The sequence below is a fragment of the Papilio machaon genome, chromosome W (assembly GCF_912999745.1).
Source record: "Papilio machaon chromosome W, ilPapMach1.1, whole genome shotgun sequence".
NCBI lineage: Eukaryota > Metazoa > Arthropoda > Insecta > Lepidoptera > Papilionidae > Papilio > Papilio machaon.
This window is the reverse complement of record NC_060015.1, coordinates 3,353,753-3,488,720: the sequence shown is the minus strand read 5'-3', so window position 1 is coordinate 3,488,720 and position 134,968 is coordinate 3,353,753. Positions and strand designations below refer to the sequence as shown.

The window sequence follows — 134,968 nt, the reverse complement described above, 5'->3', positions numbered from 1 at the left end:
ATAATGGTTCATACTTGGATTAATTAAATATATTATATTAAAAAATATTCGACTTTTTGTTCCTCCCATACAAAACGCCAATTTCATATGTAAGGACCTAATATATCAATCAAAACTTTACTATGCAAAGTTTGCCTGCAAATATATCTAATGAAAATTAACCGAATCGTTTCCAGTGAATTCATATGTTACATTTTAATAATGATAATTAATAACTTATGAATATTGATGCATGATTTAATTAAATTACCCGTAATTTAATAAGTATTTAAATGTTATTTGGTTAAATTTTGCAACGGAAAAATTGCTATTATTAATATTTTACTTCACAAATATAATTTTGTGAACAAAAAACGGAATCGAAAACTATGCTTACGTGAAATCTTTTATCGTTAGAATCAATCTTCGTCACAGACAATAGATGTCTCACAGCTTCTGATTTTCTTGATTACTTCTGTTATCTCCGTCGGAGCCTTCTAAATCTAAGAAAGTTTTATTGGGTCCCGGCCCGGCCTTTATTACTATAGTTCTCTTTTTTTATTTCGTCGCAACGAAACGATTCCGAATCTATTTACTCATCTGAGGCATTCGAATCGAAATGACCTATTCTTTTTTTTATTTCATGGTCTAAGTTATAAAAGGTGAACGAATCATTTCAAAATTATAACACAATTGACGTTGACAGAAACATAAATAGTTTAGTCGCTTTTAATATAAATTATTTGTTGAACCCAGAATTATAAAATAATAAATAAACTCTGTTAAAGTATATTGCAAAAACTTTCATGAAAAAGAAAACCTTTTTTACATTTCTTACTTTATAATACAATATGATAAAATGTTTAGGATCGAGGCGAATCGAGGACAAAAAAATTTAAACTATAGGGGAAAAAACAATGATCTCTTATGACTTGTACCACGCACACGTGTAAACCGGTCGAGGGTGCGGGGGCGGTTGACTATCCTGGGAGCCCGGTGCGCCTTAAAGATGTACGCCCGATGACTAAGCCGACCGCGGACACTCGTTTCCTGATTTAAACTTCCCGAGAATTTAATCAACGTACCGCAAAAGGCACCTACAAGCTTTCGCAAAAAAAAAAACTTGGGGTAAAATGTCTAAAGCAGCAGCTTTAATCAAAATATGAAGTTAAAGTTTTAAAATCTGTCTCAAGCTTTTATATATTCAAAGATAAGTATATTTTATAATTACTTTATCGTTTACACTTACTTTTTTATAATTTAATGTTAATTTCAAAGTACGGTTATTACTTGGAACATCAGTTTTATAAGTGACTAGCTGTCGCCCGCTTCGTTCGCGCGGAATTTAAAAAAAGTAACCTATGTGTTCTTCCAGACTATGATCTATGTCTGTACCAAATTTAATCCAGATCATTTAAATCATTCAGGAGACACCTTCAAACAAACATCCATCCATCCATACAAACATTCGTCATCATATATGTCGAAGATGAGACAGGACAGTTATTTTTTAAAAAGCGCAGAACCGCTGACCTTATCTGGTCATCGGCTCTGCTATAGCTATAAAGGGCTGTATTTTAAACTAAAGGCAAACTTAAGGAATTTCATCAAAATGAAAACAAGTAAAACAATTAAAAATAATAATTTTTTAATCAAACAAACATAGAATCTACTTACAATGTTGTTTCTCCAAAAATCGGCAGAAAAGTGAGCTCACTTTCTGTTACGCTCACGCTCAAGTTACGCCTTTTATAAACTTGTTCTGTTCACTCGCGGCAAACGTCACTTCACAAAACGAAACGTTTAAAAACTAGCTTTTAACTATTTACAAAACAATATTCCAAAATTCAATTTATTTAAAAATAATCATAATTTAATTTAGAAACAATATTCCAAAATTCAATTTATTTAAAAATAATCATAATTTAATTTAGAATCAAGTAATTATCAGATGTTTATTAAGAAATTGAAGACAATTAATTATTAGTCATGTCAACATTGAATAATGTCAAGACTATTTACCAAGAACATCAACTTTAGATTATTTACTCACAAACATAAAACTGTTCTACATATTGGTATTGATTAAACATTTCTAATTTGTAATTAGGTAACTATTCTAAGGCAAATCAAATTAATAATCAGCAAAATAATCTTCGCGGCGACACGGCCATTCTGATGCGCGATGCGTGCTCTGCGTCGCTCCACATCTTCTGTAATAGAAATTTAAACTGTGAGGCCTGGCACTTCCACAGTACACTCAAGCCTATATGTAAAGGCTATAGCAGAAATTATAATATTTACTGTTCACACCGTGTGACTACAGATCAATGAAAACATTTATTTTTATAATGATAACACAAATAGGACTTACTACTCATCTCACATGCAAACAGTAAGCTTAGCTCTGTATTAACTGTAGGTTCACTTACAATTTTGGTCAATGTTTCTGCTCATTCCACATGACAACAGTAACAATTTCATAGATTTGTAAAGGGAAAGGATAGGTGTATGAAAGGTCGATGCTGTTTAGAACAGAGGTCCTAAGGATAATAATGGGACAGGTTGATGCTGTGCTCTGGGCGGTCTCGTACGCCGTGGTACACAGGGGACATTTTATTCTTTTAGGATAGGATTCATAAATGGCTTATTGGACGGCTCCACACGCCAATAGCATCTTTTTAGCATTTTTAATAGCATTTTTTTTTTTTTTTTGTTATTATTGTTTTTTTTTTTTTTTTGTTTTTTTGGTTTTTTTGACGGCTCCACACGTCAATAGCATCTTTTTTTTTTTATTTTTATTTATTGGACAACCACGCGCCAATAGCATCTTATGATAGAATAAATTAGTTGGCTTATTGGATGACTCATCATGCCAGAAGCATCTTTGTGATAAATACTGACTACAATCAAGACGGTAATTACTTGGAAGGTTCTCACCGTTATTATTATTCATTGTTGTCATCTGCGGGCGTCAATGCAGCTGACGTGGTTTGTAGTTGTAGGGCTGCCCCGGCGCTGGAAGGCCCGGCTTGCTGATCATCTGGGGGCGACACGGCTATCTGGGTAGTTCCTCCCGGTTGTGGTGCACGCCGTAGTTGGTCATGTGCGACCTTGCGAGGCCGTCCATGGTGTCCCACTACCTTCTTCACGAGATAGCGGTCGTTTTCAAGAACCCTGTGAACTTCGTAAGGAGCGCTAAACTTTAGGTCAAGGGAAGTCTGGTTTCTGGGGTTGTTTTTGATCAAAACAAAATCGCCTCTTTGAAATCGGTGAATTCGAGCTCGGCCTTTATCGAACCTTTCTTTATCTTTGCTAGCCGTCTGCGTCATTTTTTGCTGCACATGACGTTCGAGAGCTTCAAAGTTAATTATTTCTTTGTCCAAGTCAACTAAACTTAGTAACTCTGGTGGAACACAGTTTTGACGTCGAGTCAGTAGTGCAAGTGGAGCCACGCCTGTTGTTCTGTGGACAGTGCAGTTGAGAGCAAGCTGAAGGCTTTCCAGTGCTGTGTGCCAGTCTGGAGTCTCATAGTTTTTGATCATTACGAGACCATTTTTCAATGTTGCCATCACTCGCTCCACTTGTCCGTTTGCCCTGCTAACACCTGGTGCTATGGAGTGTATTTCTATATTAAACGTGTCGCAGTAATTTTTGTACTCTCCTAAAAACTCGCGACCGCCGTCAACGATTATTTGCCTCGGAGCTCCAAAAAGGTGGATAACTTGCTTTAGAGCCGCCAGAGTGCTGTGTTGACTCTTGTCATTAGTGTAACGTAGTAGCACAAACTTAGTGAAGGCGTCCACCGTCACCACAACGTACTCTTGTTCATTAAGAGTTCCCAATTTACCCGTGATGTCCATGTGTATGACTTCAAATGGAACCACTGGCTTGGCAATGGGATGTAATTGTACCCGAGTAGCTCCCGATGTTTGCTTTGAAGTTCTGCATACAATACAGTTGTCGACGAAGTCACGGATAGTGGTGCTCATTTTATCAAAATAATAGGTTTCCCTTATTTTATGAAGGGTCTTCTCCCAGCCTGGGTGTTTGAGCGCACAATGGAAGGTATTTATCAAACTCCACTGAAAGGACTTTGGCACGACAATAAGTTTTTGTAAACCTGTGATAGCATCTAACCTCTCAAATTTAAGAACATTGCCTTCGAGGAGGTATCCGGGGACATTTTCACCATTATGCAGAGCATCTATGATGGATCGCAAGTGGGTATCACGTCTTTGTTCAATATTTACCCAATCCAGATTATTGGTCAACACGTTGACAGTCAAAGGATCTGGATTTCTACTTAGGTAATCTGCATGTTGCATCCGCTCGCCCTTCCTGTATTCTATTTCGAATTCGAAATTTTGGAGGTAGGCCCACCATCTATGAATGCGGGGTAGCAAATCCTTTTTGTGTTTTGACGCTTTGAGCGCGTTACAATCGGTGATCACCTTGAACTGACGTCCATACAGGAAGTGCCGGAAATGCTTGATTGCTCGTACTACGGCTAGTGTCTCAAGCTCGTATGAGTGGTACCTACTTTCAATATCGGTCGTACGCATACTGAAGTACGCTACCACGTGTTGCCGCCCGTTAATAATTTGAACGAGTATCGCTCCGAAGCCTAGACTACTAGCGTCGGTAAATAGTTCAATGGGTTCTCCCTCTTGGAATATGGTTAGGACCGGTGTAGAAGTTAAATGACGAATTATATTTTGACGTGCCTCTTCATGAACATGAGTCCATTGCCACCTAGCGCCTTGTTTAGTCAATTCGTAAAGGGGAGCCATAGTTCGAGCAAAATCGGGTATGAAGCGGCGGAAATATCCTGCGAGCCCGTTAAATTGACGAACCTGTTTAACGTTAGTAGGTACTGGGGCCTTCAGTAAGGCTTCGACCTTTTTAGGACTGGGACGAACTTGGCCATTTTCTATTACGTTACCAAGATATTCGATAGACCGTTTAAAGAATAAACATTTGTCAATATTGATCGAAAATCCTGCGTCACGTAATGCTATGAAAACTCTTTCCAAGTATTCCAGGCCAGATGAGAAATCACGATATTTACTAATAACATCATCGATGTATACCTGAGCTACGCTATCATTATGGGCCTTGTTTGCACTACCTGGGCTCAGAAGCGGACCTAAGGCACGATTAATGCATCTCTGGTACACTGAAGGAGCGTTGCATAAACCGAATGGCATGGTTTTATATTCAAACAGACCATCTGGAGTGACAAAAGCTGTTTTCTCTATAGAGTCAGCGGCAACAGGAATTTGATGGAATCCAGATGCCATATCTAGGGTTGTATAATACTGGCCACCAGCCAACTGATCAATCTGGTCTGCGATTAAGGGGAGGGGGTAATGATCGCGAACAGTGTTTGAATTTAGCTCACGATAGTCTACGCACATGCGGTCGTCACCGTTTTTCTTTTTTACCAAGATAATCGGACTCGAATATGGAGATTTACTTTCTTGAACAATGTCATTGTCTAACAACTCTTTAACAATTTCTTTGACTTTCTCGCGCTCAACCGGGCTTAACCTGTAAGGTCTTCGTTCCACAAACTTATCTGGATTTTTCAAACGAATCTCCAATTGACCGGTATTTACACGAGTTTTTGAGTAACCGCGCGTAAAAGTCGTAGAATATTTATTGAGAAGAGTCATTAGTTGATCGATCTCTGACGTATTGCTCAAGTCGTGATTTATATCATCAAACAAACCGGCCGTCGGTCGCATGTGCATGACGCGAGGTTGAGAGCATAAAGTCGCGCTATTCTGAGTAACGATCACCGTTAATCCCGTTTTGTTCAAAATATTTGCACCTATCAAAACATCTGACGTCATATCGTAATCGGACAAAATATGAAATTCGATTTCTACGTTAATGTTATCAATAACACATACTGTTGTTAATATACTTGTGGAAACTACAGGAAAAGGACCTATTCCTCGCAAATAATTGACTACTTGTTGTCGCTTCCCAGGCAACTTATTCGCAATAGATTCGCGCATCACAGAACATTCCGCGCCACTATCAAACACCGAATCAATAATTATGTCACCTACTCGCATACGCATAGTATTTAAGATCTGTTTATTCTTTATAAATGAATTCACATTGGAGGTTATCTGTTTTTCACGACGGTAACAAGTGTCAAACGTATGACCGGGTTTTGAACAAAACGAGCAAAACCTACTTTCATTCTGTTTAGGTGCCGAAGTTGTCAAGGCATTAGGATTCTTCTCGGTTGTATGTTTTTCTGCTACTACCGACGTATTTTTATAACGACAATCACTAGAAGCATGCCCAGGCTTCTTACAAAAGTTACAATAAGGGACGTTTCGATTATCAATAGCGTATTTTAAACGTTTGGATGGTGGTTGATTGGGATTTTGATGATTAGAATTGGGACGCTTAGCACGAATAGACGAGGCAACGGAAATTAGTTCTGGCACTGAGGTAGCTCTGGCATTCATGAGTTCAATCCGAAGGCGTTCGTCACTAATTGTTCCTATCACCGCTTCTACCGCGTCACTATCATCAAGTTTATCTTTTGTAACCCGTCTCCACAAAATCCATGATCGCGATAGAAACTCGGCGATATCTTTGGTTGGATCGTAATTGTGTTCCTTAAACCTTAGCACATCCTTTGAATAACGGTTTTCGGGTTCAAAGGTAGTAATAATATTTTGACGCAGCTCATCCCACGTGGACGTTGTGACAAGCCAGTTATCAGCCCACATTTTTGCACGACCTTTTAGTAAACTAGTTACTTTCATACGAAGATCGTAGTCACTGAGCTCATAATTGGTCTTAGCTAAGGAAATATGATTACACCACTCGCGGACTCCAACGTTACCGTCCGGGTCATATGAAGGCAAAAATACATCAGTAATTTTAACTTTATCGCGCTGCTTCGACAACTTTTCACTCATATTCTGCATCATAGTTATCATATGTAAGTAAAATTCAGGAGGTACGTTACTGCCCTGTGGTTGTAGCGGCGCCACGTTGGCAGATGTATTTGGTCCACCATCGCCGTCGTCTGGTCTGGACACGGTACACGTAGGTACGCTCGGCACCGTTGATCCATTCTGGTCTGCTCCTTCCATCGTTTCACGCAGGATAAATTTTTTTTTTCAATGCAGGTAGTCTGAAAAATAAAACAAATCAGACAGAAAGAGCGGATAAGTATCCCACTTCTGATGTCGAAGATGAGACAGGACAGTTATTTTTTAAAAAGCGCAGAACCGCTGACCTTATCTGGTCATCGGCTCTGCTATAGCTATAAAGGGCTGTATTTTAAACTAAAGGCAAACTTAAGGAATTTCATCAAAATGAAAACAAGTAAAACAATTAAAAATAATAATTTTTTAATCAAACAAACATAGAATCTACTTACAATGTTGTTTCTCCAAAAATCGGCAGAAAAGTGAGCTCCACGCTCAAGTTACGCCTTTTATAAACTTGTTCTGTTCACTCGCGGCAAACGTCACTTCACAAAACGAAACGTTTAAAAACTAGCTTTTAACTATTTACAAAACAATATTCCAAAATTCAATTTATTTAAAAATAATCATAATTTAATTTAGAAACAATATTCCAAAATTCAATTTATTTAAAAATAATCATAATTTAATTTAGAATCAAGTAATTATCAGATGTTTATTAAGAAATTGAAGACAATTAATTATTAGTCATGTCAACATTGAATAATGTCAAGACTATTTACCAAGAACATCAACTTTAGATTATTTACTCACAAACATAAAACTGTTCTACATATTGGTATTGATTAAACATTTCTAATTTGTAATTAGGTAACTATTCTAAGGCAAATCAAATTAATAATCAGCAAAATAATCTTCGCGGCGACATATATATTAGTAAAAAGTGAATAAAGCTTAGCTATTCTACAAGAGAAAAATAAGTAGAGCAAAATTGTTAAACCATAAATCCCTATTTATAATTTGTTACATTATCATTTAATATCCCAGTGGTAAATACTAATATAAAATAATATCTTTGAAACTATGACCACTTTACACAATGGTGGACCCATACTGTTTCCATTTTAAATCCTTTTACAATATAATTTATGCTTAGTTCGAGTAATTCTCGAAATTTGTGAGCAGGGATTATAAACTACAATGTTGCCCGCTTTATAAGTAAGTTAAAATAAATACAAATATAATTTTCATACTCTAATTTATCGGACAGTTATTTATCATAAAAATCTTTCTTTTTTAAATAGTAGATATATAGATTTATATATCTATTACTATGTATGTACCTTTTTATATGCAGGTTAGTAAAACGAAATTTATAAAAGATACGATTTAAAACTTTTTGCTGCAAAACACTGGCAGGCTTTTGTCTTTTAAAAAAAAAGAATCTATACCGTTTCATTAAACTCCTTCCCAAGGTCATCGGCTCTCACGGTCCATCGCATCGTTGATCAGTGACTAATCAGGTACGGTAAGCAATTATTCCAGTTATACCCGATACTTATGTCCACAGCACAACCAGGCCTTCTACTATAAGCTCGCGTATAAATAGGGATAATATACGACGTCTGCGTCTACACTCATACAAGCCAATATTTAAATACTTCGATCCTGAGGACGCATTTATCTAAACCTATATTTGAGCAACTTTTCTAATAATGGGTAATCTAAGAACGTGCTTTAAATACAGCATGTTAAGTTCAATTTCCAATCATTATTGGTCGTTTTTAGAGATAGTAAATGGTTGCCTGCGAATAGACTATCCTCTCTATTACATCCACAATTAAATAATCACTTCCGTGAAATACAGTACCCTTCCGCCAAGCAGACAAAAAAAACATGTTAAAAAAAGAATATCATCATTATTTTGTTTAAAGTTCAGAGGGCAAAGTTATAACCTAGTAATATTATCTAGTGTAAATTTGATTACTTTCAACTCCAGATGACGTAAAAGTGTTCCGATAATAAAAATATGGGCAAATTGAAATAAAGCCTTTCAATGTTTCATTTTCAAGCATTTTCCTTTCGTACTTTGAACAATACTAACACGTTCAGTGCAGGTATAAATAAACTAATCAAAGTCGGCTTCAGTATCAAGGAGCGTTACATGATCGCTAATCGATATATATTAATAGCAGTTGCGGATCTAGTATTATATATAACCTACGTCACTAAGCTTCTTGTAGCTTCTAAAAAGTAAGATAATTTTTCAAATCGGTTTAGTAGTTTAGTAGTATGCAATGCAAACTAACGAACAAACAAATTCCTCTTTATATGTAAAAACTAGATATTACATAGTATTTAAAAAAAATTAACATAACATGTGTTACTTATAATAATTTTTTGGTGAAATAATGTCCAGTAATTATCAAGCTTATTTGATCCATACATATAAATATATAAATATTTTATGCAACGTTTACTCAGTTTTTTTCTTCGTTGCAAACGACAAAAATTTCAATAGACAATTTTAATGCTTGATTCAGTCTTATTGAATACGCAAGTATAGAATGCACATACTTAGAGTATTCAATACAGTTCTATTAGATACTAGCTTTTACCCGCGACTCCGTCTACAGATAATTATGTTGAAATTGGATGATAAAATAGATCTTTGATTTGTCACGTTGGGTTAAAGTTTAGTAATAAAACAAAATCGATTAACAAAATACTTAATTGATATATCCGGATTTCAAGCTAAAAACCTATAGGATAAACATAAATATTTCTTAGGGGTATATTTAAGTGTTCATCTCCGGCGTTCGCTACGTACATTTTTTCTGTTTAAGCGAACAGTTACGGCATTACGATGCCTGCGTAAATTAAATTATCTTTGTTTGTGGTGCGTTGTAAGTGTTACGGTTTTATTTGTTTGAAAAATGCCGAAAATAGTAAATATTCCTAAGGTAAGGTAGATTTTGATCGTGAACTTTTTTGTACTAGTTGATAGTTGCAGAATTATCTATGCTCTTTTTGAATTTGTTAGGATTTTATTCCACTAGCGTTTAAATGAGTAAGACATTATTAAGAACCGAACTTTTACACCATGTTATATTAGTCAATGGAGATAAAACGTGATTTAAATTGATCAACGTTTTATAAACCGGGCAGTTATCGCTGGCAAGTTAGGGGTTTACATTTAAATTACAAATCTAAGTATCAAAATAAATGATCGTAAATAAATTTATGTAAAAGCAGATCGTTTTTGAAAAATAAAATTTACGACTCTCTTTATCTTGACGTAGTCACTTATTATGCATCAGCTTTCAGGATTTTTATCTCAACTTAATTGCAAAGTTTGAGAGCAGGACGTAGCTAACGATTTACACCGACATTCACAAATGTTAAATATACTTAGGTTCAAATAAAAATTCGGAAAAATCAAATAAAATCATACGTTTAAGGTTGTCTCTTTTCTGGCAGTCGCTCAGCATTCTTCAATTAGTTACAAAAAAGTACTTTTGAATAAAAAGGCTATTTAAATTGCTATGAATTCTTAACTAAATAAAACCTGAACCATAGTTTAGAGTATAAACGAAATCTCCTTAGAAAGGTCTTTTTAAAAGCATCAAAGTTTCTATCAAACCATATTCAATATTAATGAAATTCTGCAAGTAAGATTTATTCAGAGAGAATTTTAGAAGGCACTAAAATATAAAAGTCAATTTAAAATGTTTGGTTAAGGTCAATTATTTAAAGCACCGTTAGCATTTCAACAAGTTTAGATAAAATTAGCATGTCAGGGTCTCTGTCTGCACTTAACAGATAAACGAGCACAGCTTAGATCAATCCTAGAAATAGCTCGTCTGATATAGTAGCTGAAATGTTTTGAATAAGGTCATGGTCTCGTGAATGGTCATTTTAAATGTTTTCTATTTCCATTATATGGCCATCAAAGTTAATAAAAATGCATATCGTATACGGTAGTCCAAGCTTCAGTCCTAAACATATAAAGTTATATAGCAATGAACACACTTATTATTTTGTTGATATGACCAACGTAGGTTTAACTCATAGTCAAAGAGATTGGTATTTGCATGTTCGCGATCGAAAATGAATCTAGAAGATGCGAGAGAAGTCCACGGACTACGCCAAATAGAAATCTGTAGTCTCTATCTATACCTCTGGGTTGTGGGCTTGAGTTATGTTGTTGTTATGAAAGAATATCATATTCTGGTGGTGAAATTTCCTTAATTTAAGACTGGCAGTCTACAATCAAATTGTTGAATTTTTTTTTCACAATATTGTCGCAGTGGTAGACAACTTGGAAAAGATTATATAAATAACTCAGTCTTTCCTAACAACAAGGCATTAAGTTTATTATTAATTTTCTTGTCATCACTCAAGTAAATGATTAGATAAGTTTTTACCAACTTATATTAAGGTACATCGAGGTAACTGTATTCGCATTTCTACTGGAGATAATGTACATTACTTAAGCATTAATATATCATTAGAGATAACTATTAAATTCCTTTGAGAATTACGACTGATTAGAAAATTCGATACTCAAATTGTATAGTTTTCAATTTCGAATAACTGGTATTTACGCGAAATTCTTTTTCTGTAAGTTATTTCTTAATATATTAAAAATATCGATCTATCTAATTCATAAATGGAACGAATGGAAGGCAATTTAATCCAGTAAAGTTATAAGTGCCTTGATTTAAAAAAAAATATATATATATATATATATACATTTAAAGTGCAGATTATTATCTTTATTTTAATTTACTACATTGAAAAGACTTTTCATTAAACTTTGAATTAAAAAAAATATATTTAAATTAATTAGAAATATAAAATATTCAAAAATTACATCGGAGTTTTTACATTCAAATTATTATATCCTCTTTATTAAAAATAATTATTGCATTTAAGTTACGATTGTTCTAATACTAAAGATTTCAACGACGCAGTTACTATGTGTTTAGATTTTTAAACGTGATTTCATGTTAAATTTAATTAATTCATATTTGAACATGTTCTCGTTCTCCTTCTTCCCTATCTGAATAAAAATCTGATATCCCAACATGTTTTATGGAAATGTTTTGTTAGTGTAAACTTAAAAAACCAAGTTCTTTGTTAGCTTTAGTGAATAATGTGTTTGTATCGATTAATTGCACTAAAATATTTTTTATAACTTTGATATAAGAGTAATTTACTCATAGATTTATATTTCTTTCTTAAGCAAGAATCGGGTTGTCGAAAGAGGTGACGTCATGTTGGTAAAAAATATTAAACGGAGTCCTAGACACGACTACTCTTTTTTGGTGATCACCATAATGCATTTTTAATGTCCATATTTCTGATTGCCATTTAAAAATTTACAGATAAATTTCTTATGGATTGTTTAAATGGTTAAAAGTTTTATAATATATGGTAGTTTATTAATATTTTCCATTATGAAATATTAAGTGAAGAAGTAATATTCAATATTTTTATAAAATAAAAGGCAATCGTTAGTTGAGAGGTCCAATAACGGAATTCCTGACGTAATGATCCTTGCTCAAGGATAAAGTCTTTCGTAACTTGTATTACTAATACACGCTGATTCATTTGAAATAATACAGTCGAGCTTTGTGAGCGACTTACATCGTAGGAATAATTTTGTAGACTTCTTAAGTTGGAGATTTATATTTTATTGTGAAGTATTAAATATTAATATTTTACTGTAGTGAGAATATTAAAGATATTAATTGAATAATTAAATTTTAAAATCACCGATGAAATGTATTAAAAATTTAATCAAGTTCATTGAATAACCTATCTATAAATAGTACGCAAACAGGTTTCCTATAAAAAATTGTAAACTGTGGAGTTTACACTTTTTAATATCTCAAAATATAAATTGATTATGTGCTTTGGAAATCCAACATTCTTCCAGTTTTTCTTTTGTTTTTTTATCTGCTGCTACCGTGATTGAATAAGAATACACCCTTTTGAAAAAACTTTATTTGGAGTTTTTATTTTCTTCAACAGAATCTGGACTTCAAATAATGAAGATTGTCCTGTAAAGTGACTTACTAATTACCTGACTAATACCGATATATTATCTTTATCGTTTTATTCCATTAAAATAGTTATTAAAATCAGTTACAAAGATAACCGAAGTTGTCTTGCCTTTTTATGAAACAGAAAAAACTTAATTTAATCTTATAAATATTTCTATATCTTAAGAAGTATTATTTATGTGTCAGTGTCAGTGTTTCGTTACAAAACAATGACAGTATAGTGTCAGTAATTGTATGTATTCGGTTTCAAAGAAATACTTTGATACTTGACGCTATCTTAGTGCTACAAGACAATAAACGTGCGCGTATTATGAAAAGAACAGAGTACAATGGTAACCTTTACAAATAATCATTGATAGATCTTACAAAGGTAAATTGTTAAACTTGACCCTTAATTAGTAGTCAATTAAATTATCCGACGTTCTCATTGTATCCGAAACAAAAAAACACGCGTTAACGTTAACATTTAAATATTATTTTCAAGTAATGTCCGTTCAACTTACCGGTTTATTGAGATCTTCACTCAACCATAACTTGTAGCTTATGCACGCACACAAAAGTTCGTAAACTTTGTAAAGTTTTTCAAACTTTATCACGGCGTCTAAATTATTTATCAATAAAATAATAATAAAATAAATTAATAAATCAGATGACGTTTTAATTGATTTAATTTATATGTAAAATTAATAATGTATGATTTGTTCGTTTAAAAGTTTTCTCTATGGACTAGGTTTTGTCGCCGACGAGATCTCACGGCGAGGTTTTAGCTCGGACTGATGGATCCCGCTCCGCTCCCGCTGCGGGCGGTAGGTGTCGCTGCGCACCGCTACCCCGCTACCTATCGCACGACCTGCCTTTAATGCACCTTTAATTCAAAGAAGCGTTTATGCATACAAAGACAATATATGCACATAATCTAACTTTAGCATGTCGATTGATAACTTAAGACAGTACTTAAAGTAATTTAAGTTATCTATATTTTGTGTATAAGACTCGATATCTAGAGTTTTAGTTTGAATCATCGTTCCTTGTGCGTACTGCTAAGGATTGGAATAAGTTGCCGGCGTCAGGTTTTCCGTCCAAGTACGATGTGGGGGCCTTCAAGAGTAGAGTGAATAGGCATCTACAAAGCTAGCGCGTACCATCTTTAGACCACATCTTCACCTCATCGGGTGAGATCGTAGTCAAGCGCTAACTTTTTCAATGTAAAAAAAAAAAGTTTTATAAGTTTTTTTTACATATGCGAACAGCGGGAACTCCGAGGTGATCATGGACATCAATGGATATCCACACCACCAGAGTATTTGCGATACCTTTCTCTTCCACATACGAATAAAGGTCAAGTCAGTCTACAATGTACAAATACATGCAACTTTAATGTTGCATTATACCTACTTATTGTACAATGTTATAATATTCTGTCATCATCAGCCTTTCCCTAGGGAAGATCGGCACAGTATGTACTCATACATACATCTTTATCAGCCGTCATATATCTGAATATACTCCCTTCTTACACATATCTTCTGTCACACAATCCGTCCACATTCATCTTCGTCTTCCTTGTTGGGTATATCCCGTTGGGCCGATCGAACTAGAGAGAAATCGGCAAATAAGAAAAAATTCAATGGATGATTGAATGATAGGCTGATCGTCCCAACGGGAAACATCCACTTTGTTGTAATATACCGTCTTTATGTTGAAATTCTCTTGCGATGCAACAAATGTTGAACAATATCTTTGTTACCACTGTCTACACATCCTAGTGAAAAATTATTATTGTCATCTCTCTCAATCACTTTGTTTTTGTACATGTGTTTCAAAATTGGAAAACTCATAAAATAATCAATGTTAACTTTGAAACATCTTCTATCTTCTATATATATAAAAGAAAGTCGTGTTAGTTACACTATTTATAAATCAAGAACGGCTGAATCGATTTGACTGAAAATTGGTGGGCAGGTAGCTTAGAACCAGGAAACGGACATCGGATAATTTTTACCCCGTTTTCTATTTTTTATTCCGCGCGGACGGAGTCGCGGGTAAAAGCTAGTATTGAATAAACTAAAAGCTACAACTAAAAATAAATGTATTATTGGCCTCTAACAAGCGAAATCAATACGTACATATTCTCGAACCGTTTTAGCTTATTCCTGGTACTCGTATTTTTAATTAAAATTTTAATCGATTTCGTTTAAATTTTACGGTTCTATAAATAGCAGTGGTAATTCAACCGTACAATCGAGATCTAATATTTCGAACGCGTGTACTCTGTTTCATACAAAATCCTTAAAATAATTTTCGGGTCTCGGCCATAAAAGGTTACTTTATGTTTAAATGCAATAGCTGAGCTGTGGTAAAACGTTGTATCCGATAGTTTGATATTGTCTAACCACTTCATTAGCGTTGAACGAGCACAAAAGCTTTTCTAAACGACTGACGATTAGGAAGTCATTTAGTACAAAGTTTGCAAAGCATCGTTCACGAGATAAAACTAGTGGACGGAGCTTTAGCTATGCGTTTCTTTTCTATGTTAGGTCAATGTTATATACATAGAGCTTTTAAACTTATTCTAAATGTTTTTTTAATATAATAAATTATGATACTTCCACTGTTAGATAGATTACCACGATAATATTTCCCATAATACATTCTTAAGGATATGGAAAAAATACTTAAATTCTTTTGCGAAAAAGTACCCGTAAGTTTTTTGTACCGGTGAATTTCTACTGTAGAAAAACTAATGTTAAATAATATATTTTGGCAGTAGAATTTCACGTTAAAAATATTCTTAAGGTAAAACTTGAAGCACTCGCTAGGGAAATGTTTACTCCTAAAGCTAGCTAAGATAACTTTAATACCGTAGAGAGAAATTCGATAAACTGTATCATTCTAAATAACCGTAGACTTTCACTGCCGAAACTAATGTACAAAAACTTATTCTCGTCCCTTTCATGTTGTTTGAATAAAATGGGATCACAATATGTTTTTGGAGATGTTTTCAAACAGTCGAAATCGACAATAACGTCTTTTCGTTGGCTATTTTTAGAAGAGTGATCATTGCTAAAGAATAGTTATCTTTGTTTCTTTTTTTATTGCCTTAACAATTTACATAAATCTAAATAATATTATAAATGCGAATGTTTAGATGGATGGATGGATGTTTGTTTTTTTAATTCCTAATAATAAGCTATACACAAGTTGCGCCTTTCTTCGCAATAAGTAAAAAATCTAGCGTTTCGCGACTATCGCACTTTTCTGATAGTTTCGTTCCAATAAACATTCTCTTATCGTAATTTTTTCAACATTTCATCTAATACCTGTCTGCAATAGACAAAATTTATCTATTTCGTATACTCAAGACGTTAAAAGCGCTCATGTTAATTAGAATTTTTATTATACAAACAGCAAAGCATAATCCAACAAAATTTATTTTCTTAAACTAATGTCATTTAAAACAAATCCGTAACTTAGCCATCACTTTAACTGCCCATTTATATTTTAGTGCTTTTATTGTTACGTTTACTAACTTAACCTACTTTCAAAGCTAACTTTATAAAACATGAACGAAATATAATTAACAGGTTACATTGTATAAACAAAGTGTTTCTATGTTGGTTGAATGTAATTTTAACTTTAAATTTTTCTGTTTCATTGTAGAAAAAGGTGGAAAATATGTAATTCTTTTCTAAAAGTAAGTTTACTGGTGGCAATCTAAACTTTTTCCCACGTTCTCTCCAGTAAATGAAAATAAAACAAAAAACTTGCATACAATTGACAAACACAATGTTGTGCGAATGTTGCACGCTCGTAAAATATTTTCATTTAACATAAGAACAGTATTTTGACTTCGTTTATAGTATTCAAGTGGTTTTAGACCATAAAAGAGGGAGAAACGTCGGTGGTTTAGGGGTTAACTACATGTCTTGTAATCCTGTAGTACTCAATTCGATCCTGGCTTATATATACTGATGTGTATTTCGATTTACGAATTTCATATCTATGTACATGTATCCGACGTTCTGACGATGAAGGAACACATCAATTTCAATATCTCATCCAACTCAATATCATCCCCCAACATAGGATAGGTACAAACCCCACGGTTGGTGAGTACGAGTTAGTCCAGTATATCAACCTTGTTAAAATCAAGTATTTTCTTACCAGGTTTAATTCAATCGATAGCACAAATATCAACTGTGACTTCCAAGTGAATCAAAAAATAAATAAAAAGAAATTATCAAAGTCATAACGCCCTGCGAGGAACAGGTTTTAATTTTTCACGTCAACCTAATACAGGTGGCCAATCCAATAAAGTAAAACTTTACGAGTCAAAGCTTTGCAATTGTTGAAAACTTCCGAGAGATGGCACTGCAGTTAATTGTTTTCAATAACATTAGCATAATTAATAGCAGACATTTTTGTTATTAATGTTATAAACGCCAATGTTTGGATGGATGGATGTTTGTTTCAATGTATCAAGCACGACTCCATGGATCGGGACGAAATTTGCTAGAGTTGGGACTATTCCGCAAATATGTACGGTTCCTGTGGGATTTTTTTGTTACGTATTTACTCGAAAACTCTGCAACGGTTCAACATAACTTAAAATAAATCACATACTGATTTTTTTCTCTTATCATAACTAGGACTATAGGAAAAATAAAAAATCTAAATTTATTTTACTTAGTATTTTATTCAAAATTTCATTTAATAATATATTTCAATATATTGTTAATTATGATATATACTGAGCTCGATACAAATATATAGCATTGTATAAACAACTATAACATATTTAGATGTTATTTTATCTAACTACAATCTTATAATTGTTACATAAAAATGGAAACAATTAAAAAAAAAACAAGTTGTTTATAACTTTTTATCTTAAAACAAATTTAGTAATCAGAAAATAGGAAATATGGTTCTTATGTATAAGGGACAAAGTTACAAATCGATGATTTTTTAATGTAAAAAGCTACATATTAGTTTAGTTAACAACATGCATTAAACAATATACACATTTAAAGGTGTAAATGTTATTGGAACGAAGTTCCTTATCGCGCGTTGTGAAAGGGGGCTAGACGGAAAAAATTCTTACGAAAAGTTGTCACGACACTTTTTGCTATAGTAAGTATGTTAACGACGAATGAGCGCTACTTCACCATGGCAACGACGTGACAATATATAACGAAAATTCATACAAATAAAATGTACTTCTTGTGAAGACTTAAGTTTTTTATTCATAGAATAAACATTGGTTCCTTCACTAATTAATAGAAAGGAACTTCGTTCCATCCGAGTGTCCTTTGACACCTCTCAAGTTTTTTTTTTGTTGAAGTAAAATGGCCTATGTGGCCTATTTTCCCATATGATTGAAACCTTGAGAACATCCTGTAAAGTTGTCAATTTGCACATTGACCCTTATTCGTAGGAACTATCGTGATAATTAAGTTTTAACAATATACAATTTCTAAGACCATATAACACTGCTATAACACAATAAGTACTTGGAAGCCCAAAATATGTTGACCTATTACTTAACCATCGGTTTCCACTGTCGGAATAATACTACAAAAACATACTTTTGTCTATTTTTTTTTTAAATGAGATAGTGACGTTATATGTTTTTGTATAGATAATCCGTCAGTACAAATGTATGGTTAACAAACAACTCACAGCAACTGCAATCACTTCACTCGGTTTGCTTTCGTTTAGTTTAGAGTTTTTCATACTAATGTTTTTTTTTATTATTTATTGTATAAGTATAATGCCTTTAAAATACGAAAAGATTTTATAATTTACTATTAATCGTGTATTGGTCGATATTCGATCACCATTTTTTGATCAAATATTTTTTTTACACAATTTTAACTGTGACAAATTTCGTGTTATATTCTCTCACATAAAGGTGATTATACACTAGACTATTTTCTAAATAATTTCTATATAATATAAAGTTATTAAGAATGATATAATACAGGTCTGATATGCTAGAACTAGAAAATATCATAGAATGGCTAGTTGTTCTGTTACAAGTAAATGCTCTAGTCCAGGGATCCCAAAACTATTTTGTACAAGTGACCCCCTTTTCCAAAGTGAACCGTTACCTCAGACCCCCATGGCCAAATTACCTACTTTTAAGATCAATTATTATTATTATTTATTCTGACTTAGGTCAATAGAAGACAGAGTAAGAATTAGCAATGCTTTAAGTGTAATATCGACCCCAGGGGGTCGGTATCAACCTCTTTGGGGATCCCTGCTCTAGTCTATACTCACCTTTATATATTAGGAATATAATTATTTATATCTTTAATACTCAATATGATATTAGTTTAAGTTTCTCAAGGTACTTAATAGGAATAACGTATTTATATAATTTATCATATACTTAGTGATTATTGTCAATTTTAATCTAAATTTGATATAAATATACATATATATAAATATGATGAGTATATTAAATGTTATAATACTTGAATATTAAAAATTAAATGCAAATTTTAATCATTAAATATAAATGTAAAAGATTTTATATGAGAATTATAGAAAATTAGATCAAAGAATACATTTTTATACAACTAGCTTTCACATTGTAGTTTAAAAACGTTCGTTTTTTTCCCATAATAATAATAAAATAAACAAAAAACTTCCATGTTAATTGAAATATGATAACTATCATTTAACTATATCAATGGGTCCTATGTACAAGGGCCAAAGTAACAAATTGATGATTTTTACTTTTTTTTATATTAAAAGCAACATATTTATTTAGTTAACATGCACTAAACACAAATACACATTTACATATGTAAAGGTATTTTTTTGCTAATGTAAAAGAGATAATGACGCTTATATGGTTGAAACTTTGAGAACCTCTCCTATAAATTTGTTAATTTGCACATTGTCCATTATTCATAGGAACCATCGATATTTGAATTTAAATCCTTAAATATTTGATACTGTTTAAATAATTGATAACAATCCCTGTCTACACCGGTGATAAAAAAATATATAATACATAAGAAAATAAATGCACTTACATAAATGCAATGAGTACAATTTACTTGGAATCAGTTTGTTACAATGTTAATATTTATTTTTTAACGAAATAAAAAAAAACTATAAATAAATGGTATAAAGTAAAAGTGGCTTTGAAAATTAAATTGAAAATAATTAAAATTTGTGTTGCATTCTTTTACACATTTACTTCTAAGTATTAAGAAAAAAGGTTACATACATTAATTTATTTTAATATAGCGAAAAAAAAGGTAAAAAAACATTTCTTTTCCTTGATATGATAGTTTTGCTATATCAAAAATATTTATCCTACGATATACAAAACTTTTAACAATAATTTTTAATAACATCTTCATTTTTAAAGAAATACCAACCTTTTTTTTACCAACCAGAAAAACATTTTTTTTTTTGTAATGTTTGAATTTTAAATACAGTTGAAGGTTTCAAAAAGGGATTATTATATACGTATAGAAATTTACACAATTTTGTTACTATTGGATTTTATGTAAGGTAACAAATTGTTTGAAATTCGACCGTAATTCAAAATTTTTATAAAACTCTACGCACTTTTCAAAACAACTATAACTATGTCAAATTTCACGTTAATCAATTCGCGCAATTTCATTAAAAAAAAATTCGCTTCATGTTAAATAAATTAATGTAAAAGGTAGAATAGATTTAAGATGTTAAATGTTTGGAATTTTTTTTTTCTTTAAATCAATATTTTTTTTAAATAGAAAAGAATATATAAAATAAAATCTTCAACAATATTGACTACGGTTACGCATTTTGATAAATCTAAAGCTATTTAACTATTTTGTGATGATAGTTAAGGTGTTAACTAAAAAAACACCATGAGCTTTCTACTACGAACAAGCACGAATTTTTACTAAACTGAAAAAAACCACTATTAATATTTAATTTAAAATATCAAAAATGGAATAAACAGGTTTAAACCAGTAATTGACAAATAATTTGACAGAAAACAGACTGCAAGACGCCAAATAGTACCTGATTGACTTGGCACATCGGGACTAAGAATTCATTTATAGGCCATGTGCCAACTCAAATCAAATACTATGCAGAATTGAAAATTAACATTAGATCATAGTTCATCTTTCGTTTTAGCATGTGACATACAGAAACGTTCAAAATCTTCTGCAGATCTATCTCCATCATAATCAGCTAATAAATTACCATTTGAGTATATTTTGAATGTAGGCAAAGTTTCGATCTTGGCGTAGTCTGCGACTTTTGGATTATCGGAGGCTTCCACCGCTGCGACTAGGACAGGTCCACCGATTGACTTCATTTTAGTCGCAAGTCTACTGTATACCGGCTTCACTGTCGAACAATGACCGCACCCTGGAAACATTTAATAGATCATTTAAAAAAAAAAACATAAAACCGAAAAAAATAGACAAAATATTGAACTCTCACTCTTCAGAATCAATCAAGTTAAGATATACATGGCCATTAAAAATAACTCTGTCGGTCGGTAATAATATAGAAATTATAAATTGAACAAAAAAACTATAAATTTTAAATTAGACTGAAGCAATAAATCAAAAATTCTGCAAAAAAAAAACATTTTTCCAAAAAAAAAAACTTACATGTAGCATAAAACATGATAAATGTGGGTGTTTTTGAGGCTATAACTGAATGGAAATCGTCATCATTAATCATCTGAACATTAATACCAAAGCCCGCCTCCTGACTTGTCTTCTTCTTCTGCGAAGTCTCATGTTTACCCCGCTGACTGTTAATGAATGTTATGAAATCTTCTTTCTGAAATAAATAAGAAAAAATTGATTAAGATGTCACATCAACCTGTCCTTATACCTATGGAGGGTCGGCACAGTATGTACTACTCCTCCATACATCTCTATCAGCCGTCATATCTGAATTAACCCCCTTCTTACGTATATCCTCTTTCACAGAATCCATCCATACTTTCTTTGATCTTCCTCTACCTTTATAGCCATCTACATTTAATAATTATAGACTATCAATGTCATTATAGACTAAGAAAGCTATAAAGCATGGTAAACTGTCAAATTTTTTGTAACATTTTACATGATTACCAAATGAATACGAGGCTATGTTCAAAGGTTTTGTCCATGTGTATTTGAAGAATGTTGATCAAACAGATTTGACAAAAGATTGTTTATTGAGCACTAACTAATATTATAAATTCGATAGTTTGGACCAGTGATTGTCAAACTTATTTCTTTCACCGCCCCCTTTGAAAATCAATTATATTTCAGAGCACCCTTAATTTTTATTCAGCCCTAAAACTTAGAAACTACAATTTCATTACTTTAATTAATTTCAATGCCCCCCATTTTTTGGGCCTCTTATCGCCCCCTCCTAGGTATCAAACGCCTCCAAGGGGGCGTTATCGCCCACTTTGGGAAACACTGGTTTAGACAGATGGATGTATGTTTGTTAGAAGGTATCTCCAGAACGGCTCAATAATCTTCATGAAATTTAGCATTAATGTAGAACATAGTCGGGAAGAACACACAGTCTACTTATTAAGTTTTTTTTTTTATAATTCTGCGTGTAGCGGATGACAGCTAGTAACTATATACAAAAATTACCTTCCGTCCTCCGGTGTAATCTTCGACTAGTTTATTGAAGTAACTGAAGTATTTAATTGTAGGATATCCTCGCACTTTGTAATCAGAACATAGTTGTTGTTCAGTTGTACAGTCAACTGCACCAAACACAACTGACAATTCATCGGAAAATGTTTCCGCTGCTTCAGAGAATTCAGGTTTCGTACTCTTGCAGTGTCCACACCCTGGTAACAAATGTGTCCCAAACTTTATAGGTTATATCTATACATATAATAAAATTATACATATCTATATATATAAAAGAAAGTCGTGTTAGTTACACTATTTATAACTCAAGAACGGCTGAATCGATTTGACTGAAAATTGGTGGGCAGGTAGCTTAGAACCAGGAAACGGACATAGGATAATTTTTACCCCGTTTTCTATTTTTTTTAATTCCGCGCGGACGGAGTCGCGGGTAAAAGCTAGTATATAAAAAATACACATGATGTTTTAACGACGCTAATAATGAAATATCAATTCATTTAAAATTTCTGTCTGTATTATGTATAATATGTCTGTCCGCGAGGCCGCGTTTGTTACGTAATATTCAGAACAGCTGGACCGATTTTGATAGGTATTTAATGAGAAGTTAGTTAATGAATCGGACATTACATAATAGATTACTGCAAACAATATAATCTAGTTCAAATTTATATCTAAATTATAGAAACAAATATTGATGAATGTCATTTCATTCATTCTTTGCCGGAGAGTCTTTCACGCACTTGTTTAAAACTTATTTAATCAGTGCCTTTGTATTTTCCTTTTATATATAAACACTCTTCTATATTTGCAATTTTTTTTATTTATTACCTATGTTTAAAAAGAAACTTACATGGTGCATAGAACATTATTATTGCATGTTTGATCTTCCGGAGGGTATTTTTGAATGTAGATTCACTGAGATGTCTAACTTGTCCTTCCTCTTCAGACCAGGGCTTTTCTGGTGGAGGCGGAGGCGGCGGCTCTTGAGGATTCTACATAAGTAAACAACTCACTTTACTAAATCTCATAATTTTAACAAAATAACTAATAAAGTTAAATATAGTATTGGCATATATATGCTTCAATTTAATTAATTTCAACTGTTATACATTGATATGATAATAATCATTCAAATGCTTTCAAAATAATTTCAAATGCTACCTTTTTTCATATTTATTAGTAGAAAGAGGTTATTTTACCTTGATAAAGTCCACAATTTGTTCCTCTTGTCTGGCATGTCCGGCATCGTACTTGTATTGACCTTTGTTGAAGTACTTTAGTGTTGGGTAGCCTTTAACACCGAAACGCATAGCCAAGGCTGATTCTACAGTCGCATCTACAGCGGCTAAAACGCCTGGGATCTAAAGCAAATTATTTTATAAATAAACCACTGGTCTATTCTTTCGTTCAGACATTGTTAAAACACTTTAATAGTAAAAGTTTTTTGGAAATTACTCAACTACTTTTGAGTTACGTCGTTACCAAGATGGAATAATTTCCATTTATGATGTTATTGTACATATAAAAGAGCAATATCAGTTATGTATAGCCTGATCAGAAATATATGAAACTAATTTCTTTATGCACATTAGAAAGTGATGTAATAAAGAAACCAAATATAACACCCAAGGGCAAGGATTTTTAAATTTGTGGTTAGTCTATAAAATTTTAAAAATATACTTTGTAAGAAATAATGATGTTATTCAAAATTCATATACATCAAAATTACCATAGTTATAGAGCATAACAAATTTAGTTATTCATGGTACAAATTAAATTTTCTATGCGATTCGAATCTCTAATAGATTAATTATAATCCAATAATCAAATGTATTTATATAAAAAGTTTGAATACAATACATTTTCGTTATTTATCCTTGCCGCTGCTTTTTCAAACTCCGGTTTGATTCTTTTACAATGTCCACACCAGGGTGCGTAGAAGACCACTAAAGCATGTTCAACATTCGCCAACACACTGTCGAAAGTGTCAGCTAGAAAATAAATCCATTGTTAGACATACTATTAATCATCATCTCCTTAACCTTGTCCCACCTATGGTCAGTGTACCAGGTTTCCGTCCTCTAAATCAATCTCTCTGCCGTCATCTCCATTGTCACCCCCTTCTTGATCTTGTCACCTTTCACGCAACCCTTTCATCTCTTCCTAGGCCTACCTCTACTGGTGTACCTCCACACTCATACTTAACGTTGTCTTTGCCACATGCGATTCTTCCGTCCTCATAACATGCCCATACCACGCTAACCTTTTACTTCCCAATTTTTCTACTACCTGTGCTACTTTCAGACTTCCTCTAATGTACTAATTTCGTATCCTCTCTCTATACTCTTGTTACTCCACACATCCATCTTAACATTCGCATTTCCGCCACATGTACTCTCTTCATCTGTCCCTTTAACAGCCAAACATTTGGATCCATACATCATGACAGGTCTTACAATGGTTTTGTAAATTTTCCCCTTTATTTTGAGGATTAATATACATACTATTAATATTATAGGCCAAATTTAATTATTAACAATGTTAAGTCGGCCGTGAAATTCCACTGCTGACACATTTGTAAATAAACATACATTCATACCTCTTATTCTCTTAAAACAAAAAGAGATAACATACATGTCTTTATACAGGTGTTACAATGTTGGAAACTCACAGTATATCACATACAAAATACATAGTATATAAAAGAAAGTCGTGTTAGTTACACTATTTATAACTCAAGAACGGCTGAATTGATTTGACTGAAAATTGGTGGGCAGGTAGCTTAGAACCAGGAAACGGACATAGGATAATTTTTACCCCGTTTCCTATTTTTTTTCCGCGCGGAAGGAGTCGCGGGTAAAAGCTAGTTATTTATATATAAGAATAACTTACGATACTGAGATGTATGGAAAACAAAATTTGATATGTTATGTTTAAAACAATATATTACATTTCGATTCCTAAGTATTTTACAAAAATGCATTGTAATATCTAATTAAGGGATTTTGATTATCAAGTGACAAAAAGAAGGTGTCATTAATGACATTTCAGAACAAAGAGTTATTAATGTGATGCAAGAGAAAAATAAACCAAGTTCTGAGTTTGTTTCTGCCAGAAAATATACTTTCGTAAAGAAAATTATACAAGATTTTAACTTTGAGGTCAGTTAAATTAGAAAGCACTATATTCAGAAATAGCTTAATTTAAATCATTAAACAAACTAATTTACCTGTTAAATGCACAACATCTGAATCCTGCGACCAACTTTCATCATCTACTTCCCTTTTCTTTTGATGTACTTGTGAGTTTGGATCTCTCATGAAATCAACTATTGCTTGATGTTTGTTGTCTCCATTATACGGGAAACGAAACTGACCCTTCCTGTAAAATAAAATGTTATAGTAGTATATATCTAGCTAATCTTACTAATATTATAAATACAAATGTTTACATGAATGGATGGATGGATTGATGGATGGGTAGATAGATGTATGGATGGATGTTTGTTTCAAGGTATCTCCAGAACAGCTAAATCCGATCCGATATAACTGAAATTTGATTTGATGTAGAACATAGTCTGAAAAAACACACAGGCTACTAATTAAGTTTTTTTTTAATTCGGTGCGGACGGCGCCGCGGGCGCCAGCTAGTCTAAAATATGATGAAGTGTTAATAATATTAAAAATAATATACTTGCTCATAGTATAGAAGGGTGGGGAATCCAGTGATATTGTATTGTTGTCTTATTCTTGAATTTCCTGGCTTAGCAACATCAATAGCTGCAAGTAATGCTTCACCCTAGAACAAATGTATAACTCAGTTTTATACAAAAAAATATATCATTTGTTACAGTGTCAGTATCCTTGTTCCCGACATTACCACAAAGAAAAAAAAAGTATGTAATAATAATAATGTAAAGCGTAGTGTGTAATGTGTATTCTGTGTATATTTACCTTTAAATCAGCAGCCGCAGCGACATACTCAGGTTTCATGGTCTTGCAGTATCCACACCAAGGAGCATAGAACATAATCAAAGACCTCTTATATGATGCCATACTCTTCTTCAAGAATTTTGTCAATGCCTGTAAAGTTTAATCTTTTACAGTTTGCAGTTAATATTGATTTCAATATAAAGATTAATTATTACTATAACATTTTTGATTGATGTGATTTTTCAAAAATGGCTAATCAACATTTTATTCTGTGAATTGTTAAGTCATTTTTTACACAATCCTATCACTTGATATATGTGTCTGAAAGTGTATTTATAAACACTTGTGCTTTTGTATATTACCTCGCCATCCTGGAGATGAAATATATCTGTCGCTTTCGGATCTTCCTCCCAGGGCAAGTCACCGGTAGGATCACGTAGAAAGTTACAAAAGGCAGAAACAGTCTCACCCCTATCATAGTCTTTGTGAAATTCACCATCTTTATAATATTTAATGTGATATGGTTTTTCATTGGTAACTTTTAATTTTTTGCATAATTTTTTGCCATCGCTGTAATAATGACATTCAAATTAAGAAACTAAATATACAGTAAATCTTCACAGACATATATTACTTAATGTAATATAGAAAAAATTGGGATGTTTATTGGCCTAAAAAAAAAAAGAATAAAAAAAGGCATAGGTACCCATATTTTTATGGATAAAATACATATACTGCTGCATATGTTTTTTATTAATACATTGAGAACAGCTAGTAAATAAAGCTAATCACCTGTTACTACAATCAATGGACACTAAAGTTGCTTTTCCTTTCATCGCATCTGCAGTCTCTTTGAAAACATCCACAATAGCCTGAGATGATTTTGGTTCATTAACAAATAAAACCAATACATTTGTTTTGGTTCTTAGTAACTTCTTGAATTCCTTTGTCATTGGTTTGTGTTATGAGATTGTTTTTTTGTTTCTTTGCATGAACCAATGTATGCATACATAAACACAAATATATAAACAGCTGTAAAGGAAATATAAAAATGTATTATACTAAACTTAAACTGTAAACACTAAATTGCCAAAATATTGTAATTGGTATTAACTTTAGATACTGTTCGCTGGTTTAAAGAATAATAAGTGTTAATTTGGAGCATCTTTTAAGCAAGCAAAAGTATACATTAATTTAAAAAAAAAATGAAACTGAAAGTTTCAATGTTTCATTCCAGTAATGTTTGTACCAGTGAAATGACAACAGTAACATTTTTTTTATATTTTTATTGAATAATTCGCAATGTCCAAAGCAAGTAACTACTGTATTATCTTACTTATATTTAAAATGCGAAAGTTTAGACATATGTTTTTTAGAAAGAATCTCCATAACAGCTCAACGAATCTCAATAAAATTTGAAATGCATGTAGATCATAGTTTGGAAGAACACATACTATTTAATTTTTTAAATCCCGCGCGGACGAAGTCGCGGGCAACAGTTAGTTTACTAATAAAACCTGCATTAATTCGCCACGCGGCATACTAAGCATAGAATTGACGAACTTCAAACAACATTCGAAATGTTTAATGTTTTTCATGAATACCCCAATTTCTTCGCAAAGCCACGCACTTATTTCAACATAAAAATATTAACGTTAATGAAACAAAACAATGACAGAGATAGTATTTTGTTTTAGATAACGGAGTATTTGAAAAATGTAAATTTTATATCACAATTGTGTCTGAAATATTAACTAATTCTAAATCTTTCCATTTTTTTAAACAGGTTCTAGTTAGCTTTTATTCTATTTTATTTATCTAAATGTTATAAAAGTTGTGTATAAATACAAACACGTAATGCCGGCTTTTTACTCACTTGTAATAAAAGTTGATATCGCATGATTTAACACAGCTCCAACACAATTACACGGCAATATTAATTAATGAAGCGAATAAATTGTAAGTAAGCACTGTAAAAAAGTTGAGACTTAAATGATATATTTTCCCAAATAAAGTTTTAGTTTTAACATTTGATTGACTTGCTGCATACAGGGAAGTTTTTAAGAGAGTAGTAGTGATGGGCGTTAGATTTATAAGGGGCTGTCGATGTCGACGTCCTTCCACCAGCGTTAGCAACTTGAAGTGGACTGACTATCGTACCAGGGGCGTAAAATTATCGTACATGGATCGAAATTATCGTATTTTTTAGGATAATGTCTATTATAGATAAATTAATCATATAAATTGTAATATTGATATGCATGCAAGTACTTTATAGTTTATCTTTTTTAAACCACCGCTGTCAAATCAACAGAACACTGAAACCCAAATGTTTTACACGTGGTACAGACCTGAACTGATTCCCTTTCCACTTTAAGTTCAATAAACGCGCCAAACTTAAAATTCACTTAGACAAAATTTCACTGTTCTCATGCAAGTTGGGTATGAAACACGTCAAAATTTTGTATTTATAAAGAAGAAATGGATATGAATGGGTGGTGAAATAATAATAATTAATAGGTTAGTAAGTTACAGAAAATATACAGCCACTGAAAAAATGTATTTGATAAATATACCTACTTGCCAATGATAACAATCACTCCGAGTGTATGATCAAAATTTTGCTGCTCTAGAAAATTACTTCTTTCTTCACTTAATTTGAATAATTCCGTTTGTCAGAGCGAATACGGACATATAATCATAATAATATAACGAAATAACTGCCAACTTTTCTACACAAAATATACGATACATATGAAGTGTGAACGTAATCGAAATATCGAAATATCGAACTTATATTCTCTTGTTCGCATTGGTAGATGCTATACTAACCAATAAGAAAGCGTGTACAGCAGGCGCTGGATAAAGTTACAGTATTGGCAGTGGTGAAACTTAGTAGAGCGGATCGTAAGGACCAATAGGAATAAAGAACTTGTATTTCCCGGTATTTTCTTAAGATTTTATTGGACAAAATAAAATCATGCTACTGCGGTTTAGACTATCAACGCATGAGTGAAATAATATAAATTCTCAAATTTTGCATCATGATAGAAATTATCGTACAATCTGCGTACGATAATAATATGCTATCGTACATCGTATGTAGGCACAAAATTATCGTATGTGTACGATAATTATCGTACGGTTCCGAACGCTGCCTTCCACGCGTCGATAGTTTTTAGCCGACTTCAAAAAGAAGGAGGTTATCAATTCGACTGTTTTTTTTTTTTTTTTTATGTGTGTTACCGCGAAACTCCGCCCCTGGTGGTCCGATTTTGATGAAAAATATTTTAATCGAAAGGAAGTGCTTGCAGGTGGGTCCCATTTTTTTGTTTTTTTTTTTTTAATAACTAGAAGACTAGTAGATTTTGAATATAGCTTCAAAATTTGTTGCGAACATTAGGGACATTTTTGCTTTCAGCGCTTACGTAGGCTAAACTATAGGACCTACATAAAAATGATGTATGGCGAATTGTAGCTCTTTAAATGTGCTAAATAAAAGTCCGCGATAGCATATATCTATCTTTTATAGTTTTCTCACAATAACCATTTTTTTCTTCAGAAACATCAATTAAATTCATGCCCTATTTCCGACGCTATTATTCGAGTTCAGTATTAACCCTTATGTAAATAAACATGTTCATTATCAAGAGAATTTAATGTAGATTATATTTGCAATTGAAACTATATCATTCTGTCTAATAGTTTAGGAGATATCGTAAGAATAAAATTACGCGGAAACGAAAAATGCTACACGAAAAGCACAATTTTGCTTTCTGGGCTTACGTAGGTCAAACTATATGACTTACATAAAAATGATGTATCGAGTAATTATAGATCCTTAAATTTGCTAAATAAAAGTCTTGGGTGGCATATATCTATCATCTATGGATGTCTCACAAAAACCATGTTATTGTGAACAAACTTCGATTAAAATGCACACGAAAAACAGCGTCGTAAGCTTACGGCGCTATTATATTATATTCGATATGAATCCTTATCCAAATAAATATGTTTGATGGCTAGAGTATTAAATGCAGATTACATTAGCCTTTAAACTATGTAATTTTGATCAATAGTTTGGGAGATATTAAATAATTAAAAACTACGCGCATTCGAAAAATGCTAGTGCGGCGAGCGGCTGGACAAAATTAAAGGCACGCTACGATGTATTAGTTCGGTAATTTTCAATTTGTATACCGATTTTGATAATTATTTCATTGTTTAAAGGATAAGTGGTTATCTGCTGCATTCTAAATTAGTTTTTGAATTGAAGTACACACATATCAAATAGGAAAGTCCTTTTCTTTATTTGTCTTATTTATGTCTTTATATGTATTAAGGAAATTTGTAATTGAACTTCAAATTCACTAAAAATTGTGAAATAAAACAAAAATTTTAAGAAAAAAAAATAGCCGACTTCAAAAAAAAACAATCTCAAACAAAATGCACTCAAAAGTAACCTAAAAAAACCAATTTCAAACAAAATGCACTCAAAAGTAACCTAAAGAAACCAATTTCAAACAAAATGCACTTAAAAGTAACATAAAAAAAAATTTCAAACAAAATGCACTAAAAAGAAACAAAATAATGTCATGAAAACTCTCTAAACTCTAGTAGTTAGTAGTAGGGGCTCAGTTTTCCGCAACTCCACGACAAGCGCGTATTTTGCGTGTCTCTAAACTCTAAAGAAAGTTCTCTTCTTTCTTGTAACATGTCTATATTGTATAATTATTGTTATTTTGGAGTCGGTTTCGGCCTAAGTAAGGACATAAACGTAAGTATGTCTCATACATCTCAAATATAAAATGTCACCTATTTACTTAATGTCATGAAGGTCATATCTAGTCAGTTTTAGTTGTTCTCAGATGAAGAATTATATAGATATGACATGCGCGTTCACCCGTAAGGGACAGATAGAGAGTACTATAGACTATACCTATATATAAGTAAAAGGATTGGGGTTACCAGTTATTTGTTTTGTCCCGAAAATGAATAATTACGATATAATTTAATATAGACCAATTTATATATTCCCAATTAAATTGTAATTAATAAACGTAATAAATATAAAAAACAATGCGTAATTTTTGTTTATGTGACTAAGATTACGTAAACAGATTTTTTTAGTAATACTTAGTCAGGTCATAAATTCTGCCACATGTTTAATATAAAATAATTGAAACAAGTTTATTCATTATGTGACCATTTATATACCAAAATGAACTTAACAAAACATAGATTCTTATGACACTAAGTTTATTCAAAATGACATCCGTGATTTTGAATACAGGCCTTCAATCTGCTCGGCCAGTCGTCTATCACAGCACGAACGAGGTCCATGTCAATATCGGCGGCTGCCTTAATTAAGGATGTCTTGAGTGACTCCAAAAAAAGAATTTCCCGATATTTTTTTCCCGCGTACCGCTTCAACAAAGCGCGGCATCTCTTCAGTCTTAGGTCCATTAGACGAGCATTCAAACGATGTTCTATTTTTCTTCGATATGCACGAAGCCCTAAGTCTTCATAAAAGCTACAAAAAACATACCAATATTATAGTCATATAATTTTAAATTACTCTGTATATCATTACAGTGAACACTACATGTAAAACTACTTAATATTAAACTATTTTGATTGTAATTTCTAAGAAACAAAATTTACATGGGACAAATTAAAAAGCATACTCTTTAAAATCAACGGGATAAGAAAGTATCAAATATTTAAAAACACAGCATATACCAGAATTAAAAACTCCTTTTGAAATCTGTTGAAAATAGTATAAAAAATGTGAATTGTTTCATTTATATACATTATACATACTATAATTTATTTCCCCTAAATTCAGGGTAATTTTTACAACAAGATGGTGGTATTATTTTTACGGGTAATAACCAACCAATTTGAAAAGAAGTTTAATATGGCCGCTTGTTTCCCAGATCTACAGTATATTATTTGACACAAATGACATCTGCGTTTGGGCGCATAATGTTCGAAAAATACTATTTTATTTTAGCTGATTTTACCCTATTTTAACATATTAGTTATTACAAAGACTGTAAAGAACAACTAGTTTGTATTTTCTTCCTTATTTTGTATGAATACATTTGAATAGGTGCGTAGTTACAGTACTTACGAGTGAAAGGTTATGTTTTCCTCTTTTCGCTCACTACGGCTTTTACATCCAACAATACAGCAGTATACCATGTTTTATAAACATTACCTAACTAAAACTGAAATATCAAAATATTTTTACACAATTACAGCGACTAAGTACTCACAATTTTCGAAAAATAACACGAATGTCAAACTTTGTTAGGGACAACCTAGGTTGTTTGTAGGGGACAACCTTTGTTCCAAACAAACCCCAAAGCCTGGTACGCAGAAAGGGACAGAAGATAGTTATCCCTGTCTTTGTCACGTCACAGGAATTGGGTATAACTGTATCTCTCTCACTCACGGTATTATTATTACCGTGTCATAGACTTGTATAGACTATACCTATATATAAGTAAAAGGATTGGGGTTACCAGTTATTTGTTTTGTCCCGAAAATGAATAATTACGATATAATTTAATATATACCAATTTATATATTCCCAATTAAATTGTAATTAATAAATGTAATACATATAAAAAACAATGCGTAATTTTTGTTTATGTGACTAAGATTAGGTAAACAGATTTTTAGTAATACTTAGTCAGGTCATAAATTCTGTCACATGTTTAATATAAAATAATTGAAACAAGTTTATTCATCATGTGACCATTTATATACCAAAATGAACTTAACAAAACATAGATTCTTATGACACTAAAGTTTATTCAAAATGACATCCGTGATTTTGAATACAGGCCTTCAATCTACTCGGCCAGTCGTCTATCACAGCACGAACGAGGTCCATGTCAATATCGGCGGCTGCCTTAATTAAGGATGTCTTGAGTGACTCCAAAAAAAGAATTTCCCGATATTTTTTTCCCTCGTACCGCTTCAACAAAGCGCGGCATCTCTTCAGTCTTAGGTCCATTAGACGAGCATTCAAACGATGTCCTGTTTTTCTTCGATATGCACGAAGACCTAAGTCTTCATAAAAAGCTACAAAAAACATACCAATATTATAGTTATATAATTTTAAATTACTCTGTATATCATTACAGTGAACACTACATGTAAAACTACTTATATTTAACTATTTTGATTGTAATTTCTAAGAAATAAAATTTACATGGGACAAATTAAAAAGCATACTCTTTAAAATCAACAGGATAAGAAAGTATCAAATATTTAAAAACACAGCATATACCAGAATTAAAAACTCCTTTTGAAATCTGTTGAAAATAGTATAAAAAATGTGAATTGTTTCATTTATATACATTATACATACTATAATTTATTTCCCCTAAATTCAGGGTAATTTTTACAACAAGATGGTGGTATTATTTTTACGGGTAATAACCAACCAATTTGAAAAGAAGTTTAATATGGCCGCTTGTTTCCCAGATATACAGTATATTTTTGACACAAATGACATCTGCGTTTGGGCGCATAATGTTCGAAAAATACGATTTTATTTTAGCTGATTTTACCCGTATTTTAACATATTAGTTATTACAAGGACTGTAAAGAACAACTAGTTTGTATTTTCTTCCTTATTTTGTATGAATACATGTGAATAAGTGCGTAGTTTCAGTACTTACGAGTGAAAGGTTATGTTTTTCTCTTTTCGCTCACTACAGCTTTTACAACCAACAATACAGCAATATACCATGTTTTATACACTTGATCTTACTAAAACTGTAATATCAAAATATTTTTGCACAATTACAGCAACTAAATACTCATAATTTTCGAAAAATAGCACGAATGTCAAACTTTGTTTGGGTTGTCCCTAGGTTGTTTGTAGGGGACAACCTTTGTTCCAAACAAACCAAACCCTGGTACGAAGAAAGGGACAGAAGATAGTTTTCACTGTCTTTGTCACGTCACAGGAATTGGGTATAACTGTATCTCTTTCACTCACGGTATTATTATTACCGTGTCATAGACTTGTAGTTGTTCGAACTTTCAGCCGACACTTATTTGTGATTGGTTCAGAATCCATTTCTTTGAATTGTAGCGAATAGATGACAGGTATAATTTTGATTGAATTGAATGACATAAGTAGTGTAACCGAAATCAAACTTCAAATTTTTGCAGGTAAGGTAGACGACGAAAAGTGGAAAGAGACATTGGATTGGATTCACTGACTACTTTATTCGGGAAAAGATCGAGAGGCGTAAGGACGTTGTTTGTCGTTGTATATTATATCCAAACTTTAGTAAGTATTTATGATTATTACACATTAGCCTTATTCTTACATAACTCTTTTGTTTTTTAATTCATAACACATTTTAATTTTTAGATAAATAATCGCAAAAATGCCCCGCAAATTTGTCGTTGGTGGTAACTGGAAGATGAATGGAGATAAAAATATGATAAATGAAATTATAAATAATATGAAGAAAGGTCCTTTGGATAAGGATGTTGAGGTATAAAATTTAAATTTTTCTTGCATAATGTACGATAAAAAGTTTCAAAGGCATTAAAGTGTTGGTATGACATTTTGACCTTGAGTGCTATTATTGTTGCACTTGTAATTTAAAAGATTAAAGAACCACTTTAGTGATTATGATCCAGTTATGTTTGTATTCTTACTATTTTACACCTGTAGAACTTCTTTTATTTCATATATGTAAGCACAATTTTTAATAGACAACTTTTGTACACAGGTTATTATTGGAGTACCTTCCATCTATCTTACTTATGTAAAGAGTATCGTACCCGATACAATCCAAGTTGCCGCCCAAAACTGCTGGAAAGTTCCAAAGGGTGCTTTCACAGGTAAAAATGTTTTGCCATCACAGTAATACTTATCAATGTTTATATTTTTAACTTAATTAAACTTTTATATGATAATATATCATGCACTAGAAATTATATTATTACTGCTTTGCTTGCATCTGATTTATTTGATTAATTGCACTGCAAAAAATCTGTCTACTTTTTGTGAAAGTTTTAATAAAGGTACTGATGTTTGCACTTAACAAAAAAGTAACTAAGAAATCGCGGACTATTAATAAAATAAACATTCCTTTAAAATAAGGCTCTTTTTATACTACTGCTTTTGCATATCTCCACTGTTATATACTTTTTCTTTTCTATCTTCTAAGCTTTTATGCCATATGGAGGTTGTCACCTTTTTAATTTATTCCACTTTGCTCTATTCTTTACATCTTGATTTGCAACATGGTAGTCGCCCATCTCTTTCAGAACCAAATCCCTTAACACTACCTTTATCTTTGTTATACTTTTTATAATTTCCAATGTTTAAATATATTTTTTTTTTTGAATAAATAAGTAAAATTTTTAAAATTTTTAAAAATCATCCTTATATGTGTATTTTTAGGTGAAATTTCACCCGCTATGTTGAAAGACATCGGTGTTAACTGGGTTATCATTGGACATTCCGAACGCAGGACAATCTTTCATGAAAATGATAATCTAGTAGCTGAAAAAGTATGTATTATATGAATTTTATACTTTGAAATGAAATATAAATCTGTATATTTAATTTTTCATATTTTTTCAGGTGGCACATGCTCTTGAGTCTGGCATGAAAGTGATTGCTTGTATTGGTGAGACCTTGGAAGAAAGAGAAGCGGGAAAGACTGAAGAAGTTGTATTCAGGCAGACTCAGGCATTGGTGTCGGCTATTGGTGACAAATGGGCCAATGTTGTGCTTGCCTATGAACCGGTCTGGGCTATCGGTACTGGAAAAACTGCTTCACCGCAGCAGGTAATATGTTACTATTATTTATTTATTATTTAATAACAGGGTTATTCTAGTTGTTAGAAATTCTATTAAATTTTATTTCTGTATAAATTTTTACATTTTTTTTCTGGAGGTTTTTGGTTATGTCATGTATATGTTCTAGCAAGGACCATTATATGACTCTAGTATCTCTATTCTTACATAAATACATCTGTAGTGAAATGATAATCAATTGTTATTTGTATTCAGTACTACAGTAATTTTGCAATCTTATATATATAAAAGAAACTTGTGTTAGTTACACTATTTATAACTCAAGATCGGTCAAACTGATTTGACTGAAAATTGGTGGGCAGGTAGCTTAGAACCAGGAAACGGACATAGAATAATTTTTACCCCGTTTTCTATTTTTTGTTCCGCGCGGACGGAGTCGCGGGTAAAAGCTAGTATATAATAAGTTGAAGAAATTAAAAGATATGTGTGAAGTCAACCAACCCGCACTGGGCCAGCATGGTCGGCTATGACCTAGTCATACTTAAGTTAGGGTAGGCTCCGAGCTCCTCGGTGGGGACGTATAGTGAGCTGATGATGATATAACAAGTTTAATTGGAACAACATTTATTGACATTACAAATGTCTACAGGCTCAAGAAGTACATGCTTCATTACGTAACTGGTTGGCAACTAATGTGTCAGCTGAAGTTGCTGATGCTGTACGTATTCAATATGGCGGCTCTGTCACCGCCACCAACGCTAAGGAATTAGCTACTTGTGCCGATATTGATGGTTTCCTTGTAGGCGGTGCAAGTTTGAAACCGGAGTTTGTTAACATTGTTAACGCTACCAAGTAAATTTCTATACATTGTTTAGCATTTCTTGATGTATGTAACTGTATCAATGTTGCAAATATTAAATCTGTGTGAATTAATTTGATTTGATGTACTGTTTGTTGTACTGATCAAGTGATATATTATTTTATATGTGATTTGGAGCAGCAAAGAAGTATATAGACTAAAATATATGATTAATAGTGGGTTTCTGAGACCTAAATCCCATTTAAAATATATTACTATCTCTGTCGCCTTAAAGATAATCAGAGATAAATATTTGTTATATTATTGAATTTTGAATGGATAATATAATACATTTTGCAACATTGATAATATGATAATATATTATGAAACTATTTAAAATATATGTTAGTTGTTTAATTCCATAATACAACCTATTTAAACATGTTGTTTCTATCTAACACTAATTTAATGAAATTGTATTTAGATTTATCGAAAAAATCTGCCAAGAAAGTGTTTGTGTTCATGTTTTTTTAACTATTTTTCTTGTTGCATTGTTGCATAAATCTGTTTAAAAGAAAAAGAATGTACTTTGTCTATCATTGTTTGGTGTTTACTTTCTTATTTAAGTTTTAAATCGTTATGTTTCTGTTCAATTAATTAAATCATGGATAATACTAGTTTAATTTTTATAAAATATTAACTTATGATAGTTGCAAATAATTTTATTAATTAAATTTGTTTTTTTTGTTTTTACTAATTTTAGAGATTATTTAATTTATACAAAATCCAACTAAAAGCTTTTTTACTATTAATTGCTAATTAAACCATTATACTTATGTTCCTTTCTAAGCTTTTATTTTTTAAGAAAAATGTTTTTCATTGAAAACTCCAATCGATGATAGAATGACTGTTCTCAACTTTTTATGAAATAATATTTTCAAGTTTTCTATGATTTATATTTAGATTTTTTATCATCATGACATTAAACACTTCAATCAAATTGCGTTATTTTATTAATAATCCAATAAAAACAATATACATTATGATACATTTATTTATTACATTATATAAACAATTTTATATGTTAATTATACAAAATATACAACTTTTTTTTCACAAATTATTTAGATATAAAATATACATTTTGTTAGTTTTCTTCCTAAATTATATATAAACAAATAATGCAATTATCTACTTTATAATATTACCACTTCCAATATTAAATCTATATGTCCTATATATCTAAATGTTTGCAAATAAAGTAGTACCAGAGGTAGATGAATATCTCACAAAAATATTACTAATACATAAAACGAAAAATTTGAAACTCTTAAGGACGCACGAACTGATAAACGCGAAAAAATCTAATATACTCCGAACTTTGATTTATGGTTGAATTTCGAACAATGGGCGAAAAAAACATTAAAATCAATAGTTACAAAATGTTTTTCTTTTTATAAAATGCATTTAAGTGGTCAAATAACCATAACATAATCAACTTTAAACATATTTCGTAATCAGAAACCAATAAGTAAGTATTTATAAACATAATGGCGTATCCACACATGCCGCCGGCTTATGCCGCCGGGTTTGCCGCTGGCTTTCAGACCGCCTTGCCGCTGAATTTGACGCCGGCTTTACCGGCGGCCTGCAGATGCGGTTGCAGTTTTCGCAATAGTGTTGTGACTTTTGTCGAAGTTAATCGTGTACGTAGGATTGGAAGACGTTGGACTACAATATAGTTGCGTGTATCGCAAGTGTAGTGTTGTATGTTATTATTCATAAAATAATAATTCATTGTTGCGATTCTTGAAATCCATATGCCTTGGATTCCATAATAGTTCATTTTCTTGATACTTTTCTGTAAGTAAAAGTACTGCACTATCATCCCAGTTAAGTTCTGTCGTTTCGTTATTTAAGTATATGAAATTATGTTATTCACGAATACTACAACACTACAACTCCGTATCGAAGCCGCAAGCAAACTGCCGCCGGCAACCAAAAGCCGCGCGTGCCGCTTGGGATGGCTAAGGCTAAGATCGGGATGGCCGGCGGCCTGGCCGCCGGGTCGGCCGCCGGCCGTGCCGCCGGGCATGTGTGGATGCACCATAAGCGGCCATTTACCACTACTTATCTATTGATTGCTTTGCTTTCATAATATGTTTTTTCAAGATATGTTTTTTGTTTTGATAACTCGTTTACATTCTTTTATCGAAGACAGCCCGACCTAAAAATGGTAGGTGTTTTACGACTGGTTCACCGATCGAAAACAAGTCCCTTACGGGCTCGAACCATGCAGCTAAGAGTGATAGAATGAACAGCCAAAACAATATCTTCACAATCCAATCGAGAAAGTATAGGCTGGAAAAAAGAATAAAACGTTTAAAAACCTGGTGTGCCGTACACGACGGGTTCGGGTCCCGCGGCACAACCTGCCTTAAACTACGTATCACAAGGCCTGGCGTAAATATTGAAAATATACGAACTGGCACTCACCTACTCGATGCCCCGTTCACCGCCTGCAGGTGCCTGGTCACTCTGTCGGTGTCAGTCGAGTCAAAAAAGTCACAGTCATACAGTCTAAAGGCGCCAGCAATGCTGCACTCCTGATGCACCCGATGCACCGCTTCCCGTAAGCGCCCTATAGACGCGTCCTTTATCGAACCGAACGCGGAACCGTTAACTTAGCGACCCTGTACGCTAAATATAAGACACGTCCGATGTGCTTTCCAACTGCCGACCACTTTTTATGCTGACTCGATGCGCTCCGTCGACTCACTCCTTCCCCGCACAAGCCCCCCGCAGGCCCTGCGCCCGTCCGTAGCGTAGAGGGATTTCCAACTACCCGCTTGTGCGGGAGAATAAAAATGAATCGACCTACCTTCTCTTACAATTAAAACCGCCAAATTCAAAAGTAGCGAACTACAGTGCAACTGTACCGAACACCTGGATCACAATTAAATCTATTTTTGATGTGACTTAGTCCGCAACATAATTATTAACATAATTAATAATTTAATTAACATAATTTGAGTAGATGCGAGATTTTATGGCTAAATATTATCAAACTTAAACATACTTTATATTTTTTTTACTTTTTCTTACACAAGTAAAACATTGGCTATGACTTTATGACAAAAAGAACTGAAAAAGCGGTATAGTCCAACGGCCGCTTAAAATTAGGCGTTCAATTGAAACAAGATGTTAAAGAGACTTACTTCACGTTGAAGATAAATTGTATTTACTCTCAAATATTATACTCACAAGTTATGGTACGTTCTATTGTATGGTATTTTCGTTGGATCTTCCTTGAAGCAAAAGATTCGACCACCTTCTACGCAGTCTTCGAGATACTTCACACGATCCACAGCAGTGAGATCTATGTTGAAGATCTTACGTTCTTCTCCTTCCAACTTTTCTTGTATATTATCAAAGTTCGGGCAAGGAAATACCCAGGGTCTCATAGTGAAGTATTGCAGAACTTCAAGTCCCTGGCTGATACGATTCTGTATCCTTACCATGCTGTAAAAATGTCAAGATTTTGTTAAGAAAGTTCAGCATAATAGGTTGTTTTATATGTCCCCATGTGTTTTATATCTATAAACATTTAAACCACATTGTTGGTCATAATCTATATTGTCTTTGTGGCGGAGAACGAAATGGGAGTAAGCTCTTATTTCTCCTTTAGTGATAAAGAATAGTTTTCTTTTTTATATCAGTTATGTACATAACTTATATTTATTTCGACATTAGATATGACTTCACTGAAAACAAGACTTTTTATAAGTCTTACTGCACAGTAATAATAATTTGGTGTTAAACTGTCATAAAATATAATCAATGAAACGGAATGAATACTCACAAACGTTTTTGTCCAAGTAGCATCAGTAGAAAATCGATAGTATATGCTGGTACCAAATGATAAAATATACGACGGAAATAATGCAATGTTTCGTTGGTTGTAATGTCTCCGTTGGGATACCAAAGCGGCCAAGCCAACGGATATTTTCGTCCATAGTCCTTACCGATCTGCAAGACTTCGCCCCACGTGGTAGGTTTTTGATGGCCTATATTCGCGTTGTAAATAGGAATAACTAAAGGTCTGAAAAATGGCTAATTTTAATACTGACAGAAATACAGTACACAACAGTGCATTAAAAAGAATAGTAAATCTAGGTCGCCACAGCGTTTTGAACTTTACTCAAATAAACATCAATGAATATACTTACTTCTCAGTCCTTGTTCCTTCCAACATTCCAATGGCGATGATAGCATTGATAGCGGTATCAACTGGTATGACTTGTGCAGTAAGGCTGCCATCGCAGAGCATGCTACGGATAACTCCTTTGCCAGCACCCAACATCAAACCCACTGGACCATTGAGACTGTCCACCCAGCCAGGTAAGGGCTCTGAATACGCCGGGCACACTAGAAGTTAATGTTAAAAATATATTAGATCTTGACCATAATTCCACCTGATGCTATTATTACTGCTACTACATAAGCGCTTTGTTTCATAAGCACCGAAGATCTAGTCAAATCAAAAGGTATTGTGAATCAACCACATCAAAATAAAAGAGTTACTGTTCTTTTGAGAAGATAATTTTTCTTCGAATGGGTCGAAATGTGAACGATGTGGTCGAAAATGTGAACGATGTGGTCGAAATGTGATGTCTCTCACAGATAGACTAACAAAGTTGACATGCATGCACGTTTCTGATAAGAAGTACTGGTCACTTTTGTAAAATGAAAGCCTAAAAAATCTTGGGACATTGGTATTTACTGATGATGACGATTATTACCAATTTAATGTAATCAGAGCTGGGCATTAACTCGTTAATCCGTTAATCGTTAATTAACGAAGTTAACATTTTCCTTAACGGATTAACTTTTAACGCTTTTGTTAACTTCCGTTAATATAAGTCCGTTAATCGTTAAATTAGAAACTTGGAGACGTGCCGTCATTTTGTTTAAATTACGCGCCACGCCACGCTCGTAAGTTCAGCTATGTTGGGTGACCGTCGGCGACTCAAATGGTGAACGAACGAGTTGATAATTGATATATGTGAAGTTCGCATGCGAGTGTGATGCATCAGAGCGTCCGGGAAAGACGTGACCAACAGGACAAAATCAAAAGAAGGTTCGAAATAGTATATTTCATTACGAGTATATAAAAGCACGAGTATCTAATAGCCCACATTCCGAACGCTCTTCGTCCCTGCAATAAGCCACTTTTTGAGCAACTGTATTAAAACACTTTTATATTGTGCTTTTTCTTTAACTTTTCCAAACTCGTGCGTTTTCTTTCCCAGCTATCAAAATAATGTCTGTTAAAAAGAAAAACCAACCACGAAGTTTTTACAAAAAAACAATCATTGAAGTTTTTATGATTCATGCAAATATTTCTAAAAAAGAAGCTCCTAATTTGTTACAATATCAGATTTAATGATTTGATTCAATGAATTCGGTAGGTTTCATTTTATTTCATCTCAGTAAATTTCATTTTCATTTCATATCAATAAAAATAATCTACTGAAGACTTGGCTGTTTGGGCATAGTTCCCTTTGCCTACCCAGAATGGGTGAAGAAAACAAAAAAAATCTCTGTATTCTTTTACGGTTGGCGCCATTTTCCAAAAATTTTAGTTAGTTCGAGTTTATTGTGTTTTTACTATTCTATTAAATTGCTTAGTACAAGTGCGAAACTGTCATTACAACTTGTTCCAACTGTCAACCCTCACCTTCGGCTGCGCCTCGGCTTGGTTAGACATTTGTCGGAACTCTGCAATGACAGGCTTTCCACACTCGTAATGAAATATACTATAATGCATTCATACTTGTCTCTAATACTAATGTGTACATTTTATAAATGTATAGTCAAATTACTATTTTAAACAAGTGTCGCCACATAAGTGTGAAATTAGTATGTATAATTTTGGTATGGTTAACTGTTAACGATTAACTTTAACTTGCGTTAAATTTTCGAGAATTTAACGCTTTAACGATTAACGAAGTTAATTTTTTAATTAACGAATTAACGATTAACGAAGTTAACTTTTCGATTAACCGTGCCCACCTGTGAATGTAATGGTTACATTGATACACGATTACAATAGTACCTATACTCGGCCGCACTATAGTAGCCGGAAGATCATCGAAGGCTTGCTCGATAATGTTCTCGGCGAGTCGCTTGGAGAAAGTGTAACAATTTGGATGGGGGCCCAATAGCGACGGTGTGATTAGGGCCAGCTGTTTGTCGTCCATCCATTGAACCAGACTCATGACATCTTCGGGTTTCACCGGAGGTGCATGCATCTACAATGTGAATAAATCACTATTTAACAATGTAGTACGAATTGGTTGTGTTTAAACTAAAAGCATACTTTTACTCACGGAAAGAGAATGGAAACATTACGCGGGATTTAATTAACAGCACGTAATTTAAACTAAATTTGGTTAATATTTAATTGTTACTCCATTTTAAATTCAGAACCAATGTTGTTGATTTAAATAAAGCTTTTTTTTTACACGATAAATAAGAGTTCATCTTAGAATATTTTATTACTGTTCACTTAGTTTTTAAGTATGTACTGTACCTACTCATCTAAAATTTCGTAATCCGGATAGCAAAATGCAGTCGAAAGGTGGATGAAGGCTAAAAGATTCTTAAGTCTTTTAGCAATGTTCACGGTCCGCAGAGTTCCGCATGTGTTCATGTCTACGTTGTCCTTCAGAGGTGCTTCCAGCTTCAATGTTGCCGCGAAATGGAACAGTATAGATATCTCTTTTGACAAGTTCTCAATATCGGAGTCAGATAATCCAAAGTTATCGAACAGAACATCACCTTGTAAGGCCTTAACCTTTTTAAGAACACCTGGTCGTTCATTTCTGATTCTGTCGTATAACTGAAACAGTTAAATAATTTGTATAGTACATGTTTAAACCATTGGTGGTAATAACGCTAGAAAATAAAGATTTTTACATTAAATCGCTATTTTTAAATCTTATTTGTTTACTTTTTTCCTTTATTTCAGACACCGCCCATGAAAGCCAAAAGTGGTGTATTGTCAGACAATTGTTTACATTCATGTAAAATATATTATTTCCATTGACCAACTTTTTAAAATAAGATACTCCCCGTCTTCATTGATGTAATATCATAAAATATTGAAATAACTTACTTTGAAACGAAAACCCCGAAGTCAATATAGGAGTTATAAAAAAAGAAGAGAAAAAAAAAATAATACAAAAATTTTAAGCAATTATTTCGCAAAATGTAGCATGTAAAATGAAAAGGAACATTTAAATTTTATAAATTATGTAAGCTTTTTGTACTTCTATATTACATTATTGATTTCCAGCCAAATTCCTGAAAATAGATATTAGTTAAGAAGGGCATCGATATGTATTCTAAGAAATAAAGACATCATATAACAATGTCTGCCGACAATCACTCGCAACATAAAATTAGTGTGTTATGTTATATTAGTGCTGTCACTAAAATCAAAATTAACTTATATCTGTATCATACTAAGATATTCACGTGTTTATTTAAACGTGTGGTGTCCCTAACATTTCGAAATAAAGAACAAACCTTTCAGACACATCGTAGATCTGTAAATGAAATTTACGCATCAAATATTCGTTTAAAGTAATTAATCTAACTTACTTGTAAACGTAACATCTCGTCCAAACGCTGTTTAACAGACTTTCCACGTTTAGGTCTCATCAAAACATAGATATTACCGATATCAGGTATTGAATACAAAAGTTTCTCAATGAGTACTTTCCCCATGAAACCCGTACCGCCAGTGAGCAGCACATTTTTCTCTTTGTAAAATTCTCTTACCGAAGACGCCATTCCTGTAAAAATTAAAATTAAAATAAAAAAATATTTGCGTGTTATTTTTTTATTTTATTGCATAAACAAAATTTTTCAAGTTAAGATTAATGAATATACTCTCTAAGTATATGTTTCCTCTAATAAAACATCAGTACTAAATAACACAGTGTTATCTCTGCTTTTTAAAAGGGAATGAGAGGGATAAGAATAATATGGGCAATGGAAAGTCACATTTCTTTTTTAAAATTTTGTACTAAAGATATTTTTTTAGTTCTTAAAAAAACGCTCTCTACTAAATAAATACATATTGTATAATTTCGTTATAATTTTATAGCCACAAGTACAAGGTTTTGATTTTAGCGTCATGGTTTGAACCGAAACAGAGTGTAGTTAAGGCTTTATCATAATAAATAAAAAAGCGTGGATACTTCCATTGTTATCACTTGATGATAATTTACAGTTTATGTATTTTATTCTCAAAAAAACATGTGAGTATAGCCATTCAATACAAGTTTTTACTTTGGTCTGTACTCTTTGGCCAAACACTTACGATCCGATCACCAGCTGACGCATGCGGTTGCGGCGCCCGTTACTTTACGTAGAATGTATTTAAAAAAAGTTTAAAGCTAAAACTGGTACGTGAGTGCCCTTAATCGTGTTTAATTAAGGATGACTATATGCATACTTCAGCACGCCTAAATGTGCACAGTCATGATTTCAAAAATAACTTATTCAGTTTGGAAAGCATATTCTAATGGCCATTCGAAAAAAAGTAGAAAATTATTGATTAGTTTTTGTATGGTAATGAAAGAAAGTTCAGTGTTAAGTTTATAATCTAAAAGTTTAATTTGGTTTTAAAATAAACTAATTTAAATTTATTTTTAGAGAGCTTCATGGTAATGTTAGACAATTTAAGAAGCAACATATTCATAATTATAATTGTTGAAAATGTTTTACAGTTGATATAAATTAAAATTGAACGTAATAAAAACGAATACATTTGTATTTTTTTATTTTTTACATAAAAAAAAATCAGTAACGCTTGCCTGCTTTTGTTTTTGCTTATATTGTTAAGAAGCCAATAATAATAATAATAATAATAAGCCTTTTTATTTCCATATTTACAATTGCATTTTGTTAGTATTGTTAGTTTTAAACTTATTTTAGTTATTAGTATTGTTAGTCTGTTATATTCAAATATGGATCCCACTTTGGGTAAAGGCCTCCTCCATCTTCTTCCAGCCTGTTCTGTTTTTGCTGAGAGTGAACCAATCTTTCCCTGTTACTTCGGTTATATCATCAGCCCACCGTTTTATTGGTCTACCAACTTTCCTTTTCCCTACTGGCCCTTTCCATCTTGTAGCTTCTAAAGTCCATCTGTTGTCAGTCATTCGTGATATATGACCAGCCAGCCAATGCCACCTTCAAATTATTATTTTCAATGTTGCTAAAATATTTCGTGATAAGAGATCTGCAGCCTTTAATGCCTCTTCTGTGGTAGCCGAACCAGTCGAAGATGTTAGGAATCATTTGGGTAATAATAATCTGCCACAATTTATTAAGAATGGGTCACAAGAAACGAGATATTATTTTAAGCGAGTCATTATATCCGACTTGGTTATAATTTTATATGTTAACCAAATTTCACTGTGTAATTACTTCATAATGAATTCTTGGTCAATATAAGCGGATTCTACTGTATTTGTCGAATATTTGCATTATGTAAGATAATATTAGCACACATTTCACAGTTTGTAAAATGCAAGTGACGAAAGTAATCGCGTTTAATTTTGAGGTATAATTTTTACTTTATGACTTTTTATTTTACTTTTAACTTTAATGACGATTTGGATGAGTGATTATAAAGCTTTTAAATGTAATCTCCCCTTTCCATAAATATCTATAAATGTTAGTAAAATTGGAGTGTCTGTATGTTATAAAAAGTGTTAAAAATATATTTGGTCCATATAAAATATTTGCGAAGGTCCAGCTGACCGATTTTGACGGGATTTAGACGGGAAGGTAGCTGATGCACGTTATTTTAATTCTGCGATTACAAAGTTGCGGGCAACCGCTAGTTCACAATAAATAAGAACAAAGTGAAAGGGAAAAAAATAAGCGCAAAGATTGTGATCAAGAGCAAATTTAAGGAGATGAATTACATTACTTTTTACGAAGTAGTTATTAGACTGATCGAATTTCGAGATCGCCGAGTACATGAGGATTTAAAAGCCTCGAGTTTATATAAATTTCAAAATATATTTAACCTTTATTTTAGTGCTTTTCATTGATTTAACATTTTGTATGCGTTGTGTAAATATATTACAAAATAACAACAGTACTTGAGTAAAATGAAATCAATACGTATTTAATAACTTTACAGATTAACTTCTACTTAAATCGAGATTTATCTTAAAAGAAAACATAAAAGTAAATATTTACTTGAAAACTGTAGAATTAAATTTTTATAAAAATCATTTAACGTGTCAGTGGAAATTTAATAAATAATTTTTAGTTTCGTCACTTCGTTTCGTCACTTTTTTAGTGAAGTAAAATATTAAATATAATTTAAAATTAAATGGTAACGTAATTCTAAAGATAATTACGAAATCAAAGTTTATTTTGGAACGTGAAAATTGTTAAAGTCATGTTAGATAACGATTTTGATAATGCAAGTATAACTTGAAATTATGTTAATTTATGGAAAGTGTCTATAAATATTCAAAATTCTGCAACGATGAGGTCGAACACCTCTACACCTCTCACATTATAAACGTTTGGTGAAACGAATATATTAAAAATACGCCTCATGTAAACTAGAACGAAGTTGGAAAGTTATGAATATCCTACAAGTCTTACTAATATTATAAATCCGAATGTTTGAATGGATGTTTGTTTTAAGGTATCTCCGGTATGGATGAACGGATCTTGATGAAATTCGGCACAGGTGTAGAAAAACACATAGGCTACTTATTAATTATTTTTTCCAATTCCGCCCGGACGAAGTTCCGGGCGACAGCAAGTTGTATATAAAACATTGGAGACAAATGACACTCTTTCAATGTTAATTGAAAGTCGCACATCGATACATTACATCGAATATGTCATATTGAAACAAACATGTTTTACGAATAAAAACAAAAGCTTTGATACTTAAAGACAGGATGTAAATTTTAAATGACTATAAAGATATTATATTGTTTTGATTTGGTGAATTTGGCCCAAACATCACTTCCCGAATGTTCTGTGGAACAACAATTTGGCAGGTGAAAGGCAGTATGATTTATATTTTATTGACGAAACTACACAACGTCGTCCAAACTCGCTTAGGGCTGTCAAAAAGGACTAAAACAGAGAGGCAATTAAAAAAATCAGAAAAGAATTGATTATTTTTTTGAATGTGGAGAGTCTGTTAAGGCTTTATTGCTTTCCTCTGCCGACATATTTTGATTTTACCTAATTAATTCTAAGAACATATATGCAATCATAACACTAGGGCTTATAAAGAATACTTATAAGTAATGATTGGAAAGGAAATTTTAAATTTTCTGATTCTGTTTTCATCGTTATCCCTTGGTAATAACATTTTACACTCGTATAATGAGATTTTCTACATAATGAGATATTAATACTCTTTGAAATCCAAGTCAATAACAATTGAGACGTCAATAAAATCATTCTTTATTTAAAAAATAAGATTAAAAGCTTAATTAAGTTAAGTCAAGTTCAATCTAACTAATATTATAAATGCAAATGTTTGGATGTATGAATGAATGGATGGGTGTTTGTTCGAAGGTATCTCCTGAACGGTTTCATTACGGATTAAGTTTTTTTTAGTCGCCAACTAGTTAATATTAAAATTATATGTTATTGATATAATTCTAATATTCTTTAACATTCGTGATCAAACACGTAAATACTCGTAAAAGTTAATTTAACTGTCAATTTCAGTACAATATGCCTAATTTGTATTACTTGTACTTTTTAATGTATTTTATTGAATGTAATTTAACGGACGGTCAATTTTAGTTTCATTATATCGAATGAAATTATTATTTGTAAAAATATAATTATAAAGTTGAAAGTTGATATATTATGATTTAAATTTGCTTTTGTAAAACTTGTGATTCCTATCCATAACATGACGTGAATGGGTTTCTATTGCTGATTCACATTAACAAAAACATAGAAAAACCATAGATAACATATGTTTTTCTACAGCAGTGAAAGCCAATATTAACACGTAGAAGATATTATCTCTCAATATTATAATTGTTTTACCGATTATAAAAGACGACCGACTTCAATACAACTTTACATTATTAAGGCCAATAAACAAATTACTCAATGATACTGTTATTATGCAAAAAATCTGTTATGTATGTTAATTGTCTGGAGATTATAAACAGAGAAAAATAAATGTAGAAATAGACATAACGATATAATTCCAAAAATGTCCACCAGTTTGCATTCCGTGGCCATACGCAACCTCCTGTCCGTACTTACAACTTTACGGTTTTAAGATAAGACCGTATTACATTCTTACAGCTCAAATGTGCAATTGGATTCTATTTGTATACACAATTTTTTTATGGAATAACTATCATCAATATTATCCTGTGTGCAAGTTAATTTAGGACTCCGTCGGTTCATACGCTTCCCCACTGATAGGCTAGATCCCATCCTAGGTTAGGATGATCCTAGATTATGACTAAGTGGCTTAACCACGCTGGCCCATTGCCATCCTCAAACCATCCTGTATAATTATAAGGTGGGAAACGAGGTTTGCCGAAATAGCAAAGCCTGCCCATTGACATCTGTAATTCTATTGCCTACCTTTAATCAGAAAAGGTCCTGCATGTACCATATATGGATAAAACTGATGTAGCGCTTAAAAAAAGGTCAGTCTAAACTTAGTAATAATTTAAAATTAAAATTTTTTCCTTTCCTTAAACTAATATTTACAACCCAAACACTACCTTTAAATTTGTCTCCCATAAAATAACAATGAAAATGGATGATAACCATTGGGCCATACTCCGTAATTGAATTACCTTAATATGACCTTGACATGTTTAATGGAATATATATAAATCCATTGTACTATAAAACATTGTTTCTGCAGCCCTACATGCGTTAATGTTTTGCATAACTCTGGCCGGGCCCACCGGTCTACATGGCGGTCGATTTGTCCCAAAAATTTAGAACTTTTCCATTGTAATGCAATAACTTACGAGCGAAATCGTTACGTTGTGCCGTGGTGGGCTTGAACACCGTAACTCTCCGAAAATTATTCGCTAAACTAGTGGAATATTTTTCGTAATTTTAGTTGCCGAATCACACGTTTCTTTATTCTAGTAGATTGAGTTTTGTTAAATAAATTGTACTTCACTTACGTAATGAGTAAATGAATCAAATTTTATGCATCATGTTTACCATTGTTTAAGTTTAGTCACGCATTTTGCATTATGAAAACGTTAAGAAATTCTATACAACAAACTTGTAATTTAAAGGAAATATTGTAATTTATAAGAAACTAGCTGTAGCCCGCGACTCCGGCGACTAAAAAAAATGTCGATGTTCTATATATACGTCAAATTTCATCGAGATCCGTTTAGCCGTTTTGGAGATACCTTCAAATAAACATTAACCCATCCATCCATTAAACATTCGCATTTATAATATTAGTACGATTTAAGGTCTCATCTTTTACATAATTTCTTTCATTAGATCTTGCCAAAAACTATTCCATCAAAACACGAACGACATAATATTAATTGACTTTTGAATGTTTATAGTGAACGTAAATGGTTCTGTCAAGTAGCGAAACTAAACTTTCTCGACGGCGACGATGCGGACGTAGGTAACAACATCTAAACCTCACGGGTCGTGACACGTGATCTCGGCAACAACCACGTCTTCCCTACTCTAGAGAAATCGCCCTGTAAATTATTGCCTGACTAATAGGAAATTAGGAAAGGATACGGTATTTTCTATTCGCATACGGAACTGTCCTATGAATCGGTCAGTTGGGCTTACTATTTTTTTTATAAGTACTGGAGAGCGTCACTTATACGATCGATAAAAGCCGGTAATTGATGTAATATTAGCGTATTCCATACTATAGGACAGTGCAGGTAATCAATTGGTTTTATTTGATCAAAACATCCATAGCACGTTAAATAAGTTGTAAAAAATACGAGGCGTTTAGTTCGCTATAATTAACAAGGCAAATCTGTAAGTGGAATAGCTTTAGCGGAAACTATTGTTCATAAGAATAAAAAAACGTACCATGAACTTAACTTAATGAAGGGATGATAATAGCCTTTAAATGTTAGAAGATCGAGAATATATACGGTTATTTTTTATTTAACTGTTCTTTTAGATTTTATTTTTGTCAAAAGTTACACATTGCTCTCATGCAAATATGGTAAGTGAGAGTAAATATTTTATCGACATATTCGACCTTCAAGAGACTTCAGCTTATTTCTAGAATGTTGAAAATAATTTGGAAATATTTCTAACGTGTTTGTTTTAATAAACCCATTAAGTGGGCATCAGCGAGTGAGTCGGTCTCGGTCCGTACACCCAAATAGCGTCTGTTTCACAATACCTTCTCAGATCTTACCACATCGGTAGCTTCCAGATAGGTTATTGCTGACAATGTGCAAAATCGCATAGTTAAAAATCGGCATTGACCAACCCACGCCAGTGGGAGCGGGCCATTAGAACAAACAAAAATCGCACAAACATGTAATTCTGTTTGATCTTTGAAACAACGATGACTTAGCGTTTAACTGAAATAAAGATGTCAAGTTCAGGGTACATTCGATTTAAACGCGCGAGACATAAAAGTTTCAGTAATTTTACACTTATTATTACAATTATTTTAAATTATTATTAATATTTTTCCCAATCATCTAAAAAGGTGTCTGAAATCAAATACAAGAAGAAACTATACCAAAATCAAGCCCAACATTTTTTTAGCAATGATTGGAATAACTACTGTGTTCGTTTGGAGTGGATCCCGCTAGGAACAAGAAGACGTGGTCGCCCTAAACAAACTTGGCGGCGCTCAGTGGCAGTCGACATGAAGACAGTCGGGCTGACATGGCTCGAGACCAAACGCAGAGCCCAAGATAGAGTGAGCTGGCGACGTACTGTGGACGCCCTCTGCCCCACTACGGGGACATAGGACTTTAAGTCAAGTTAAAGTCAGATTGGAATAACATCTTACGAAATTCAATTGCAACACGTTGTGCACAGCTTTAGCGAGACCTCGTGTAATTAGCATCTAACTACGATACTTGTTTATAGTTTTCTTATAGTTCTATAGACAATTAGGAACCACAGTATTATTACATTTGTCCGCACTAAAACGTAAAACGTATGTTAAAACAATATTTATGACCTGTTTAACGCAAAATCTTTATTTTTATAAATTTCTATCTAATTTATGTTTCAATTATTTTTTTATAAACTAGCTTTTACCCGCGACTCCGTCCGCGCGGAATAAAAAATAGAAAACGGGGTAAAAATTATCTATCCTATGTCCGATTCCTGGTTCTAAGCTACCTGTCCACCAATTTTCAGTCAAATCGATTCAGCCGTTCTTGAGTTATAAATGGTGTAACTAACACGTCTTTCTTTTATATATATAGATACTAGCTTTTACCCGCGACTCCGTCCGCGTGGAATAATAAAAAAAAAAATAGAAAACGGGGTAAAAATTATCCTATGTCCGTTTCCTGGTTCTAAGCTACCTGCCCACCAATTTTCAGTAAAATCGATTCAGCCGTTCTTGAGTTATAAATGGTGTAACTAACACGACTTTCTTTTATACGTGGGACACTCTGAAAGTTTTGCGACTCTAAAAAAAAATGTTCTATAGGTAAATATATTTTTATTACATCTTTTCAAAGGACTTTTCACTAGCCTCTATACAAAGTTTCATGTGTCTGAACCAGTTTTCGAAACACTTTTTCCAGTCCGCCGCAGACACCTCGTTTACAGCCTGCTCCAACGCTGAGAGCGCATCATCCGGCGACGAAAATTGAATCCCTTTGAGTTGATTTTTTATTTTTGGGAATAAGAAGAAGTCACACGGTGCTAGGTTACGGCTGTAAGAAGGGTAACCCAGGAGTTTGACCGGTGTGCTGTCTAGGAAGTCCCTCATTTTGATTGCGGTGTGGGCGGGCGCATTATCGCGGTGGAGCAGTAGCGCGCGGAGACCTGTGTTTGGTTGCTTATTGCTCACAGCAGAGAAAACTTCTGCCAAGTATTAGGTAGTATACCATTCGGCGTAAATGGTTCTTTGGTTTCGTAAAGGAATTGACACCAAGTAGCCAGTCAATTTGAAAAATTCACGATCAAAATCTTCCCTCCGCTTCTAGGTCGCTTTACTTTGGTAGGGGTCGATTCGTTTTGAAACACCCTAACCGTCGACTGGCGCTTTGTTTCTGGATCGAATTGATAAATCCAGGATTCATCACCTTTAACGATGTCGTAAACACGCCGAGACTAGCCTGCTTCAAATTTGTCTATCATATCATGGCACCAATCCACCCTTGCCTGCTTTTGAACATCGGTGAGGTTGTGCGGCACCCTTCGTGAAACTATGCTCTGCACCCGTAGATGCACGTGTAGAAACTCGTTAAGGCTTCCTGATCCAATCTGCAGTATATGCTGAATCTCTTGATATGTAATTCGTCTATTGTCTTGGACCAAATTTTTCAGTGCTAGCACGTCTCCTTCCGTAACAGCCGTCAAAGGGCGACCACTTCTTTCTTCATCCCCCAAAGTTAGTCGACCTCGCTTAAATTCATTATATCAACGATACACGGTTGCCTTAGAAATGCCTTCATCCAATAATACCATTTGAAGTCTATCGTACGATTCGTCCGGTTTCAGGCGACATTTAAAATCGTAAAAAATCATAGCGCGAAAATGTTCTCGACGCAAATCCATTTTTCAATGAGACACGGTAATTTTAATAAGCTCGCAGAAAATGTGTAGGGTAGTTTTGAATTTAGAACGTACCTATTTTTACTTATAACTAATCATATTTTTAAATAAATTATAACAGACCAGTCTCACATACATAAAAACTTTTTTTCGCAATACTTTCTGAGTGACCTGGTATATATAGATAGATTAAATGAACGCGGCATGTGTTATACTACCAAGTCATCTAAATAATCAAAATAGTAAAATAAAAAGTTTAATACAAAGGAAAACTACGGTTTGTTTATTTTTTGATCAAAAACCGTCATGGATCTGCACTCTTTTTTTCGACATAACCTTGAATAAATTTATTGTTGACGCGTGATCGAGAAGGTATTTTTAATCATATTGTGTTCTTTAACATTTCTATCAATTTACAGGCTTATAAGAATTTATGTGACCTTGAATATGTGTGTTGATTGAAATAAGGCATGTTTTTCAATTGCGGCGGTCAATCCTAATAAAACATAATATTTGCTAACTTAAAATATTTAGAATTTTTTTTAAACTCAACTAACTTCACTAGACTATATGCAAGAAGACGAATCAAATAATACCTAGTCAAAAATGGACTGCACATATGAACGTCATTAATAGTGGTAGGTCCTGCAAAAACAATATTTGTAGGAACATGGGAAGGGGAAGTGGATTTGGCGAAAGAGGAGAAGGGCAAATATCCTCTTTATGTGCGTCCCTTCTCCATTGATAAACTTATTGACAAAGGTAGGCAACGCATCTGCATTTGTGGATGTCTATAGGTGGATGTCTATAGGTCTAGTAGTCTATAGGTCTTCTTAAATTATTACTTTTTTATTTTCAAAATAAAAAATTAATTCTAGTAAAATACAATATTTATGTATTCTTATTTGCTAGAATTATTTTTATATATATTTTCAGTTTAAAATTCATTGAATATTAATGGCGATATATATTTTTCTCAAGTAATTTAATAATAAGCTTTTTAATTTAGTTTTTGTTACTATCGAATTCTATTGATTAAATTGCACGATTTGTTTATATAACAGTTTTAATTATTCGATTGGAATCGTTATCACGTAACTAATGTCAGTTTGTAGAAGTGACAGTGTTGATATTTTCGAAATACCTTACGCGATGATTTTTTAATTCAGTTGTTTGTATCCAGTGAGTAACTAAAAACAGATACGAAACTTGTATAGTTAAGTACATTCAAAATAAAAGGTTTTGATACTTTCACTGAAATAAGAAGTCAGTCCAGTCCTCCTTTAAGTTTCATCAGATTTTCTAAAATCGATAATGGACGTATCAAACGGAGGTGCGTAACATTCATAATTAATTTTACACATTTGATTTCAAGCTAAGCTTTTTAAGAAGAGAACATAGCTAAAAAATATATATATGTGGAAAATGTATTTTCATATAAAAAATATTAAATGTTTCAAGTTTAGAATTAAACTAATGTGCTATCTTAATTTACATTTTACTGTGGCACAGCTCAAAAGAGTCAGAAATTTTTCAACGTATTTAAAAATTAATACACAATCCTTGTCTAAATTTAAGATTTCAGTATAAATGCGTTAGAAATTAAAAATTCGCAATGGCAAATTCGCAAAGCGTATGCATACAGCTGGCATTTTAAATGTAGATCATAATTATTACTGATTGTAACGTATTTTGTTTTCTTTGCAATTAATAAAGCGGCTTATACACAGCCTTTATAAGTAACTAGCTTTTACCCGCGACTACGTCCGCGCGGAATAAAAAAAGAAAACGGGGTAAAAATTATCCTATGTCCGTTTCCTGGTTCTAAGCTACCTTCCCATCAATTTTCAGTCAAATCGATTCAGCCGTTCTTGAGTTATAAATAGTGGAACTAACACGACTTTCTTTTATATATATAGATAATTGCTTTTATTTTTTATATTTTGTAATATGATATGATATTAAGTGGAGCGCTCAAAGTACGTGTCCGTTAGCAAAACCTAATTTGAAAGCTTTTTGTGTTTTTTTTTATTTGCATATACATAAAAGCTACTATTGTATGTTTATTTACTATCCATAAAATAATTTTGAATATAACGAAAATTCTATTTGGAGGTTAAAAATCATAGGTTCAGGCTCAAAAAGAGAATCTATACAATAATTTAACAAGTTTTTTTTTTAATGAAATCTTTGCACTGCTTTGGTTTTTATATATTTTGAGTTTTATATTAACTATCGTCGTATCGTATAGGGGAGGAAGTGACTTTTCTAATTACATTACATTGAATTTATTTTGCCGTATTCTATGATGTCAAGGAACAGTTTTTTTTTGGCGAGTGGAAAATAAAATTTTAGGCAAATAGACGTATGAGTAAATTGGTCACGTTTTAAACACAATCGAGAAGTGTAACAGCGTCGGGTGAGCGGTGAAGGGGTGGAGGCACCTCTTCTCTACATGTTTTAAAAAAATATATAAATAAAATAATGACTGCAATATAAATAACATGGCATTTTAATGGTTTTTTTGCAAATTTTCGTAAAGATAGTAAAAATGGTCCACGAGATTTGACATAAAAAGGACTTCCAACACCCTGAAACTGATCTCATGTAAAGTTGGGTTTTTTACTTCGGGCAGGTTACATAGAAGCCATCGACACGTTTTTATATATCAATACCTTAAAATGACTTAATATACTAACTATCTAATAACTTAAAATGTGTGACGCATTTTTAAGTTATTTGATAATTTTAGGATAGTATACTTTTTTTGTAGTACACTAACTGTTGCACAGAGTTGCACAATGGTTGCATTAGCAGTTCCTATATATGGATTTTTCATACTTTCACACTAAAGGATGTCCAATTAACAACTGTGAAAATATTGCTGGAGATATTTTCAATAACTAGTCAATGAAATAATCGAAACAATGACATAGTTTTACCAATAAATGAAGTCAAACATTAAGGTTTATAAAACCTTAAGCGAATACATGTGTGTAAGATAAATCTAGGGAGATGATGTAACATTCCCATTAGGAATAGGAGAATGCGTTTTCATTTTATTCACTGACAGAAACGGAGAAGTAAGATTCAGCTTGATATTGGTTTTTAACGAGGTCGTACTTTCCCTACCGAACCGGTTAAATTGGTAATTGATTGTATCAATTGGTTTTTTTTTCTCATTTAGAACGGCATCTTTACGATATTACTCAATTTAGCAAAGGAAATTCCCCCATTCATTTTTCAAAACACTTTTTAGTTTTAACGCATATATTATGAAAATTCCTTTCTTCTGAAAGGTATTTTGATTAATAGAAATCTTTGCGCGTAACCTGCATAGAGATTAGAGTTCGAATCGAAAGACTGCCGAATTTTTCAAGAAAAATACATCGTATTTCCTAAAGATATAATTGAATAATAAGCTGCCCGTAACATATTGCAAAAAAATAATACAATCAAGTATTTTGTGCAAAGAATTTAGAGCAATTTGCGACAAATACAATACAAGATAAAGGTCATGAAATAATGCAGGCACAAAGGTCAAGTAATTGCTTGTTTCAGAAACTACTTAATAATATAAATAAGATATTTCTCGTTAGGAATTCATCTAAGTATATTTTGATAACGCAAAGATATTTTGTTTACTTGCTACCACTAAATCCTAAAACTACTGAATCGATTTTATGATAGACTACTACGACTCCTATGACCTTGTAGTTTTTGAAGAAAAATAGTTTTTTGTAATTAGTAATACTCGTACGACTCGTACAACAATGAAGTTAACGATGATGTCATTTGCATATTCGAATTTTTAAAAATAAATATCTGATCACTTCAAATAATATCGTACTTAAATTGTTGAAACTTTCGTGTGACATAATAAAAAATTAATTAAGAACGGTTTACTTTTCGTACTTTCTAACTATATGTTTCGTCTGCAGTTTTGTCTTTGTTTTTTTTTTCAAAGAGTATGAAAGGGACAATAATATTTATTAATACAAGTAGTTATTAAGTGTTACGGAAGTCTTAACCCACTGCTACTTAAAGACATTTCAAAACGATAAAAGTGCTTTGCAATATTAAAAAAAAAAATTAGAGTTTATACAGAAAAATGTTTGGTTTTAATGTTTATCTATGTTTATTTTCAAGTATGCGATGTTGAAGAACTCGCGGATATGGTGGAAATTCTTCAATCGACCCTTTTATATTTTTCATATTAATTTGTAATTTAGTGATAAATGTGTATTTAAATTATTTAATATTATAATAGTATTAGTACATCAAAATTAAAATAAAAACAAATTTAGTATGCTTAAAAATATTAAGTAAATACTTAATATATTGAAGCTTTGTTTGAACTCGCTTACTTAAAATAAAAGACGTACCCAATTTCTCGATCACGGTATTATAGTATTAACGTACTTGATCGAAGCGACCTCTCTCTATAAAAGTCAGAAACAAACTGATTCTGGCGCATGCGTTCTCCGATGTTATAATATAACCTACGAGAGGACTATTACCATGTTTTTTTTTCTGTCATCTATTTTGGTTTTGTTATGTATGCGCATGTACAATGCATAAATTGGAACGGTCGGCTGCGCCCGACCGCTATGTCGTAGTGACGTAATTAAAGCAGTCTGCACTAAGCAAGCGTTGTTTCAATTACTCCTCCGCATACTTATCATTGGCGACGAGAAACCAAAGTACCCGCGTTGTGAAAAGTTTTTTTTTCAAAATGTCTGTTGGACAGTTTGGTGTTTTGTCTTGTTTTGATCACTGTGAACAGACGTGGAAAACGTACAAGAGTCGCATAACGCAATGGTTTATTGCTAATGATATAAACCATTTAACCGATGCGACGGGAGTAAAGCGACGCGCGATATTGCTAAGTGCATTCTCAGAGGGTACCTATAAATTAGCATCGGACTTAGCGTTGCCGAAAGAGCTGCAGCAGGTGCCCTACCCGGACATCCTCGAACTATTGGATGCCCACTTCACTCCGAAGCGCGTCGGCTTCGGGGAACGGCACAACTTTTACTCGGCACTTCAGCAGCCCACCGAAACGTTTACTCAATGGGCGGCTCGACTGCGGGGGCTCTCCGCACACTGCGGGTTCAGCAACCTCGAGGAAGCTCTCCGCGACCGCTTCATCATGGGAATGCAGCACGGGATCGAAAAGGAGAAGATCTACGCCAAGGATCTGAGCGGCCTGACCCTGGCAAAGGCCGTGGAGTTGGCGGAGAATATTCGATGCGCGCGGGCGGGCGCCGCCGGCGCAGCCGCCGCGTCGTGCACCAGCATCGACGTCGCCGCGCCTTCGGATGTGCTGTACAAAATCGGACATTCCAGTGCTAATGTACAAAGTGCTACCGAAAGTCGGTCGAAAAAGGTGAAGTGTTCCGTGTGCGGTTATAACCACAGGTCGGTAGACTGTCGTTTCTCCAACTACTCCTGCAAAAAATGCAATCGAAAAGGTCATCTCCAGCGAATGTGCAAAAAAGTGAACCAGGTGACGTCAGCGGTGATGAATGAGTCGGACGAGAACGACGACGACGGTGAGTGTTTTCATATCCGATCTTTTAAAGGGGAGCCTATGGTGGAGAGTATAGAGTTGAATGGGGTTAAATTAAAATTTGAAATAGATAGCGGGTCCGCAGTTACCGTAATTTCAGTAAACACCTATAGACGGCATTACAGTAAAACACAATTGTTGCCAACTAAGAAAAGGTTACTTGGTTACTCGGGGGAAACGATTCATTGCCTTGGTGTTATGACCCAATCGCGCATTTCGTATGGAGGGCAAACCCGTAGTATAGACGTATACGTGGTACGTGGCGGGGGCCCGGCGCTCCTCGGTAGGGACTTTATTTCAAAATTTAATTTACAGTTAGCTCCTGTGAACTATTGCGACTCATCTCTGTCAATAGAAAAGCTCCAAGCTCGGTTTTCAAAAACGTTTTCGGATAGGCTAGGTAAATTTAATAAATATAAAATCAGGTTACTTTTAAAAGAACAGTCGAGACCACTATTTTTCAAAGCCCGTCCGATAGCGTTCGCTTTGAAAGAGAAGGTTACTAAAGAAATCGACAGATTGGTCGATTTAGGGGTTTTGAAGCCAGTAGATCATTCGGAGTATGCGTCGCCTATAGTGCCTGTGCTAAAGCGAAACGGCTCCGTGAGGATATGTGCCGATTACGCTGTCAGTATAAATAAACAGTTAGTAGTTGATCAGTATCCTTTGCCTACGGTGAACGAACTGTTTTCCAAATTACATAGCGGTGAACAGTTCACAAAATTAGATTTATCGAGTGCGTACAATCAGCTTTGCCTCGACGAGGAGTCGCAAAAGTTAACATGTATTAATACACACCGGGGACTGTATCAATATACGCGGCTCGTGTTCGGTCTGTCCTCCGCCCCGGCTATCTTCCAGCGCGCAATGGAGACCGTACTGTCGGGACTAGAAGGCGTGTTGTGTCTACTCGACGATATTTTGGTTACGGGCAGAAATAGGGAAGAACACTTGGCGCGATTAAGTTCGGTGTTGCAGAGACTCGAGGAGGCAGGATTGACGTTGCAGAAGGATAAATGCGAGTTTTTCAAAGACGAGATTAGTTACTTGGGCTACGTTATAAATAAAAATGGGTTAAAAAAATCGCCCGAAAAGGTGAAGGCGATTGTGGATGCACCTGTGCCGACTAACGTCAGCCAGTTGCAATCATTTTTAGGGCTGGCCAACTACTATAGGAATTTCGTGCCCGGCGCATCATCTATACTTAAGCCCTTATATGATTTATTAAAAAAAAATAATAAATGGGAATGGTCTCAAGAGCACGCGGATGCGTTCGTTTTAATAAAAAACAAGCTGGCGTCGGATTTAGTGTTAGCGCATTTTAATCAAAACGCTAAACTAATCTTAACAGTGGATGCTTCTCCCACTGGTCTCGGGGCGATATTGTCGCAGGTGGGGGACGACGGCGCTGAGCGGCCGGTCTCGTTCGCGTCGCGCACGCTCACGCCCGCCGAGAAACGGTATTCGCAGATACAAAAAGAAGCGACAGCGATAATATTCGGCGTCCGTAGGTTTCATCAATATTTATACGGCCGTACGGAACCCTTCGTTTTACGAACCGACCATAAGCCATTATTATCTATATTCGGTCCGCATAAAGGAATACCGGAAGTATCTGCAAATAGGTTACAAAGATACGCAATGTTTTTAGGCGCGTACAATTACAACATAGAATATGTTCGTAGCGCTGATAACAGCGCAGATTATCTGTCGCGCGCGAGCTTGGCGGGTGTGAGCGAGAACGGCGCGGGGTCCACGGAGGTGGGGCGCGCGTCTTGCGCAGACGCCGCCGCGGCGCTGTGCGACAGGGCTGCTTATGTTTGTTTTGTTGTCGACGGCTCGTTACCGATTACGATTTCCGAATTGAAAAATGCAACATCGCGTGATATAATTTTTAGACGTGTTATAAATTATATATTTAACGGCTGGCCTACTAAAGAATCTGATCCCAATATTAAGCCATATTTTTTGTGTCGGAACCAGCTGTCATTAGAAAATGGTTGCTTGATGAGAGGTCATAAGGTCGTAATTCCGGAATGTTTACGTCCAAAAATTTTGAACGAGTTGCATTCGTCACACTTAGGCATCGTTAAAACCAAAGCTGAAGCTAGATCCAGGTTTTGGTTCCCGGGCGTTGATGACGCAATTGAGCGGCTGATAGGGTCGTGTGAGATATGCAACCGGTTAAGACCTTCGCCACCGCGGGCTAAGATGGCACCGTGGAAGTTCCCACCACAACCATTTCACCGTTTGCATATCGACTTCCTAGGTCCGCTGAATGGTCACACCTATCTGGTTATCGTCGACGCGTACACTAAATGGGTCGAAGTGTACGACATGAACGCTAATTCGAACTCGAATGCAGTAATAGAACGTTTGTACGACTTCATGGCACGGTTCGGTCTTCCGAAAACTATTGTTAGTGACAACGGTACATCATTTTGTTCCCAACAATTTTTAAATTTTTGCGCGGGAAATGGTATCACACACCTAACGACGCCGGCATATCATCCTGCTAGTAACGGTCAAGCGGAAAGTTCAGTAAAAGTTATAAAAAAGGGCATAAAGAGCAGTCTTTTAGCTAGCCGATCGGCAAAGGAATGCAAATTACGACTCTTAAAATTTTTACTTGATTACAGAAACTCTATTCATTCCACCACAGGCCTTTCTCCCGCCGAGTTAGTTTACGGGCGGAAACTTAGGACGCGGTTAGATTTGATTAAACCTAGTTCACCGTCATCTTCGTGCGTTCCCCTTGCTGAATTTGTAAAAAAAAAGCAGTGTTCGCAAATTGAAGCACACGGAGGCTGTAATAAACAATTTTTTACGCCGGGTGACCAGGTGTTATATAAAAAGTTTGCGGGAAATAACAAATTCACCTGGCATCAAGCAACAGTGTTGAAGAGACTCGGAAAAGTTTTATATGTGGTGCAAGACAACACTTCGTCTATTAAGAGTAAAAAGCACAAAAATCAATTGTGGCTGTACAAAGGAGACGTCAAGATAGACTCGTGGGACTATAACGATATAGGCTCAGAGAGTCCCACATCGTCGGTGTCGTCCGAACAACAAGGTTTGGCAGACGCGATGCAGGACTCCGCGTTCGCTGGCTCGTCGCGGGGGGAGGATGAGGAGGCAAGATTGCCTCCAGACACGCCGCCTACCAACCACCCCAACGTGACGGTTACTAGAGGGGTTAGGCGCCGCATGCTCTCAGACGAAGAAGTATAGGGTTATATTGTCTATGTGTTCTGTTCTACTAATGTATCTGTCTTCTTTAACTCTCTTTGTATTGGGGTTACATTCGTTATCTAAAAGGGGAGGGGTGTTATGTATGCGCATGTACAATGCATAAATTGGAACGGTCGGCTGCGCCCGACCGCTATGTCGTAGTGACGTAATTAAAGCAGTCTGCACTAAGCAAGCGTTGTTTCAATTACTCCTCCGCATACTTATCAGGTTTAAATTAATTCTTGCACAATAGTCAGTGTGTAGACATCATTTCTTTCTAATTTGTTATGGATGTTTGAGACTGGTTAGAAAATGTAAACAAAAATAATTTATTATAAGTAATCGTTAAGCTAGACGAAGTAAAGCGTAGGATTCAATTGGTGTTTATTTTGTGACTATATTAAATTCTAGCTGTCGCTGTATTTTTATTGAATGTTTCCTGAATAATTATTTATATATATATATAAGACTATAATAGACAATGGTTATAGTTAAATTTAGCATAACAATATGGGAGGGTAGGTAATAGGTAGAGTTCGGTTCAAATACGGCACAATTTCCATGGTAGAGAACGTGTTACCGACGGTAAACTTCGTCAGATCATAATCTCAAATAACAATATGTAGAGGTATCTATTATAAACTGACAGCAAAATATGTAGATTAATTTTTTTGTATTGTTAAATGTTGATTTGTTTCTTCAAGGACATATTTATCATTATTACCAAGTAATATATTTGCCCCTGCATCAAATTTCATAGCAATAATCCATTACTATAGTTACATTAGAAGCATTTTCTTCATAAACGGTGTTTTTCATGATGTTCATTTTGACATGTTTCATGACGACATCTATGGTAATATTCAACAAACTACTAAGTGGCGTTAATGAAAATAAAAGGAACATAGTTATTTTGCAACTAACGTTTAATATTTTTTGTATACATTGGATACGAAATAAATTTATTTAATCCCTATATTAAACATTATTAACATAACATATTCATAATGTAATCTAGATATATTTTGTACTATAATGTAGTCTTGTCCAGACTTTTAAAAACCGTTGGCGTTTGTTTAAGATCCTTTGTGTAAATAGAATAAAACAGATACAGGGTTGCCAACAAATTATTTGATGCTTATAAAAACCTCATATTGAATACAATTTATGTGACTTTAGTTATATCAACAAAGATAATACCAAAACAGAAAATTACAAGAACTCTTCAACAAACTTATTTACTTAATTTTAAAAAGAGATGTGGTCAGAAGCGTACTAAATTTCTTGACGACAACCCTATTTGCAAGGGCTTTAAACGTGTAAATTGATATCCCCGAGACGATGGACGGGCCACATACACTCACAACCGGCAGGAATCACCATTGTTTTTGTTTCCCAGCAGTCACTGAAACATAAACATTAAATATAATAACCGACAAGGAGAAATGATTGTATAAATAGAAGAATCAAGAGAAGTGTGCAAGGATCGTTCCAGAAGGCGATCCGTAACCTGGGTTTTAATTTTTTTATAGTATAAGGTGTCAAAAGAGCTACCGGTTACTTTGTTTTGCCAAAATAGCGCAAAAGACCGCTACACTTAGACATCGCCATCAAGTTACAGGGCTTTATTCATTTTGTTTAAAAAATATAGAAATGTTTTTTTTAGGAATTCATATTGGAATTCATAAGTTTGTCACCTTGAATAACGCCGACGTGTCAAATGAATTGTTTTATTCCATTGAACACAGGAGAATCCAAGACTCGAGCATATCTGAAAGATTTTTTAATTAAATAAAAAATAAGAAATTATTTGTCACTAGGTTTATTAAAAAAATTCGGAAATCAAAATTTTTCGTCGTCAGTATCTTATGTCTACCGTACTTTGGAATTACGGAAAACATGTAATAACCTTTTATCGGAACTTTGAATCTCAGACCGTCTTCAGACTTTTCTAAATTTAATTTACTTTCAATAGGTGTATCAATAGTACTACAATCAGATATATTAAATTTTAATAACAACTGCTCTATATAATCTTGTTGGTCAACTGTTATGGTTTTACATTCTTTGTTCACATTTATTCTCATACCTAGGTAGCGTCTCACATTACCTAAATCTTTTAACTTAAATTGAGAACTAAGAACAGATTTTAATTTTTCAGTTTCATTATTACAATTAGAAAAAATCAAAAAATCATCAACAAAAACAACCACAATTAGTTTAATATTTCCAAATGATTTTGTAAAAAGACATGGTTCACACTTACTAATTTTAAACCCACGATCAGATAAGCATTCTTTAACTCTTTTATACCACATTAAAGATGATTGTTTTAAACCATAAATTGCCCTTTTAAGTTTTAACACTTTACCCTACTCTGTGTTTACAAAACCATATGGAATCTCCATGTAAATATTGTTTGTTAAGTAACCATTTAAGAATGCAGTAGTTACATCCGAATGAGTAATGTCCATATCAAACTGAACACTTAAAGCTAACAACATTCTTAAAGTAGAGTGTCTCACTACTGATGAAAAAGTGTCATCATAATCAATTCCAGGTTTTTGACTAAAACCTTTGGCTACAAGTCTAGCACGATACCGCACTTTGTCACTGACATCAAGTTTTTTATTTAACACCCATTTGCACTATAGTTTGGTCACTTGGTGCATCAACTACTTCCCATGCGTCATTGACCTCAAAGGATTGAAGCTCATCTCGCATAGCTTGTCTCCATTGGTTACCTTCTGGTCCGTTCAAAGCTTCTGAGAAATCTATTTGCTCAGCTTCAAGATTAGAGCTTGCCATACTTATATAACCCAACCTTTCTGGTTGTTTCCTTATTCTCTTGCCTAAGTTGATATGATCTGATATTGGTTGTATCTCACTATTTGAGTTGTTCTCCGATTGATCATGGAGAGATTCATTTAGCGAATACTCCCCCACTGAATCTCTGCCATCTTTGTTTTCTTGCTGATCAAATGTTTCATTCTCAATATCTTCTTGAATCCAGTCAACTGTTTCTTTTTTACCACTTTCATTCTCTTTCTCTGTCACCTTGTCTTTTTCTTCCATTACTATAACATCCCTTTTCACAGTTATAATATTTTTCTCCTTATCATATACTCTATATCCTTTTACTGTATCTGAGAATCCTACAAGGATATGCATTGTTGCCTTTTTGTCCCATTTTAATCTCTTTTCTTTTGGTACATGCACCATCACTGGACTTCCAAATATACGAATGTGCTGTAAATTTGGTTTTTTACCGGTCCAAACTTCATATGGAGTCTTATCAATACCTGAAGCTGCTGATCTGTTTTTTAAATAGACTGCTGTATTGGCAGCCTCCGCCCAAAACTTCTTATCTAAATCAGCTTCGAAAAGCAAGCATCGTGCTCTCTCCACAATAGTCCTGTTTGATCTTTCACTAAGTCCATTCTGTTCTGGTGCGTACGGATTAGTTTTTTGATGAATTATACCTACTTGCTTTAAATAATTTTCAAAGTCATGGCTACAGTATTCCCAACCATTGTCAGTTCTTAGTATTTTTATTTTTTTATTCTGTGAATTCTCCACCATTGCTTTATATTCCTTGAAGTTTTTCAAAACCTCACTCTTGTTTTTCAAGAAGTAAATGTGTGTGTATCTGCTATAGTCATCAATGAGTAACAGAAAGTATTTTGCACCTCCTATTGACTTACTTTCCATGGCGCCACATATATCTGAATGAATGATTTCAAGTACATCTGATGATTGTGAACTTGCAGAAAATGGTAATCTTGATTGTTTCCCTTCACAACATACCTTGCAACTTAATTTGCTTGTTGCAAATGTATCTGGATATTCCATTCCATCAACCCATTCCGCCACGCTTCATCTTATTCATATCAGAGCTATTAATATGTCCAAGCCGTTTATGCCATATCTCCCCATTTGATATGCTACTGGATGTCAATAAACATTTTTTAGTTTCTTGGTTAACTTTGTAAACACCATTCTGCAAACTTGCAATAGCTACCAATTGATATCTTGCATGTTTTTGATGTAACATTTATTTTCTTTAAAAATCACGTTATTTCCATTTTTAATCAATTCACTGACTGATAAGAGGTTTGTTGTTAACCTCGGAACACACAGTACATTCTTGATAATAGCATCATAATTACAATTTGTAGACACATGTACGTCACCGGAACATAACACTGGCATTTTTGTGTTATTTGCAGTAGTTATCTCTGATAAAACTGGTGTATAATTTACATTTTGCACCCATGTACTGTTTGCTGTCATGTGTGCGCTCGCGCCGCTGTCCACGTACCATTCGTTTATACTATATTCTCCACTCAAAAAAGCAACACTAAAAGCATTAGACTGCATGTTTTTTTTAAGTATTGATTTCGAAAATGTCCTACTTGTTTACATTTATAACAAGTCACATTTTTTTCGTTTGACATTGACACTTTTGAATTTGACATTTGCTTTTTTTGTGGTGTCGCGCCATATTTAATTTTATTCTTTTTGTTAGCAGCGAATGCAGCGCCACTGGCGTCCGTGTCATTTCTAGAAACATCCATATCAATCAATTTAGACTTTATACTGTCTGTCGTAATTTTGATTCCTGAATGCTCTATGGCCATAATCATCGGTGCCAAGTCTATGACACGGTAATAATAATACCGTAAGTGAGAGAGATACAGTTATACCCAATTCCTGTGACGTGACAAAGACAGGGATAACTATCTTCTGTCCCTTTCTGCGTACCAGGCTTTACCTCCGTGAAGTTGGCCCCCTCACTTTCATTTTTTTAACTTTTTTTTACGCAAATCGTTTGAGAATCGTTTGAGAGGGTTTGAGAGAAAAGAAATATCGTTTGAGAGTTCCTACTTTCTCCGTAAAAACAATTTCAAATTCTAGTGTTAAGTTGGCCCCCTCACTTTACTTTTTTATATTTTTTTCAATGCGAATCGTTAGAGAGTCGTTTGAGAGACATTAAGAGAAAAGAAATATCGTTTGAGAGTTTTTACTTTTTCTGTAATAAATATTTTAATTCTGGGCATCGAAAGTTACAAATCGATTTTCTTTTTTTTCCGAATTAAATATGGCAATCATGCACTTGGACGTTTCAAATTTATTGTGTAGGTAGAGAATGGTAAGAGAGTGATTGAGAGAAAAGAGAAATCGTTTGAGAGTTAATACTTTTTCTGAAATATATATTTCAATGTCGGAATCGAAAGTAACAAATCGATTTTCCTTTTTTCCGAATTAAATATAGCAATCATGCACTTAGACGATTCAAATTTATGGTGTAGGTAGAGAATGGTAATAGAGTGATTGAGAGAAAAGAGAAATCGTTTGAGAGTTAATACTTTTTCTGAAGTATATATTTCAATGTCGGAATCGAAAGTTACAAATCGATTTTTCTTTTATTACGAATTAAATATGGCAATCATGCACTAAGACGTTTCTAATTTATTGTGTAGGTAGAAAATGCTTAGAGAGTGATTGAGAGAAAAGAGAAATCGTTTGAGAGTTAATACTTTTTCTTAAATAAATATTTCAATATCGGAATCGAAAGTTACAAATCGATTTTCCTTTTTTCCGAATTAAATATAGCAATCATGCACTTAGACGATTCAAATTTATGGTGTAGGTAGAGAATGGTAATAGAGTGATTGAGAGAAAAGAGAAATCGTTTGAGAGTTAATACTTTTTCTGAAGTATATATTTCAATGTCGGAATCAAAAGTTACAAATCGATTTTCCTTTTTTCCGAATTAAATATAGCAATCATGCACTTAGACGATTCAAATTTATGGTGTAGGTAGAGAATGGTAATAGAGTGATTGAGAGAAAAGAGAAATCGTTTGAGAGTTAATACTTTTTCTGAAGTATATATTTCAATGTCGGAATCGAAAGTTACAAATCGATTTTTCTTTTTTCCGAATTAAATATGGCAATCATACACTAAGACGTTTCAAATTTATGGTGTAGGTAGAGAATGGTAATAGAGTGATTGAGAGAAAAGAGAAATCGAAATATATACTTCAGAAAAAGTATTAACTCTCAAACGATTTCTCTTTTCTCTCAATCACTCTATTACCATTCTCTACCTACACCATAAATTTGAATCGTCTAAGTGCATGATTGCTATATTTAATTCGGAAAAAAGGAAAATCGATTTGTTACTTTCGATTCCGATATTGAAATATTTATTTAAGAAAAAGTATTAACTCTCAAACGATTTCTCTTTTCTCTCAATCACTCTCTAAGCATTCTCTACCTACACAATAAATTTGAAACGTCTTAATGCATGATTGCCATATTTAATTCGAAATAAAAGGAAAATCGATTTGTAACTTTCGATTCCGATATTGAAATATTTATTTCAAAAAAAGTATTAACTCTCAAACGATTTCTCTTTTCTCTCAATCACTCTCTAAATATTCTCTACCTACACAATAAATTTGAAACGTCTTAGTGTATGATTGCCATATTTAATTCGGAAAAAAGAAAAATCGATTTGTTACTTTTGATTCCGACATTGAAATATATACTTCAGAAAAAGTATTAACTCTCAAACGATTTCTCTTTTCTCTCAATCACTCTATTACCATTCTCTACCTACACCATAAATTTGAATCGTCTAAGTGCATGATTGCTATATTTAATTCGGAAAAAAGGAAAATCGATTTGTTGCTTTCGATTCCGATATTGAAATATTTATTTAAGAAAAAGTATTAACTCTCAAACGATTTCTCTTTTCTCTCAATCACTCTCTAAACATTCTCTACCTACACAATAAATTTGAAACGTCTTAGTGTATGATTGCCATATTTAATTCGGAAAAAAGAAAAATCGATTTGTAACTTTCGATTCCGACATTGAAATATATACTTCAGAAAAAGTATTAACTCTCAAACGATTTCTCTTTTCTCTCAATCACTCTATTACCATTCTCTACCTACACCATAAATTTGAAACGTTTTATTGCATAATTGCCATATTTAATTCGGAGTAAAGGAAAACCGATCTGTAACTTTCGATTCCGATATTGAAATATTTATTTCAAAAAAAGTATTAACTCTCAAACGATTTCTCTTTTCTCTCAATCACTCTCTAAACATTCTCTACCTACACAATAAATTTGAAACGTCTTAGTGTATGATTGCCATATTTAATTCGGAAAAAAGAAAAATCGATTTGTAACTTTCGATTCCGACATTGAATTATATACTTCAGAAAAAGTATTAACTCTCAAACGATTTCTCTTTTCTCTCAATCACTCTATTACCATTCTCTACCTACACCATAAATTTGAATCGTCTAAGTGCATGATTGCTATATTTAATTCGGAAAAAAGGAAAATCGATTTGTAACTTTTGATTCCGACATTGAAATATATACTTCAGAAAAAGTATTAACTCTCAAACGATTTCTCTTTTCTCTCAATCACTCTATTACCATTCTCTACCTACACCATAAATTTGAATCGTCTAAGTGCATGATTGCTATATTTAATTCGGAAAAAAGGAAAATCGATTTGTTACTTTCGATTCCGACATTGAAATATATATTTCAGAAAAAGTATTAACTCTCAAACGATTTCTCTTGTCTCTCAATCACTCTCTGTTCAGTTCAGTTTCTTGATTATGGCTCTCCCTCAGCGGATTGGGCCAGTGTCGAGTGATTATAGTTTTATTCTTGTATTAAAGAGACTGGCAACACTCTACTTATGGATAAGTCTCGTGAGCATACAAGTGTTACGAACTCTAGAATTATCTACAAACGTTGATTTACCTAAAAAGGACGAACACAATAATATACATAGTATTGTTAGTAGGTTATGGGACAAACAACTTATAATCTAATATTATTTTTGTTAATATAATCACATAAAATATTTACAAACGGGGTATGTACGTGGGTTAAGAGGGTCTTAAAGTTAGTGGGGCGAGGGATATAATTGGGGAGGACATCAATTAAGGAAGAAGTTCTGTTCGGGCAAGAGAAAAATATATGGTCCACCGTTCCTTCGTCTAATCCGCATTCACATAGCGAGCTATCCTTAACCCTGATTTTCGCTAAGAAAGTTGGAGTGCACGCATGGCCTAATCGTAGTCGACAGATCGTCGACGTGGTCTGCTTATTTGCATCAGGGAACCTAAAAAACCATGGCCTCACTGGTATGGATTCTTGTATGTCTGCATAGTATTTTCCTTTGCTAATAGAAGTCTCGGACCACACAGATTTCCAACTAGACAAAAGATGTTCCTTAGCCAAGGACACTAGGTCATGAATGTATAGTTTGTGGTGACTCATTGAGCCACACGATGTGGCTTCTTTAGCTAAATGGTCAGCTGACTCATTGCCCTGGATCCCAGAATGACCCGGAATCCACGCAAGAGTGACCTGGAGACCTTGCAGAGAACATCTGTACAAAATGTTTTTAATTTCCATAATAAAAGGGAATCTTGATTTACTTCTAAATTGATTTGATAAAATTGCGTCTAAACAGCTTTTAGAATCCGAAAATATTATTGTCTTTCTAATCTTGTGTGATTCGATGTACATTAAGGCTTCTAAGATGGCAACCGACTCTCCAGTAAATACCGAGGATAAGGAGGGAAGTTTAAAATTTAATACTATACGGAATTTGGGAATCCAGACAGCTGCTCCCACGTAACCATGCACTGAGAGCTTGGAGGCATCCGTATAAATAATAAGCCAATCACTCCAGCGCTCATCAACTATTCGCTGGAAATTGGTGTTTGCGGAAGCTGGGTCCTTAGTTATATTTAAGTCCAGTATTATGTTCGGGTTATGAACTAACGCCTGATAGGGAATTTCAAATATGGGATTAAGGGTAGTTTGAGAAAGTGGACAAGCAAGACGAGTGATTTTGAGATAACTTTTTACAAGACAAGGAGGTTCTTTGTGTGCCCAATATCCACCGGCAGTAACAAGGTGTGACAGTTCATGAAGTTTTGGAAGAAGACTATGTGAAGAAGTTTGAAAAATTTTAAAAATAAAGCGATCACTAAGGTACTGTCTCCTGATATGTAGAGGGGGGTCAACACATTCGACTTGCATTGCGTTAATAGGAGAGGATTTCATAGCCCCTGTAATCAATCTGAGACATTTAGCCTGGACTTTGTCTAGTGCATGTAGAGGTAATTTATTGCATGGTTCCAGAATAAAGATGCCATAGTCGAGATGACTTCTAACTATGGCATTATACAAGAGCTTTTGTGAAAATGGGTGGGAACCCCACCAAACACCTGAAAGGGAACGAATAATGTTTATATTTCTTTCGCATTTCGCAATGACATGATTAATATGGTGAATTGATGTCAATTTTGAATCCAGGATAAGACCTAAAAACTTTACTTTATTTTTGACTGGAATTCTATTACCATTGCAAGAAATTGAAATATCAGGTATATTTCTGACTCTAGAAAATACCACAACTGTACTTTTAGGTATAGAGAGATTGAGACCGTGATTCTGAAGCCAATCATCCAGATATCTAATAGCAGTGTTAAGTCGAGAGGTGGCTTCGTCAAAGTTGTCAGACGATACATAAAGTGATAAATCATCAGCGTATTGTAGGACATCACAAAATGAATTGACGGTAAGCTCCAAATCATGGGTGTATATACTGTATAGCAGGGGACTTAGGACAGATCCTTGGGGCAGGCCCTTCCAGACAAGTCTAGAGGGGAGAAGAGAATTTTTACTAGAAATTTGGACAGATCTAGCCGAAAGATAATTTGAAATATAGTTAACTATCCTCACAGGAATGTTCAGATGAAGCATTTTGCTTCTGAGCACCGGAAGAAGTACATTATCGTATGCTGATGAGATGTCCAGAAATACGCCAATCACCGATTTATTTTTCGAAAGGGCTATACGGATATCAGTAATAAATGAACTTAAACTATCCATCGTTCCTGCTCCCTTCCGGAAACCATATTGACTTTTAGCTATTATACGTCTACTTTCCACTAGCCATTCCAATCTATTTTTAATCAGATGTTCTAATATTTTTGCCAAGGTAGATGACAGTGCGATAGGTCTATATCCCAGAGGATCATTACTTAACTTCCCAGGTTTAAGAATAGGGAGTATAATTTGAGATTTCCATTCTTCCGGTGGAAGGCTGGAGAAAAAGATAATATTTATTAAATTTAAAAAAAAATTACGAGTTTCTAGACCAGAATTCACGATGAAAGAATAAGGGATCTCATCTATACCCGGTGAAGAATCTTTGAGGCCATTAATGGCACACAAAAACTCATCCCAAGAGAATGGGCGGTCAAACTCATTTTCTAATGGGCCCGATGACTGAAATACTGTAGTTTCTTCCATAGAAGGGGCAACCGGAGGAGCAAGTCTCTGTGCAAAAGTGTCTATCCAGACTGAGTGATCATTGGAAGAGTCTTCACAAGAGGTAACAGACGCACGAAATCGTTTTATGTTTCTCCACACCATTGAAGGGGGAGACATGGGGGAAAGAGATTCACAGAAGTGACGCCAACCAGAACGTTTTTTGTCGGAGAAGGTTCTCGCAGCTTGAGCGGCCACATGCTGATAATTAATAAAATTTTGTTCGGTCATGGATGAGTTATAAATTGCTTCAGCTTCTTTACGTTTTTTGTACATTTGCGTACACTCACTGTCCCACCATGGAGGGGAGGGAATTTTGTTTTTACCCTTTGATAAAAGCGGAATAGACTTATCTGCAGCTTTAAAGAGGGCATTTTTAAAGCGCTCAAGTGAGTCCGTCATATTGTCGAGACATGGAAGGGGGATTTTCGAAACTTCTCGGTCGGTCTCAGAACAAAATTGAGACCAATCAGCCCTAGATAATTTATACTTAAGACGGGGACGGGGATTATTACAAAAGGTGTGAGAAGAAGTATCAGGAATAGACAATAAGATAGGAAAATGATCACTGCCACAACCAAAGGGTTGTACCGTCCAAGAGAATAAAGAAGCCAGCGAGGGAGAACAAATGGAAAGATCGACCGCACTTCTCTCGTCTTGTCCCGGTCGGACTCTTCGCGTGGGAGTGCCGTCGTTTATTATACAAAGATCACGGTCATGCAGGAGATCGAGAAATTCAAGGGATAGGGAGTCGCAGGAGTGGGACCCCCAAAGAGTGTGATGAATATTGAAATCTCCTAGGAGAACGACAGGAGGTGGAAGAGAATCTATTATCACAAATAGTTCATTTAGGGTGGAAAGACGGGGATCTGGTATGTATATAGAAATAAAAGAAATGTTAAAAGCTCTAAGAGCTACAGCGTTGAATGTATTCGAGAGACCTGAAAGTGGAATTTGTGAGTAGGTAATAGATCGAGAAATTAATAACGCAGAACCACCGTGCCCATCAACTCTGTCATCCCTGAGACAGGCGAAACCAGGGATACGGAATCGAATCTCCGGGTTCAACCAAGTCTCCTGAATGGCAACGATAACAGGACTGTGGGTATTGATTAGGTCGATAAGTTCGTGCTTTTTATGTCTAACGCTACGACAGTTCCATTGCAGAATATTGCGAGGAGCCATCGGGAAGGGAGAATAGACGCTGAGTAAGTTTTTCTCTAAGATTGTTCGGTAAATCGACTTCGGAAAGCCGTGAGAAGAAATTCAATACGGAAGATATTTCATTGCCCTGTGGCATTGAATCATCAGAAGCTGAAATTGATGTATTGGAAATGGCACATCCATTGGAGAGAGACGAGGGAGGGTATTCCGTGATCCTTTGGAGCGCACGGCGATCATAACCAGGGCTTGAGGCCGGAGTAGATGTCCGGCGTGGAAGAAACACAGTTTTACGGCTTGAAGATTTCAGTGGAGTACGAGGGGAGGAAGATTGGGGGGAACATGAAACAGAAGAGATCTTACTAGTTGATCCAGAATATGAACGCATGCCGGTGCGGGGGTACCTTGCAGAAGCCTCTTGATAGGATTTATTTTCAGTGGACATGATATACTTAATTTTTTTTTGTCTATCGAATTCAGGGCAGGTTTGGTCATTGGCTCTATGACTTCCAGAGCAGTACAGGCAAGTTGGAGATGTTTTGTCACATGTTTCTCCTTCATGAGGTTGGGAACAGACGAAGCAGCGGGGTTTCGACCTGCATTGTGACTTGACATGCCCAAATCTGCAACACTTGTTGCATTGAATTGTTGGCAACAAATATATTTCAACAGGTATAGAATTATAAAAGCCATAAACATGTTCTGGTATCCTTTGTCCTGAGAAAGTAAGTACAATGGATTGAGTGGGAACCCACGAGGGGGGCCCACCTTCACTTCGGACTTTTCTATTAAGTCTGCGAGCTCGTACTATTTTACCTAGGCCTCGCTGGGTAAGGTCAGAGTTTAATTCCTCAACAATTTCTTCCAATGACCACTCGGTGGGCATATTTCTAATAATCCCCATTCGGGTAACATTGTATGAGGGGATTACTGCCTCATAATTATATTGTGTTAGAGTGGGTAGCTCGAGAAAAGAGTTAGCATCTGACGCTGACTTGAACTCAACCGATATGCGATTGCGACCAACACGTTTCACACCATCAGCCAGTACATTTTTAATATTATTTTTTGACAAAAAATATCCAAAGTGGATTGGTCTTAGAGAAACACCTAAAGACGACTCATTTTCTTTTTTGGAAACATGAACTAAAAAAGGGGATTCAGAGCCTTCATATTTATTTTTTCTCAGAGTAAATTCAGGGGTTATGTACGTTGATTGAATAGAAGGAATAGGGAGATCACCAGTTTTTTTAACAACGTAATGTTGAACATAATCATGATCATAATTAGTCCTTTTTCTATTATTATTCAAAGAACCATCTGTCTGTGGGAGTATATTACAATTTTCATAACCACCCCCAGGATCGGGAGGGTCGGTATCCATTTTGGACTACTAGTTTTAACTTAAACTAAGGGAACTTACCTTAGACAATCACAAAACCAATAACCAAACAAATAACACAAAAAGCAAATCAACAGATTGTCTCAGATAACGTAAATCTAAATAAAATAACCGCAACTAAAAAAAACACTTGTACTACGCACTCAACCAGAAAGCAGAGTCCAATCACTCTCTTACCATTCTCTACCTACACAATAAATTTGAAACGTCCAAGTGCATGATTGCCATATTTAATTCGGAAAAAAAAGAAAATCGATTTGTAACTTTCGATGCCCAGAATTAAAATATTTATTACAGAAAAAGTGAAAACTCTCAAACGATATTTCTTTTCTCTTAATGTCTCTCAAACGACTCTCTAACGATTCGCATTGAAAAAAATATAAAAAAGTAAAGTGAGGGGGCCAACTTAACACTAGAATTTGAAATTGTTTTTACGGAGAAAGTAGGAACTCTCAAACGATATTTCTTTTCTCTCAAACCCTCTCAAACGATTCTCAAACGATTTGCGTAAAAAAAAGTTAAAAAAATGAAAGTGAGGGGGCCAACTTCACGGAGGTCCAGGCTTTGGGGCTTGTTTGGAACAAAGGTTGTCCCCTACAAACAACCTAGGTTGTCCCTAACAAAGTTTGACATTCGTGCTATTTTTCGAAAATTGTGAGTACTTAGTGGCTGTAATTGTGCAAAAATATTTTGATATTACAGTTTTAGTGAGATCAAGTGTATAAAACATGGTATACTGCTGTATTGTTGGTTGTAAAAGCCGTAGTCAGCGAAAAGAGAAAAACATAACCTTTCAATCGTAAGTACTGAAACTACGCACTTATTCACATGTATTCATACAAAATAAGGAAGAAAATACAAACCAGTTGTTTTTTACAGTCTTTGTAATAACTAATATGTTAAAATACGGGTAAAATTAGCTAAAATAAAATAGTATTTTTCGAACATTATGCGCCCAAACGCAGATGTCATTTGTGTCAAATAATATACTGTAGATCTGGGAAACAAGCGGCCATATTAAACTTCTTTTCAAATTGGTTGGTTATTACCCGTAAAAATAATACCACCATCTTGTTGTAAAAATTACCCTGAATTTAGGGGAAATAAATTATAGTATGTATAATGTATATAAATGAAACAATTCACATTTTTTATACTATTTTCAACGGATTTCAAAAGGAGTTTTTAATTCTGGTATATGCTGTGTTTTTAAATATTTGATACTTTCTTATCCCGTTGATTTTAAAGAGTATGCTTTTTAATTTGTCCCATGTAAATTTTGTTTCTTAGAAATTACAATCAAAATAGTTTAATATTAAGTAGTTTTACATGTAGTGTTCACTGTAATGATATACAGAGTAATTTAAAATTATATGACTATAATATTGGTATGTTTTTTGTAGCTTTTTATGAAGACTTAAGGCTTCGTGCATATCGAAGAAAAATAGGACATCGTTTGAATGCTCGTCTAATGGACCTAAGACTGAAGAGATGCCGCGCTTTGTTGAAGCGGTACGCGGGAAAAAAATATAGGGAAATTTTTTTTTTGAGTCACTCAAGACATCCTTGATTAAGGCTGCCGCCGATATTGACATGGACCTCGTTCGTGCTGCGATAGACGACTGGCCGAGCAGATTGAAGGCCTGTATTCAAAATCACGGATGTCATTTTGAATAAACTTTAGTTTCATAAGAATCTATGTTTTGTTAAGTTCAATTTGGTATATAAATGGTCACATAATGAATAAACTTGTTTCAATTATTTTATATTAAACATGTGACAGAATTTATGACCTGACTAAGTAATACTAAAAAAATCTGTTTACGTAATCTTAGTCACATAAACAAAAATTACGCATTGTTTTTTATATTTATTACGTTTATTAATTACAATTTAATTGGGAATATATAAATTGGTATATATTAAATTATATCGTAATTATTTATTTTCGGGACAAAACAAATAACTGGTAACCCCAATCCTTTTACTTATATATAGGTATAGTCTATAGTACTCTCTATCTGTCCCTTACGGGTGAACGCGCATGTCATATCTATATAATTCTTCATCTGAGATCGGTGCAAACTTTTCAGCTAAACCTGCCAATAGTAACGATCCGAGCGATCCGACCTCAGATTAAGAATTATATAGATTTGGCACGCGCGTTCACCCGTAAGGGACAGATAGAGAGTACTATAGACTATACCTATATATAAGTAAAAGGATTGGGGTTACCAGTTATTTGTTTTGTCCCGAAAATAAATAATTACGATATAATTTAATATATACCAATTTATATATTCCCAATTATATTGTAATTAATAAATGTAATAAATATAAAAAACAATGCGTAATTTTTGTTTATATGACTAAGGTTAGGTAAACAGATTTTTTGGTAATACTTAGTCAATATGTATGTACTTAGTATGTTTAATATAAAATAATTGAAACAAGTTTATTCATTATGTGACCATTTATATACCAAAATGAACTTAACAAAACATAGATTCTTATGACACTAAAGTTAATTCAAAATGACCTCCGTGATTTTGAATACAGGCCTTCAATCTGCTCGGCCAGTCGTCTATCGCAGCACGAACGAGGTCCATGTCAATATCGGCGGCTGCCTTAATCAAGGATGTCTTGAGTGACTCCAAAAAAAGAATATCCCGATATTTTTTTCCCGCGTACCGCTTCAACAAAGCGCGGCATCTCTTCAGTCTTAGGTCCATTAGACGAGCATTCAAACGATGTCCTGTTTTTCTTCGATATGCACGAAGCCCTAAGTCTTCATTAAAAGCTACAAAAAACATACCAATATTATAGTCATATAATTTTAAATTACTCTGTATATCATTACGGTGAACAGTACATGTAAAACTACTTAATATTTAACTATTTTGATTGTAATTTCTAAGAAATAAAATTTACATGGGACAAATTAAAAAGCATACTCTTTAAAATCAACGGGATAAGAAAGTATCAAATATTTAAAAAACACAGCATATTATTTATATATATAATTATTATATAATTATTACTAGAATTAAAAACTCCTTTTGAAATCTGTTGAAAATAGTATAAAAATGTGAATTGTTTCATTTATATACATTATACATACTATAATTTATTTCCCCTAAATTCAGGGTAATTTTTACAACAAGATGGTGGTATTATTTTTACGGGTAATAACTAATAACCAACCAATTTGAAAAGAAGTTTAATATGGCCGCTTGTTTCCCAGATCTACAGTATATTATTTGAGTCCGTATATTGTACGACCCGATAATGCACGGCCTGATAATTCATGTACAAACAAACCTTTGTTTGTACATGAATTATTGGGCCGTACATTATCAGGTCGTGCATTATCGTGGCTGTACATTATCCAGACCGTACCGATATTGTACAGCCACGATAATGCACGACCTGATAATTGGCGACCACTGGTCACGGAATATTAGGCCGTGCATTACTTGTACACGAATTATTTGGCTGTACATTAACGGTACGGGGGTGATATTGCACGGCCCGATAATTCATGACCACTTCCCTGATTGGTCAGCTCACCTGGTCTCTTATTGGTCAACAGATTATTCTGTCATTTATGGTTTGAGCCTCGTTTAGATTGGGATGAAGAAAAGAAATTTTTTTGCCACTATAACAAAAAATGTAACACAAATTATAACAAATAAATAAATAAAATAAAATAGCCTTTTATTCAGTTCTGCTTACAAGTTACAATAAAAATAACTAATATAATATGCTAGTGTAAAGGTTAACAGATTGAAAGTTAGAAGTTGAATAAAGTTAGTTACACGTTAGATGTTACTCTTCTAGTATATTCTTTTTGCTTATTTTCTGCAGATCTGTTTGCCAATCGGCAAAGGCCTCCTCCAACCTTTTCCACTCATTCCTTTCTCGTGCTACTCTACTCCAGGTCACTCCTGCTACACTCCTAATGTCGTCGCCCCATCTTTTCAGCGGTCTGCCTCTTTTCCTTTTTCCGTCTCTGGGGTACCACTGAGTCAGAGTTTTGCTCCATTTGTCTGGTCCTTTTATTGTGTGTCCCGCCCATCGCCATTTGAGCCTTCTGATTTTGGATGCTATGTCTGTAACTCTTGTCTTGCTTCTGATGGTACGGTTGTTGACTCTGTCTGACTTTTTTATTAGCAACATACACATGTACTTCTTTCCATTGCGTGCTGACATGTAGCTAATCTATTAGTTATGTTTTGAGTTAGAGCCCATGTTTGGCAGCCGTACATGAGGACAGGTAGAATGCAGGTGTTATATAGTTTGTTTTTAATATTTATATGTAACTTCTTATCTTTCATGATCTCTCTCATGCCCCAATATCTACTCCAACCGTTGCTTATTCTCCGCTCGACTTCTTTACGTGTAGAATCGTTTGGTGTCATTAGCTGACCTAGGTAAATGTATTCATCTGTATATTCAATTTCACTATTTTCTATGTTAATTGTGTTTTTCCTTCCATTGGTCATTACTCTAGTCTTTTCCGGATTTAGTTTCAGGCCTTTCTCACTTTCAGTTGCTAGCTCTCTTATCATTTTTTCAATGTCTTCTGATGTTTCAGCAAACAAAACTATGTCATCTGCAAACCGTAGGTGCGTGAGAGGAACACCGTTCACATTTATTCCAAGATTTCTCCACTTGAGGCATCTAAACACCGATTCTAGCACAGCTGAGAACAATTTTGGAGATAAGGGGTCCCCTTGTCGGACTCCTTTTTCCACTCGGAATTGTTTTCCTTTCTTTTCTAATTGAATCCTAGCGGTACTGTGACTGTATATATTTTTAATTAAGCGGATATATTTGTGTTCAATTCCTTGGTCTCTTAACGCCTCCCAAATCTTTTCGTGAAGTAAAGAGTCGAATGCCTTACTGTAGTCAATAAATGCGATGTAGTATGTGCGTTGGTATTCGTTGTATTTTTCTAACACTTGCCGTACTGAATGGATATGATCGATCACCGAGTAATCTTTGCGAAAACCTGCCTGTTCAATGGGTTGATGTTCATCTAATGTTCGCTCTATGCGTTTTAATATTATCTTAGCAAATAATTTATATATGTTGGACATGAGACTGATGGGGCGGTAGTTTCCAATTTCATGTTTATCTCCTTTCTTGTATATAAGAATAATATTAGACTCTGTCCATTGCTGTGTGTTGGTTGGATGTGGTTATGTCGGATCTTGAGAAGAGAAACGCTTATTACTTGTTCGAAATTTTATTAGCGACTCGCCATCTTTTACAAAGGTCATAGATAATTGAATAGATCATAGATCAATGAATCGATAGTTCGTTTACATTATTGATCATAGAGTAAATATCGATTATAAACTAACACTGTGGTATAATCTCGGTGCGTATGATGTCATTGAACATTTCTGTTAAAAAAAACTATCTCAAACAAAATGCGCTCAAAAGTAACTTAAAAAAAAACCAATTTCAAACAAAATGCACTCAAAAGTAACGTAAAAAAACAATTTCAAACAAAATGCACTCAAAAGTAACGTAAAAAAAACAATTTCAAACAAAATTCACTCAAAAGTAACATAAAAAAACAATTTAAACAAAATGCATTCAAAATAACATAAAAAACAATCTCAAACAAAATGCACTAAAAAAAAAACAAAATAATGTCATGAAAACTTCTTTCTTTCTTTCTTCTCTCTTTCAAAAACCCTCTAAACTCTAAAGAAAGTTCTCTTCTTTCTTGTAACATGTCTATATTGTATAATTATTGTTATTTCGCAGTCGGTGTCGGCCGAAGTAAATAGGTGACATTTTATATTTGAGATGTATTAGACATACTTACGTTTATGTCCCTACTTAGGCCGAAACCGACTCCAAAATAACAATAATTATACAATATAGACATGTTACAAGAAAGAAGAGAACTTTCTTTAGAGTTTAGAGGGTTTTTGAAAGAGAGAAGAAAGAAAGAAAGAAGTTTTCATGACATTATTTTGTTTTTTTTTAGTGCATTTTGTTTGAGATTGTTTTTTATGTTATTTTGAATGCATTTTGTTTAAATTGTTTTTTTATGTTACTTTTGAGTGAATTTTGTTTGAAATTGTTTTTTTTACGTTACTTTTGAGTGCATTTTGTTTGAAATTGTTTTTTTACGTTACTTTTGAGTGCATTTTGTTTGAAATTGGTTTTTTTTTAAGTTACTTTTGAGCGCATTTTGTTTGAGATAGTTTTTTTTGTTTTGAAGTCGGCTATTTTTTTTTCTTAAAATGTTTGTTTTATTTCTCAATTTTCAGTGAATTTGAAGTTTAATTACAAATTTCCTTAATACGTATAAGGACATAAATAAGACAAATAAAGAAAAGGACTTTCCTATTTAATATGTGTGTACTTCAATTCAAAAACTAATTTAGAATACACCAGATAACCACTTATCCTTTAAACAATGAAATAATTATCAAAATCGGTATACAAATTGAAAATTACCGAACTAATACATCGTAGCGTGCCTTTAATTTTGTCCAGCCGCGCGCCGCACTAGCATTTTTCGAATGCGCGTAGTTTTTAATAATTTAATATCTTCCAAACTATTGATCAGAATTACATAGTTTAAAGGCTAATGTAATCTGCATTTAATACTCTAGCCATCAAACATATTTATTTGGATAAGGATTCATATCGAATATAATATAAGAGCGCCGTAAGCTTACGACGCTGTTTTTCGTGTGCAATTTAATCGAAGTTTGTTCATAATAACATGGTTTTTGTGAGACATCCATAGATGATAGATATATGCCACCTGAGACTTTTATTTAGCAAATTTAAGGATCTATAATTACTCGATACATCATTTTAATGTAGGTCATATAGTTTGACCTACGTAATCCCAGAAAGCAAATTTGTGCTATTCATTGTAACGCGATGTAGCATTTTTCGTTTCCGCGTAATTTTATTCTTACGATATCTCCTAAACTATTAGACAGAATGATATAGTTTCAATTGCAAATATAATCTACATTAAATTCTCTTGATAATGAACATATTTATTTACATAAGGGTTAATACTGAACTTGAATAATAGCGTCGGAAATAGGACAAGAATTTAATTAATGTTTCGTAAAGAAAAGAATGGTTATTGTGAGAAAACTATAAAAGATAGATATATGCTATCGCGGACTTTTATTTAGCACATTTAAAGAGCTACAATTCGCCATACGTCATTTTGATGTAGATCTTATAGTTTAGCCTACGTAAGCGCTGAAAGCAAAAATGTCCCTAATTTTCGCAACAAATTTTGAAGCTTATTCAAAATCTACTAGTCTTCTAGTTATTTAAAAAAAAAACAAAAAAATGGGACCCACCTGCAAGCACTTCCTTTCGATTAAAATAATTTTTATCAAAATCGGACCACCAGGGGCGGAGATTCGCGGTAACACACATAAAAAAAAAAAAAAAAATTCAGTCGAATTGATAACCTCCTTCTTTTTGAAGTCGGCTAAAAATAGGTGTTATTACTTCTTTGGCTAGTTTCAGTATTTCGTTACTTATACCATCGGGTCCTGGTGTTTTGTCTTTTTTTTGTGTGTCTATAGCTTCCTCAACTTCGGCATGAACGATGCAAGGGATATTTGAATTGTCCATCAAAATCACTTTGCTTTCCATAGATTGGCATTCATATAGTTTTTTGTAATAGTTTGTGGCAATTTCTAATATTTCTCTTCTATTATGATTCCAATTTCCTTTAATGCTTTTCATTTTCAGCACCCAGTCCTTCGAGTTTGTCAATTCTCTATATGCTTTTTTGGCACCCCCTGTTTTGACAATGTAGTTTTCTATGATTTCCATTCTGCTCTGTTTCCTATCTCTTCTTATACTTTCTTTGATTTTTTTACTGATCTCTGCAAGCTGTTTTCTTCTATCTTTTATATGTTTTTTACTTATCAGGTGTTTTCTTTGTTCTAATAATTTTATAGTATTAGTTGATAGCCATTTTCTCGGTTCGCTTCCATTATTTATTTTACTAAGTTGAATTTGAGTTTTAAATTTTTTTTCTATCCGATTGTACTTTTCTTGCGTTCTCAGACTCGTTGCTATATTTTGAAATTCTTTAAACTTGTCTTAGAATGGTAACTAGTTGTTCTCCTTGATGCTTTCCGATCTTTATGGCTGCTATTTCTTGCTTGGGTCTTGGTTTTCTTGGTTGAGTTGTCTTTAGTTCTGCTCGAACCATTCTGTGGTTGGTGTTGAAGTTTAAATTGTTGATAACATTAAAATTAATAAAACACCTGTTTTTATTGGTCATTACGAAGTCAATTTCATTTTTTGTTTTGGTATCTGGCGACAACCATGTCCACATTTTCTTTTTCTTTTTTTTGTACATAGTATTGAGTATAGTTAAATTATTTTCAAGTGCAAAATTTATGATTTTTTCTCCATTTCTACTTCTTGATTTATTACTGTATGTATATGGTCCTACTACTGTGCATTCGCTTGTACGTCGTTCTCCGATTTTGCCGTTGTAGTCGCCCATTACAATTAAGTTTTTGTGAGCATGTTGCCTAATTGCGTCGTTAAGATTAAGGTAGAATGTTTCTATTGTTTCTAAGTCTGATTGTTCAGTGGGTGAATATATTTGTATTATAGACCACGGTTTATCGTATCCTGGTAGCTTCAAATTCATAATTGCTATCCGCTCGGAGATCCCTATAAAACCTTCTATGTACTCTGTAAGGTGTTTTTTGATAACAAAGCCAACTCCGTACTGGCCTGGGGTTGTTCCTATGTAGTACAACAGGGAATCTTCGTAGCAAATAATCCTTTCTCCTTCTCGTCTCACTTCACTGAGACCGACAATGTCCCAGTTAATTCTTTTTAGTGCATACATTAGTTCTATATAGTTTTCCTCATTCTTCAGTGTGAGTACATTTAGGGCTGCGATATAAATTTTATTTGATCTTGGAGATTGGTTTTTTATTTTTGGAGGGTTGTGGTCTCCATCCCCCACGAGGACCAGTCGGCTTGGGGAGTTAGTATTTTGTCTGTTTGTACGTTTTTATATTTTTGTTGGGTATTCGGTTTATCGGTTGTCAGTAGTTGCTACTGGTTATTGTTTTGTACCACGGACCTGCTCGGTTGTCCGAGTGGGCGGAGAGGTGAACTCCGACGTGGCGCGTCCCCGGGTGCTGGATAGGGGAACGCCCCGGCCTTCTGCCGGGGTAGGGCTTCGGCCCCGCGAACCAAACACTGGTAGGTTAGCTAGGTTAGTTAGGTTAAGTAGGTTAGTTAGAATAGACGCTCGCCGCAAGGCGAGCGTCTATTAGGCTAGTTAGTTGTGTAAGTTAGGTTAGGCTGCGGGCCCACTTGTGGGCTCGCAAAAGAGAGGGCGGCGCTCGCAGATGGGCGAGCGTCTATTAGGTTAGTTAGTTATGTAAGTTAGGTTAGGCTGCGTGCCCACTTGTGGGCTCGCAAAAGAGAGGGAGGTGACCCCGAGCTGAGTACAGGGAAAGGTGAGGGCGAACCTATAGGTTAGTTTAGAGTAGGCTAGGTTAAGTTAGTTAAGGTAGGTTAGGGTGCGGGCCCACTTGTGGGTCCGTACATGAGAGGGCGGCGAAACCGAGCTGAGTAACTGCCCTTTTCAGGGCGGCGAAAGGTGAGGGTAAGCCTTGAGCGTGGTGGGTGGCGCGGCCCAATAGGGTCGTGGCCGTCGGTCGGGACGTGGGAGCACGACCTCGGTAGCACTCTGCTTGCAGAGCTGTTATGCGATGGCGTGTGATCCTGCGTCCCATCGCGTAATCCCGGTGGCCATCACCGGGACCGCGGGCCCCTGTCTTGATCAAGACGGGGGCCAAGAGGCGGGGTCTCTATAAACCCTAGGCGGCACCAGCGGGGGAGGCGGGGATTCCGAACCTGCATTGCACGGTGTCGTCTTCAAGGAGCGCCTAAGGGTGCAGCGCCCAATCCTAAGGTCTCGCGTGCTGATAGGATGAATGGCTGGGGGGGAACCTAGTCGCTAGCGCTAACTGGGACCACACCCATTAAAGGAAACCCAAAATGAATGTAGAGTTGAAAGATAATCTACCCCAGGGTGGTACCGGCGATACCGGAGAATCCACCCCCGGGCCTTGCCCGGGCAGCCCCAACGTATCTGGGGGGGGCACTGCTCTACTTCACGGCAATGCAGTTGTGCCGGCCGCGGGTCCATTCAGTGACCAAATAGCGATGCTGTGGAAAGGTAAAGTACCAACACGGAATAGACGAGGGCGAAACGTTCGCCCTTACACGACGACAGGAAGTCGGGTAGTTGAGAGTGAAAGTGAGGCATCAGACGCCTCATTCATGTCAACCGCCACGGCAACAACCGATAAAGCGAAAAAGATTTCTAAGCCAGCACGGGGAAAAAGACGTCTGTCCAAGACAGTTTGTTCAACCGACAGCGAGACACCTACCGCTCAACCGGCTAAGGTGCAGGCAACCAACGCGAACGAGATGAGACAACAGTTTCTTTTACCAAAACCTATGGAGGGAGATAAAACAGCCGAGGAAGACATGGAAGACACGGCGCGAGAGGCTGCAGAAAGACGCGCAGCCATCAACGTGGCTCCCGGTGTACCGTGTGATGATCGCACTGCTGCGGCGTTAAGCGATCAGGTACTTACCGACATCGGGGTAATCATGCAGGTGGCTAATAAGTCAAAAAATCTAAAAGGGACATTTGTACGGGCACTAAAAGACGCAGCTATGTCCATCAAAATTGCAGTTGACACCCTACATCTCAGAACATCAAGTGAAGAAACAGTCAAGCTACAAGAAGAAAACACTCGTTTGCAGGGTGTAATCCAAGATCTTAAGAAAGATATGGCGGATTTGCGTAAAGAGGTGGAGCATATAAACAGAAGGTCGACTCCTACACCTATTAATGACACTGATACGTCCCAGGGAGTAGCCAGCGTCGTTTTGCGCCAGGTCGGGAGGATGATAGATGCGAGGTTCGAAGCATTGGAGGAGAGACTCCTGCCAGCGAGGCGCACTCGTCCTCCCTTAGCTTCTGATAAGCGCAGTGAGTCAGGGTTGGGGACGGCTGATGGCAGCAACCCGCAAGAAGAAAACTTAAAACGAACTAGTTCCCAACACGTCGAGCCCGAAAAAGTCAGTGAAAGTTGGGCCACTGTGGTGAGACGTAAAAGCCGAAACAAAAAGAATAAAAACAATGTAGGACTCCAAACCTTATCTGCGGGTAACAGTGGTTTAAGATCAGCGGAGAATAGTCGTTATCGGCAACCTAGACTTCGTACACCTAAATCCGCGGCTGTAGTAATTTCTCTCCAGCCCGGAGCTGAAGACCGAGGCATCACTTATGCTCAGGTGCTGGCAGAGGCTAAGCAAAAAGTTGATCTTGCAAGTCTCGTAATCACAGCGATGCGATATCGCCAGGCTGCAACTGGAGCTCGTATCCTAGAGATCCCAGGGGAAGGAAGTGGTGAGAAAGCAGACTCTTTAGCCGAAAAGCTTAGAGCATCTCTACCTATCGACGTTGCTAAGGTGACAAGGCCAATAAAGTGCGCTGACATGCGTATTACTGGCCTGGATGATTCGGTGACTGTTCAGGAAGTAATAGACGCAGTTACCGAGCAAGGAATTTGTCCTAAAGAAACAGTGAAGGCTGGCGAAATTCGTCGATCAACGTTTGGTACTGGGATTTTGTGGGTGCGCTGCCCGGTTGCGGCAGCTAAGAAAATCGGTAGTGAGGGGAGGTTGTTGGTGGGCTGGATTTCCGCGAAAGCTCAATTACTACAACCCAGGCCAACTCGATGTTACAGATGTCTACACAATGGGCATGTGCGCGCGCAATGTACCACTGAGGTGGATCGTAGTAATCTATGTTACAGATGTGGTCAACCCGGCCACAAAGCGGTAACATGCTTGAGGGATCCAAATTGCCCACTTTGCTCTGCAGTGAATAGGCCTGCCGATCATATTTTGGGCAGTAAGCAGTGCTCTCCGCCTAAGCCAAAGAGTGGGAAAAGCGTAACTGCTAATCCACCGAATGAAAGACCTACACCGATGGAATCGATGATAATCAATTGATTCAATGGCCTCCTATCGTCTCCTTCAAGCGAATATCAACCACTGCGCTGCTGCTCAAGATATACTTTTACAGAGCATAAAGCAGTGGCTAATCGATATTACGGTAGTTTCCGAGCCGTATCTTGTCCCACCCTCGCAATATTGGGTGGATGATACAGACGGACTTGTGGCCATCATATCAGCGCAAACTGCTCAAATGCCTCCTCTGACTATAATAACTAAAGGTAAAGGCTACGTGGCAATTGAGTGGAAAGGGATTGTCATTATCGGAGTGTACTTTTCTCCAAATAGATGCCTGGCTGAATTCGAGGATTTTCTGGCAGAACTGGGAACTCTCATCAGGCAAGTGCAGCCTCGATCAGCATTACTGATTGGGGATTTAAATGCAAAATCTGGAGTCTGGGGGTCCCCTGTAAGCGATCCTCGTGGCGAAGTACTGGCGGATTGGATGACGATAACCGGCCTGCTGGTTCTAAATCAAGGATCAGTAAACACTTGTGTGCGAAGATATGGGGGATCCATCGTAGATGTTTCTTTCGCATCCCCATCTATCGCACGTCGTGTTCGAAGCTGGAAGGTACTGGAAGATGTCGAAACACTCTCAGACCTCTTTACATCAGGTTCGACATCTCTGATAGCTCAGAATTCTCCATAACAAACTATACGCGGAGACATAATACTTTGACGTCTACTAGAAGGTGGTCTGTAAAAGGATGCAATAAAGTTGCGCTGGAGGAAGCATCCATAGTTCAAGCGTGGTTGGACCCTCCACCTGGAAATATTGACGTTGAACAAGAAGCGAATTGGTTTGGACTTGCCATGGCCCAAGTATGCAACGCCGGTATGCGCAAAATTTCTCAGTGTTGGCGTCCGAAACGTCAGGTGTATTGGTGGTCTTTAGACATAGCTAATCTGCGGAAGCAATGTGTGGTAGCTAGGCGACGGTATGCTAGGTATCGTAGAAGACTACACCGCGACGTTAATTTGGAAGTCCAGCTATACGCAGAGTATAAAGAGCGCACCAAAGCCCTCAAGCAGGCCATCAAAGAGGCAAAGGTTCGATCGCGGGAGGAACTGCTAGAGACGCTTAACCGTGACCCTTGGGGACGCCCATATAAAACTGTAAGGGGGAAAATTCGACCGTGGGCGCGACCGCTTACAGAAACCCTGCAACCTTGTGTTTTGGAAAACGTCTTGGCTACATTATTTCCCGGTCAAAGTGAACACTCACCACCACCACCGTTAACGGAGTCTTCCCATGACGAGCAACTAGTAGTGGAAAAGACCTCACAAATGGAACTTGATAGCGTAATTTCTAAACTACGAACTAAAAACAAAGCTCCGGGGCCTGACGGAGTACCTAGTCGTGCATGGGTTTGACGCTTTGGGAGACCGGTTACGTAGGCTATTTGACGCCTGTCTTGAGACGGGCCAGTTCCCATCCAAATGGAAGACTGGAAGACTCGTCCTCATCAGGAAGGAAGGACGTTCTGAAGACTCACCCACCGCTTTCCGCCCAATTGTCTTGCTAGATGAAGTCGGTAAACTTTTTGAGCGGGTCATTGCCCGTCGGATCATGGAACATCTCGGTTCAGTAGGACCCGATCTATCGGACCAACAATATGGCTTCCGAGTGGGTCGTTCGACGTTAGAAGCTATCATGCGAGTTAAGGCCTACTCGGACGAGGCAATAGCGAGGGGTGAGGTACTTTTAGCAGTGTCTTTAGACATCGCAAATGCATTTAACACCCTGCCTTGGTCGTGGATAAGGGAAGCACTAATATTCCACAGGTTGCCCCTCTATTTAAGACGGATAGTTGCTGATTATCTCTCTGGCAGGTATATTTCGTACACTGGACACACTGGTGATCTGGTGAGAAGAGAAGTGTCACATGGTGTTCCGCAAGGCTCCGTTCTTGGCCCTCTATTGTGGAACATAGGATATGATTGGGTTTTGCGTGGCAACCTGCCCCCTGGCGTGAACTTAGTTTGTTACGCAGATGACACGCTTGTTACAGCTCGAGCAAGTAACTTCGATGACGCAGTCCGTCTCGCGTCCATATCCGTTGAGCAGGTGGTTAGCAGAATTAGATTTCTGGGTCTCAGCGTGGCACTCAATAAATCTGAGGCTATGTGTTTCCACGGACCCCGTCAAGCGCCACCCCGTGGGTCATTTATCAGTGTTGGTGACTATCGCATCGAAGTTACATCTAAAATGAGGTATCTCGGACTTATCATTGACAGCCGCTGGAACTTTCGGGAACACTTTGCCCAGCTAGCCCCTCGATTAATGGCTGTGGCTGCTGCCTTAAGGCGACTATTGCCAAACCTGGGCGGGCCTGAAGCGAGTAGCCGCCGTCTTTATCTGGGGGTCGTACGATCTATGGCCTTATATGGTGCACCTGTTTGGACGAGGGCCTTAACAGGACATACCGTCGCCCACCTCAGGCGACCACAAAGGACTATGGCCATCGGAGTTATACGTGGCTACCGTACGATCTCCTTTGAAGCGGCTTGTGTGATGGCAGGATCCCCTCCTTGGGATCTGGAGGCTGAGGCACTTGCGGCTACATATCAATGGCGTGTTCAACGTCGAATAGCTGGCGAAGAAATTTCCCCTAGAGAATGGCAGTTACAGAAGCGCTACGCCCAGCAATTGTTGCTCGATAGGTGGAAAGAAAGGCTAGCCCACCCTAGAGCAGGTTACAGGACAATTGAGGCCATAGGACCGGTTTTATCCGAGTGGCTAAATAGACGACACGGTTCACTGACTTTCCGGTTGGTGCAGATTCTGTCGGGGCATGGGTGTTTCGGCAAATACCTTTGCCAGGTAGCTAGGAGGGAGCCGACACCAGTGTGCCATCATTGTGGTTGCCAGGAGGATACAGCGCAACACACGCTAGCAGAATGTGAAGAGTGGGCTGTTCTACGCCGTGATCTGTCCTCAGTTGTTGGGGATGACCTCTCACTCCCAGTATTCGTTAGGGCCATACTTACGAGCGAGAGGTCTTGGAGCGCCGGTGTTGCCTTCTGCGAAGAAGTGATGTCGCAGAAGGAGGCTGCGGAGAGGGTCAGAGAGAGGAACAGCCGTGACCCGATTCGTAGCCGGAGACCTGGACGCAGAAGGAGAGCCTACCAGGCTCTCTTGCGCCCCCCATGAGCGTAGTCTAGACGGCGATAGCCATATGCCTATCGCTGTCCAAACCTAGTTCCGGTGAGGGACAGTTAATGTTGTGAGCTGGCGGGTATGGGAGTGTGTGCCGGAACTCGTGCAGAGTTTATGCCGTCAGGATCACGGTAGTGTGCGAGAGCGTTCCCGTGTTCCTGGCACAAGGCAAGAGAAGGTCACCGTGGGGTTTTAGTCGGTGCAAGCCCGACATAACCTCCCTTGTTCCCGCAAGGGTGGTATGCGTAAGGCATTTCCCCACGTATATAAAAAAAAAAAAAAAAAAAAAGGTTAGGGTCAGTGGGGCGTCGCGGTGGCAAGCTCAAGCGATCCCGTGGCGCCCCACATTATGGTCATGAGGGAACAAGGAGGTTTAGTGGGTATGCTCCCATTCGGGGAGAGAATCTCACATAACTCGCGTGTGTTCCCCGAGGCACGGAGTATGCATTAAGCATTCCTCCTTGGAAAAAAAAAAAAAAAATGGTTATTGTTTTGTGGGATGCTCGTCAGAGAGTTGGAACGTGTTCTCATGATATCAAAAGCGTTTGTACGGTTAGATTTGATATAATAGCGCCGTAAGCTTACGACGCTGTTTTTCGTGTGCATTTTAATCGAAGTTTGTTCACAATAACATGGTTTTTGTGAGACATCCATAGATGATAGATATATGCCACCGAAGACTTTAATTTAGCAAATTTAAGGATCTATAGTTACTCCATACATCATTTTTATGTAAGTCATATAGTTTGACCTACGTAAGCCCAGAAAGCAAAATTGTGCTTTTCGTGTAGCATTTTTCGTTTCCGCGTAATTTTATTCTTACGATATCTCCTAAACTATTAGACAGAATGATATAGTTTCAATTGCAAATATAATCTACATTAAATTCTCTTGATAATGAACATGTTTATTTACATAAGGGTTAATACTGAACTCGAATAATAGCGTCGGAAATAGGGCATGAATTTAATTGATGTTTCTGAAGAAAAAAATGGTTATTGTGAGAAAACTATAAAAGATAGATATATGCTATCGCGGACTTTAATTTAGCACATTTAAAGAGCTACAATTCGCCATACATCATTTTTATGTAGGTCTTATAGTTTAGCCTACGTAAGCGCTGAAAGCAAAAATGTCCCTAATTTTCGCAACAAATTTTGAAGCTATATTCAAAATCTACTAGTCTTCTAGTTATTTAAAAAAAAAACAAAAAAATGGGACCCACCTGCAAGCACTTCCTTTCGATTAAAATATTTTTCATCAAAATCGGACCACCAGGGGCGGAGTATCGCGGTAACACACATAAAAAAAAAAAAAATACAGTCGAATTGATAACCTCCTTCTTTTTGAAGTCGGCTAAAAACTGATTGTCTGCAACTTTTTTGTCTGTGTATTTGAAGGTGACTTTGGTGACATAGACAGTTCTCGTTTTCTTTTGTCGAAGTTTGTGTTTGTTTCTTTAACTATCAATTGGTCGTGCTTTATAAAGGCTACATTTCCTTTCCTCTTTTCTTCCTGCAGTCTTGGGATTAAAGCCTTCCTCTTCTCTAAAACCTCCTTTGTGAAATCTTCCGAAATGTAAATCGTTTTGAAATTTTTTCTTCTTTTCATAATTTCGTCTTTTTTCCATCTGATTATGAGTTCGCATAGCACAGGTCTCGGCTTACTACTGACCGTCTGTTTACCTAAGCGGTGTACTCTGTTAACTTCACTTTCTTGTAGATTTAGGTTTAACTCGTTTTTAAGAATATTTGTAATTTTTTGGAATAGGTCAGATGTTGTTTGATTTTTCGCTATCGTCCAATCCGTAAATAATGATGTTATTACTTTTGTTACCTCTTTTTAAATGTTTAATTTCTTTTTCAAGGTTTTCGACTTCCTTTTTTAGTTTATTATTTTCTGTGATTAAAGGAGTTAATTTTTCATCTATTTTATCCATTATGTTTTTAGTAATGGATTCTTTTAATTCAATGGTTTGTTTTTGCATTTCTAGCTTCATTTGGTCGAGTAACATTTTAAATTGATGATCCATCGTTTGTTTTTCCAAATTTCTGTTAATTTTAATTTATAGTTAATTTGTTTTGAATGTTTCTGGACACTTTCACTTAGTTTTTAATCAGTGGTACTGGCGGGTTGTTATTTCTAACTATTTTTAGAACAATATTTTATTTCGGACGATATCACTGTGATGTTTACAATTTGACAACCGGAACCGGAATCCGGTTCCGGAATTATAACAAATACTTAAAAAATAATAAATTTGATTTAACGCAGTTTGATAGAATTTGGTTAGGAATTACACACTGTAAATTACTTAAATAATGTTTATTATTAAACTAATATATTGATTGAACAACAACGTAAAATAATAAAATTAAAATTCTATCTCGTGCACATACTTTCTCTACTGTTTTAAATATATCTTCCTTATAGAATCAACCTAATAGTGCAACAACCTCTTTCGATCCTCAAGAAGATCCCATTCACAACACTCAAACTCAATTTAAGACTGCACTAAATTTCTAAAGCAAGAATACCAATCTTTTAACAGACATATCGATGTAATAAATAAACGGCGCACCAAATATATTGATTTTATTTCATTAAAAATTACAGTGACAATGTCAACGTAACAATTTCTAAATATAAAAATTATGAAAAATGCAAAGGTTGAAATAACACCACATCACCACCTCTAGGATCGCCGAAGAGAAGTAGCTTCATCGTTTCACACAACTTCATTACCTCCTGCATTCTTCAGGTTCTGAATTTTCCCGAGAAGAGTGCTCCGTCTACTGTTCTATGAGGATGTTTAAAGAATCTTTCATGCGGAATAGCATTAATAATGGTGCATAATAATGATCTGATGGAACTGCTGGTAAAACATCCTCCCAATGACCTACGTCACGATTCCACAGACGAACCAAACACACAAGGATTCGACACTTCTTTAGACGACAGTTTCTAATATATGGTGAGCGATTGTGAGGGCGTACAGGACTGCGTCCCTAAACTCGGTACTAGCACTTGCTGGGTTGCTTCCTCTGGACCTTTGGGTCCAAGAAGCGGCCCTCCTTTATGAGGTAAAGAAGGGTCACTCCCAGCAAGTGCTAGGGGACCTTGATTTGGAATTACCAGTCCCGTACGCCCAGACGCAGCACCCGGTGCACCTGGAGGGGATGCAGTTCGACTGCATGGCGGACGGTGACGAAGTGGCTCAGCGAGCTGCCGTCGATGTAAATATTTACACCGACGGTAGCAAAATTGAAGGCAAGGTCGGCGCGGCGTTATCTATCTGGGATGGCGCCGCGGAGACTCTCTGCCGGAAATTAAAACTGGGAAACTTCTGCACCGTATACCAGGCGGAACTGTTGGCCCTGCACGAGGCAACCCTGTTTGTAATGAAGAGCAACCGACGCTCGTTTGGTCTTCATTCCGGCTCCAGGTCCGCCCTCGAAACGGTAGCAAAAGGCGATTCCCTCCATCCCCTAGCAGTGAAAGCGAGAGAGAATGTACGAAAGAGCAGAGAGCAAGGGAAGGATGTCAGATTATATTGGGTGAAAGCGCATGCCGGGGTGGAGGGAAACGAAAGGGCGGACGTACTTGCAAAGCAAGCTGCGGTCGGAATGAAGACCAAACCGAACTACGACAAGTGTCCCGTTTCATACGTCAAGCGGCAACTCCGATTGGAATCGCTTGAGGTATGGAACGGGCGCTACAGGGACGGGGAAACTGCCTCAACAACCAAGGTCTTCTTCCCAGACGTCGTACGCGCGTTCCCTGTGCTCAGAAAAAGAGACCCGGAACAGGTACTTACCCAAGTTTTCACTGGGCACGGGGGGTTCTCCTCGTACTTGTGCAGGTTCCGCTGCAAGGAGAGCCCCTCGTGCATTTGCGATCCGGGTACCGAAGAGTCCGTGCTGCATCTTCTCACTGAGTGCCCGGTATCTGGTGCGATGAGGGCCGGCGCTGAAATAGAGATGGATAGTAAGATAAATTTGGAAACAATAAGTACATTAACACAAAATAGAAAAACAAGAGAAAGATTTTTACAATATTGCAAAGCGTCGGCCCTCCAAGCCATAAATAGGAATAAGACATAAAAATATAATTGACTCACATTCGTAGTTCTTAAGTATTTATTTTATATAGCCCTTTTGCCCTAGAATTAGTTTTTATTGCTTTTTAAACTGTAAATAGATATATATATATATATATATATATATATATATATATATATATATATATATATATATATATATATATATATATAATTGTAATGTTATTTTATTGAAAATTTTAAACTGTACATAGATGTTTAATCGTAATATTTTATTGGTTTTATTTTATATTTTAGTAAATTATGTTTTAAATGTAAGTAGATAGTATTATTATTATGGTATTTTAATATTTATAGTAGTTAAGAGAACGAATGTGTTAGTAATCTAAGTTTTATGAAATGGTTTTTATACAAATAAATAAAGAAATAAAGAATATCCCGCACCCCAGGTCCCTGACCTTGATCATGTTAGGGGAACGAGAGGGCGGCATAGAGCCGCCCATTAAAAAAAATATATATATGGTGAGCTTAATGTAGAAAAATAACCACTGAACTCCAGTTGAAAGACATCTGAGAGTTTGAGAAAATTGTACGACCTTATCGGTCTCCACGTCGAGGGAGGACATTGATGTTACTGGCGAGAGACGTGAGACAATGAATGACAATGACAAAAGAAAGGAAGAAAATCATATTGAAAAAATTAAATAAAATTACTATGACGACTTGGTTGTTTATTTTGATTATTGTTAAAAGGAACATGTTGTAAAAGTTTAAAATAAAGTTTTCGTTTGCATTATCGAAGATTATAGTGTGCCCAAGCAGTCCGTCTTTGAGTGAAGACGATGCTTTATCGCGGCAACAGCAACTCGAATTTTTCGCCGTATTTATTTTAGAATTTTAGCCGCATTAGAATTTTAGTACACATCTTATGTGAATACCGTCAGGGGAAATGCAGCAAAGGAATTAATCGACGAGTAAACTAAACAATCGGCAGTGTATATGCGCCAATTGCAGCTATGCACACGAAGAAGTCTCGATAGTTTAATGTTTATATGGTTTAAAATCAAAAGGTAAGCACAATTCAATTTTTTGGTCGACCGATAGTAAGTCGCTGTAGTGTGCTTACTTCAATACATGCTTATTCACATTATGTGCCGATTAGACTATTGTGCCAATAAGTCTCTTGTCTGCGGAGGCTTTTAGATTCACTTAACGATAATCAAATATTTCTTTTTTGTTCTGATGAAATTTTTAAAAACTTTATACTGTTTGTGTGGCAACACTATTTTCAAACCAAACCGCCAATCTAACCGCGGTCTGTCATTTCGTTTCTAAAGTACTTGGCTGGATTATCCACACTCGTGCTTTTTAACGATTTTATTACTCTAAGCTATTCAAAAACTGCGATTTCGACACTCAACGTTTAAAGCTGGACCGACGATTGGGCAGCACAATCATTCCCCTACTCCCTGGGTGCTTAATCGGTGAGATAACAAAAATACCTACTTTGTTTTTATTAGTGTATGACCTTTAGGCTGAGTTGCAGGCTTATTTTATTGTTCATAAAGAATACTGTAAGTAATATTGTAAAAAGCCAACTACAACTAAAAGTCACTTGTTTTGTTGTAAATTTCATGCTGATGTGCAAAGTTTGTATATGCACTTTTGCTTGACAGTATATGTAATAAAATATTTTGTTCTGAGACAGCCCTGCCCATGTTATATTTTTTGGTCCTTTTCTATGGGAATGGATTTTCCCGGTTTAAAAGTAATTACTCAAGGTTATAAAAGTTCAAATATTAAATAACCCTCTCTTTTTTCAGCAATACAATGTTCCAGGAACTAAAGAGGAGGGCTTCAGAGGAGAGTATTTCTCTGAATGCCATATATGAGGAAGAAGCTGCCAGGTAAGTGATAACTATTTCTTAAGAATTGTGTTGTTTACACCACCTTATTTATGGACCCTTTATTTGGACATTCAATGAGTTCAGAATACCAAAGTGATGTGTGTATATTTTTTCTTTTAATTGATGATTTACTATGAAAAACTATGATAGCATTAGTAACTAGTAGGTAAGGTGATGCAAATATTAAATATAAATCTTCAGTGCAATCTATATACACTGGTGGTTGTGTAAATAGAAACACTACCAATGGTGGTTGAGATTATGTAAGTTACTTCAGTGCAATCATTTGTGTTTTGAAATAATACAGTAAATATTATGTAAAAAGTGTCCTTTGTTATTTAGGAGTAACATAGGATAATAGAAGTCAATCAAGTCTGCTCAGGAATGTAACTATGAGCAAACACACTTTTAAAGAGAAGATCAAAGATCAAATATTGTGTCTAGCCAAAAACTAGGAATACTTAGTGGTATAACACCTGTACCTGATAACAGTTTTAGCAATTTGATATTTTTCTTGACACATTGTTTTTCTATTATTCACATTATTATATATTATTTACATAGTTAACAGTTTATTATATTAAATATATAATTTTGATTTGATACATCCCTATATGCATATTCGTGGATTAATCAAATTACTAAAGGCCAGCAATGCATCTGCGATTCCTCTGGTATTGCAGTTGTCCATGGGCGTCGATGAACACCTTGATGTTCCCGCTGCTCGTTTGCCCCCTTCTCTTATAAAAAAAAAAATAAAATTACCAACACTTAATAACTTCATTTTTCGTTTTTGGTTTATTCTCCATAAGGCGAGGGCTGAAAATCGGCGTTGTCGTTCCGGGCAAGCTATTCGCCGAGCCCAATACCTGCCAACTAATTTGTACCTTGTTTATTTTATGTATCTACATGTGTGTGTAACCTATATAAACATTTTTTATTATTATTATTAAGTCAAAGAATATTCAAACAGTTCAGTAGTTAAGTCAATGCAAAAAAAAATTAGCACGATGATATGTTTTGTAATATAGTTTGAAATAAATATTTTGGAATGTTTTTTACAGATATCCGGACGCTGCATCTCACCTGCTCTACGAGAGTGTGCTGCCGTCGATGCGGAAATGGAGGAGAAACTCACAGCCGGCTCAGCCACGCACCTTGGAGGAATATGCGGTGGCCTTATCAGGCCACCGCTTGTTAAGTCCTGGGGGTCTACTCTAATTCAACGAAAAACGAAGTTTCGTCCGAAACTTCGTTCGTTTGCTACTACAATTCCATTCGTTCCGCATTTTCGTCCGAACGTTACAATTTGACGTTTAAGTTCTCTAAACCTACTCTAATTCACAATATTCGGAACGAAAATTTGATTTTGACAGATAATTCTTCGGAAGTTTAACCTCGAAATTGACGAAATCAAAAGTGTTACCTTTTGATTTTCGTTTGTGTTGATTTTCTTATTAATTCGTTTGAAATGGCTGCGAGGATGTTTTTAATTGAGGTTGCTGTACGAGAAGAGCGTTTAGAGCGTAGAAGAAATCGACGCAGCCTACGCAACCAGCTAAATATTAATGTAATTCCCGACATAATTTGTCGGAAATTAAAGACTCAGTCGGCAATAATTTGAGAAGTTGTGCCAAGAAATAGTGCCTCTATTACCTCGAAGGACATGGAGTCATGGAATCGAGCCTACTTTTAAGGTACCTAGTGTATAGTTTTTATAATTTTTATCATCCTTTTTAAAAAAAATTATTAGCATTTTTACGGCCTTGAATTTTTATGCTCGGGGTAGTTATCAAGGGTCTGTAGGGCTGTAGGGTAATGGGATGAGGGCAAGCGGATGATGATGTGTTAAATTATAAATATTATTTTATAAACTTACAAACATGTTTTATTTACATATATATATATATATATATTATTTTAGGTGATTCAGGTTATGCTCAAAGGGAGTATATGATGACACCTATAGATAACGCTGTTGAACACTCTCCTGAGAGGAGATACAACTCTGTCCAAAAAAATGCATGCTCCACCATTGAACACACATTTGGTATATTGAAAGGTCGATGGAGATGTCTTCTTGCGGCGCGAGAACTGCATTACTGTCCTGAAACAGCTGGTAAAATTATAATAGCCTGCTGCGTTTTACATAATTTATGTATAAAGGAAGGGATTGATGTTCCCGAGTTGACAGACATTGAACTTCAAAAGGAAATGACTAGGCAGCGGGCAGACAGGATAGACAGGGCTCCACCAGTAGCTTCTTCAGCTCAAGCACTACAGGCAGGTCAGAGGGCAAGGGCTGTAATAATGCAAATGTTGGAGAGCAATAGGTGAAATATTGTATAAAATATAAAAATAGCTCAAAAAATATTTATTACATTCATTACCATAACTTCTTTTCTCATTACTGATTTAATTATACTTTCCTTAAATTTATTTTAATTTTAATTATCTTAAGTTATTTACTTTTATTTTATATTAATTTAAATTTAAATTTAAATTTTTGATCCTACAGACAAATTATTTTAAATAATTTTGTGGGACATAGTTGTATTTTAGGTTAACATTGTATTATAAATAAATAAATAATAGTGAATAAAACTCATTTGCCAAATTATAATACACTTTTATTTTTCTAAAAATTTTCTCATCAGTCCACACAGCTGTTCCAGGGCAACCCTGATGCCTGCAAGCTCAGTGTTTAGAGCTGTCTCTCTGCCTGCACGCTCTTCTTCCAATTGAAACAATCTCCTCCTGACATCTGAGCCAGTAGCCGATTGTCTCCTTCTAGATTGTGCAGGTTGTGAGGCTGCAAAACAAATTTCTAATTATTATACATTGACAGATGAAAGATGAAAGTGATACTTGAATGCATGAAAAGCATGAGATATTTTATGTAACTGTTTATTTGGCACACAGTGATTTTTTTGACAATTAATTAAAAATAAAGGTACTTTTTGCCACTGCTGGATTGATTTTGTACAACCACCCATAGAATTGAGTGAATTGCACAATTCTTCCCACAGACTCTTAGCTTGGACATTGCCATTGGCACCCCTCAATCTTCCACGAGCAAGATCCCTATGCTCGTCCAAGAAATTGAGAAGTACGTCAATTTGCTCTGGAGTTTGTTAAACTGAAAATATGTACTACTAGATTCTTATTATAGAAAAGATAATTATATTTTTTATTGATTATAAGAGGCGATAATTATAGAAAACAAACTAATAAATATAATATGAGTTTTACTTACGAAGTTTATAATCCAAACGAACGTCGAGAACAAAGTGCAGACTCAAAGTGAGCTTGGAACCTTCTCACAAATTATTTATCGCGACAGCGAAGTATGTGAAAAGCACTTGAAAACATGATTAACGAAACACTTGAAGAACAAACTTTACAAAACTTTTTCAAATATTTGGTACAAAAAATCCTAAATGACGTTTGTCAACATCGTGAATATATGTACAATTTTAGTTGTCGTACATTGTTACCAATGTTAAGCTGAAATCGGGCTCTTAAAATAGGTCGGTTAACATCGTCAGTGATAAGGTTCTTTAGAGTGTCTGTAGATTTAATCGAAAATAAATTTAGTACGTAAATATTTATATTTGGTACATGAAAATTATAAAAAATGCATGGTAAACTACAAGTTAAATGTATAAATTGAAAATAAAGCCAATTAATTTTATTATTTTAAGATAATACGAAAACCGGAATTTGCCGCAAATGACACATAAAAAGACCATCACAATGTCGTTCACGAAGTTCGTTCACGAAAATTGTCTCTAGATCCGAACTTCGCGTGCGTGTCCGAAAATGTTATAGAGTAAGGTCCATTGCGAAATTTCGTTTCAAATTCGTTCGTTAACGAAGTTTCGTTTCGTCGAATTAGAGTAGACCTACAGGTTTTAGGTGTTTCAAGCTGTGAGGATAGTTTAAACTTCGCAGAAAATAAAGATACGCCCCATAAAACCTTAGGTTTATTTTGGTTATGCAATTCAGATTATCTTTCTTTCTCTGTTAATATAGACTTGAACAAGCAGGTAACGAAACGTATTATGTTGTCAGTAATTAGTCAAATTTTCGACCCTTTAGGTCTTGTAGGTCCGTGTGTTGTTGAAGGCAAAATTTTATTACAAGGTCTTTGGTTGATAAAGTCTGATTGGGATGAACAAGTACCAGACAAAAAAAAACAATCTCAAACAAAATGCACTCAAAAATAACGTAAAAAAACAATTTTAAACAAAATGCACTCAAAAGTAACATAAAAAACAATTTCAAACAAAATGCACTCAAAAGTAACGTAAAAAAACAATTTCAAACAAAATGCACTCAAAAGTAACATAAAAAAACAATTTCAAACAAAATGCACTCAAAAGTAACATAAAAATACAATTTCAAACAAAATGCACTAAAAAGAAACAAAATAATGTCATGAAAACTCTCTAAACTCCAAGACACGCAAAATACGCGCTTGTCGTGGAGTTGCGGAAAACTGAGCCCCTACTACTAACTACTAGAGTTTAGAGAGTTTTCATGACATTATTTTGTTTCTTTTTAGTGCATTTTGTTTGAAATTGTTTTTTTATGTTGCTTTTGAGTGCATTGTGTTTGAAATTGTTTTTTTATGTTACTTTTGAGTGCATTTTGTTTGAAATTGATTTTTTACGTTACTTTTGAGTGCATTTTGTTTGAAATTGTTTTTTTATGTTACTTTTGAGTGCATTTTGCTTAAAATTGTTTTTTACGTTACTTTTGAGTGCATTTTGTTTGAGATTGTTTTTTTTGAAGTCGGCTATTTTTTTTTTTCTTAAAATTTTTATTTTATTTCTCAATTTTTAGTGAATTTGAAGTTCAATTACAAATTTCCTTAATACGTATAAGGACATAAATAAGACAAATAAAGAAAAGGACTTGCCTATTTAATATGTGTGTACTTCAATTCAAAAAACTAATTTAGAATGCAGCAGATAACCACTTATCCTTCATACAATGAACTAATTATCAAAATCGGCATACAAATTCAAAATTAACGAACTAATACATCGTAGCTTGCCTTTAATTTTGACCAGCCGCGCGCCGCAGTAGCATTTTTCGAATGCGGGTAGTTTTTAATCATTTAATATCTTCTAAACTATTGATCAGAATTACATAGTTTAAAGGCTAATGTAATCTGCATTTAATACTCTAGCCATCAAACATATTTATTTGGATAAGGATTCATATCGAATATAATATAATAGCGCCGTAAGCTTACGACGCTGTTTTTCGTGTGCATTTTAATCGAAGTTTGTTCACAATAACATGGTTTTTGTGTGACATCCATAGATGATAGATATATGCCACCGAAGACTTTTATTTAGAAAAATTTAAGGATCTATAATTACTCCATACATCATTTTTATGTAAATCATATAGTTTGACCTACGTAAGCCCAGAAAGCAAAATTGTGCTTTTCGGGTAGCATTTTTCGTTTCAGCGTAATTTTATTCTTACGATATCTCCTAAACTATTAGACAGAATGATATAGTTTCAATTGCAAATATAATCTACATTAAATTCTCTTGATAATGAACATGTTCTTTGTTCCGTTAACATTCAGTAAAGTAAGCGAATAAAATTGTGTTGGAATGATTCACCTGCTTGTTTGCATATCGAACCTGCAACAGAGCGGCCGTCATCTGCTGCACCATCGCTGCACAGCAGATTGCGCGCTTGCGCCATAAGCGCGTAATAACGCTCTTCGAATTTTGAACGTTCCTCGTATTCGTCCTCTGGCGAACACACCTCAATCTCCACCTGTAATTCATCGAATTGATCGTATAATGCCTCGTATTTATTTAATCGACATTGTAATTCATGTTGAAGTTCGGAGATTATGCCGGAAGCGCCAATTGAACTAATATAATTGGAGAAATTTGTAAGCTTGGCTTTCATGCCACTACGTTTGCGAATTAAAACATCTAGCTGCGCCATTGTTGAATTAAAGGAAAAAATTATCGATAAGAATTACGAAGAAAAAAAAAATGTGGGTACATGACTATATGGTAATTAGGCGCTCTTAAATGCATAAGCGTGAAATTGAACAATTAACACAATAGGAAGCCAATTATAGAGGATTTAGAAGGGAAAATATGGAACGAACTCACTTTATCTTCCCCTGTCCACACGGTACTTCCTTTGTCTTGATGTCTGAAGTTTGACTCCGGCGACCGTTGAGCCGATGTCGCGATAATTTGCTGCACTTCGTTCGCTCCAAACGTATTAAATAAGTGGACTATATTTTCGTTGTTGATTGTTGAGGCTCGATGGACCATTTGTTTAGGCCAAACACAGTTGCTTGGTTGTAATGGTTTATTTACGAATTAACAAAGTTGCAAAACAAATTGTTCGGTGCGCGTATGCATCGGCTTGGTCGCGAATTTGAGTGACGTTTCTTTTCGCCCGCACGCCGCTCCGCCCGCTTATAGTGTTGCCCGCATCTCGGGCGCGAACAACTTCGTTAATTAACGATTAACGGATTAACGAGTTAATGCCCAGCTCTGACAGTAATATATTAGAAATAAATAAGTATAAATAAAATATTGTATATAATATTAATAAAACATTATATATGTAGAAGAAAAAGAATAATAATAATAATAATAATAATAATAAACTCATTTAATCCATTCAGAAAGCAAACAATAATTGGGAAGTAAACACTAATAATGTAAAAAAAAAATAACAAAATAACAAAACATGCTGAAGGGAGGGAAAAACACAAAAGCTATATATAAAAAAGCAACAGGCATGTACATATTAACAGGTATAAAAAATTAAAATTCCTACTAGATTTGCAATGCTGAATGGATAAGGCCTTTACTCAGCATTGTGCTTATTACTTTTCAGAAATAAGCGCTGATATTCTGCAAAAGCCTTAGCATCAGTACGTCAGTTACAGCAGTAAATAATTGTTAATTTTCATACATGTATAAGTGAAATAAGGTGATCCAAAAAAAAAGATGTACATATAATTACGAATTTAGGTTAGGTTGAGAGTAAAATAAAGTATAATTTGGAAAGGGGAAAAAATAATAATTGGGGAATCTTCCGATCATTGCTGAAAAACAAATGAGGGGTCTGTAGGTCTGATTACGCATTCACAACTCTTTTTGAATTTTCATCAAAAACGATCTCAATTTGCTTTTAAATGTAATTTTGGTGCGTGCGCTCTTAATCGGCGGCGGGATGTTGTTCCAACACTTTGTTGCCGCATACCGAAAGCTACCTCGGAACACGGCGGACTTGTGACGTTGGGTGCACAATTGCGGAAAACGTCGCCCCTGTTCGGAGCCCCTGCTCCTTGTAAAAATCAGTTTATTGCTCAGGTATTTTGGGGCTTCTGTGTTTATAATCTCAAAGAGCAAGCATGCTAAGTGAAGTTTTCTGCGATAAGTGATTTTTAACATGTTATGCTCATTTAGGAATGGCGTAACGTGTTTTCGCGGTGGTATCGAGAAGCAAAATCTAGCACATGCATTTTGTACCCGTTGGATTAGTTTTTCAGTCCTAGCATATAAACGAGGTCCGTACACTGCGTCTGAATAATTTAATTTCGATAATACCAGCGCCTCCACTAGTTGGATACGAAGCCGTTCACTTAGATACCTCCGAACTTTGTACAACACTTTTAATCTGTAGAAGCAGCTGCGTACGACTCCCGAAATATGCTTTTCGTAGCGCAAGCTTGGTTCAAGTAGTAGTCCCAAGTTTTTGGCTTCGTAAACCCGCTCAACGACTTCGGACCCCAACGTAACCTGACAGTCTGGCGGAATATTGTTGATCTGATATTGTGATCCAAAGATCATATATTTCGTTTTAGAAGGATTGAGAACGAGACAGTTATTCTCGGACCAACGTTGTATTCTGTCGAGATCCTCGTTAAGGGACCGTACGGCGGAGGCCCATTCGCCACTCCTAAATGAAACGTATATTTGTAAGTCATCGGCATAAAGGTGATATTTGCAATTTTCTATACATTTTATGATATCCGCTGTGTATAAAATAAACAGGAGAGGAGAGAGGATGGTTCCCTGTGGGGTTCCTCTTTCAAGAGATCTGTAAGCCGAGCGTTGTGTCTGACCGCTGTCCCGAGTTATTTCCACACACTGACCACGGTTTGTGAGGAAGCTCTGAAACCACTGCACTGTATCCGACTTGAAACCGTAATATGACATTTTAGAAAGAAGTAGGGATATGTCTATGCAGTCAAAAGCCCTTGAAAAATCTAGAAGTACCAGCAATGTGCACAGGCCTTCGTCCTGAGCGGAGATAATGTTGTCTGTTACGTCTAACAGTGCTGTGGTGGTACTGTGACTTTTCCTAAAACCAGACTGGAATTCGGGAAGTATGTTGTTATTTTCTAGATAGTCTGTTAGCTGAATCCAAACGACTTTCTCAACGATTTTCGATAGAAATGGGAGTACACTGATCGGGCGAAGATCTTTCAATTCCTGAGGATTAGGGTTTTTTGGCAAAGGTCGAATTATAGCGGTCTTCCATATTTTCGGAAATGTGGATGATGTTATTGAACAATTTACAATAGAGGTTATCGCACTTAGAGACTGTGGCAGCGTCATAAGCAGCATTTTCAGAGTAATACCATCAATGCCCTCTGCATTTGATTTAAGATTATTAATAATTTTGGAAATAAACAGCTCGCTAACAGGATGAAGGGAGAAAAAGGTATTATTCGGATGAAGGTGTGTGTCGAAATAACTCAGAGTAGACGGGTCAGCACGGGGAATTCCCGGTATATTTAGAAAGTGACAATTAATTGTCAGGGTCAGCCAGATGGGCAGGTAAAGTATATTTGTTCGGTGGCAATATTGTAGACTTTAAATTATGCCATAAAATTTTAGGTTTATGTAAATTATTATTTATGTTATGATCAAAATATGCCCTCTTTTCATTGTGAATAGAATTAATAACTAAAGTTTTCAGATTTTTGTAATACATTTTATGGGAATCTAATTTTGTTTTTAAATACCGTTTATGGGCTGCATTCCGAAGCTTCATCATTAATTTAATTATGTCTGTTATCCAAGGTTGGTTTTGTGCCTTGATTACACTGGTTTTTATTGGTGCAAATACGTCAAATAAATAACTAACAAAGAAATTGAATGATGATACCTTACGATCTATATCCTGTATACGAGTTACTTCGTTCCAATCGATGGAATTTAATGTTAAATTAAAATCTTCTATTGGTATATCTTTGAGTGGCCTGTATCTAATTTTTTTCGCGTGTATCTTACTTACTTCTTTCACTGAGTAATTCACAAATTAATAAGGAATGATTACTCAGAGGTGCGACAGGTTCAACCTCAATCCTACGCGTTCTCGTATTGGTACAAATAACATCAATCAGGGTTTGGCTGTGGTCGGTAAAGTGAGTAGGGGACGTGACCAGTTGTACTAAGTCCAAGCTATATAAGAATGTGTTAAACTTACCAACCTTCACATCATTAGGGCGGAGCATATCAATGTTAAAATCGCCGAGAAGTATAATGTCATCACAGACCGCTAACGAGTTAATTGATACAGTTAGTGCGTCAAAAAATGAGTCGGCGTCGAGCCACGGTGGACGGTACGCGGTGCCTATAGCGAGCATCTTGCTATCGATCTTTAGCGTTAACCACATTTGCTCGACATAAATAAGCGATGGGTCGACGGGATGAGCGTATATGCGCGCATTTATACCGCGTTTTATGTAGAATCCGACCCCGCCACCTCTGCCATTGCGCACGGAACGTGGACGCGGCGCGTGCTGTAGTCGGTAGCCGGCGGGACGCGGAGCGCTCTGCTCCTCGCCCGCGCGTAGCCACGTCTCGCCCACTGCCAACACATCTAACGCATGGCGCTCGACAAGTGCCACGAAATCATCACAATATGTGTTTAGTGAGCCGACGTTAAGATAACCTAGTTTTAAATATGACTTAAGGCCGGTTAATGAACGTACTCAAATTTTGCTTTAAATAAAATAGATTTATCGATGACTTAAATTTAATATATAAAAAGGTTCTGACCGGTCTATTTATGAAAACATAATTTATATTTTCCGATATAAGATTAACTAACACAATAAACTTCCCACATAACACAGACATATATAATAACATTATAAGATTCCATATACACCTAAATAAATAAGATTTGAAATAGTTGAAAACAAAATAGCAAAGACCCAACCAAACAGCATTGCGACAGACATATGATATACAAGAAGAAGGGAAAAAGACATACAAAAGTACAGTTTTATTCAAAATATAAAAACATGTAAACAACGAGAAATTAATTAACTGTACATAAGTCGTTGGCGCACCGGTTGTACAAAAGTAATGTGTCAAATATTGTGCAAAATGAATATAAGTTAACAAGCATTTTTTTTTAATATTACAATAACTACTTATTAAATACAATATCACAAAACAACATTGGCAACAAAAAGGGCAAGTGCAAGCGTACTGGACCCGAAACAGTGCAAGACTAGTACATCCTGTGATGTAAAAGCGTTTATGTAGTGAACATATTACTGACCAACTATTTAAGATCCAAAAATTTTTTTAATGTCTTCTTCACTACTGATTCGTTCAATAGCCTTACCTTCTTCCTTCCTTGTGAATATTCGGCCACCTTTTGTCCACACGAACTTCCATTGCAAGCGGGAAGCCGCTTCGCGCGCCTTACCGAACAGCTGCCGATTATTCCGCGTGAGTCGCTCGTTGACGTAGAATTTCCTCGGCGTCCCAGCAATGTTCATGTCGGCCGTGGTGATGCCGCGACGGACGCGCGCGGCGCGGAGCAAGGCGTCGCGCTGAGCCCTGCGCGCCAGCCGCACGACCAGCGGTCGCGGTTGCTGCGGCGCGCCTTCACCGTCGCCGCGGTTGCGTCTCACGGCGCCCCGCCGCTCCGCGTGCACGATGTCGCGGTCCTCTAGGGTCAGCCCCAGCTTTGCGGCTACAACGCTGACGACATGTAGGACGTTCTCGTTTCTCTCCTCAGGTAGCCCTGCTATTTCAACATCATTCAGCAGCAGCTCTTGGTCTCGATCATTCAACTGTATCCTCAGGTCCGCTATCGTATTCTCGAGGTGATCAACGTTGTCGATAGTTTTAGTGGCAATTTTTTTTTCTACTTCTAGAACCTTTTCTTCGACCGAAGTTATGCGTCTACAGCAAGCTTGCAGATCGGCCTTAAACTGTTTTATCTCATCTCGTGTTTCCTTGAGGTCGCTACGAAGTCCCTGGACCTCCCGGATGAGCTCGCTGAGCATTCGGGTACAGTCGGCCTCGCCTTTTCCGGGGGCCATTATGTCATCACCGGGACTCGAGCTTTCTGACGAGACGTCGTTCTTGGCCTTGCAGCCAGGGCAAGCGAACCGTAGAGGGATAGGACCAGCAGGCAAGCCGCTGCAGCCGCGGTGGTACACATTTATACACTTGGTGCAACGCACACAGTCAGCATTCGCCGTATATTTGCCACACGCACGACACTTCGGCATTGCAGTCAACAGATGGCGCCACTTTATATTTTACAAAAAAGTTTAATTAATAGTTTAACTAAAAGTTTAGACGACCACTTTTTACCTTTAAATCACTAATAATTGTTTTAGAAAAATAATATATACAGTCTTTAAAGATTAAATTTACTGCTGCCGAGATTAAAATTATACCGATATTGTAAGGTAAGACTAAGAAACAGTTTCACACATATCACAAACAATTTAGTGAAATTGAGCGAATTATGATTGGATAATAATCACAGATGCTGTTATCACACTTTACTTCACTCCGCGAAATAATTTAGAAAGCAGATTACTTGTTTACTATTTTTTTTTACGCAATATAGTTCGCAGTAAACCGCTGCCACCGACGTACGTGACGTCACTAGTCACTAGTAATAAGATAAATAAAAGCTCTAGATTAATAAGTACAATAATAACAGAGAGAAGGCTACTTATGAATGGAGTCTCATAACATAATGATGCCGAATCAGGCGCTTGAAAATAATTTTGGAGGAGGCTCTTTTAATGTTAGGTGAAAGATCATTCCACAGTCTAACAGCTGTCACAGAGAAGGATTTATCCAAGAAGGACGAGTGATGAATAGGCGCGGATAGTGAGAGATTATCAGAGGACCGAAGAGAAAGCTCGTGATTTTCACACAGAAATTTGAAGAAGCTTGACAATGCGATATCAAATCTACAATTTGCGAGTTCATATTAGGCCAATACATTATTTCGCGCGCTCTGTTTTTACATTTTTCCGCTCCTAAATGACCTGAGTGAATTTTTGTTAGCATTTGCTTGCGCATGCATTTAGGTATATCTATCTTAGCGCCTTTCCATACCATATTGTACGCAACAGTGAGCTCATCCCTACTGTCCCAATAAGGTCTCAAGCTCAAATCTAATTTGCTCTTGTGATCGGGCCAACCCTTCTTTATCGTTTTAATTAATAATTGCATTTCCTCATCTAATTTTGTGTTGCGCTGCAATTCCAAAAAATGCGTGTCCGTCAGAGGATTGCTGATCGCGACTGCGCACACCTGCGCGCGCATCGCCCAGTGTTCACGCGCGGCTTCACTCAACGCCGGCGCTGGTGCCACCGCGCGTGACAGCGTGTCTGCTACGTACAAGTATTTTCCCGGTTTGTATATAAGTTTAAAAGAATACGGTTGCAATCTCTAGAGCATTCTCTGCAAGCGTGCCGGTGCCTCGGATATTGGCTTTTTTGTTATACTTACGAGAGGCTTGTGGTCGGTTTCTATAATAACATCGTCGCGGCCATAAATATACGAATAAAATTTTTCGCAAGCGAATACACACGCATATAATTCTTTCTCAATCTGTGCGTATCGCTGCTCGGTTTCCGTTAATGACTTGGACGCGTAGCAGACAGGTGCGTCGTCCTGCATGAGGCACGCGCCCAGCCCGTGCTTGCTGGCGTCCACGGACAGCGTCACCGGCTTCTCTAAACTGTAGTACCTTAACACCGGTGGACTAATCAAACACCTTTTTAATTCATTAAAACATTTATCATGTCTCTCATCCCAGTGCCATTCAACATTTTTTTTAAGTAGTTCTCTAAGAAGATGTGTTTTCTCTGACAAATTTGGTATAAAATTGCCTACGTAATTTACAAGACCTAAAAACCTTTCTAAATCTTTTACTGATTTATTAGACACTTGACAAACCTCCGCCACCAAGTTCTGAGCAAAAAAAGTTGAAGAGGAAATCGTCTGACAAGATTACGGAGGAGCCGGTCAGGAAGATTGCGGGTGAAGAGAAGCGGGCTAAGAAGGTGGCTATTAGTCCCGTCTTATCACCACCAAGAGTTACGGCGCAAATCTTGTTCGGGGATGACAGCTCTGCGGAAGATGACTGCAATGAAGCATCCAGCTCCAAAAAGACGGGTAAAAATATACCACCATTATTTAGCTATTTCACTAGAAGGGTGAAAAAAGGATATTCGCGACAAATTAATGAGAGTAAAGATGGGAAGTATTTCGGCGAGATGAAGATTTATGAAGCCGATGAAATAAAAAAAATACAGCCCGTCCATCGATGGCGGCATGCAATTACAACTATCAAAACCAGAATTGATGACGATGCGGAATCTTGGCTATACATTAAGAAATTTGTGAAATGTATCCAAAAAGATTTCATAAACAGCCCCATAACACTTATAGGCCGGTATGATTATTAGGATAGGTTAGATCTTTGTATTTAATCAGTATTTTATTTGACTATCTATATTTGTAAACAAAATAGCTTTTAAACTTTGTGTCCTTTTTGTATTTTGCATAATCAACAATATTTCAAAAGTGTTTCTTTTTTTTGCAGTTGTGTTTCCCGATGACTTAACAAGATCTATACATTGTAATAATTGCAATATGTTTGTCCAGAAAAGGCTATTTTCACATCATAAAAGAACAAATTTACATAAATTATTCAATATTCGCTCACTCGGCGACGGGCCGCGTCCGCGAAATAATACCAATCCCACTCACCCTGATGAAGAGCCCCCGTAGGGCTCGAAACTAGTCGGTGACGACACCGGATATATATACGTGAGTGTTTTAGCCGTTTCTATATAAGTTAGTAAATTTACATAAATCTAACTGTTTATTGAATACGCAGTTCGCAAATATCAATATTGTCGCGTCTGCCTTCAAAAACAGATTAGTAACATACCGATTGAACGTCACTCAGGAAGACGAGTACCTAAGTCCAGAGGCATTCCTGAGTGATAATCAAACAGATTTATTGAAATTATTCAATATATCATTGAAAGAGCATGATGTTTTGAGTTGTTCGCTTATTTTTTACTGCCAAAATTAGATGAAAAGCAATTGAAATCATTTAATACTAAATATATTATTGTTTGTAAGAACTCAGACTTGAATAGATTATTAGAAAAAGTTATGAATATATTGAATAAAAAGTTTACTGAATTTCAGCATACTCAATCTGGATGGTCATTTTTATCAATGAGTCATGTTGAAATTAACATTAAATTAACGTAAATTAAAGTTGATGGATTACTGTCACTTTCAGATCTGCTAAGTCTTATTAAAGACAATTTATTTTTCTGAGATTTAGTTCTCAATGTTATATTTTCATTTTCATTGCACATATTTGAAATTTGTGCTGTTTTAGAAGACGGATTTTGCACATTGGATTGTTCTGGAGAAGAAGTAATTAACAATGTCTTCTTGACTTTTTTTGATGGGTTTTTATACATAAGGCGCATTTCCATTTTTGTTTATTTTCGGAAGACATCAAATAAAATCTTTTTGTACTAACGTTTGTACATTCAATCTCATAATGTTTTTGACAAACGAAACATGTAAGGTATTCTTTTCCCTTTATACTATTTCGGCATTTTTCACAATAAAATTGGTTACTTTTCCCCTTAGTTGCCATGTTTGCTAATTAGCCTCTTATATTGATTTGTAGAAACGATCCTTCTTAATGTAATTGGTGATAACAAGAATTTTTTGTCTCTTAAAATTTAATTTATATCAAAATCCAAGTGAAAAAACACAGAAAAAGATTTACCATGCGGGGTCTTGAACCTTGATCAATAACGTCAGATGTGCTATGCACTACAAATTGTGCCAAATTAACTTATGTTTATACGATGTAAAATTAGTCCTTATTCCAACTCAACATTATTGAATCGAATGATTCAATGGTGTATGATCTCAGGTATTTAGCGTCTATTAGGCTAGTTAGTTGTGTAAGTTAGATTAGGCTGCGGGCCCACTTGTGGGCTCGCAAAAGAGAGGGCGGCGCTCGCCGATAGGCGAGCGTCTATTAGGTTAGTTAGTTATGTAAGTTAGGTTAGGCTGCGGGCCCACTTGTGGGCTCGCAAAAGAGAGGGAACAAAACCGAATATATTGCCAAACAAAATTTCATCCCCTATTGTTATTTAGCACCCTTGGGGATACAATTTTTCCAAAAATTTAATTTCATATTTATCTTTATCAAATTAGCCTTGAAAATAAGTTTCAATCTTCTACCTGTAAAAATGAAGATAATTCCATACAAACTTTCACCCCCACTTTCAACCCCTTACAACCCCTTTTTCGCGTTAAAATGTAGCCTATGTCCATCCTCAGGCTCTAGGCTATTTGTGTACAAAATTTCATTTAAATCGGTTCAGTAGTTTTTGCGTGAAAGCGAGACAGACAGACAGACAGACAGAGTTACTTTCGCATTTATAATATTAGTAAGGAAGTAAGGACTAGCTGTGCCCGCGACTTCGTCAGCGTAAAATTCTGTCTTCGGATAGAATTTTTTTAGGCTAATAAATAATTTTTAGGCTCATAAATATTCTTTAGAAAACCGCTTCCAAAAATGCTGCTTTATATAGTTGATTCTTTGATAACGCTGCAAATGCTCGACCTTCATGTTTGAAACCTGTGGATAAAAACATATAAAACTATTCCCGACAGTGGAAGCTCATTACGTCAGAAAGGACTCTCAAAAACTATACCTATCTGACGATCTCAATATTTCGAAAATGTATAGACTGTATAAGCAATGGTTTTCAGAACAAGATAATTATCAAGATGTTAAAATGGCGTCTGCACGGCAGTACAGAAAGATATTTAATACGCAGTTTAATTATTCTTTCTTTAAGCCTAAGAAAGATCAATGTGCAACGTGTACACGTTATGAACGAGCTGATGACGATACAAAAAAAGCAATGCAAGTTAACTATGATATGCACATTAAAAATAAAGAAACAGTACGTAATATAAAAGAAACTGAAAAAGAAAAAGCAAGCGATTCAGAAACCATTGCAATTTTCGATTTAGAGAAAGTTCTCTACATCCCCAAATCAGAAGTTGGAGTATTTTACTATAAGCGTAAATACCCAGTATACAACTTAACAGTGTTTGATGCAAGTCGAAAACTAGGCTACTGCTTTATGTGGCATCACGCAATAGCTAAACGAGGTGCTACTGAGATTGGTAGTTGCATATTCAAGTTTCTGGAGAGTGAATATATCAGATCGATTAATAAAATATCACTGTATTCAGACAGATATCGTGGTCAAAATAAAAATCACTTCATTTTTGCGCTATATTTGTATGCGGCTACAAAATTTCAAATGAATATCACTCACCGATTTTTCGTAACAGGCCACAGCCAAAATGAAGGCGATTCGATGCACGCTTGCATAGAGCGAGACTTAAAGAAAAATAAATTTATATACTCACCAGAACAAATGTACGGAATAGCCATGAATGCGAAAGTTACGGGTGAAAAGTATAATGTCGTTGAGATGAACCAGTCCGATTTTTTTAACATTAAATTTGCTAATTGAAGGGCAAAACTGGATGCATGACTCAAACGGTAATAAAGTGATGTGGTCTAACATTATGGAAGTCAACGCGTTTCATACCGAGCCGGGTAAATTGAAATTTAAATATAGTTTTGAAGATGAATATTTAGAACTAGAAACACGTGCATTACCAAGCAGAGTAAGGAGGAGAATACAGAGCACAAGGGGAGGAAGGGCCCGGTTTGAGCGAGCAGGAAATGGACACGTTGTTTCTACGTATTCTACAGCTGAATCTGCAACTCTTCCTGAATTACAAGGAGCTTACAACGAACCGGTTCCTGTGTCGAAAGCTCTGTACTCTGATCTACTGAGTCTTTGTAACAGTCATGATATTCCACAATATTATCACGATTTCTATAAATCTTTGGCATGTGGAACCGACGAAGCTGCTGAGGTACAGGATCTACTACAAGAGTCAAGTCTTTAGACTTGATTTTGCTTTAAATATTTTTGTACCCAATTTTTTTATTATGTTAAGATAATACGAATGTTGGTTTAGATGAGTTTATTTCCTACAGTTCCTAATAAACTAGTCTTAGTTTATTATAATTAGAGTAGGTACATTTTATAAAATAATTTAATTTAAATAGCACAAGTTTTAAAGTTAAGCATAAGTACCTTTTTTATTAGGAATTCTTAATTTTCATGGATAATATAAGAAAAAAGTCTTATAAAGTCACGAATTTGTCATTTTAATTATGCTACTTTGATTCAATAAATGATTGTTTAATAATAACATAATTCTCTTTATTTCTACCACTTTAAATGATCCATTCTTATATTTCTAGTAAAAAAAAATAATAATAAAAGCACTGTCAATAATAAAACAAACATTTTAAGAAAAAAAAATAGCCGACTTCAAAACAAAAAAACTATCTCAAACAAAATGCGCTTAAAAGTAACTTAAAAAAAACAATTTCAAACAAAATGCACTCAAAAGTAACGTAAAAAAACAATTTCAAACAAAATTCACTCAAAAGTAACATAAAAAAACAATTTCAAAAAAAATGCATTCAAAAGTACCATAAAAAACAATCTCAAACAAAATACACTAAAAAGAAACAAAATAATGTCATGAAAACTTCTTTCTTTCTTTCTTCTCTCTTTCAAAAACCCTCTAAACTCTAAAGAAAGTTCTCTTCTTTCTTGTAACATGTCTATATTGTATAATTATTGTTATTTTGGAGTCGGTTTTTTTTGTTTTGAAGTCGGCTATTTTTTTTTCTTAAAATGTTTGTTTTATTTCTCAATTTTTAGTGAATTTGAAGTTTAATTACAAATTTCCTTAATACGTATAAGGACATAAATAAGACAAATAAAGAAAAGGACTTTCCTATTTAATATGTGTGTACTTCAATTCAAAAACTAATTTAGAATACACCAGATAACCACTTATCCTTTAAACAATGAAATAATTATCAAAATTGGTATACAAATTGAAAATTAACGAACTAATACATCGTAGCGTGCCTTTAATTTTGTCCAGCCGCGCGCCGCAGTAGCATTTTTCGAATGCGCGTAGTTTTTAATAATTTAATATCTTCCAAACTATTGATCAGAATTACATAGTTTAAAGGCTAATGTAATCTGCATTTAATACTCTAGCCATCAAACATATTTATTTGGATAAGGATTCATATCGAATATAATATAATAGCGCCGTAAGCTTACGACGCTGTTTTTCGTGTGCAATTTAATCGAAGTTTGTTCATAATAACATGGTTTTTGTGAGACATCCATAGATGATAGATATATGCCACCTAAGACTTTTATTTAGCAAATTTAAGGATCTATAATTACTCGATACATCATTTTAATGTAGGTCATATAGTTTGACCTACGTAAGCCCAGAAAGCAAATTTGTGCTATTCATTGTAACGCGATGTAGCATTTTTCGTTTCCGCGTAATTTTATTCTTACGATATCTCCTAAACTATTAGACAGAATGATATAGTTTCAATTGCAAATATAATCTACATTAAATTCTCTTGATAATGAACATATTTATTTACATAAGGGTTAATACTGAACTTGAATAATAGCGTCGGAAATAGGGCATGAATTTAATTAATGTTTCTAAAGAAAAAAATGGTTATTGTGAGAAAACTATAAAAGATAGATATATGCTATCGCGGACTTTTATTTAGCACATTTAAAGAGCTACAATTCGCCATACATCATTTTTATGTAGGTCCTATAGTTTAGCCTACGTAAGCGCTGAAAGCAAAAATGTCCCTAATTTCCGCAACAAATTTTGAAGCTATATTCAAAATCTACTAGTCTTCTAGTTATTTAAAAAAAAAAACAAAAAAATAGGACCCACCTGCAAGCACTTCCTTTCGATTAAAATAATTTTTATCAAAATCGGACCACCAGGGGCCGAGTTTCGCGGTAACACACATAAAAAAAAAAAAAAAAAATACAATCAATTTGGATAAAATATACAATCTTGTAACTGCAAAAGTACTTTAGGCAAAAAATAACGAACAAGGTAACATATAATTTATTTTAAGATATTCAGTGGTTTTATAGTTATTCCATAATTTCATTAAATATTTTTTCCTGAACAGTTTCATTTTTACGATTGCGGCTTTATTTCCGGTACCCATCGTCGATGGGTTGTAACGTATGTTACAAAAATTCAATAGGCTGACATTTCTGAACGGATTGATTGGTGTGAAATAAGTTAAACAGTTTTTATCAGCTCCCAATTACAAATATAATTTAAAAATATAATTAAGTAGTGTCTATGTTCAGTACTTACATGTGAGAGTTAGTTACCCACTGGCTATCTATTTCCTTTCTAATTTTACACAAACATTGCCACAAAAGTCACACTATCCAATCACAGTTATGGAAGCACTGAAAGAATCTTTTGCTACTATTTCTGAGATGTTTAACACCCGAATGTCAGAATTTCAACTTGAACTGCAGAAGTCTAGTCCTGTCCCAGTTACAGCCTCATCACTTGCTGAAGAATTTTCTTCTTTCAAGAAATTCATTGCATCGGTGCTGGAAACAATGCAAAAACAAATAGAATTTTTGAGCAGAGACATTGACCGAATGGAATTACAGCGAAGGCGTAAGATAATATTACTTCATGGCATCTCTGAAGACAAGACGGAGGATACTGCTGAAGTTGTGTCAAAATTGATATCCAACAAATTGAATCACCAAGGCCAATCATAGTAAAATTCCGTGAGGTCTCCATGCGTGATAAAACTTGGTTTTCCAAAACCAAACTAAAGGGCTCAGGTATAACGCAATCAGAGTTTCTGACTAGAAATCGCCACAATATATTCTTGGAGGCTCGGAAGCGACATGGCATTACGAACTGTTGGACAAAAGACGGCATAATTCATGTGCTGGCATCGGATGGCTCAATCCACCAAGTTGAGAGCTTGGCAGAACTTGATGCTGTCCCGATTGAAGCCAGCCCTGCTTCATCTGCGCAGTCAACAGCCACAGATGGCAAGCCCTCTGTGAAATCGTTTGCTAATCAGGTTCGCACAAAGCGAACCACAAGAAAATAGTGCATTTCTTTTTTTTTTCTTTTCTCTTTCTATTTTATTATTTCCTGTATTGTATGTCGGGTACATAGTTTCTTAAATGTTTAGTCTTCCACACACTTGGATAAGGGATTTTAGAATTGTGTACTGTGGTTTACTTATGTAACTGTAATTTTACACCTTTCTGTCGTCCTAATTTATAGATATTGTTTGTACAAATCCGTGTTGGTACTTCTTCTTCTTCTTCTTTTAATTAATACTGGACTCCATCGTAACTTCGATGATTTTGCCAACGTCAAGGTTGAAGATAATTGATAATGAAAGATGTTAATAAATAATAAAAAAAACAAAAAAAACTGTAATAGCTAATGGCAGTCCAGAAATACGAATAACAGTATGCTTTGACAAGTGACCGGTAGCTGATGACTTCAGTTGGGACACTGAAAAGGACAACACAAGAGTTAGTAAACTACCTACAGTTTAAAATATCAGAAACTTAGACAATTAAAGATTAATATTGTTAGAGATTAAAAATTTAAATAAAACCTTCACCAGGGGGGTATGGGCCAAAGTTAGTAAGTATGGGATATTAATAGGTCTGGGGATTTCGTTAGGAAGGAGGTCATATAGTTGAACTTGGAGTTTGGGACAATTAAAAAATATGTGTTCTATGGACCCTTCATCCGTACCGCACTCACACAAGGAATGATCTCGAACACGTATTTTCGCGAGAAAGACTGGAGAAGCTACAAAGCCTAGTCGTAACCGGGTTATAACAGAGATTATACTTTTTTTAATCTTTCCATGCTTGTTAAACCACGGTTTGGATGGAATACTAGGTTGTATGGACGCATAAAATTTACCCTTAGATTGACTTGACCTTTGCCACAAGGTGGTCCAATTCTCCATCATGGATGATTTAGCGGATATGCGTAGATCTCGGGGAAAACAAGATTTGTACGAATCGGAACCTAAGTAAATTGCGGCCTTTGCATGTGAGTCTACCGTTTCGTTACCATTGATGCCCGAGTGGCCAGGGATCCACGCCAAGACAACTTCAATCCCGGAGCAGTGACAATTATACAGGAGCTGTTTAATTTGAAGGGTAACGCTGAAATTATGACGGGACCGGAAGGGGAACTTTAAGATATCTAATAGACAGCTTAATGAATCGGAAAAAATTAATGTTTTGTTAAGTTTATGGGACTCAGCAAAGGCGATAGCTTCTAGCAACGCAATCGCTTCTGCAGTAAAGATGGAAGTTAACGGAGGACATTTAAAGTTCAAAACGATTTTAAATTTAGGGAACCAAACAGCTGCCCCCACAGGACAATCAGGAGACGACTTTGAGGCGTCGGTAAACATTATGTTCCATTGGGGCCAGTCCGATTCCAGAATAGAGTTAAATTTTTGGTTGGCTGCAGGAGTATGCTTCTCAATTCCAAAATTTAGGATAATTTTAGGAGAATAAATAAGAGCGTCAAACTGAGTTGCGTAGACAGGGATTACAACACCTTGTTCGATAGGGGAAGCGGGGACTATATATTTATTAAACGAATTAATAAGCAAGGGGGGATCTTTGTTAGACCAATAGCTGGAGGTTGAAATTGATTGGGAGAGAGCTTTTAAGACGCGGAGAAGAGGATGATGTTTAGTTTGGACAACATTACAAAAAAATCTGTCAGACAGGAATTGCCTACGGAGATATAGGGGGGGATCCAGACATTCCACTTGCAGAGCGTTGACTGGTGAACATTTCATAGCACCAGATATCAATCGTAAGCATCTGGACTGTATCTTATCTAATTTAGATAACGCAATTTTATTACAGGGTTCCAGAAGAAAACCACCATAATCAAAGTGACTACGGATTAATGCGTCATATATGAGTTTAAGGGTGACAGGATGAGAACCCCATCTAACCCCGGTAAGAGTTCTTAATATGTTTATGCCCTTTTCACATTTTTGAATGATATGGTCCAGATGTTGTCGACCCGAAAGTTTAGAATCAAACGTAACTCCCAGAAATTTGACAGTCTCATGACTAGGAATACGTGTATTATCTACATAAACAGCTACAGGGGGAACATTTCGTTTACGAGAAAAAAGGACTACGCTGCATTTTGCAATGGAGAGAGAGAGGTTAACTTAATATGTCGTCGTAAGTGTCGCTATTTGAGTCGTTTAATGATTCATAATTTTTTAAACTTGTATTAAGATTTAAATGTCTACGGTTGCGAATTAATGTCGTACCATTGTTCAATTTTATGAGATAAGACCTCTTACTTAAGATTGCCTGTACGACCCCGCTTACCCATTGCTTATTGAAACGCACTTTAACCTTTTGACCTACAACTAGGTCACACATGTCCTTAGCTCTTTTATCGTAATAATATTTTTGTTTTAATTGTCTATCGACTAAATTATTTCTTACGTTCCTGTGGATGACAGGGCGAAGTAGACGAGGCTGGTAAGGAATGGTTGTTCTTAACTTCCTACTGAATAAAAGCTCAGACGGAGATGGTAATGTTGTACTTATAGGTGTATTTATATAATGTAGTAACGCAAGTCTAAAATCAGTCTTATCTAAACGGGTCTTTTTCATAATGTTTTTTATAGTTTGAATTGTTCTTTCAACTTGTCCATTCGATTGTGGATATCGAGGGGATGATGTTATATGCTTAAAGTTCCATTCGCGTGCGAAAAGTCGAAATTCTTTAGAATTGAATTCAGGGCCATTGTTTGACATTACTGTTTCAGGAATTCCAAACCTAGAAAATATACTTTTTAAATGATTTACTATAACATCACTTCTGAGCGATTCCACTTGAACTACCTCAACAAATTTACTATAATAATCAACGACGATTAAATATTTTTCGCCCCGAAAATGAAACGAGTCCGCCCCTATCTTCAGCCAAGCCCTATTTGGTACCTCATGCGGTATTAAAGTTTCTTTTTGATTTTCGTTTTTAAAAGTAAGACACGCTTGACATTTACTTATGTAATCTTCTAATTGACTATTTATGTTCGGCCAAAACATGCTCTCTCTCATTATTAATTTGCATTTTTCTAAACCTAAATGCCCTGTGTGTATTTTTTTTAGCATCTCATCTCTCATGACTTTTGGTATGACGACTCTGTCGCCTTTCCAAACTAAACCGTGTGCAGTTGATAACTCATCCCTATAACACCAGTAAGGAGAAACAATACTATTTAATTTTTGTTTATGCTCGGGCCAACCATTTTTAATAAATTCTATTAATGTCTGCAATTCATTATCCTTTTGTGTGCAATACTGTAATTTTACAAAATGAGAATCTGTGAGTGGATTCGAAGCTATGACCGCGGAGACGTGCGCTTCGGTGTCCAAGTAATTACTCAATTGCGCATGACTCACCGGCTCCGCGTCGCGCGACAATGCATCGGCTATGAACAAATATTTACCGGGCTTATATTTTAATGTGAATGTGTATCGTTGAAGACGCAACAACATTCTTTGTAGCCTGGGGGGTGCCTCAGCTATGGGTTCCACTATAATGTGCACTAAGGGCTTGTGATCTGTCTCAATCGTAACGTCACATTTACCAAAAATGTAAGAATAAAACTTTTCACATGCAAACACACAGGCTAACAATTCTTTTTCAATTTGAGCATAATTTTGTTCAGCTTTAGTAAGCGTACGAGATGCATAACTAACCGGTAAATTATTTTGTAATAAACAAGCACCCAGACCGTTTTTACTCGCGTCCACCGATAACACTACTGGCTTATTGACATCGTAATATTGTAACACAGGTGGTTTGGTAAGACACTCTTTTAGAACATTAAATGACCTGGCATGATCTGGCGTCCAGTGCCATTCTATATCCTTTTTTAACAACTGTCGTAGTAAATGTGTTTTATCTGACAAGTTTGCAATAAAGCTACCGACGTAATTAACCAAACCAAGAAACCTTTCGACATCTTTTTTATTTTTTGGAACCATCATTTTTTTATCGCGGAAGTATGTGACTCGTCGGGATGAATCCCATTTTGAGTGATTCTATGACCTAAATACTTAATTTCCGTTAATGCAAATTTACATTTTTCTTTGTTCAACTTTAAATTAATTAATCTACATCTATCTAGCACTCGCTTTAACCGTTCATCGTGTTCATACTGGGTTTTACCATATATTAATAAATCATCGACAAACAAACACACACCTTCAATGTCATCAAAATTTTCGTACATCTTTTTATGAAATACTTCTGACGCTGACGAAATCCCGTACGGTAAACGTAAAAATTTATATCTACCAAAAGCTGTATTGAACGTGCATAAATCAGCGCTTTTTTCATTTAATTTTAATTGCCAGAACCCATTTTTGGCGTCTAATGTGCTGTAAAATTTTGAACCTGCCAAATTTGTCGTGATTTCGTCTAGCGTGGGTAAGTGAAAGTGTTCCCTTTTAATTGCTTTGTTAAGATCCTTAGGATCTAAGCAAATACGTAAATCACCGTTTGGTTTCCGTACGACAGTCATGCTACTCACCCAATTACTCGGCACTTCTACTTTACTTATAATTTTTTGCATTTCCATCTCATTTAATTTATTTTTTACCTTTTCTTTAATGGCCACAGGCAACTTTCGCGGTGCGTGAACAACCGGACGGACGGATTTATCTATAGCTATTTTGTATTCACCTGGCATACAACCTAAACCTTCAAATACGTCTTTATATTCGTGCAGAATTTTCTCCTTAAAATTATCATTACTTTGTTTACTTATTGCTAATGTCAGTTTTATTAAACTTAATTCCTGACAGGATTGACAACCTAAAATTGGTGGCGAATCTACATCGGCTATAATAAAATCTAAGATGTAATTAACATCCTTGTACTTGACTTTTATGTTACACCGACCTACAACTTTAATGTCCCCGCCGGAATATCCGCGTAATTTAACTGCACTTTTCATTAGACTGTCGCTTGTCATACCTATCTTTTGTAAATATCTTCTAGGCAGCACATTCACATCAGCCCCTGTGTCTAATTTAAATTGAATTTTATTCCCGTTTATTAATAAATCTACACACCATTTACTATTGGGTTCATGAAAATAATAAATTACCTGGTCAGGGGACTGGTCAGCCTGTGGGAACTCCGACTGCACCAAGTACACATTGTTGCATACTCGCGAAAAATGATTTAAATTGTTACAATTAAGGCATCTCCTTCCGTACGCTGGACACTGATTATAACCATGAGTTAAGCCGCGTTCACATTTGCCTGACGTGTTGTGTCGTGATGCGTCAGAAAGGTATCGGTCTCATACAATTAATATGGTTGCGTGCACACTTCTCTGACGCAGTGTGTCGTGATGGCTTGTGTCGTGTCGCGTCAGTAGCGATCCCGGTCCGCGTCAGTTGGGTGAGGTGCGGGGGACGGCGCAGCGACACGACACAGCGGGTCGGACTAGTGTGCACGCGCACGTGTCGTGTTGTGACGCGTCAGAAGGTATGGACGACGAGCTGATCGAGTACGTACGACAATATAAAGCGATTTATGATACAAAATGTAAACAATATAAGGATCAATCTATTAAAACTAAACTATCTTTTTGTATTTACTGGATGTATCCAATATCTTCTTCTCTTTTTTTGTTTTATTAGAAGTGTTGCCAGTGCCAATAACTGCATATCTTCTTCATAATCTGAATCCGAATCGGATGATTCATGAAAAAACATTGCGAATGTGTAAACTCTCCGAGAGCTATAACGGAACTGATTAAAAATGCGTCATAACGCGTCACATAGATGTGAACAGTAGCCATCACGACAGAAAGCATCACGACACGACACGTCAGGCAAATGTGAATGCGGCTTTATGCCGCACTTCATGCACTTTGAACTGTTATCACGTCTCACATACTTATTGTTCGAATTTACATTTTCGTTATTAAACGTCGAAGACGTAGTACGAAAATTGTTTGACGCAGAATGCATGCCGGAAACGCCGCCGGGGCGTGCGGGCTGGCAACGCCGCGTTGCACCGCCGCGCCATGGCACGCCGCGAACACCGCGCCCGCGCGCACGCCCTGCTTCCGCTGCGCCTGCACGCTGAAATCTCCACATTGCGTCACACTCGTAGTTTTCATAACAGATGTCTTTATTTTCATTACGTTTGTTTACTTCGTATGCATTATTTTCTTCGGTTTTACATTTAATTGTTCCAGCTTGCACTTTTGATATTTGGGCAAGATTACATATATCTAATGTTTTTTGAAGAGTTAAATCCGGTTCTCTTAACAAACGTTCTCTTAATGAATTATCTGTAATCCCACAAATTATACGGTCTCTTATGAGGTCGTCGCACAAGTTCGCAAACTCACAATTTGCCGCCATTTTCTTTAGTTGAAAAGCATATTGTTCGACAGACTCATTATCTTGTTGTTCTTGGGTAAAAAAAAAACCGAATATATTGCCAAACAAAATTTCATCCCCTATTGTTATTTAGCACCCTTGGGGATACAATTTTTCCAAAAATTTAATTTCATATTTATCTTTATCAAATTAGCCTTGAAAATAAGTTTCAATCTTCTACCTGTAAAAATGAAGATAATTCCATACAAACTTTCACCCCCACTTTCAACCCCTTACAACCCCTTTTTCGCGTTAAAATGTAGCCTATGTCCATCCTCAGGCTCTAGGCTATTTGTGTACAAAATTTCATTTAAATCGGTTCAGTAGTTTTTGCGTGAAAGCGAGACAGACAGACAGACAGACAGAGTTACTTTCGCATTTATAATATTAGTAAGGAAGTAAGGACTAGCTGTGCCCGCGACTTCGTCAGCGTAAAATTCTGTCTTCGGATAGAATTTTTTTAGGCTAATTATTTTACTTAACCGACGTGCTATGATTTGATGTATGGATGTAGAAGAACATAGAGAGAGGTGTGTCAGGACCGCGCCAAATGTCTAAAATATTCCCAAACAAAATTTCATCCCCTATTTTTATTTAGCATCCTTGAAAGTAATATTTTTTCAAACGTTGAATTTCATATTTATTTATATCAAATTAGCAGCCACAAAAATAAGTTTTAAACTTGTAACTGTAAAAATGACGATACTTCCATACAAATTTCCACGCCCACTTTCAACCCCTTAAAAACCCTTTTTCGCGTTGAAAAGTAGTCTATGTCTTTTCTCGGGCTCTAAACTAAATATTGGTAAGGGTAACAGCAAAAAATATTAAACAAAACATTCACCAAAACCTCACATATTGCCAAACAAATTTTCATCCCCTATTGTTATTTAGCACCCGTGGGGGTAAAATTTTTACAAAAAATTAATTTCATAATTATTTATATCAAATTAGCTGCCTTAAAAATAATATTCAAGTTGTAACTGTAAAAATGACCATAATTCCATACAAACTTTCACCCCCACGTTCAACCCCTTGCAAACCCTTTTTCGCGTTAAAATGTGCCCTATGTCCTACCTCAGGCTCTAGACTAAATATTGGTAAGGGTAATAGCAAAACATATTAAAGAAAATATTCAACAAAACCTCACATATTGCCAAACAACTTTTCATCCCCTACTGTTATTTAGCTCCCTTGGGGGTAAAATTTTTACAAAAAATTAATTTCATAATTATTTATATCAAATTAGCTGCCTTAAAAATAAGATTCAAGTTCTAACTGTAAAAATGACCATAATTCCATACAAACTTTCACCCCCACTTTCAACCTCTTACAAACCTTTTTACGCGTTAAAATGTAGCCTATGTCCTTCCTCAGGCTCTATACTAAATATTGGTAATTGTAACAGCAAAACTTATTAAACAAAACATTCATCAAAATCGAACATATTGGCAAACAAAATTTCATCCCCTATTATTATTTTGCACCCTTAGGGCTAAAATTTTTACAAAAATTTAATTTCGTATTTATGTATATCAAATTAGCAGTCTTGAAAATAAGTTTCAAGCTTCTATCTGCAAAAATAACGATAATTCCATACAAAATTTCACCCCCACTTTCAACCCCTTACAACCCCTTTTTGCGTTAAAATGTGACCTACGTCTTTCCTTAGGCTCTAGACTAAATATTGGTAAGGGTAACAGCAAAGCATATTAAACAAAACATTCACCAAAACCGAATATATTGGCAAACAAAATTTCATCCCCTATTGTTATTTAGCACCCTTGGGGGTAAAATTTTTACAAAAATTTAATTTCATATTTATCTTTATCAAATTAGCAGCCTTGAAAATAAGTTTCAATCTTCTACCTGTAAAAATGACGATAATTCCATACAAACTTTCACCCCCACTTTCAACCCCTTACAACCTCTTTTTCGCGTTAAAATGTAGCCTATGTCCATCCTCAGGCTCTAGACTATTTGTGTACAAAATTTCATTTAAATCGGTTCAGTAGTTTTTGCGTGAAAGCGAGACAGACAGACAGACAGACAGAGTTACTTTCGCATTTATAATATTAGTAAGGAAGTAAGGACTAGCTGTGCCCGCGACTTCGTCAGCGTAAAATTCTGTCTTCGGATAGAATTTTTTTAGGCTAATTATTTTACTTAACCGACGTGCTATGATTTGATGTATGGATGTAGAAGAACATAGAGAGAGGTGTGTCAGGACCGCGCCAAATGTCTAAAATATTCCCAAACAAAATTTCATCCCCTATTTTTATTTAGCATCCTTGAAAGTGTAATAATTTTATAAAAGGTAGTTTTAGTTTTCTTAGATGGCAGCACTGCTCGACCCCGCCACTCTTTTGTGACAACTTCCGGCGAATGGATTGAGAGTGGTGGGGTTGAAACAGCGTTTGATTATTGAGTCAGGAGCTCGGGCAGTCGTTGGATATCCGTCGATGTGATAAGTCGTCTAGTGGAATTGACCGTTAGAAATGTTGAAAATGGAATAAAAGTATTCACTGTGCAATGAATTGGAGTTTTTCTTGACATTTCAGAAGCGGGATATAAAAATCCAGGTATGAACGCCCTCAGAATTTTAAATACTAATTTACATAAAAAAAAAAATTACTTTAAAGTACAAAGTAGCTGTAACGCTTGTTAATTTTTTTTATTTTTATTTTTTTTATTATTTTTTTTATTTTACTTTCGATACTGCACAAATATGACACTGACATACTGCATTTGATCACGGCTATTTTCCAAAAATACAAATTATGCGTATCTTCTATATCTATATATATAAAAGAAAGTTGTGTTAGTTACACCATTTATAACTCAAGAACGGCTGAATCGATTTGACTGAAAATTGGTGGGCAGGTAGCTTAGAACCAGGAAAAGGACATAGGATAATTTTTACACCGGTTTCTATTTTTTTATTCCGCGCGGACGGAGTCGCGGATAAAAGCTAGTGTTACAAAGACTTTTTATTGAGATCATTATTTACGTCATTATTAAAAATATTTATTTAATGACTTATTGATTTATAAGTAACGAATGTGATTTTAACTCGTATTTTCACTTTTCTTTATTTATATTTATGCTACCTATTTTGAATTCTTTAGAATTTTAAACGTTTTACGGGATATTTGGAAATTGAATATGAGTAATGATTTCATAGTTATACAAGCGAGACCCCCCAACAGGGAAATAAATAATAGAGGTTTCTATTTTATTATGTATGAAACTTTATTTGTGTGTGAATCATTTACTTACTTTTATTTTTTTTTTTGTATTTATGTCTATTGAAATTACTCGCTTCGAACGATTAAACAGTGGTGAAATATCATGTTTTTGGGATACCGATTGAGCGAACAATGAATGTTCGCTGGATAATGATTGAGCGAACAATGATGTACGCTGGATAATGATTGAGCGAACAATGAATATTCGCTGGATAATGATTGAGCGAACAATGATGTACGCTGGATATTGATTGAGCGGGCAATGATGCTCGCTGGACTGTAAGAATCGACTGAACTTAATGACTGAGTGAACAATGATGCTCGCTGGACTATAAGAAACGACTGAACTTAATGATTGAGTGAGCAATGATGCTCGCTGGACTATAAGAAACGACTGAACTTAATGATTGAGTGAGCAATGATGCTCGCTGGACTGTAAGAAACGACTGAACTTAATGATTGAGTGAGCAATGATGCTCGCTGGACCGTAGGAATCGAATGACTTTAAATTTGACTGAGACTGAACTTTGATGTAAATAAGAGAGATTGAGACATGACTCCAGGGATTTAATACATTTAGATATGACGTCAGACGATGACTAAGTTGGAGGTACGCTACCTACAACTTCACCAAGGAAGCGTAAGTACGCAAAACGGAGGAAAGTAAAGAGGAATAAAATTGAGAGAGGAGAGAATAAAAGTAAATGTGTGTATGTAAGGACGCTTGTTAGGATGAATGTGTATTGATGTATGATTGCGTGTGTGTGTATGTTTATGTACGTTTATAAAAGTAAAGTTCTATGTTTGTATCAAGGATTAAAAGGTTCTATACAATTAAATCAATGAGTATAATATGAAATAATATCTTTTGCATTTGAAAGAGGTAAGATTGGGCTTAAGAAGTATGAAAATTTTCCGGAAAACGTAGTATGAACTCTTGGCACTTCACATATATTATGTGCGGAGCGTTGAATGAAGATTAGCTCGTGATTGTATGTAATTGATGAGTGATGATGAAGAATAAGAGCCGGTATATATAGTTGCCTTACTGTAAGAACTTTACATTCCCTGTACAGGTTAGCTGTTGGATATCTGTATGGGCGGTTTGTGCTGCATTTTAGTATACCGCGTTGGGCTCTCTCGAGTGGAAAAAGATTTATTTTATTTGAACCTCCCCAAGACGAAATACAATAACTTGGCACAGACTGACATAGGGAGTAATATAACATTTTAATGATGTCTTTTATATGCACAAACCCTGATGTTTTGAAAACTGCGGTTAATTTTCTGATTCGCTGAGTTAATTGATTACGCTAAGATATCTAATTGATGTAACTTTTTGTATGGTCTGGCATTTACACATGATATTCGGGAACCTGTTTTGGCAGGTAGATGAGGTGTGTGCAAGTAGAAAGAGGGACTCGAAATTCTGTGGGTTCTAAATGGAAAATGTTACATGCTTTGTTTTTTCTATATTTAATGTTAATCTATTATTTCTGAGCCACATTGAGATGTTGTTAAACGCTCCTTGGGCTGATGCAAAAGTCTCAGGCCAGGTGTCTCCTTGGACAACTAAAACTGTATCATCAGCATAAGTGATAATGATACCGCGATCGACTGGGAGGTTGCAAAGCTCGTTTATATAAACTAGAAAGAGGGTAGGCCCTAGTATACTGTCCTGCGGAACACCACAGCTAACAGTTAAGGGGTCACTTATATGAGGTCCTATCTTTATGCTCTGTGTCCTATCCGAGAGGTAGTCTTTGAAAAGGTTAAGTTGAACATTTTTGATTCCTTGTTTTTAAGACCTTCTAACTTGTTTGAAAGTAGCGGTATTGGCACAGTGTCAAAGGCCTTTGCAAGATTTAGAAATAGAGCAATACTCTTCTTTCTGATAGTTTTTGGCGACATATTCTGTTAATGTTAGTACAGCATTTGAAGTCGACCTATTTCTTCGGAAGCCAAATGGATTTTTAGAGAACATGTTGTTGTGTTCTAGATAACTGACCAATCTATTGTTAATTATCTTTTCAAAAACCTTCGATAAATATGTTAATATGGAATTGGGTCTGTAGTTACCAACAATCATTTTATCATCACTTTTGTGCATAGGTATTTTTGCCATGTTTAAGAGATTTAGGAAAGACTCTTGACTGTAGGGAAAGATTAACAATGTGTGTTATGACTGGTGCAAGTAAGTAACTATTTTGGCGTAGTACAGCGGAGGGAATATTGTCCCAGCCCATGGAGCTATCGATTTTTAACGCGTTAATGGTGTTCAGAATTTCAGGTATATCGGCATCTGTTAGGATCACGGAATTTAGTGTTGTATTAGTTGGCTGTAGACTATTACTTATATCAGTGTCGGGAGCAATATTTTCTGCGAGAGCTTTACCTATATTAACAAAATAACTATTCACATCGTTGACTGCTTTTTTTTTTTATATAGTTGGTTATTTTCTAGAAGATCTTGTGATACCTTGGGAATTGTTTTAAAATGTGTAATTTCGTTTATGATTCGCCACGTTATTTTCATATTTTTCGCTTTACTAGCTTCCCTCAGACGTTCTATTTCATAATTGGCTTTTGCATTTCTAAGAAGGGTTTTACAGTGATTTCTATAACGTTTATATGTCTCAATAAAAATAACATTAACAGGTTGATTTCGTAATTTCATATGCATTCGATCTCTATTTTTCATGCACCTTAATAGTCCTGTCAAGATCCAGAGTTTTTTTAGTGTCTGGTAATTGGTTTAGATATATTATCTAAAAGATAGTTTGTGGCCAAGTTACAATCAGCAGTAATAAATATTTTTGAGAGGTCTGATGCTTTGATTGTTTCAGAAACTTCTTTGTAATTAGTCTTGGTAACAGTGATAGTGAAAAAGGGTTTTGTTTGGTTAGTATCCATGACTAGGAAGGAATATGGTATCGTGGTCGGTGAGAGCATTTTGAACATTATGTTCATATCACCTGTTATTACGATATTTTTTTTATAATTCTTACATGAGATTAATAGTTCTTCTAATGATTTAAGGAATGGTATTACATTATGAAATGATTGCGATCTGTTAATGGACTTTAGGATAATACCATTTTTTTATTTGTTATAATACAGGTAGCATCTGAAAGTTTATGTTCAAAGGAATCACAGTGTAAATAGTTTTTAGTGTATATCATTATGCCATCGTTTTGGTTTTTTTTTTTTAAATTCTAGACTACTAGTATTGTACCCCTTTATTTAAGGGATACATAAAGAATTGTTAAGCCAGCATTCTAATAAAATAATGGTGCCAGGACTTATTGCTATTTTGGAAAGAAGTAATAGGAAACCGTTAAAATTGCACAATATACTGTTTATATTCTGTGTTAGAATCTTTAGTTTATGTGTTGGTGATTTTATTAACGAGTTGAATTCTACAGATGTGCAGGTTTGTGACTTAGATGGTACAATGTTGTCGATGTTATCATTAATTATTGAGATTGTGTGGTACATTATTTGTATGTCGGATATAATTAAGGGTACATTAGTACTCCTACCAAAAAAATGAATGGATATAAGTACTACGTTTAGGGCTGTTTGTTTTGTAAAACATCAGAGTGCCTTAGTATGTGTATACATAATACGACATATTAATAGAGGTTTAAATTGATAAAACGTATGTTTTGATTTTGTAAACAAAATTCGTGCTTCGTTATTAAGTAACAATAACAGTTTTCATGAAGTTGACACTATTGGAGGAATGATGTTGTATTTTTATTGTCATGAGTTTTAATAATGTTAGTTGATAGTGTGAAATTGATATTCATATCATTGTATATAAGATATTGTAGATTAGTAATATGACACGTATATTGCAACTTTTATTGTAACTTTTCATAAATTTAGTGTACATGAGTAATATATAATGTTCTCGAATGGTAGTAGTAATAGGCCGTACAGTGTGTTGATGTTTACACAGTACCAGTATTTACAAATTAAGCAACCGTAATATGGAACATTAATTTCAAGGTTAGCATACTTGTATGATAAACAAATTGGGGAACTAAGGTGAATTTTATAAGTATGCCTGGCATTGTACACTTCTATGATGCGGTGGTAGTATGTGTGATAAGAGTAAGTTGATTGTTGGCAGTTAATTGTATTATTTTGGGAGTGTTGATTTTTATGTTTTAGTAAAATGTGTCTACATATTACATTTATAAAATGAACAAGCAAGATAACATTATGGACGGTATATGTTATACAAATGTGTTTAAATATTGTACTACGTAGAATATTTTATTTTGTGTCCGTAATGAATGTAGTTGATCTTCGTTTTTAATGACAATGCCCCTTCTGTTTTTCGTAAAAGTATTTTACCATTTTTAACCCAGCTGTGAGCGTATTTTTTTTGCCTTTGCTAATTCTCTGGCGAGAAAATGTACTCTTCTAATTTTTGTTAATCTCTTTTAATCTTTATAACATGTAAACTGGAATGACTTCTCCGACGAAAGGAAGTTGCTTGGAGTTTAGTTCGTCAGTTCTGTTTTTTCTGTACTTTTGACAGACGCTAGCACATCCATTTCAGTCCAAGTATTGGTAAATTCGACAACGACTGTAGACGTTGAGGAGTCGGCTCATTCTTCTCAATTTGAACATCCAAAGTATTAGTTAGGCGCTCAAAAGTTTGTAGGAGATTGGATTTGGATTCTGCTTGTTTACCAGGGATGTTTCTTATTTCAACGGCTGTTTTTAGAGGAAAACGTTCCAAAGTATCTAATCGCTCTTCAAGTAGCGATGTCCGTTTTTCCAGATCGCCTCCTCAGCTAACGTAGATAACTTACCTTCAATGTTTATTAATTGGTTCGTTAGGAAGTCTAGACTTTTATCAAGCTCTTGGTTAGATTGATCGACTTGCGATTTTAAATCTTTCATAAGAGCTTCTACTTGAGTCTCTAATAATTACTACGTAGGTTGAATACTTTTATGAGGAAAATAGATACTTTTATACCGTTTTATAATATTGTATTATAGTTATATTGTTAAATTAAATTAAGATTTTATTATATTGGCTTCAAAATTATAATAAGTAACTTAAGTTAGTAAGTAATTAATTGGCAGAGTTCCTGATGTTTTAGTGTGCCAGGAGGCTACACATTTCGTAGGATGGCCGAATGTAATAATTTTATAAAAGGTAGTTTTAGTTTTCTTAGATGGCAGCACTGCTCGACCCCGCCACTCTTTTGTGACAACTTCCGGCGAATGGATTGAGAGTGGTGGGGTTGAAACAGCGTTTGATTATTGAGTCAGGAGCTCGGGCAGTCGTTGGATATCCGTCGATGTGATAAGTCGTCTAGTGGAATTGACCGTTAGAAATGTTGAAAATGGAATAAAAGTATTCACTGTGCAATGAATTGGAGTTTTTCTTGACAAAAGTAATATTTTTTCAAACGTTGAATTTCATATATATATATATATATATAGTAAATATATAGTAATTATATAGTAATATATAGTAATATTATATAGTAAATATATATAGTAAATATTATATAGTATATAGTAAGGATGATTATTGCACTGGAAAGCTCAGGATTGAAAACTAAGCGCTGACTCAGTTAAGTCAAAATTACTGCAAGATATCAAAATGAATGAACGGCAAAGTTCATCGGCGTTTGCAACTAATAAGTCATTTAACTGCATTTTATAAAAATAGGCAAGCAAAATTTTCAAAAAGGTCCTTGATGCTACTCATGTAATAAGTATGGTCATATTAGCACAGATTGCAAGACAAAGAAGATAACCAAAAGCTCAAGTTATGCTGCAGCTTTAACAGCAACAAACAATAACAGCGATGCTTGGTACATCGACTCGGGAGCCTCCGTCCATATGACAAGGTATGACAATTTACTATCAAATACTTGCGAATCACTAATGAAGTCAATAAAAGTAGCTAATGATAAATCTTTGAATGTGAAATGTTCTGGACAAGTGACACAGAATGTCTCTGATCAAAGAGGTCAACACAGAAAAGTCTTATTTCAAAATGTACTCTGTGTTCCAGAACTGGCAACCAATTTAATATCTGTCAGCCAAATAATCAGAAATGGAGGTCAAGTCAAATTTAATAGCAAACGATGTGTTATTGTCAACAAAAATAACAATGTTGTCGCTACCGCTATTTTAGTAAACAACATGTATCAACTGAATATGTACAGTTAACATGCCTACATATCTGATGTTGATGAAAATGATCCATATCTATGGCACCAGCGCATGGGTCATCTGAATTTTAATGACTTAAACAAAATTATAGAAAATACAGAAGGAATGAAAGTTCTAAAGAAAAAGGAAACTAATTTAATATGCATAACATACCTAGAAGCCAAGCAGACACGATTGCCCTTATAACATAAGGGTACGGGAACCACAAAACTACTTGAACTAGTGCATTCAGATGTGTACGGACCTATGGAGACAGAATCTCTGAGTGGAGCTAAGTATTTTCTGACTTTCACCGATGATTACTCCAAAAAGATATTTGTTTATTTCTTACAGAAGAAATCAGAAGTCATAGATAAATTAAAAGAATTTAAGAAGTACGAGTATGTAGAAAATCGACTGGAATGTAAAATCAAGTGTCTCCGAACTGACAATGGCCTTGAATTTATTAACAAGAATATCTCTGATCTTTTGAAAGGTGATGGAATCACACATCAAACCACAGTGCCTTACACGCCCCAACAAAATGGAGTCGCTGAACGATTAAATAGAACATTAGTAGAAAAAGCCAAATGCATGTTACTTAATGCTAAATTGTCTAAACAATTCTGGGCAGAAGCCGTGCAAACTGCCGCTTATCTATTAAATAGGACTCCGACAAGAATCATTGAAGTACATGACTCCTGAAGAGCTGTGGTCTGGAACTAAACCAAGCGTCAATCATTTACATATATTTGGGTGCGAGGCTATGTTGCACTTACCCAAAGAGAAAATAAAGAAATGGGATCCAAAAGCTAAGAAGGCTATATTCACTGGTTACTGTATACAAAAGGCTACAGATTCATAATTCCTTCTTCAGGATTAGTCATAAAAAGCAGAGATGCAGTTTTTCTTGAATCTACAGTAGTAAGAAATTATGTTCCGGTAGTAGTAGATTTGACTCACTCAGAAGATAAGTCTGTAAGTGAAGAGCTCCGTCACAGTTCAGAGTCAACCTCCACAAACACAATTGCTTCACCTGAAGAATCTGAATCTGATGAATCAATGAACAGCAGTATTTATGTACCAGACAGAAAAATTGAATATCCGATGTCTTCAAATGTGACATTAAGACCAAGAAATAAACAGTCACAACCTAAAACAAAAAGTTTTGAAAGCTATTTATGCTACAATGATGGAATTCTAGATGTACCTTTAACATACAGTGATGCCATTACTTCAGCTGATTCTGACAAGTGGAAAATGTCAATAAGTGAGTAATCAAAGCCACAGTCTACAGAGTTGATTGGCTACAGTGATGGTGACTATGCTAATGATATTGAAACAAGGCGTTCAATGACAGGATATGTTTTTATTAAAAATGGAGCTGCAGTTACATGGTCTAGCCAACGGCAACAAAGTGTAGCACTTTCGACAACTGAGGCAGAATTCATGGCTGCTTGTGCTGCCACCAAAGAAATACTATGGTTAAAACAATTATTAAGTGATATAGAACAATATAAACAAGTGTCTGTGTGTCTTAATATTGACAATCAAAGTTCAATAAATGTGATTAAAAATAGTGAATTTCACAAGTGCTGTAAACATATTGATATTAAGTATAACTTTATAAAGGAAAAATATCAGCAAAATGTTATTTCTTTAAATTATGTCAATTCAGTTGAACAGTTTGCAGATATTTTTACTAAGTCTTAGCCTAGAGAAAGATTCAAACTGTTAAGAAGTAACATTG

The 134,968-nt window shown here is 35.3% G+C and overlaps 7 protein-coding genes across 7 annotated transcripts; 3 read left to right on the top strand and 4 right to left on the bottom strand.

Moving 5' to 3' along the window:
* Window positions 1–20,971: 20,971 nt before the first annotated feature.
* LOC123723157 (protein disulfide-isomerase A5-like) lies at window positions 20,972–28,602 on the bottom strand. Its single transcript, XM_045685718.1, is given in 13 exon segments — window positions 20,972–21,406; window positions 21,655–21,829; window positions 22,645–22,847; window positions 23,501–23,642; window positions 23,850–24,011; window positions 24,511–24,641; window positions 25,880–26,031; window positions 26,348–26,448; window positions 26,604–26,732; window positions 26,945–27,152; window positions 27,375–27,530; window positions 27,532–27,614; window positions 28,459–28,602. Coding segments are annotated over 13 exon segments (1,926 nt in total). The 5' UTR covers window positions 28,483–28,602; the 3' UTR covers window positions 20,972–21,146.
* Window positions 28,603–34,636: 6,034 nt separating this feature from the next.
* LOC123723159 (triosephosphate isomerase) lies at window positions 34,637–37,478 on the top strand. The gene is made up of 7 exons (XM_045685720.1): window positions 34,637–34,712; window positions 34,779–34,899; window positions 34,984–35,110; window positions 35,351–35,462; window positions 36,028–36,137; window positions 36,211–36,417; window positions 37,037–37,478. The coding sequence occupies exons 3-7, from the start codon at window positions 35,000–35,002 to the stop codon at window positions 37,241–37,243; spliced, it is 747 nt and encodes a 248-aa protein (XP_045541676.1). The 5' UTR covers window positions 34,637–34,712; window positions 34,779–34,899; window positions 34,984–34,999; the 3' UTR covers window positions 37,244–37,478.
* Window positions 37,479–39,304: 1,826 nt separating this feature from the next.
* On the bottom strand, window positions 39,305–45,046 carry LOC106717119 (putative fatty acyl-CoA reductase CG5065). The gene is given in 7 exon segments (XM_045685721.1): window positions 39,305–39,547; window positions 40,451–40,708; window positions 41,049–41,288; window positions 41,416–41,614; window positions 43,305–43,500; window positions 43,782–44,090; window positions 44,855–45,046. Coding segments are annotated over 7 exon segments (1,557 nt in total). The 3' UTR covers window positions 39,305–39,384.
* A 13,506-nt stretch (window positions 45,047–58,552) lies between these two features.
* LOC106711327 (uncharacterized protein K02A2.6-like) lies at window positions 58,553–62,795 on the top strand. The gene has a single exon (XM_045685471.1). It carries the CDS (start codon window positions 58,728–58,730, stop codon window positions 62,793–62,795), a length of 4,068 nt encoding a protein of 1,355 aa, XP_045541427.1. The 5' UTR covers window positions 58,553–58,727.
* A 7,792-nt stretch (window positions 62,796–70,587) lies between these two features.
* On the bottom strand, window positions 70,588–72,781 carry LOC123723156. Its single transcript, XM_045685717.1, has 2 exons — window positions 72,211–72,781; window positions 70,588–72,171 (listed from the first exon to the last, which is right to left on the bottom strand). The coding sequence occupies exons 1-2, from the start codon at window positions 72,740–72,742 to the stop codon at window positions 70,655–70,657; spliced, it is 2,049 nt and encodes a 682-aa protein (XP_045541673.1). The 5' UTR covers window positions 72,743–72,781; the 3' UTR covers window positions 70,588–70,654.
* A 13,012-nt stretch (window positions 72,782–85,793) lies between these two features.
* Window positions 85,794–87,827, top strand: LOC106716864. Its single transcript, XM_014510505.2, has one exon. It carries the CDS (start codon window positions 85,794–85,796, stop codon window positions 87,825–87,827), a length of 2,034 nt encoding a protein of 677 aa, XP_014365991.2.
* Window positions 87,828–107,554: 19,727 nt separating this feature from the next.
* Window positions 107,555–108,511, bottom strand: LOC123722909. The gene has a single exon (XM_045685470.1). The coding sequence runs from the start codon at window positions 108,509–108,511 to the stop codon at window positions 107,555–107,557; it is 957 nt and encodes a 318-aa protein (XP_045541426.1).
* Window positions 108,512–134,968: the final 26,457 nt, after the last annotated feature.

What these genes read in the sequence shown, in the direction of transcription:
- LOC123722909 (XM_045685470.1), bottom strand. Translation starts at nt 108,511, where the DNA reads ATGCCGAAGTGTCGTGCGTGTGGCAAATATACGGCGAATGCTGACTGT.
- LOC123723156 (XM_045685717.1), bottom strand. Translation starts at nt 72,742, where the DNA reads ATGGATAGTTTAAGTTCATTTATTACTGATATCCGTATAGCCCTTTCG. An exon ending in TATTTCAATTTCTTGCAATG is followed by an intron (nt 72,172 to 72,210) that starts GTAATAGAATTC and finishes TAAAGTTTTTAG; the next exon opens with GTCTTATCCTGGATTCAAAA.
- LOC106711327 (XM_045685471.1), top strand. Translation starts at nt 58,728, where the DNA reads ATGTCTGTTGGACAGTTTGGTGTTTTGTCTTGTTTTGATCACTGTGAA.
- LOC123723159 (XM_045685720.1), top strand. Translation starts at nt 35,000, where the DNA reads ATGCCCCGCAAATTTGTCGTTGGTGGTAACTGGAAGATGAATGGAGAT. An exon ending in TCCAAAGGGTGCTTTCACAG is followed by an intron (nt 35,463 to 36,027) that starts GTAAAAATGTTT and finishes GTGTATTTTTAG; the next exon opens with GTGAAATTTCACCCGCTATG. An exon ending in AAACTGCTTCACCGCAGCAG is followed by an intron (nt 36,418 to 37,036) that starts GTAATATGTTAC and finishes AAATGTCTACAG; the next exon opens with GCTCAAGAAGTACATGCTTC.
- LOC106716864 (XM_014510505.2), top strand. Translation starts at nt 85,794, where the DNA reads ATGAATGTAGAGTTGAAAGATAATCTACCCCAGGGTGGTACCGGCGAT.